Source organism: Arvicanthis niloticus, chromosome 4, assembly GCF_011762505.2.
Source record: "Arvicanthis niloticus isolate mArvNil1 chromosome 4, mArvNil1.pat.X, whole genome shotgun sequence".
Classification (NCBI taxonomy): domain Eukaryota; kingdom Metazoa; phylum Chordata; class Mammalia; order Rodentia; family Muridae; genus Arvicanthis; species Arvicanthis niloticus.
In genome coordinates, this window is record NC_047661.1 from 60,710,342 (window position 1) to 60,832,237 (window position 121,896).

Genomic DNA, 121,896 nt, shown 5'->3' on the forward strand with positions numbered 1-121,896 from the left:
GCATGCCTTCATAATGGTTATGCCAGCACTCAGAATGCAGAGAGGCGATTGTTCTACACTTACCCTACCCTGAAAACTTCAGCCCAGGGACAGGGCTGCCTTTCAGCTCATCTCAAGACATTTTTGTTACCAGTTCTCTTCATCCCTCCCCTCTCTGTCTCTTTTGCTTCTTTTGTACCTTTGAATTGCTGGCTGCTGTACTCCATGGTCTTCTCTCTCCCTTCCCCTCCTCCTCTCTCCACTTAGTTGAGAGTCTGGACTCTCCCAGACTTCTCTGCCTCTGGCTATGTCTCCCCTCATTTCTATAATAAACTTTCTCGCCACCATATTTAGGAACAGTCATATTTTCTTCCCTTCCCTTTTATTTTTTCATTCAGTATGAATTAAAGTAAGTACTTCCTGAAATTACTTTTCTATGATATTTTGCCATAGCAATGAGAAAAATAACTAATATAAATACTGATCAAGAACAAGACAAGGTTGTCTATTCTCTCCATATTTATTTGATATATTACTGAAATCTTAGAGCAATAAGAAATCAGGGAGATATAATAAGAAAGGAAGAAGAAAGTATTTTTGTATGCAGCTGATATGACTTTACACATAAAAGGCATCAAAATCTCTAGCATAAAATTCCAACAGCTGACAAATACTGTCAACAAAGGATCTGGATATAATATTAACACAGAAAATTGATAAACAAAAAAAAAAAAAAAAAAAAAAAAAAAAAAGACTTATTTGTAAGAGTTCACTTTAGATGTCTTCAGACACACCAGAAGAGGGCATCAGATCCCATTACAGATGATTGTGAGCCACCATGTGGTTGCTGAGAATTTAACTCAGGACCACTGGAAGAGCAGTCAGTTAAGCCATCTCTCCAGCCCAATAGCCTCTTTTTTATATACAAATGTCAAACATGCTGAGAAACAAATCAGAAAAACACAGTATCTTTCACAATAGATCAAAAAGAATAATGAAATATCTTGGAATAACTCTTGCCAAGCAAGTTGAAAGGCTTGTATAATAAAACCTTTAAGGCATCGAAGAAGAAAGCAACTGAAGAAGACATCAGAAGATGAAAACATCCCCATGTTTATGGAAAAGCAATCTAAACATTCAGTGCAATCCCCAGCACCATTTTTCACAGAAACTGGAAAAATAATCATGAGTTTCATATGGGAACACAAAAATTCAAGAAACCAAAAACAATTCTACATAATAAAAGAGCTGCTGAAGGCATCACTATCCCTGAAATCGAGTTGTATTACAGAGCTCTCATAATAAAACCAGCATGTTGTTGTCATAAAAACAGGTTTAAAAATCCAGTAGCTACTTAAATAACAATGTTCTAGACAGAGTTGAGAATGTGGAAAAAAAATAATATTTTATTGTGAGACAAAGCAATTGGACTATAAAAATGAGAATTATAATGACACCTGACAAGTTACCAGAAATATTGCATCACAAAACACAATACCTCATTGGAAAACACAAGGTAGGTCAAATTAAAAAATAAATCCTCTAAGCCAGAGCAATTAGGCAAGAGAAGGGAGGTAAAGGAATCAAAATTTGAAAGAACTTAAATTTCCCGTGTTTGAAAATGACTTGTTATTATATAAAGAAAATAAAACTCCAAAAGATTCTCCCACAAGATGGGTAGAATACAAAACAAATAATTGATAAAATTTCTGGGTAAAAATAGTTAGTGTATAAAATCTAAATATTTCTGTTAATCACGAATTATTCACAAATAATCTCATTCAACATAGACATCAATTTTTCTCTTTTTAGTTGTCATTGGAGGATTTAGTTCAAGAATTTGTTTGTTAGTTTGTTTATCAGATTCACTGATTTCTTAAAGTTTTACTACTGTGAACATATGCCATGACCAAGGCAATCTTGATAAGGACAACATTTAATAGAGGCTGGCTTACAGATTCAGAGATTCAGTCCATTATCATCAAGGTGGGAGCATGGCAACGTATAGGCAGTCATGGTGCAGGAGTAGCTAAGAGTTCTATTTTTTTTTAAATTGGTTATTTTATTTATTTACATTTCAAATGTTGTCCCCCTTCCTGGTTTCCCCTCTGCAAACTCCCTATCCCATCCCCCATACCCCTGCTTCTATGAGGGTGCTCCCTCATCCACCCACTCATTCCTACCTCACTGCCCTAGCATTCCCCTACACTGGGGCATCAAGCATCCACAGGATTAAGGGCCTCCCTTCCCATTTATGCCAGATAAGGCAAGCTCTACTTCTTCATATGGAGGCTGCTAGGAAAATATTGACTTCCAGGAAGCTAGGACAAAGGTATTAAGACCACACCCACAGTGACACACCTACTCCAACAAGGTTGTACTTCCTAATGGTGCCACTCCCTGGTCCAAGTATATATGAACCATCATAACTGCTCTCCCCTAAATCCTCCCAGATCCGTCCCTCTTTTTTTTTTTTTTTTTACCCAACATTGTGTCCTTAAAAACTAAATAAATAATAAACCCAGGAAATACAGTTTTACTGCCCATATATTCTTGGATGTGTGGCCTTTTACAGGAGTGTGATTGATTGAAGTAACTACCAGGATTCACACCCTGAAGAATGATATTTCCCTTCCCAGCAGCTACTAGTTGTCAATACTTCCCTAGCTAAAGGTACATACCCACCTCCCCTGTCCATGCTGGGATTTTGTCTGGGATGAGCCTATGTTGGTCTTGTGCCTGCTGTCACTACTACTGGCATTCATATTTGCAACCTCTTGCTGTATCCATAAAAAGCTGTTTTTTTCTGTACTCACCCCGACTTTTTGCTTTTACGATTGTTCAACCTCTTCTTCTGAATGATTGCTGGGTTCTAAGGAACAGGCAATGCTAGTGATGTCCCATTTAAGTATGAATACTCTTCAATTTCTCACTCTCTTTATTTTTTGCCAGTTGTGGGTCTCTCTCAGTCCTTCATATGGTGCAGAAAGAAGCTTCTTTGATGAAGGTTGAATGATGATCACTCTATGAGCATAACATTAGTTTATTAGGAGTTGGTGTTATATTATGCCAGCTTGAGGGGTAGGGGGGAAGGAGTAGGTTGGCCTGAAGATCCTATGACTTGTTTAGTCATAGGTTCAATAACACCAGAAATAGTGCAAAATACAAATTTCAGCTTGTGGAGCTGGAATTGTCCAATCAGAAAGTGATTGCTTATTCTCACTATGTTTGTGTCATGAGTGCATCTGTAAGCAAGTCTTGCCAGATCATTTGTTAATGTACATGGCTAGTTAAAATCAATGATTTCTTTATCTCTTCCTGTAGCAAGTAAAATATTTCCAGCACTCTAAAAGCTAGCCATTAGTAATGAGGCTTCCAGGAATCCAGCTTGATTTCTCTGTGTTCTATGACTCAAATATGTGGTTTCTTCAATAGTATTTTACTATTATGTTCTGGAGGATAACCAAGGTTACAATCCTGTGACATCTGGAGGATTAATGGAAATTCATTGTCAAACACCTCCAAAGGAGGTAACCCATTCTTGGCACTGAGATTTTTATTTATTAGCCTATTGTGTCTCTAAATATGCATACATATGAGTTGCATGGATGTATATGTTTTATGGGGCTTCTATAATAGTAACATTCTACAGGTTATTATTGATGTATCTTTGATGTTAGTTATCTCTCCCTGTGTTTCTTACTATTCCTGTCTCTCCCATAACCCAACTACATGCCAATTAAAAAAAAATAAAATGAGACAGATTGAAAGATAGCTCAACAGTTAAGAACATCTGATTCTCTGTAAAGGATTAGAGTTTGGTTCGGGCACCCACATTGAGTAGTTTATAACAGTCATAACTCAAGCTCCAAGTAATCTGATATTCTCATCTGTTTCCATAGGCACCTGCACTTGGGTGCACATACCCACACAGACACAGACATAGACACACACACACACACACACACACACACACACACACATGCATGTGCACACATGCACTTAAAAATAAAATAAATCTTTAAAAATTAAGCAACAAATTAGTTTATTAAAATCTAAGGTAGTAAACCAAAGCAAATGAAAGAAATGCACACTAAAAACTATGAAGCATTGATAAAGAATTAAAGGAGACACAAAAATAATAGAAGTGTATTCTATGTATATGAATTCAAAAATTTATCTTCTTAAATATTCATATAACACTATTTTTTAGAATTCAATGTCATTCCTATCACAGTACTGGTGATATTTTTATGAAAAATTCCAGGCAAGTCACAAATTCTCTGATTAACAAATACAACCTTAAGAGTAAGAAAAAGACTACAGAAGCCACACGTCTTTATTTTCAAAACACTATAAGAAGATGCAATAATCAAAGGAGCATCCACTGAAATAAACACAGACACATAGGCCATTGGAGCAGAAGGGAGAGCCTAAAACTCACGCCTTTGATTTATTGTCTATTGGCCTCTGGCACTGGTATCAAGAGAAGGAGGAAGAAGAAGAAGTAGAGGAGGAAGAGAAGAAGGAGGAAGAAGAAGAAGAGAAGAAGGAGGAAGAAGAGGAGCAGAAATGCAAGAGTAATCTCTTCATTAGATAGTATTGTGAAAATGGAATGTGTGCATTGATAAGAATTAAATTATATCTTTATTTTATATTATATACTAAGACAAACTCCAAATAGATTTACATTTTAAAATAAGAATGAGAACTGCTGAACTTCTGGAAGCAAGCATCAAGAAAAGGCTTTATGACATTTTCAGTGCAGTGAGCTTTTAGATATTATTCTCAAAGTACAGAAAATGAAATTAGAAAAGGAGAATTAAGTCAAATCAAAGTCACTGAACAGCAAGGAAAACAATCACACAGGAGAAGAGGGCATATGAAAGAGGAAGCCTATTGCAACCAAAACATATAAATGCTTACCATTCAAAACACATACGAAATGCATAGAAAGAAAATAAATAGCCAAGTTTTAAAACTTACAAAGAACCTAATTAGACATCTCTCAAAAGAAGATGCATAAATGACTGACACGGCTATGAACAGGTTACTGAACATCATCAGAAATCAAGCAAACTACAACTGAGGTTAAGAATTTCAGAATGAGCTCAGACTCCTAAGTCCCCTCCTTTCGTCATTGTCACAAAGCCAATTTCACTTCATAAAAATTGTAGAAAATCCAAGGACCAATGAATTCTCCAGGCTTATTTAACTTCTTCTACTAATTGCTAAGACACAGGAAGTTGCACAAGTCACGAGTCTTCGGAAACTCCAATGCCGATTCAGAACTTGAGTGATAAATACCTGGCCGGCCAATCCCATTTCTAAGAGATACAATCATTTTAGCATTTTGGTGGTTATACTAGACATAAAAGAATTATGCCAAAGTAAAACTTTGAAACGCAGCTTTCTCTACTAGCACCCTCTCTTACTTACTTCCATTTTTCTCTCATGCACACCTGGGAGGAGGCACCATCTTCAAAAGAAAAGGGGGTTTGCATAGGTGGAGAAGGAATTTGGGAACATTATTAGGAAGCACAGTGAAGGCTCCAAGTCTCACAAGTGAATACACATGAGGAAAAAATAACAGTGTCCGTTTGAATTTGACAGATTTAGATGTGTATCATGGAATTTTGAATCTAACTTAAACAGTTTGTGAAAAGCTACGGCCATACACAAATGAGACGGACAGAGCAGTGGAGCACATCCAAACTGGGGATGCGGACCATTATGCAGACACAGTATTTAAGAGAGTAACCAAGGAATGCAAGTAGGAAGGAAAAATCATTATATTTCATTGCAGAAGTGGGAAAAGAGTTGGAAATACACACTGTCATAAGGCAACATAGGAAACCTCACCAGGTCCCCTGGAGGACAGGGCCTACGTGGAAGGAGTTAAAAAACACTGGAATCTTTTTCAAGTCTAAACGAATTAGAGTAGGAGACTGAAGAAAATGTGCCTCAAAATCTTCTGAGAACTGTGTGGCATATAGCGGATGGGAGCTCTTTTGGTGTCTAGAAGGAGGTGGGGGTACACTTCATTTTATGAGGTGCAAAAGAATGAGCCTAGGGTACATTCAAGAATGGCAGCTTTTTAAAATGAATAAACATACAAATAAGTAAATGGAACAATCTGTTGAGACTAAGTCTTTCATTGTGGGCCATCTGGTTCATATCAATTAGCGCACACTTATTTTATTTGATCTTTTAATAGGCAAGCCGGCAATGGGCTCCTAATGCAACTATAATGTGAAACTGTTATGGAACATACATAAAATGCATGCCCTACAGAACTTAAAAAAGAAAAAATTATGGCACATGTTTGTTAATAGAACATTAATTAATGCAGTCAGTTTTGTGTGTGTGTGTGTGTGTGTGTGTGTGTGTGTGTGTGTGTGCACGCGCGTGCGGATGCAGCATGCCCGTGTATATATACCTGTATAAAGATATGCAACACCTGGAATGTATTATACACAAATAATATTTATATAAAATATGTGTGTATCTGTGTGTTGACAAACAACATTCTAAATGGTGTCGTGGAAAAGTCAGGACAATACAGTGGACTATCTAGTTCTTAAAACCATACACTAGAATTTAAACTTAATTGCTCCTAAGAGCTTAAAATACAATAGGTCAAATTTCAAGGGTATTTTCTGTGATGAAAAAAATTATCTATCTTTGCTGTATTTTAAAATCCCTTTTTGAAGTGATTAACTTCCACCTAGCAAGTATACACTTCATACTGTCTTCCACTCATAATTATTCCATATTTAGAGCTTCCTCTTGTTTTTCTTAATTGTTTTTTCTTTGTTAAAAAAATGAAGTCTTTGGGTTTGTTTGTTTGTTTGTCTTTAAAAATTTGTGTGTAATATGTGGTTGGATTTTTAAACTATTCAGGTGTTTTCCTCAGAGTGATGGCCCCTTCAAAGTGTATCCAAAGTTAAAACTGGGTTAGCAGTTTGTGCAGTCATATATTTTCACATGTCAAGAGCTGAATAGTCATATCCTTAGTGAATGACAGACACGGTGGTTATAATGTAACATATTGTGTTAAAAAGAATTCAGTGTGACTTTGTAAGTTGGAAGTTTGCCTCATACACTTAAAGGTGAGTTTAGAACATAAAACATTATCATTTGCTCAGAATGGTGTTAATTTCATATATTGATTGAAAATTACTATTTTATTTAGTGATGGGATTATCTAATTTAAAAGTACTGGAATATAATAAAATACTTTAACATTGCCAATCTATTGAACATAATTTAAAATTCATTTTATTTTTCAGAATTATAGTTTTTTGGGGCAATCATTATGAGAACTAATATATATATATATATATATATATATATATATATATACATATATATATATCCTAATACATCAAATATATATCTGTGTATATGTTAGATACAAGAAATTGAGCTCAGTTTGTATAGCTTGTTTAATAGATCCAGGAAATGTGTCCCCATTCTTTGAAATGTTCAGAAGTCCCTTCATTTTCTCATGCCTTTCATTTATCAGGTGGAAAGTGGGTACACCCTGGAGTTCTGACGTTAGCATATTGTTTTGTCATACACACAGCCTGACTCATCATTGTAGTCTCCACATTAAAATTTTAACGTCCAAGAAGATCTAATTGTGTGATTTATAGCTTCTTCAACTACACTCTTATTTGGGTAATTGTGACTACTAACCTATCTTAGGAGCAGAATTAACCTGAAGCCTTTATCTAAGTGACCATAAAGGTCTTTATTTACCTAGACACCCAATTTTATAAGGATTTTTTTTAAAAAAATAAGTAGTAGCCTTAACTATTTTCAAATATTTGTTTTTAACCATAAATACAGATGTATTTTTATAGATTCATAATAGTTGCTTTTCCGCCTATAAAATAGAAGAACTTAAGGAAAGGGTCTTTAACAAATATGCAAATTTGGCAGCATACCCAGCTGCCATCCCAAGCTCTGGTCCAAGACTTTCTCCTCTACTCTGGTGTATGATACTGGACACTGAAGTTATTTCACCTAAAATTTTTCAAAACTTCCAGAATGCCAGCTCACTGGCTGGAAACTCGTGATTTTCGAATGAAAGAGCTTTTGAGTTAAGGAATGAATGAACAGGAAAAGCGCAGCTGTGTTTAGAAAGAGGCTTTATAATAGTCCAAAGCAGAATTTATTAGGTTATTCCCTCTTAATGAGTCCTATATAATATGCTCTCAGTTAATAAAGTAAAGATATCTTCACAGCTGTCAAGCTGGCTGATGCTGACTTAGAATGAATGATGCTGGACACTTAGAATGGGTGTCTGAGTCTAGTAGGCAGATCGGACCCACATTTTAGGAGGAAGTTTCCATAAATCGTATGGCACACAGTTGTAGTCTTTAAAGACTAACCATGTGTTGTCACAGAGTGCCAGTTTTCACTGGCAAGGCAACGTTTACAACTCTAACACTGGGTAACCTGAGTGGAGACTTTCAGAGCTAGGGCGTTTGGCCAGTTCTTCTTGCCAATCATTTCACACAAGGTGTTTCTGTTTCTGTACTGGCCTAGGGTGAGGCAATAGTAATTGACCAATAAAATTTTCATTCAGAGGTAATTGGCAGAGGACATGTAGTTGCACCTAGAGTCTTGGTAAGCCATTGAGGTGGGGGATGGCCTGCTATACTGTTCGTCCCTCACCACAGCAACTGTTTGAATTGAACTGCCTCCCATTGAAAGTTAAGACTTGCTGAAAATTGATTAAAGTTATAGGATTAAGAGAAGATGAGAGTTCTAGTTAAGAAATACACATTGGGTAGACAGATGTACACCATAAGCTAAGAAATTCATCTGTTGCTCACCGAACAGCTCTTAATTATTTTTTTTTTTTTTTTGACTGAACTGGTCTTGCATGTTGCAATTTGTAGTTCTTCTTTGGGTTAACTTCTAGTTTCAAAATTCTATAATACATTATTAAATTATCTTTAGTTAGCCACACTCATTTTCTCTTTTTCTAATTGTATTCATTGGGGAGGTGTTTGCTACGATATGTGTGTGGAGATTACAGGACAACCTGTGAAAGTCTGTTCTCTCCTTTTACTGTATAGGTCTCAGGGATCCAACTCAGAGCTGCTGGATTGGCTGCAAACATTTTAGCAGCTGGGCCACTTTGCTCAGTATCTGCTGTATACCTAAGAGATCCTTTTCCCTTAGACAAATGACATAGATTTTTTTCATGTCTTGCGGTTAATATGCTTTATATTGTTATCTGTATTATGGTAATTTAGATATTTAGCATATGCAATTCACACTTGTTGCTGTATGCCATTCAGTTGTTAGTGGGAGCTCTGCTTTATTCTACTCAACAGTTTTGGACTCACACAAACCCTTGGCAAAAAAAAAGTATCTATACATTTGTTGATTTAAAAATTATTTGAGGTGTAGCCTGTAAGACTTGAGACACTTAAAAATATATGAGTGTAATCGTTAAAAAATGAACAACAGAATTTATGAACTTCTGTATTCTTGGTGGTGAAAGACACAGAAATATCTAGAGAGAATGTATTAAATGTATCAAAGTATAAGGATCTAGTTTATGAATTCGTGAACACTAGGAATAAAAGTAACTTTAAATGTGACTTGCACAGAGTTCTCATTAATGTTAATCACACGAATGTTGTTAAAATGTTCCTTTGATGATGTGGCTGACATTTTCCAAGTGCTTGATTTTACCCCTTAGAAGGTTAAGATTAATGTTACTGTAAAACAAAGCAAGCTAGTGAGTGCTGTGAACCATTGTTATACTGCATAAATATGCAATCAATTTGATAATATAATTTGAATAACACTTATTTTCTATAACAAGGTAACACCATGAATGTGTTTAGTAAAGGTTATAGAAAAGATAGCAAACTATTTGCCATTTTAGGCCTGGTTGCTTAAATCTCACAATCATTATGTACATAAGTGGAAATCTTCAGTATTATAAATAATGATAAATTGAGTGGTATTCAGTATTATAAATAATGATAAATTTTAAAGCAGCTTAATTTGAGCACTGCACCTCCAGAGAAAAATATTTTAACTTTATTATTCACCAGAGAGGAAATCATATGACTGAAACACACTTACTTCTGAATGAAATACAAATGAGTTGAAAGGAGTGTTTGCACACATGACCTCCAAGTCTGGTCTACTTAGAGCAAACAAAACATTACACTAATCATTTCTGTAACAGGGGATGCTTGAGTTTAGCACGTCACTGAAATCTAAATATGAGAGAAAACGGTTGAAGTCAATTTAGTGGGATATTAGGGTATAAATAACTTTATCATAATTTTATAAGGGAATGTGTGGTTTAGTTCACTAAGGCCCAAGATAATGCATTAAGCATATCTGTATGGAAAGTGGCATAAAATACTTTATGTACATATAGGTGCACATGAGTTCCACATGTGCCTGTGGAACACAGGAATTCAAGGGTACACAGGAATTCTTTGTACTTTTTCAAGTTCATTGGAACATTCTGAAATGATGCCAAGTGAAAGGAATTAAAATGAAACAGGTCAATGATATGAAATTGGGTAGGACTGGCATGGTGAGAGTGTGAGCCTGTTATGACTAAAGCATGCATTAGTATCTTTTAGCAGAAATACGTGAGGAAATACACCAGAGTTTTAAATGTCTGAGTATTTCAGGCCAGCAGCTTCACCATGGGTCTTCACACACACAGCCCCAATAATACACAAATAACTATTGTAATGCAGTTTTGTATTAGAAAAAAGACAACTTCATTTCCATGTGGGAAAAAAAGGTCCTCCCAAGGTTAAGAGAAGACAGAATTCAGATATGCAAATCTAAGTATGTTGTCACCTAGAAAGAGTCCCAGCACATATAATGTGGAAAATCCAAATAATGTTAGGTTACATGCCATTTATTCTATATGCTTTTATGTTAAATTACTTTTTATAGTCAAAAGTCAGGCTGAGGTTAGAGATACCTAAAAACAGGTCGGGGTTGGGATCTCAGCACAATGATCCCTGAGAAGTGCAAGAAGAGAAAAAACGGCAAGGATAGCAATACATGTGCTATCCTAACCAGATGTGTCTGGTTCATAAAATATCTACATATTATATTGTATTACATGACAAAAGTCCTTCCCCACTGTTTTCACAACACATTTCTCTATGATGACACTTCTTTCACTATAAGACACCTAAAACCCTAGATCAAAGGCCCTAACATGAAAGCAAGTTCTAAAAACAAATGTAAGAAAATATCAGTACAAAGAGATTCTTTAAATGATACACGTTGAAGGTATTTTTCTCACGGCCAGCCCATTAAACTAATACTTCCCTAGGTCTTGAGAGAGAAGTCCATTAACCATTTTACTTGTGGCATTTTAAAATGATTTAGATAGTCATGCTTTTGTAACTGGATGGTACTGAAACACTACAGAGGATCACTCTATATACCATTTAAAGGTCATAACCACTGGGGATATTTCTAAGTTAAAAATCTTCAATAAAACAAATAGCAGAAAATAGCATATGTCAATTGCACAAATAATACTTTTAATGCATTGTATTATGAGTTGATTGTACAAACTATCAACAAGAACAAAAGTGCTCCAAATAATGTAAAATGGTTTTATGGTCTATGTTTACATTACGTTAATTACTAATAGCTCCAATTTTAGCTAAGACAGAAATAAACAGTTACACTATGACACTGTTAGAAAATGGGGTTTCACAAGATGAGGCTTAGGGGTTCTTTTCATGTAGAAACAAGATGAAGTCAGTCAGCCCCAACATCTAGACTTTCAGCAGGAAAGAAAAAGTGAAGTCTAAAGTTTAAATAAAAAAAATATTATTAACTAAATCATTGTTTTGTAACATATTCAAATACATTCAAATAAATAAAAAAATCCAAAAACAGTTTGAATATTACTGGAAATATAGAAACATGTTCATAAAATAAACAAACTAAGTCCTTCAGTGATTATGATTTTTCCAGTTCAAGTTCATGCTAAAGATTCCTGGAGTCTAACAGTAATCTGGAATCACATGTCACCGCACCGTTTCGATTTGAAAAGTGTGCAACTCTTTTTAAGGCTTACGCTTAATGTTCTCCATACCAACAAATGAAAGGCATGAAAATAGACTTTGATGTTTAAGGTGGTTTAAAGAATTTATTTTATCCAAAATATTTAATTAATACATCTATCATTTATCTGTATTTTGTCAGAAGCATTTATACTAGCCCAGATTTCTCTTTTCCTCAACAATGCTTACTGTTCTATTATCTGGCATTTTGACGACATAAGCACACTTAAAAATAAGCTTGCTTTATAAATGTATAATTTTGATTTTAATTTTCAAGGAGCCCGCATAACTATTACTGATCTACCTCTCTTAAAAACTTTAAATACTATGTCATATAATCTTGCTTAATCTGTAATAATACTATTGAAAATTATTTAATAAAATGGCTTTCTTTCTTACAAGGAAGGGGATGTAAGATACTGCATACATGGAACAGTGAACATGACAGGGGTCAGCGTGCACATCACGTTTTCATCAGGATTACTGGAAGCATTTGCAGTTACAGAGTTACAGGAGCTGAAGAGCACATTGTGTAGATTATGGAGTTTGCATATTTGTCACTGATTCCTAAAGCTCTATGCTTGATATACATACATCTATCTATCTCATGGTTGGAGCACAGACATTACAGGGTCATGCTGCCATTCAAAAGTAAGGTGCTGTATTTTATTATAATCAAGTGGCATCCAAATGCAATATATTGCTATGAAAATGCAAAGTGTTCACAGATTAGCAATTATGAATTGCACTGGTCACAATGAAATGGTGTTGTATTTCATACAAATGGAAATGGTTTATCATAAATATATAGACCAATATATAACATTGAAGAACAAGAAGCAGAAAGGAAATAACGCTCTTGCATAAAGGTCAATGCGCTTGGCTGCTGTTGGGATGACAGGCTTGGCAGGTGGAGGCTTCTTGTTCTTTGCCTGTGGTTTCCCAAGTCCATTGTTGACTTCAATAGGTTTCCCATAGCAGTCATAATTGGATAATTCAAAATCTCTTGGTAAGCTTCCAACAATGCTGAAGTCATTGGATCTCAGATCAGACTTGGAAGTACAAACTTTTTTGCATCTGGTCTCACCAACCTGAGCACAAAAATGAAAGATGATGTAACAGAATTTAATGTAAAGTTATAGATACCACATTTCTTCAAAAAGATACTTTAAAATTGAGTTTATAAATTAGCAGGAATGATAGTCAACTGATTAACCAACCAGGACAATTGGACATTTAAGACAGCTCTGATACTTTGCTCAAATAACAAGGCTCATACCACTGAATGGATTTTTCATTAATTTATACTCTTAGTATAAATAAAACATGAATCAACATTAATTTAAGTAACTATTTAGGTTGTAAGACTTTTCTCAGTTTAAATACTAAGAAATAAAAATCTTCCCTTGTTCCAGAGAAAATATAACTCTAAGTATGAATTCAGAGTTTTCATTTTTGCTGTCTTGTTTCTGAATAGAATTATTGATTAATAAGTGATGGAGCTGTTTGTTCTACAATAAGACTGTTGGCCTCTGAATCACAGCCATAAAAATTCCATATTACTTAAATATCTACTCACAGCAGTAAGGACAGCATGACTTCAATATCATAACAAGCACAGAATAAAGAATTCCCAGAAGCTCTCACTTTCTCACACTCAATTCACTGAAAACTCTCTGTGACATTGTGCTGGGCTCCCATATTCAGAAAAAGTGGCGTGGTGCACATGTGCCATGTGTGTGCATAATAAAGCATTCATGATGGCACGGCTGAAGAAGGAATAAGATTGGTTTCCTGCCTACAAAGGATCCTCAAGCCTCCTTTAAGAAGTCATGGCTCACTCACTAGTTGGTGGATCTCTTTTTGTCCCATTCATCGGAGATTTTACACAAAACTTCTCTGTTATTTTTAATTCAGGATTAATTCAAATGCATATAGGCCAGGAGAAAAGATTTTTACAATAGAATGTCCTCTGCAGCAGTTATAATTCCGTAAGTAGCCATATGAACCACCTAAGTAAGATAGTAATCCTTCTCAACACATTCCTAATTTGTCTGTTGGAACCTAAATTTGTCAGTTTCCCATATTTCCATGCATCTCATTTAGTCTTAGAGTATACACTGCCCTCTCCGCCAAGTACAGAGAACAGAAATGAGGCAGCACAAAGATAAAGCTGGCATCAACAACATCATCACCACCAACCAACAAGCAGATAAAACTGTAATATTTCTTAATTTAACCTCTAAAATTTTGTGTGTGGCTCATGTAAAAGCCAATGATTTTATATAGAACGTCATGAGCTAACAATAAGATTTCTTCTCTAGATATTAAAAAGATTTTCAGAGGAAACAATTTGGACAGACTTTTTACGGAATCTGAATCAATGCTAATTTTTAGACATACCTTTACCATAAAGAAACAGCTAGCCATGGTCAGACACCAGCTTTCATTCTTTAAACTTCTGAAGATTGTGAGCATGGGGACTGTTTTGTCTTTTATTTATGAGCTCATTGTATATGACAAGTGTGGAGTGTTATGAAAAGGTTGATGGTAACAACAAAGAGTTTGTAGCTGTTTTTATAAATGAAAAGAAAAACATATAATAGAAAGACATATCAGCTACCAAAATATTGAACACTAGCTAAGCCAGCACAGTCTTTTTTTATGGCGAGGAGTATCTGATAGCCAGATAGATGAATGAAAACATAACTTTGCATGACAACCATATATTTCTTTAAAAAAAAAACTCTTCTACTGAAATCTGGGTTATATGTTTTGTGTTTTTAGTCATACTTTTGCTTAGCAATCACACTATTATGTTTTAAATTGGCCTTTAGGTTTTCTATAATTCAAAGAATATTATGCCTCTATTGTTATTCAGACTAAAAATTAGTGACATACATACTTCCTTATTGTAATTACTTGAGAATTTGTGGTGTTTTCAAAAGCAAAATACATGGAAATACATGGATTATGACTCTAAAACTGTAATTATATATAAATTTTATCATAGAACTATTAGATTTAAAAGAATTAATTTTTTTCTAGCTTTTATTTTATTTCATGTGTTATACCAAATCTGTGAACTAACCAAGTTATAGATTACTGCAAACTTAGTGGGTACATTAGTAGTAATGTATTTAGGATCTCATGTTAATGATAAAGGTATGATAATGGGATGTCAGGAGGCTCAACAATGAGGGTGACAAAGGAGGGGGGTGGATGTTCAACACAGAAAAAGATAACAACAGAATGGCAGGGGACTGCAGTTAGAAAATCATGTGGGAACATCTCCCCACATGGTCCTCAGGGCTCCTGTATGAACTTCTGGAGAAATAAATAAAAATAGTAAGAAAGAAATAGTAAGAAATAAATACATGCTGCAGGAGCAAAGGAGTGTGTTGTCTCCTAACAGAATTTCCAATGTGTAAAGGCATACCCTACAATCTCTGAGGCTTTGATGGTAACAGAAACTCTGGTCAAACCCTGGGGAAGGGAACCACAATTTCTTTGAAAATGGTTTTCCTGGTGCATGATAAATTGAGAAAAGTGTTAAAGCAGATGTGGTGTCCTAAGCCTGTAATCATAGCTCTTAGAAGGCTAACTCTGGAGGCCACATAGTGTATTGGTGAACAGCTATAATCATTAGAGTCAGGTAAGGTAGAGAAAAAGTAGAGTCTGACAGTCTGAATAACACAATGGACCTTTGCTTCTGGGAGGAGACAGCAGACTAAGTCTTCTTTTCTTTCACTGAGTTCCATGGAAACCCTACCTTTTATATTGAAAAGACTTTAACAGAAGAAGCAAGCAGCAGGAGACAGAAAAAATGTATAATGGAGTGGAAAGGAAATGCTAAAGTGGGAGGAGTAAGGGAAGAAGGGCAGGAGGACAGAAGGAGAGGAGGAGAAGGAAGAAGACTATCATAAGGACTATTGTAAAGGCTCAGCAGAGGGGCCAGACCCCAACCTCTAAACTAATGGAGTCACACTGTGATGCATTCAGTCATTGTCTTTTCACTTACAGGTTTCTTGGAGGTGTAGATGTACCAATAGAGAGAGACAAAAAGTCCCCAAGGGAGCCTGCTCTGTCTAAGCAAAGGAAAAAGGACAACCTAACAATTTATAAAATGTTGAGCCTATGATTTATCATCTCCTCCATCCAAATGTCACACACACACACACACACACAGACAAGCTGTGGGAGGGCTGTAGCTGCTATCTTTGAAGGCTGTAATAAGAAGTCCCACAGAAATGGTGTGAGACTAGGTCACTGACAGATGGTCCTCTACCACACTGGGGAATAACACCTTAAGAGCCTATAAAGAATGGAAGCCAAGTAGTCACATGTGCTGAATCTTTGCAGACCACATAAAGAATTGAGCCCTCCCTCTCTACTCAGCAGGAGAAAGTGGTCTTCGCTTAGTGATGTGGAACTTAGACTTATTCTTCCCCTAGGTGTTGGGAGCCGACTTTTAGCAGAAATCGGCTATCAGCCTTGCAGCCATCTTGAGCCATATACCCTGACATGAGACTTGTATTACAATAGCCTACAACAGCTGAGCACACTCGGATAACATCTTGCTTTAGATACCCAGGACTTTCCTTGGGTGTGTGAGATTAAAGGTGTGTGAGATTAAAGGTGTGTGACTTAAGAGTGTGACCTAGAGATCAGATCTAGAGACAAGACCTAAGGGCAAGATTAAAGGTGTGACTTAGAGGCATGGCTTAGAAGTGAGACATATAAAAGGAGAAAATCAGACACTTTAGAGAGTACAATGGGCAGAACAATTTGGAGTAACAGAGATTCAGACACTAGGAGTAGGAATAGACATTAGACACTCAGAAGAGTACAACTTGGAGTTAGTTATTAGACATTAGGAGTACAACTAGGAACTAGATTGAGTACAACTAGGAACTAGGAACTAGGAACTCAAGACTTGGGACTTGAACTAGGAAGAGAGACTGAAGAATAAGTGGGATTGAATCACATTCTGTCTGGTCTCCATTCTTTGAGTCCATCCTTACTCTCTCTCTTGCTGAACCCTGACCTGCAGACCGGAGCGGCAGCTTGGGCCAGGAAACAGTGGCTGCCAATTGTGGAGTGGAGAGGGAGGCAACATTTTTGGTGCCCAAATGTGGGCTAGTGTGGTTCTCAACATTTTTGGCCGCCCAAAGTGGGGCAGCTTGGGCCGCATCATTTTTGGCGCTCAACAAGAGGCAGCAAGAACGAGAGATCCAGTGAGGGACATTACCAGAAGAAGGATCTGCTGATTGTTGCAGGAATCTGCCGCATCGAGAAAGGTAAGGAAAATGGGACAAGAAATTAGTCAACCTGAATCCAACTCTCTGTTTTGGTTTGCATCGAGAAAGGTAATGAAAATGGGACAAGAAATTAGTCAGCCTGAATTCAACTTTCTGTTTTGGTTTTGTTGTTTGCTGCTCACGTGTGTTAATTTTCTGCTTTTGTTCTTGAATGCTGTCTTTTTTTGTTCAAAATAAAAAGAAGAGTAAGTTAGAATCCAAAATACAACCAAAGGTTGATGACAATTTGTCAGAGCCAGATTGTGCTGACCAAGAGGAAGAGGAAGTCAAATTTTATGACGCTGAAATGCCCTCTCCCTATGTGCCTCCACCTCCAAGTGCTCCCCCAATGGAGACAATGGTTGTAGATCCCAAAAAGGAGTTACAGGACAAAATTTCTACCCTTAAACAACTGATAGAGTTAGAAAAAGAATATCAGGACTTAAGTAATCAGTTACAGAAATTAAGGACAGGGAAGAGTTCTCAAGAGACTAACTGCGAAAATCCTCCAACTCCTTGTGTTCCTCAACCCGGTGTCCAAAGGCAGTCCCTATCCTCTAGCTTTAGTTCAGCTACAGATCAGCCAGAGGAGGGAAATGCTGAGGCTTTTCCTGTATCAGAGACCAGAGACGCTCAAGGGGTTGCTTGGAGACATCACACAGGGTTTAATTTTCAAGTTATTAAAGAATTAAAAAATGCAGTATCTCAATACGGTCCCACTGCTCCCTTTACTATTGCAATTTTAGAGTTTGTAGCAGAGGAGTGGATGACTCCTAGTGATTGGAATACATTAGTGAGGGCAGTTCTTAGTGGTGGAGACTATCTTATTTGGAAATCAGAGTATCATGAGAATTGTAAAGAGACAGCTAGGAGAAACATTCAGGCAGGCAATGGTTGGTCCTTTGATGCCTTAGTAGGAGAAGGGCAATTTGCTTCTAGTGATAACCAGATGCAATATGAACCAGGTTTATATGCTCAAACTCAAAATGCAGCCATGAAGGCTTGGTGTAAACTTCCAGTAAAGGGAGACCCTGGTGCATCTTTAACAACAGTCAGGCAAGGGCCTGATGAATGATTTTCTGACTCTGTTCATCGATTAATGACAACGGCAGGGAGGTTTTTTTTTAATGCAGAGGCAGGTGTAGATTATGTGAAACAACTTGCATATGAAAATGCTAATCCTGCCTGCCAAGCAGCCATTAGACCTTATAGGAAAAAGACAGACCTTACGGGGTATATCAGACACTGTTCTGACATAGGTTCCTCTTACCAACAAGGCTTAGCTATGGCAGCTGCCATGCAAGGACAATCAGTAAGAGATTTTTTGGCAAGTAAAGACAGAAAAGCATGTTTTAAATGTGGCAAGCCTAGACACTTTGCAAGAGATTGCAAGGTAGAAAATGAGTTAAGCCAGAGACAGCCCAGAAAACAGCCTGGGCTCTGCCCATGTTGCAAATGTGGAAGGCATTGGGCTAGTGATTCTAGGTCTAAACAAGACACACAAGGTAACACCCTTTCCCATAATCAGGGAAATGGGAACAGGGGCTAACTCCAGGACCCGAACCAACGCAAGCCAAAACAGGCTTATGGAGCAGTCAGTGTCCTACCAGCAAACACCAATCCCTTTCTGAACTTAGTCGAGCAACACCAGGAAGCGCAGGACTGGACCTCAGTTCTGCCACCCACACAGTATTAACCCCAGAAATGGGACCTCAGGCCTTATCCACTGAAGTGGCTTTATCAGATTCGCAATCTAATTTGGATCAGGCCATAAAGGCTCATGAGTTACATCACCTTAATTCGAAAACTTTAAAAGTTATGTTTAAAATTACCAGAGAACAAGCTAGACAAATTGTCAAACAATGTCAATCATGTGTTACACTTTTACCAGTTCCTCATTTGGGTGTAAATCCAAAGGGACTGATACCAAACAGTATCTGGCAAATGGATGTTACTCATTATAATGAATTTGGCAAGCAAAAATATACACATGTATGTGTAGATACATACAGTGGTTTCATTTATGCAACATTACAAACTGGAGAAGCAAGCAAGCATGTGATCAGGCATATGCTTGCTACAATCGCTGTATTGGGTGTGCCTAAACAGATAAAAACTGACAATGGCCCAGGTTTACAAGCTCCAGTTTCCACCAATTTTGTGAAAAATTGGGAATACTACATAAAACGGGTATTCCATATAATCCGCAGGGCCAAGGTATGGTAGAAAGGGCACACCAAACCATTAAATGTCAATTTGAAAAAATTAAAAAGGGGGAATAGTATCCTACAAAGGGATCCCCCAGAAATATCCTTCATCATACACTCTTTATTTTATATTTTTAAACTTTGGATTCTGAAGGAAAATCTGCTGCAGATAGATTCTGGCATCCTGATACCAAAAAGAATTTTGCAACAGTCCTCTGGAAAGACCCATTAACTAGAACCTGGAATGGGCCAGATCCAGTGCTTATCTGGGGAAGAGGTTCTGTTTGCATATATTCCCAAACTGCAGATGATGCACGTTGGCTGCCAGAGAGACTGATTAAACAAATAGACAACAATAACAAATCCAGGGAGGAGAAACCCCTTGAGAAGCATATTTTTTCTTTGCAGGAAACATGAAGGAAACATGAAAGATGCTTTACAATTGCCTTCAAACTGGAACAGATCAACGAGTAAACCTGACTTGGGAAGTTCTCAGTGCTGAAGGAGACATCACCACCTGAATCTCCAGGGTTGCTCTATTGAACTCTTGATTCCCTGACTTATGATTTAGTGGGGGTAGATTGTTTAAACCCACTACCACAGTTATTATAGTTGTTTTTTGGGTTTGAGATTGACTAGAGCAGGAACAGGGATTTCCTTACTTGTTTTCTTTAGATCAAAGCTATGATCAGTTTTGTATTCCTTTAGATTTAGATTCTGATATAAGACATTTATAAACAGTATAGAAGAGGCTTATACTTTTTACTCCTCTGATAGAGGGAGTTATGTGTTGCCCTTAAAAAGAGTGTTGCTGTCATACTAACTATTCAGGCATTGTTAAGTCTCTTGTCTGTTGGGTCCATGCAGTTCAACAAACTGATGGCTTTTGTATGGCAACAGATAGATGCTATTCAAATGTATCCCATACAGGTCCATTATTACAGACTGGAAGTAGGGGACTCTGACACCTCTGTCATCAAGATTGACGAGGATTAACCCCTAACTTACGCACTAAGCTGGATAGTCAATGACGGGTAAGAGAGCATACCCTTGCCCCTAAAAGAAAGGAGGCCTCACCATCCTAAGACAGGAGCTCAACCAATGGCTGTTGAGTACCCAAGGAAGGGAAAGGGAGGCTGGGGTCCTTTTTTCCAACCTAGGACGGGCACGGTTTCTGTAAGTTTTCCCAGCCTTCCCTTTTGAAAAAAAAAATTTAAGAGGGGGGACCTGTTGGGGGCTGACTTTTAGCAGAGAGTGGCTATCAGCCTTGCAGCCATCTTGAGCCATATACCCTGACATGAGACTTGGATTACAATAGGCTACAACAGCTGAGCATACTCTGATAACATCTTGCTTTAGATACCAAACTGGAGAAGCAAGCAAGCATGTGATTACTCATATGCTTGCTGCAATCGCTGTATTGGGTGTGCCTAAACAGGTAAAAACTGACAATGGCCCACGTTATACAAGCTCCAGTTTACATCAATTTTGTGAAAAATTGGGAATACTACATAAAACAGGTATGGGGGGGTGGTAAACACACAGAGCACACAGGGATGTGGGATGGGTGGATCTATTGGTCTCCTGGAGAGTTTACAACCATTATTTCTGTGGAAATAGCCTTCCAGCTGACTTTTCTTCCCAAACACTGAACATCCAACAAGACTCTGTGAGTAAGTGCAAAGGTAACTTTAATTGGCTAAGCAGCAGGTTGTTGTTGAACCAATTACTTGAATCTATTTTTAAGTCAGTGATACAAAGCAGGGCAAAGGGCAGGTAGGCTATTCAGGCCTTCTCTAGCTGTGATGCATGGGCTAGAAAGATCCTTACCTGTGTGTTGAGAGTGTCTGTGGGCCAGCCATCCAGTTGGTAAATGATCTGCTGACAAACCATGGGAAGCTCCTTAACACAGTAGGAACGGGAAAGTGACTGACCAACACCATGCCTTTCCTAGCCTCAGAGCTGGCTGAAGGTCTATGCAAACCCCTAAGTCCCTTTGCTTCTTGCTAATATTTTTATATAGTAAGGTATAAACTCTTGAAATATCTCTCCATTCAATGGTGAGCAAATAAAGTCACGATTTTAAACTCAGTTGAGAGTTTTCAAAAATTTTAAGGTATTACATAGATTTTCCTAGGAATTCCTTGACATGTTTTATATGTTTTCGGAGAGTACTTCCCAAAATTTCTGCTGGACTCAGTTCTGTTTCATCTTTTGAAAATAAATACCAGACCCACCATTTAATTCACACAGTGTCTCTTTCCTGGCACTGAAGAGACCCACTTCCATGGTTCATTCCACTGTTACCTGCAAAGTGCTGATATGCACAGGGGTCCCTGTGCCATTCACAGTATTCTTCTTAGCTGTGTTTCCACCTTTCCCATCTGCTTGTTCAGCCTTAGCGATTCTGGCCTTCTCAGCTTCAACCCTTTTGGGATTGTTCAACATCACCTGGACAACAGCATATTCCACGAGGGAGGCAAACCCGAAGAGCAGGCAGGCAATGAGCCAGACATCCAGCGCCTTCACATAAGACACCTTGGGAAGTTCCGCTGCAAGGGTGGTGCACTCTGAGGCCAAACTGAGCACGGAGAAGATGCCTAGCAACAGGAGAATCAGCTGGGTTTAGCCCTGGGAAATGCTTTACAACCATCTCTCAATCACTATTAAGTGCTGATTACTTTCAATAGATTACAAACAATCCTTAGGTGTCTTTAAGGATCAAAGACAGAAAGAAATAGGTTGTACTATGTGAAGTAGTAACTGTGGTTGGGAAATATTTATAAATGTGCATCATTTAAAAATTAAATGGTTTTAAACCAAGGTTTGGAAGCACAACATGGATTTGATTCGAGGATTAATCATGAAACCTTGGGAGTGTCTCTGAGAAAACTAACGAGCTCTGTAATTCATTAGTGGTTTGATTTCTTTGATTTTTTTGAGGAGAGTTTTATTTGTAGGAGGAATTTTCACCCACAAACAAGAATAGAACACATAAATTTTTGATAAGCTTTTTGTTTCCTTGTTGGTTGTCTTGTTTACAATATAATGCCTAGCAGAGAACATTCCTGTTCATTTCAGAAAGAAAATCTCAGGTCTTTAAGAAAAGAAATACAATTCTGCTATGGGAAATATTAACTTTAGATGGAAACCAGCATTATATATAAACATGTGCAGTCATCATGCAGTAATTAGGTTTATGTAACATAAGATAATTTAAGCAATCATAAAACTCCAGAGAGTAATTGTTGCAATTACAAGTGTCTTTCTCCTCTGTAGTTACTCTGCCTTCTCTTCCTTCCTCTCTTCCAATCTCCCTTCCTGTCATCAGGAGGGTGGTGGTGAAAGATGACTTGCTGCCACACAGTACACACTATGACTAACACCGCATCCAATGATGTCCACAGAGAGATGCTGTCAGTCAAGATACCAAATCTCTGCTTCCTAGGCACAGTAAATCCCCTTTCCCTATTCTTTCCTTCCTTCCTTCCTTCCTTTCTTCTTCTTCTTCTTCTCCTTCTTCTTCTTCTTCTTCTTCTTCTTCTTCTTCTTCTTCTTCTTCTTATTCTTCTTCTTCTTCTTCTTGTTATTATTCTTCTTCTTCTTCTTCTTCTTCTTCTTCTTCTTCTTCTTCTTCTTCTTCTTCTTCTTCTTCTTCTCTCTCTCTCTCTCTCTCTCTCTCTCTTTCTGCTTATAGCCTCATCACATTTTGGAATAATGACTTGATTGGCATCTAACTTACTATATCAGGCATAACATTTGTGAGTCATACATTTGGAAATCTACATCAATCTCAATGGTTTTTAGTCTGTCAGTGGAATATTAACACGGAAGTCTAGGTTACTATCAGTTATTGCCATAAATGACTGTCAATTGGACCCATGAGCCATCCCCTAACTGCCCTCCTTGTTTCTACCTTCCCCTAAACAGTCATTCCACAATAAATTAGACAGGGATTTAATTTAAAATTCATCAAAATTGGAGTCTGATAAAAGGTTTCCAGAGAGCCAGATATCACTATTACCCAAGCCCTTGTTTTCCTCTCTCCTAGATAATGATATGAATTGCTTTCATTTCTTTAGTTAGAATATATAGTTTCTTTTATTAAGTTATAATTCTCTCTTCTTAAGGCTTTTGCTGACAAGCATGTTGTTCTATCTCATACCCCGATCTTACATAGTATATATCACACTTATTTGGTGTCTGCTGCTTTGCTAGGAAATATCAATGCATTAGAAATATAATTTTTTAATTCATCTTACTAACATTTGCTATTTATTTTTATGACTGCATTCTTATCGTCTTGATTAGTTCCCAGCAAACAGTCCCTACAAACAAGTATGTGTTGAATTAATTTAAAATTTTGGGATAACAAATTTATCCCAAAGTGCCTTGTTGGCCATACAATAATATATAAATGTATGTTTTATGTAATATATGCATACATATATGTAATGTGTAATGTATATGTACTATACATTTCATATGCATATAATGTCTTATATACATATGTTTGTGTATATAATATATTATATACATATTACTTCTAGATAAAATATATTTTTAATTATTAGTCTATAGATTTAGTGTGTCTAGTGCCTGCTATGTGAGCATGAGAAAAATGTGTTTAGATCCCTGGCTCCTATGCTGATATGGTGTCACGTGCCTATTATCCAGTACTGTACTTAGAGATAGAGACAAGTAGTAGTAGCCAGTCCATGAGCTCCATGTCAGTGTCTTAAAAAAATAGTGGAAAGTGATCAAAAAACATACCCAATGTCCATTCCTGGCTTCTGACTTTGTACACACAAGCTCACATGACTGCACAACCATGAAAATAGCACCCACAGAATAACAAAATAAAGACTTGAGCTTTATGGTTCCTTGATTGATTTTGATCAAATTGCATATTCAAATATAATAGTTATTTTCATTGCTTCTTTGGTTTCTTATTCCTTAAAAATTTATATTCTATGTAATGCATGAATTGGTTCAGTTGCTACAAAGGCATTTCAAGACTTACTACCCCTGTGCTCATTCTCCAGAACCCACAACCTTACGTTGTGTTTTAACACACACACACTCACAAACAGGAATGCATGCCTATGCATATTATAGCTCTCTGTCTATATTATATACATTTCTAAAACATATATAATACATATATGTCTAACACTCTGTATTCCATTTATTCCCTTCAATAATTCACAATGAGATATGCATAAAACCTTTTTGGAGGGAGAAAGAAAGCCAAAAGTAGCAGCCCCTCATCTGCCGGGAGGCCATGTATACCAGAGTTTCATCTATGTGAGGTCAGAAAGCACACACAATGGGAAATTGCCACATTTTCCCTAGTCACACTTTTGTGGGTACTGTTTACACTTTCTCCTTTACTTTTTTTCTTCACAGAAAGAGTCCATGCTTATTTTCTCACACAATGAGAGAGGAGGAAGAGGATGGTGGGAACGGAAGCCAGGATTTTGCAGAAGCATGGCATGCTCATTTCCACTAAGCTCCATCTCCAGCCAAAGCAAATACTTAAGAATCTTTACACGAATCCAAGTTTGAATGGCTGAAGCATTTAAATGGTAAATACATGGTGTTTGTCACCAGCCTTAAAAATAATAAGTTGTGCACATGAGTATTTAAAGGAAAGAGAAATGGCACTTAAATGGCACTTAGTATGCTTTTTCTAAAAAAAAATAAATCATAGGATGATACTCATATGCCATTTTAAGATGAAACTATGCCCAGACAAATGTATCATCAAGTTACCTTGTCATTATGTGAACATTAGAGTGTAACTACACAAATCTAAATGGGAAAGCCTTCTATTCACATAGGTTATATGGTACATACTATCATGCATGCAGACAATATTGAGGAAATGTCAAATAAGATGTGCATGATTTTATCTTCTGAGCCTGAGACACACATTATGTAGAATGATTTCCACCAACATGATTATTTGTCTTGAACTTTGGCACTAGTGAAGATTTTATATTTTAGCAATGCATGACTATATCCAATCAATAAGTACTTGAAAGAAATTGAATAAATCAACCACTGCAAAATTCTCAGAACAGGAAAAAAATTACCAACTGTATAAACACTAAGAAAATACAGATCACTGTCAAATATTGAACGAAGTCTTCCTCCAAACAGCAGGCAGCTACCATTTTGAAATTTTCTGCTTCAAAGTAGTTGTTGATACACTTAGCAAGTGTTGAGGTTTGGTCTTTTGTTATATGTACTGTAATGCTAAATACTGGCCCCCAAGGTTAGGTTGCCCCCATGGATGAGAGAATCCTCACTATACCAAAATAATATTATATGGCCTTGCTCCTTATTTTAAAACTATTAGCTGAATAAAGATGCTGACAGCCTGTAGCTTGGCAGAAGAGAGTTAGAGGGGGTTTAATTTCCCATGCTTGAGGGTCTGAGGCAGGAAATCAAGGGTTAGAGAATAAGGTACTATGAGATAAGATACACCATGAGCACATGGCCAGGAGAAACAGCAAGTATTTGGAGAACACTGCTGGGAAGGTAGCCAGACCGGCAATTAGAAATGTAGATTAGGAGTTACCCCCAAATAATTGTTCAAGCCAAATAAAATAACCAGAGTCTGCGTCTCATTTACTTGTTAGCTAGTTGGGGATAAGCTTAAATTGGTTGTACTAAAGCATAAAAGGACACAGTTTAGTATGGGTTCAGAAATGGGTTGACCAGAAGTTTTTTTTCCAATTTCGGAGTTTTTAGACTTCGAAATGTTTGCATATATTTTTTGAAGTCTTGAGGCTAGGACCCAAGTCCCAAAAAATATTCATTTATAGTTCATATACAATTACACCTTAAACAAAAGGCCTGAAGGTAGTCTTATACATGGTGTTTTTATTATACTCTCCCAGGAAGCAAAAGTATGTAATTTTCTACTTGTTACACATGGACTTTGGGGGCCTCACATTTTCAGGATAGGATGCTCAACCAAGAACCACAGTCATGGTGGAAGAGAAGCAGGGAGGCTTACCCAGAGGTACTCTGGCAGCACTGGCATCAGGGTTTATCCAGAAAGACAGCCAGGAGAGGACCACAATCAGCAGGGTTGGTGCATATACACCCATCATGTAGAACCCAACCTGTCTCCTCAGGGTGAAGATGACTTCCACACAAGTGTAGTAACCTGACAAAGCCATATAAGTGACAGTTGTGAGCATCATACCTATATAGAACCATCACTTAAAAAGACCTTCAAGGGACAGGATACTTCTACCCCTGACGATTTCACAAAGTAAACTCTGCAAAGGGTTTCCCTTTTAATTGGTGACACTTTATAAGGAGGGTGGAACCTGCTTCTCCTGAATGGACAACCTCACATGATACAGAGGAGCAGAGCTTGCATGTTGTTCCATATCAGGTGTAGGAACTGAGTTTGTATGAGAGTCTGTAACCCTTGACCTGTCCCTTGTTGGAGGCACTAGCATGGACGATGAACCTATGAGATCCTACCTCGAATCAAAGCAGCAGTTTAATTTTAAGAGGAAACACACTTGGCCTGTATCTGCCAGTCTAACTTTCAGCCATGTGAACCACATCTAGTGGGTGGGAGATAACACAGTCACTGAGAGGTCCCAGTTGGAGTTATCCCTTAAGATTTTAGGTAAGCCTGAGACAGTAGGGAGAGCAATGACTGAGATTTTCATTGACCACCCAAAGACTGTGAAGTGAGAAGACAGGACTTTACTCTCTACCCTCTTCACCCCTGCATGCCAAGGCTCTCAAACTTCAATTTTTATTTTCTCATGCTGAGACAAGTGCAGAAACTGCTCTAGAATATCGTTCTAGAACTTCCTAAACATCAACCAAATTTACTCATAAGTATTAGCCGTCTGAGGAAAGGTTTTGTTTTCCTGAGGGAGGGAGCAATAAAGAAAAGAAAAAAAGAAAAGAAAAGAAGACAAGTGAAAGAAATATTCTGACAAAACTCCATTTGAAAAGAAGACATACTTCCACATTGGAGATTGTTTTCCAAATATTTTGGCTTTTTTGGTCAGCAGTTTACATATAATGCTTATTGTTTAAAAGGTTTAATTCTTTTGAGCTAGTTGATCCATATAGGCCAGGCAAACCTCAAACTTTTAATACTTCTACCTCAGCATTCTGGAATAACAGGAATGCATTGCCACCCACAAAAGAAAATAGTTAATTTAGATAAAAATGACATTTACCATTTAATAAAAGTAAGAGTGTGTATAAATTCCAAAGGTTAAAGGACTCCTGCTGTTCTCAATTGGCCCTGTGCATAATTCTTTTAAAATATTGATGCAAACATATAAACCATATATAAGTGAAACAATTATAGAAAGAAGAATATGTTCCCACTGTCTTATAGTTAAAAACAATAAATAGTTATTCTAACTGGGATAAACAAACATTTTTCAAACACTAAAATAAACTTCATATCTGTTCAACAAGATTTCCATACAATAGTCTTAAATTTTTACATAAAAGGGGATTCACAAGTGTCTTAAGTTACATGAGAAAGCTATTCTGCTTTCTATATGATGAATTATACCCAATGCTGTCTCAGGGGTAGAGATGATAATATGAACACGGAACAGAAGAGGTGAGTGGGTAGGAATGGGAGCAAATGCTGATGATGATGTCAGAAACAAAACATGCAGATTTCTAGTTTTAATTTCATCAAAAACAAAGCAATACAGTCTATTGTTCCCAGGTCTTATAAGATGAAGGGGAAAAGTTAATAAAGTTCCCCCTTGTCTGTCCTGGCACCCATTTAAATTTCCTCCCCTGATAACAAAACCATATGCTCTTAGCCAATGACTGTGTGTAATGTTTCAAAACTATAATAATGCAAACTATTTTGTATTTACAGGTAACACATTTAAAAAGGCTCATAGTGCTTCCTATGTATGGCGCTCAAAGCACCTTGTTTTGTAATACTATCCGTTTATGCAGTAACAACATCATTTTATAGCAATACCGTGTATTCTTTCACCTACTGCATATGAAATGAAGAACAAAACATATATAAGCAATTATATATGAACAAACATAAGCATATATAAGCATATATAAGCAATTATATACATGCGTATATTTACATATATATGTTATATATGTATGTGTGTGTATATCTATATGTATATATCTATATCTATATCTATATCTATATCTATCTATCTATCTATCTATCTATCTATCTATCTATCTATCTATATATATGCATGAAGCTTCTCCAGGCACCATATATATATTTATATATATAGTTTAGTGATATATATATATATATATATGTGTGTGTGTGTGTATGTATGTGCATGTATATATATATATATATACATATAGTATTCATAGTATATTAGTGTATATACTGTATATAGCAGTACATAGTCACTATAAAATAGTATAATTTAAAATAAAAATGTACATTCCACCTCGTCATGTTTAAAGAGAGCCTGACTAAATGCCATCTTCCATGTGTTTTAAAGCAGAGTTCCAACGTCTACTTCCATAAAGGTCCTCACTAGGGGACTTCACGAGCTGTCGATGCATCTAGTTGTAAAATGTGTGTTGGATATTACAGTGATTTGCTTCATAAACTTTGATTAGAAACATTTCTTGATCTTTTTGATCTTTCTCTAGTCTGTTATATTTATGGGAGGCAGGTGGGCAGCTAATTGATATAAATGTGCATTGGGAAATTTCAATCTACTTTCCATTTCCTGTGTCATTTTCTTTCATTATTCACTTAGGCACCCAATTTAAGTATTTTCATTTGGTGTTCCCAGATTTTTCCCCTTCACTATCTGTTAGTCATGGAACTGCGTTTACTTCAGTACACTTAATGCCAATCCAGAATTCCTTTACAAATTAGTTTTTCCAATACTATGTGTAAACATATATGTCTACATAATTTTATACAAATCTGCATGTTCATTATCACATATATTTTGAGATACCTGATTTTACAAAGTTTCACAAATCTTATCCAAATACTGAATGTTTTACTTCTGATTTATATAAATATTGAAAGGAATATGAAACACAATAAATGTCCAAAGTATGTTAACCACAACCTCGCTGTCACTGTTCTCTGCAGCTACTAGAACTATAAGGTCGTATTCATGATTAATCAAAAAAAATACCTCGAAGCCCTTCACAGGACTCTAGAGCAGTCCTCTAAATTGTTTCTTTGCAGCACATATTCTAATTCCCATCTAAGAAATACAGAACTTTCACTTTTTACCGTTTAAATTCAGTAACTACTTACTATTGTATTTATGATGTATTTTATAATTTACTATAGTCTCCCCATAAAAGCATATAATTTTATCAATTTATTTGATGGTCAACAACAGATGCTTAATCTAAATTTACCACAAGGTTCGCTAACCTTGCATGTATTTATGTTAAGACTGTAAAAATGAAACTTCTCACTTTCTCATTTTAATATATTTTCCCTTAATGTTGACATCACAATAGTAGACTTTTACACAATATAAACGCTTCCAAAAACATAAATGTAACTCCTATCTATTTCTGAATAACTTTATGATTTGTTTTCCAATGTAGAATTGTATGTAGCTTCCAAGTTAAACTAATACTTGCTAATAATGCCATAATCAAATTTTTGTATTATTTAACTTTAAATTGTTAAGTGATGCCTTAACCCACTCTGTGACATAGGCTGACAGTACAGACACCAAGGCTGAATGCTGTATATTATGAGAGCAGAGGTGTGACTTTTGAAGTTCTCCAAACCACATTGTAATTTAATGGCTGAGGTTACTTTGCTATGCCTTTCATATCCCATGACCTAGACAAATAATATTCCTGTACAAGGAACATTCAAAGATGATTAATTTTCTCTCACTCTTATTGCTTCTCATGTACTACAAAAATCAATGGTTTTAAAATTAACAAGACAGTCTACATCTCATCAAAATAAAATAGCTCACAAGCAAACAGATGAATAAAGATAGATTACAGTGTGCTACATTGAATACTTAGTTCTAAAGATAATCTTGTCAAAACTTGGCAACATCTAAGAAAACTATTACTTGAGAAAGTTTGTATTACCGTAATGAAATATTGACAAGCTCTTACCAACAGAATTATATAGAGAAAACCCCATCTATTTCATAATTAAAAGATCAAAGATCTTAAATGAATACATTGTGTAAAAGGTTTTAACACGTGGTTATGAGAATACTTTCCTTGCATTTATCTAATTTTTAATCATTTTTGTTTGATTCTTTCCTTAGTCTATAATTAAAGCTAAAACAAAAACTTTGGAACCTGGGTGGTTAGTTTTATTTTCTAAGATATCACTTACCAGTGCCTTTATAGTATTTTGTACAGTTGCCATATTCGATATCCTCCTTTTTAATATCAAATTGAGGTAAAGCAATTTTTTCCAACTGAACAGGATCTCCTGACTGCCAGATGAATCTCAAATCATCAGTTGTATAACCAACTACAATAAGCAAATAAACACATTAGATTAAAATATGAGTATCAGTGCTTTCTCATTATTTTAATAATCCTTATTAAACACAGAGAAGGTAAGAAAGCATGACATTAGGTTATAGATTTGTAATTTAAACTTCACAGTGGCCTAATCTTTGGCCATGCACAAAATAACAGCATAAGAATAACATGCCATCATCATAAAAAAAGAATAGGTTAAATAACCATCAAAATCAGATACAATCCTAGATCACCATGTACAAATAATATCTTCTGCATCTCTATCAGTAAAAACAGTCACAATGAGATTGAAGCTTTCTGCATATTTCCATTTGTAATCTTGTACTATGTACCTTAAGTTGCAAAACAGGTATGATTTTAAATAAGTCATTGCCAGGTTCCTGGAAGGAATTAAATCATGACAGTCTAACTGCAGTGAGACTGTGGCTAAGTGGTCATCATTATAGCACCATTTAAGTATTATCAGTTTTCATTTTTTAAGATTTATGGCTTAGTATTTTATGGATAATTATCATAGAAAGTTAATGAATATGTTTTATAGAAATCTCAGGTAATAGCATTTAGCATATCTTTTATAAACAGAAAAATACAATCATAGGAACATAAAATATACATTTGTAAAAAATGATCTTTTTATTCATCCATAGAAAATGAACATTTGGTTGGGTTTACATATATTTCAATGTTTTCCATTTTATATTATAAGACTATTAACACAAAGCAATTATTTTTTAGAAGACCATGATTTTCTATATATTTTTCAAATTGTCAATCCAAGTAAGTTTAGCCTTCAGAATAAGGTGCATACAGACCAACACCAACTTGCGAAAAATCCAGCTACAACAGAAAGCTCTGTCTTCTCCAAGATTATCCTACACAGTATGACATTAGTATGGTCAAAAAGTATTCATTGTTTTAACAGTTATATAATACAATAATAGAATATATTATCTAGATATAAACATTTTACTCCCCAAATCATTTATAGCATTATTTACATACAGCTCTCAAGTTGCATCTTGCAGCGTTGTGTGTCCATGGGAAACAGAGTTAAGTCCAAAGGACATGAAAGAGTAATAGACAACCTGAAGGCAAGAGCAGAAAAATTGGAATCATTTAGTATACATTTCAATTGTTCACTGACTTGAAAAGGAAAATATAAATATTCAAAAACTAAATAGAACAAGGGTACCTCATGCTCACAAGGACATCTCCATCCCGAAAAATAAACAATAGGATATTTTCTTGGGTTACATCATGAAAATTGGCACTTTTTTCATTTGCAAAGAATAAGTCAGGCTTCCACAAGCACTTATACATTGTGGGATCAACTGTCAGTGCATCTGAGCCTCTGAAATCACTAGGGAGTTTAAGCCTCGGGTCGTTCCATTTCTGTCTCAAGAAAATGTTAACTCTATAGTCCTAGAAGAAAAAGCATATTCCATTGATATTTTAATTACTCAAAAGTAAAATAAATGCTTTTATGACATGTGTGGCTTTTACAGGCCTTTTTAACAATAAAAGTATGTTTACTGTTCGAACAGCAAACAAATAATTCCACATGGCTGGGTGATAGCATTATCTAAACATGAAAACTTCTAAAGATGCCAATCACTTTTCCTACTCCTGCAAAAAGAATTAAATTAATAGGGGGAAAAGAGAGGGAAACATTTCTATTTGTCTTCTGTTAAATAGAAAAGCAAACAATAAGGTGACAAGCCTAAGTGAGTGCATACACACATAAACACATACACAACTCTATATAATCTATTGTGTCTTAATACCTACTAGTAATTGGTTTTAAGTTTCCTTGTGAATGTCAGAATCTCTATTTAAAATGGCTTAGAATTTTCTTATAGCCTAGGCAGTCTTGTATACATTTAAACCATTAGTTTTAATACCTAATACTACTTAAATTTTGCAGGAAAAGTTGTTACACAGTATTGGTTATGAAAGAGTAAAAGGAAACAGAAGTCTGTACACCACATCTAAACATGTTCAGTGTAATATGCATATTTTCCTCAAAAATTCCATTTGAACGTCAATGAACACATATAAAGAACTCAGATTCATAAGAGTAATATATATTCTTGTGATGTTTAGAGAAAATCTATTCATAATCATTAAAACACATGAGTTAACACAAAGCCTGAGGCATATAGTAAAATGAGGTTTGAACTGGGTGAAACAGACCAAAATGGATACAAAATTTAAAAAATGTTATGTTATACTTAATTTATTTTAGTCAATTTTTAGTTCATGTTCAGAAACCTAAATTCCACAAAATTGTAAGAACCAATTTTGGGCACATTTTCTGCTAAAATATATGAACCCCCCAAAACATGTGTACTGTCAAAAAATATTTTAAGTTTGTCAATGAATGTGGATCTCTGGCTAGACATGGTAGCACACACCTGTAATTCCAGGATGTGGGAGGGAGAAGCAAATTGATATGATTTACATAATGAATTATAGGCTAACCAGTGCTAAAGAGAGAGACTGCATTTCAAAGAAGACAGGGGGAGAGGAAAGAAGTGAGGGAGACAAGTTCTGCCACAAACTGAGTCATCAGGGCACACTAAAATTTAGTGCTGGTGGCTTTCCCTTTGTCCACTACACACAAATTGTATACAAGAGTATTCAAGGCATACATTATAATGGGTTTGGGGACCTTTATAGTCAACAATCCACAGATCATATATCATCCCTTCAAAGCCTTTTGGACAATTAATTAAATAACAAAATTAAATTATAAATCCAAGTAGGTATATACAAAGAAGTGGTAGGGCACAGTTTATTAAAAACTAAAACCAATACCTCACTACGAGGTTTAAATATATATGCCTTACATATGTAAAGATAGTTTAAAGCAGCTGTAAACAGGGATTCCAGAAGAGAAAAAAAAAAAAAAAAAAAACAGAAAGGTAAGACTCTGAATAACTGTGCACTTACCTAGCCACGCAGCCTACCTGTAAGGGGATATTTTACCCACAAGTTGGAAGGAGCTAAGGTGGAAGGAGAAAGGAGAGGAAGAGGAGAAGGAAGAAGAGGGAGAGAGAGAGAGATGTAGCGCCATAGATGACCACGCATGTACTGAGAGCAGTCCTGGGTAACAATTTATCTAGGTTAGTTAATTGGGAAACATCTATAATTATGTGGGCATATTTTTATTGAGCATTGCCAAATATATAAAGCCTTTGATTAATATTTAAGCATTAGAGTCTCATTTCCTACCAGGCCTGCATGGATAACGGGATGGTCTGGGCATAGCCCAACAATGTGGAAACAACATGGAATATTGGCAGAGCCACCTCCCATACTGGCGTCTCGTGGGTGGCAGGGCTGGTGTCTCTGGCCGCCTGAGTGGACAGCCCGAGCTGAGCAGTGGTGGCAGCGGTATGCAGGCCTAGGCTAGTTGGGAACATGGTGGCTAATTAAGAAATGCCAGATTGAATGCTGGTGTTTTAAAAATACCTCTTGCAACACCTATCCATCTCCATCAACAAACTGTACTGGATACAGGAAAAACTGCAACACACTGACATAATACGTGTGCCAATTCTACATAAATGATCACTGTATATTCTACAAAGATACGGAAATATCACATTGCTCTATATCAATATAAATCAATATATCATATAAAAGTAAAAATGATTTTTAAAATTCCTCATATAAATTGTCCTGGATATCATAACCAGATTATAGAAGTTCCAAGTTATGACAGTTAAGGATTATCTAAGCACATCTGCATGTGCCTAAACACCTGACTTCACAGTAGCAGCATTGAAATGATATTTTCTTGATCAAATGAACTTGGACCCAGATGGAGTAAAGAAGTTATTTCATTCAGAATACAACAACTAGCAGTACACAGCTATGTCAACATGCTGCATTAGCACACAGGCACACCTGTAAACGTGAGCACGTGTGCAAACACGTACACACACCAGCACACTCATGCATGCTCACATACATACATGCACACACACACACATATATACATAATTCTAATGAAGTGATTATTTACTAAAACAACCATGACAACTCCAAGCTCCTAGAAGACACAATGTCTAAGAAACCTTTGTATCTATTCCACAGTCATCTATGACTTCACTTCAGAAGTAATATGCCTTATGCTAAGTCAATTTCTCATAAAATTTCAATCACTGTACTTTATGTAAGCACACGGTAGTATTCAACTGGAGATCATACTGAGAATTCACTAAGATTCCATTTCAAATTGTTAACCATCTACCCAAATCATTGACACTGTAAAGTTATACAGTCAAAGATGGTTTTAATCCCCTTCTCTAAGTGTTGAGCTTTGCCAAAGGACATCATCACATAATTATATATTTAAATGTGTAAAGTTAAATATTTATTCATTGTATTCTTATACACAACTCATTCTTAACAAGGGTAAATATAAGAAATGCTACTGTTCCATGTTCAGTCAATGATATTATTATGAAACCACCTCCAAATGGAGTCTTCTCTTCATTATTTAGTGATTTCTTTGTTTATTAATAAAGTACAGTCACATCATTTTATAGTTATTTTCTTGTGCAGAAAGCATATTTACTGAAGGCACAATATAAAATACATCTAATCATCAGAGACTTAAAAGGCTCCCTTTTACTGGAAAATCATGGTTAAGTGTCTCCTTTTGTTTTGCTTTTTGTCTGGAGACCCAGGAACTTAGAGTTAACTGGGAGCCACCCAGAATCACAGCTTAACTTCTTTCCTTGGTACAATCACTGTGGTGTGACATATTCAGTCCAATTTCAATTATTTTCCTCTATATTGCTAGAAGTAGGTATGAATGAAAAATAAAATCACAATTAGGGAATACCATGTACATTAAGAGAGTCCACCATTATTTTCTATGCATGCCTCCCAGAAATTTCCTACCAAACCTCTAGATTAAGGATGCTGTATTTTACATTAATACTAGATTTTCCTGTCTTAGTAGACTAGTATGTATACATACAGAGGTAGACATATTAAACACTCATTAGCATTCTTTACACTAAACCAATTACCTTGTGGAATATGTCTACCAATTTGCTTACTGTTAATTAATTTTATGGATACTATATCAATATTTCCTAATAACATTCAAGATGGTATCTGGGAGGGATTAACTCAATGCTAACCTTTAATTAACTCCAGCTTACTTTGCATAATTACAGAATAAGCTGTTTCTAATATTTTTGGTTGAAGTTCAGAAATTTATTATACACTATATTGAGATTGCCACACACCAACTGGTGCTACTGGAAACACTTTATGTTCTACCAATTTCCAAAACGGTAGGGCTAGCTTATGCAAAATTAACCTTTTAAGGAATAATTATAACAGTTTTAAAAGTGTTTTTCCATGTTATTTCTTTAACTCTTTTCAAATGTCTCATCAATGATTCAGCACAATACAAGACTCATTCATGATTCTTATTAGCACACTAAGTTCAAAGCATATTTTTATCAGTAGACACTGGCAGAAGGCAGAGAAAACTCCTACAAAGCATCAGGAACCTTGAAAGAACATAAGCCATCTGTAGGGAAAATGAGCAATCGTGCAACGGTGTCTCTACACAAATGACTTTTCCAGAATTACACTAATCCAGAAGCAGAAGGTAACAGATGACACCCAGACACTGACTGATAGAATCTGTGGAACAAACTGGAGACAGAGAGCAGCTAGCATATGAGATTAATGGTACAGGTAAAATGGTTTCGGTTTTAATGAAAGATACGAAGCAAGATCCTGAACAGGGGAGCAAGATCCTTAAAGCACATTGGCCTGCAATGAGGAGGGAGATGGAGTTCAAATGGAGGTGGTTGGAAGAACAGTTTAAAACAGAGAAGAGCCTCAGAAAATCCCAACATGACTCTCAGAACTAGATAATTCACAACGAATTGTCAGAATCTAGTGCAAGGAACAAAACTCCATAGCATCCATGGCAACAGGAAGAGGAGGAGAGACCAAAGGAAAAAGAAACAAAGAGACTCAGAAGCACCACCAACACCTGTCTTTTCACTGAGCAGGCATGTGTTCAGGCAGGGACTGGTCCATCACTGAGCAAGACTGTACTCAGGCAGGGATCTTGAGGACTGTATACCATTTTAGTGGCAGAAAAAAAAATCTGTTATCAACATCTTATCAGAGGAAAGGCAAGAGGTGGCTTTACAAAGAGCCTCCCTGCTTCCACAGCTAGGTGGCTTCAGAAGAAAACACCTCTCTCTCTCTCCCTCTTGGGCTGGCCTACCAATGGGAATCAAGGTCTACTCTGAATACATTTATCTGAAGTGATAGTAAAAGTGAACTGTGCAGAATTCTACACAGAAATTTCATTGGAACCACAGACTGGAGTGTGAATCACCAGCTTTCTATAATACAATGAACTACAGCAAGTGCTTAAATGTGAAAGCATCAAAGGCATGAGACTGGAACTTCTAGTTATACTAACCACTGCTTACCCCATGATCGGAACTCTCTAGGCACAGCACAAATAAAACTAACATCACAAAGCTGCTGCTCTTATTGGATGACACCAACCCAAATAAACAGAACTAAAACAAAAATGGAATCAAAATAGGATCACACTTCTGTCCTGGGAAGTGACCAGAGACAGTATGCATGTGTCAGTCAAGTGACATTATACAGTGTGCATCTATGACTATGCAAGAACCAAAACCTCAGCGCCTGTGATCAGACAGGTAACCACAAAGAGTCTACATCTATCAGTCAAATGACTTCATAAAAGAGTCTACATCTGTTCCCAGGGAAGAACCTCAGCTGTACACAGAGGTAAAATTACAGAGACAAGCTCTGTTTAACACCAGAACTCCAATTCAGGAGACCAAAGATCTCAACATAAAACCAGATATTGGTAAACCTGGTAGAAGAGAAATAGCTTTGAACACATTGGCACAGGAGTAGATTTTCTGAATATAACATCAATAGTACAGGCTCTAAGATAAACTATTAATAAATGTGACTGAAAAGGTTTTGTAAGGCAATGGACATCATCAATTGGACAAAGTAGCAGCCTGAATAATGGGAAAAGATTTTTTTATGAAATCTGCATCTGATAGAAGGCTAATATCCAAAATATATAAATAACTCAAAAAACTAAATATATATAAAAATAATAATCCAATTTAGAATGGGGTACAGACCTAAACAGAAAATACTCAATAAAGCAAACTAAAATTGCTGAAAAACACTTAAATGTTCAACATTCTTATCCATCAGGGAAATGCAAATCAAAATTAATTTGAAATTCCATCTTATGCCAGTCAGAATGGCTAAGATTAGTAGTGCCAGCTCATGTTGGTGAGGATGTGTAGCAAGGGAATACTCCTCATTTGTTGGTGCATGTGAAAATTTTTACAGTTACTTTGGAAATCAATATGGCAGGTCCTCAGAAAGTTGAGAATCAAACTACCTCAAAACTCAGTAATACCATTCCTGGTCACACACCCAAAGGACATTTTATTCTACCACAAGGACATTCACTCTACTATGTTCATTGCAGCTTTATTCATAATGTCCAGAAACTGGAAATACATGTCCCTCAGCAGAAGAATGGATAAAGAAAATGTAGTACAATACACAAGGGAATATTACTCAGCTGTTAAAAATGACATTATAAAATGTGCTAGCAAATGGATGGAGCTATAAAAAAAATCATCCTGAAATAAGTAACCCAAACCCAGAAGATAAAAATAGTATGTATTTACTTATAAGTATGTATTAGCCAATAAGAAAATAACTTAGGTATAATCCATAGACCCAGAGAGGTAAGGAAAAGGGGGCGGAAGTTAGGAGGGACATATGAATCTCTCTAGAAGGGAGAATTATAATAGGTTTTATTGGGAGACTTGGGGCAGGTGGGGACAGATGTTGGAGGTCAGGCCTTTGGGGAATGGGGTTGAGTGAGATAATGCAATGAGAGATGGTTTGAATTAGGGGGCATTTGAGGGGTACTGTGTCAACCTAGTTCCATGGATCCTAATGAAGACTCCTCGTAATATGGAATACAGAGTCTCAGCTAGACATTTCTTGGCCAGGCAAGGCTTCTAGTTGAAAGACTGGGTTGCATTTTAATGAGTTGTTGGCCAAAGAGTTTCCCTGGAAATTCTCAAGCAACACACTGTTGCTAAGACAAAGAGTTGCTTTCCACCAACAAATAGTGGTGCCCCATTATCAAGAGCAACACTCACACAATTTATTGAACATGGAAATGTCGAACTGGTGACTACATAAGGACTTCATCCCCATCATCTAGTCTCTTTGGTCCAGGAAAGGACTCTGAAGGCTACTGAAAAAGAAATGTGGACACCAAAACAGCCACAAAACGTTTGACTTACAATCTGTACTGCCTAAAATATGCTGGGGCAATGGTGGCACAGAACTTGTAAGAATAAACAACAAATGTCTGATTTGGCCTATGGCTCACTTAAGAAACTTATACCAAATACTGCTTGGGTAACAAAAAGAACCAGAAACTAACTAGCCCAGATACCTAAGGTAAAAGCAAAACATGACTTTTTTTTAAAAAAAAAAATCGCTAAAATGACTCCTAATGATATTCTGCTATAGCCATAGATCATTGTCTTAATCAGTCATCATCAGAGAGGCAGCAGCAGATAGGAATAGATGTTGAGACCCACAGCCAGACTTTACATGGAGAAAGAGTCTAAATGGGAGGTCTTCATCAAACCCTTCTCCCTCAGAGTTTAAAAATCCTGAGGAAGAAGAGGCAGAAAGATTGTAGTCAGACAAGATAGAAGATACCAGAAGAACAAGGCCTTCTGAGTCAATTCAGCAAGGTTCATGTGAGCACACAGAGACTGAAGCAGCAAGCACTGGACCTTCATGGACCTGTGCCAGGTCCTCTGATTTAAAATACCTATCAGATTAGTATTTTCATGGGACTCCTGATTTTAAGAACGAGTGGGTCTCTGACTCTATTACCTGCTCTTAGGATTCTTTACCTAGGTTGTCATGTCCAACTTCAATATGACAGTTTTTGCTTCATCTTATTATATTTTATTTTGTCATGTTTGGTTGTCTCTTAGAAACCAATTTATTTGTGATGAAAGACAGACAGGAAGTAGATCTGGAGGGAAGGGAAATTGAGGAGGAACTGGGAGAAGTAGAGGGAGGAGAAACTATTGTCAGAATTATTGTATGAGAAAATAATCTATTTTCAATAAAAGGAAAAAATGAAAGCAAAAAGACTTTAATTTTATAGACGGTTTTGTCCTGCCATCCTTTGTCTCTCTCCTTTAATTAATAGGCTTTCCCACTGATCACAAGAAAATAAAAATCAGAATGTTGGAGAAGACAGGGGCTAAAAGGAGGGATGATAAAGGTAGGAATGGTGGTAAGTACAGTCAAAACACATAATGTATTTGAATGAAAACATCTCTGTGGAATTTGTCACCACATACAATGAAGATACACCAAAAAATATATTACTTTAATTGATACAACTGAGTACTATGGCAATCATAGACTTTTAAATGCAAAGATCCTGATTCAGATCTCCACTCTACATTTTAAACACTTTGACCATGAGCTAGTTTCTTAGCCTTCTAAGCTTAGTCTCCTTTGCTTCAGAAAAACTTCTTGTATCCAGTGTAACTAATTCAGTATGTGCTAGACTTTGTTCACTAGTCAACATTGTTTAATGGCGCCTCACTTCTAAGTACCAAATGTCAACACACTGTTAACACATTTTTAGCACCTCTCTGAACCCTTCTTTCCTGAAGATCCACTAGGGTAAGTACAATATACCATATAAACTTCTGATTTCTTTGATAATCCATTTTTAGTATGTGCATATGTGGGTAGGTACTAGTGTGGGTGCATATGTAGTTGTGAGTATGTGTACATGTGTACCTGTATGCATGGGGAGATCAAAGGTCAGCCATAAGTATCAATCCTTGGAGCTTCCATCCTGTTAGCATTTTTGTTTTTGTTTATTAATACTGTTTCCCATTGGCCTGAAGCTCAGCTTGTAGACAAGAGTGACTGACTAGTAAGCCCCAAGGATTGACCTGTCTCTAACTTCCCATGCTGGGATTACAAATGCATGCAATTATGCCCCAGTTTTTAAAACCTGGATTTTGTAAATCAGACTCAGGGAGTCATGCTTCCATGGCAAGCACTTTACCAACTGAATACCATCACCTACTTTATCATCTTTAACAGATGTCCATGAAAATAATACCCCGGGAACAACTTCTCCAACTGGAGGTTCTTTACTTCATTGTCTCAATCTATCTATCATTATTACTCTTATGGTTCAAGGTTTTATTTTGAAAAAGCTTCAAAACTACTTTTCTATCAAGTGTATAATTATAAATTACTTGGTTTCAGCATGAACTGCAACCAAATCCTACATTTTTAAAATCTTTGTATTAAAATTAAGAGTGTGGTTCAACACTCATTAAAAGATAAGAACTCATCAGTTAGTAACCTTTGGTTAACATTTAATGCAAACCTCCAAATAATTACTAGTTATTGACATTTCAAATACTTTCTATTAAGACAATTATCTTTGAAATCTATCATTTTCCTTTTAAATTCCTCAATCTAAAATAATTATAGTACCATCACATATTTTGTGTTAAACAAATTTCCATCAGAAACAGGCCACTTTATCTGTGAGGAATGACTTAATTGTTTATTAAGTACTTGGTGACAAATTCTACTCATTGTTCATTCAAAATAACTCTATTAGTCATTATTTGGGAAATGGATGTCCTCCAAATTTTCAGTACCAATTAAAACTCAAATTAAACTGTCTCTCCAAAGCAATAAAACATTTCACAATGAGACACTATAGCCAGTTATGTTCCATTAATGGTATTTTAATAGTGAGAATTATTTATCTTTATTTCACAAACTCATTAGGCAAAACCTTCTGTGATTCACTTTTACCTGCTTCTCATATAAGCAATTGTTAACTTATTTGTTCTCTTTATGTTGGGATAAAAAATAAAATTAGTATGCAAGGAAATAAAAAGATTAAGTCTTGTAGCAACTGGCAGCACTATAATTAATTTTCTGTCAATGACTGCTTAGAAACATGGCCCAAACTAATGCCAAAGATAGTCTGTTGTCAGACTATAAGTTTCCCATGAGAGTTGTTGGGTTAAGAAAATGCTAGTTAGGAGTTCTTTGTTCATATTTTAATGATTTTTCTAAAAAAACAAATCACTTTTTAAAGTCCTTACTGAGTTCTATTGAACATTATTTTATTGGCATGTATATTTTTCAGATCTATACCAATTGCCCATTTATATTTCAAGCTCTTCACTAAGGACTACTGACGTCAGACTGTAAATCCCATAAGGTTGGCATCTCAATCCATTCCTATTGTAAAAGCAACATACTTCATGTAATTTCTAAGCAATCAAAGGTATCGTCCACAGTTGTGAGTGTGGAAGTCAGATGAAGGGCTGTTCCTCAAAGCACCTTCTTGATTTGTCCTATTCACAAGGTGGAATGGGAAAACAAGCTCCCTCTGGTTCCCCTCATAGGGTATGAATTACATTATTGAAGACTCCACCTTCAGGCGCTTTCAATCCCTGAAGGCCCCACGTTGTATGGCTATTGCATTGGTGTTTAGTTTACATATCTGAGTTTTGGAAGGAACTGAAGAGGAGAAGGATAGCAAGCAGCATCCTTCCAGGACTGTATGTTCAGAAAGTGCTCAATATATGTCTATTAAATACAGAAAAGAAACAATGAAATCTGTGATAGTTTGAAACGGTCTAACATTTCATGTGTTTCAAGTTTCAAACTTAATTTCCTTCCTATGCATTGATAGTAATGAACTACTGGAAAAAGAAAATCAAATTTAAATTATTCTTCTCCTTCTGAATTGGCATAGGTGCTATGACCTATGTAGTTTAATCACCTATGCTCACTGATATAGTTGGAGAAAAGAGGTGATAAAGAAAGCATCAATAAAAAACAAGTTTTCTCTTTAAAACCTTAGCATACTAAAAGAGTAACTTTGACAAAGAGATACTATAATATTCAATATTGATTTTTAAAGGTATCCCTTTCAACTTCTTTTTAGATTTACTTTAATGAGATATTTTAGGAATTACTCAGTATAAATCAAGTGAGATGCTTGGAATATGTAGATTCAGACAGTATCAGATAAGCCTCTAGCAGAACTAGGAAGAGGTTTTATTTAAGTACATATCCCTCCAACAGGACTTAGGCCTATGAAAGTATTATTTACAAATATTCAAGAGCCTATGTACTAGTGTGCTATTTGCTGTCAGAACAAAATTAAAATGTGGTAGAAAACATTGTAAGTTACTATTTTACAGATTTGCAGTTCAGACACCAAAATAACAACATGACACTCAAGCTTTCTGTTCATGGGGCTCATGCCTTATACAGAGTTGAGGACATCTTTTCTTTCTCCTTTTAGCTTCTGGTAGCTGCCTATATTTCTTAGGTCATGGCCCTTCCTCAAGCCATTCTAATCCATCATTCCTCTATTACAGCGATGATTAATGTGACTCATCTTCTGTGTCTTTTTTTTTCTATTACACCCCTCTCATAGATACAAGTGGACAACTACAATGAACCTACCCACTCCCCTTCTTAAGATCCTGAATTTACGAGCAGCATCTCCTTTCCCATAAATATTATCATAGCCTCTTTCCTGTGATTAGTACATGGGCAGCACTGGAAGACAAATAATCAGTCCATCATAGGAGAAGATACTGAAGATTAAGAATATGAAGAGATGAGGATCTGGAGATAGGGTTCTGAAGTCAAAGTACTTACTGCTGAGCCCGAGGACCTGAATTCAATCCCTAGAAGCCACATGGTCAAAGTAAAGAAATAATACCCCCAAATGTCCTCTGATCTCCAAAGGCATGCTGTAGTACACACACACACACACACACACACACACACACACACACACACACACACACACATAAACAGAGAGACAGACAGAAAGAGAGACAGAGAGACACAAACAGAGACAGACAGAGACAGAGAGACAGGCAGAGAGAATGACAGAGAGCTCTTTGTTTTAAAAAGAGTAGGAAAACTATTTCATTACTGCTGATTTTATACCCAAGTTAAAAACATTTAGATGAGACCTAAAGAAAAAAAATTGAACAAGTATATCTAAGATTTTAAATAAATAAATATGTTGGAAGCCAATATCAAAATGTAAGGAATAGTACAATGTGATGAATTTTTATAGGATGGATTTTAAAATAGATTTTAAATCTATACATACAAGGAAAGATAAAATCATTTTAAAATAACAAAGATGAACAATTGGAAGGAATTAGAAATAAGCTCTTTAAGCCGATCCCAAACATGATTTTCCCTTTCTTGACAAGCACAGCTGTGTTGCCCAGAATGATTTGAAGTCTATTATTAAAACAACCAAAAGGCATGCAGCAGAAAGGCATAGAAATCCTGACAGGATCATGAATTGTAGCATAGCAATAATTCAATATAATTACAAAGCATGCCTAAAGAAAGAAAATGGATTGTATAAACAGACTTTTATTTCCATGAAGGAGCTCTTGTGTGTTTCTGATGAGACAATGTGCTCATGCATGGACTATTACAATCAACTATGATGCCCAATTTTCCACTGTGGGTAATGGCTCGCTTTTCATTTAAGAAAACCCACTGTCTTAAGTAAACGGTAGGGAACACATGGAAAAATCAACAACTATTAAAAGAGTGGCTGTAGAGCATATGTTCCCTAGACACTCTTCTCTTTGCTCCAAGAGCTCTTGTTTCATTTGCCTCAAATAGTAGCACATAAATTGCAGAAGAATATAGAATCACCACTCCTAGACATTTCATATTGGGGTGGTAATTATTTGATAATTTGTGTGATGTTGCGATTAATGTCATCAAATATCACCTATGATATTGATACAGTGGCGGGTAGCAGAATGCAAGGGAACCACACAAACATTGGAAGCAGGGACAACTGAGGTGCAGAATGAGACCTCAGAATGGCAGGAAAGGGCACAGGTTTGCAGGGATAAGAAACAACTTAGGGAAGACCGATACAGACGCAGTACTTCCTACACAACTAGGATTTGCAAATACATTGAGGTAACTTTAGTGTAGGCAAAAACAGGGGAAATCAAAGTAAAGGGATGAATAAGCCAGAGGTCCCCTCCCCCCAGCAGTGCTGAGAGATCTTGGTGAAGGCTTCCATGGCAATTTCATGCACTGGAGGAAAGAGTTGCTCCTCTCCATTCAGAAGTTACCCCACATCTGTCTACCACCTGACTAGTGCCTATTAATGTCCAATCCAGCCCTCAGTTCCGGGCCTTGAATTGAGATTTGAATAAGCAACTGCCTGTCTGTCCTGGAAAAGCCTAAAGCGGAGTGACATGGTGGGCTTCCAAGACATTAAGATTTGCTTTGTTTCAGCAGTTTCTCACAGGGAAGACTCTCGTCCATTAATTAAGAAAACCACAAGTGCATATGGAAGCTGTTGTACATTCTTTAATGCATTGAGATGTTATATCCTTTTATAAAAGCAGTCATCATCACTGAACTTTAGGATGCTTCAAAAACACTGTCACTCTGTATTGTATAGTCTCTCCTGTTCATAAGGTGTCACCCAACAGGGCATGATAGGCTCAAGTTCTAGTCTGTTGGTGACAACTTAGCTAATCAACATCACATAGTGATGACGGTACCACCAACATGATGATAGAGCCAATCTTTCTGTTTTCCCAACATCTTGCTTGGGGGAAAGTTTTGTTTTTATTAGCGTGCTTTAAATAAGCAGCCTGTGACACTACCACTCCTTGCCATATATGAACATGCTGTTAAACAACTCCAGAGTCAGCTCTATATTTCTGGTCACTATTTATAACAAAGAATGGAGAACTGGTCTGTCTAGCTCCATTTTTTTTTCTTAAAAGATGTGTGTGTGTGTGTGTGTGTGTGTGTGTGTGTGTGTGTCTGTCTGCTAAGCAACAAAATTTAGCAAATCTCCACAATGTGTTTATACAATATGGCATCCTCTAAAATCCTGTAAGCACTTAAGAAGCGCCACATTTAACACTGACAGACTAGAACAATCTACCTAAAAAATGAGGTTCAGAGTCAAACATTTGTGTTATGTCACCTGCTGAATAGTGGCACATTAAAAACAAGTCAATGAAGAAAAAAAAAAAAGATCAGTTACTTAGCTGCCCCAGACTTCATAGACCTATTAATTGGAGATGAGAAATACAAAGAGTCAGGAGATTTCCAAGAGAAGGAAGACTGGAGAGCAGTGTTTTAGGGTTAGCTCAGGGGCTGCTGAAAATGAAATTTAGTAAGATACTAAATGAAATTTAGTAAGGACACACTGTAGAGATCAGGCAGACCAAACAGACCCCTCAAAATTAGGAAGAGCTCATGTAGATAAAACATACTTAAAAGTAATAAGTACTACATCTTTCTCCTAAATGACAAATAACAGGATATTTCAGACGACTGTTCTAGTGACCTATAATGTATGTTATTGGCATTTAAGCATGAGACTTGGATACAATCCCTAAATCATTCAAAGAATTCTCTAAAATTCTCCATAACCATTTTTGACTATCAACTGCTCAGGAGCTTAAATATTCTGAGTTATGTACTTCTATAACAAATTTATCACAATTGTTACTATAAGGATCAGAAAGTAAGCACAACACACAGTTGTTTTATTATTCAAAAATATAATAGCTCTGCAGCTAAAAACAAAGGAGAAAAGTACTTTAGATGATCCTTTCTGTATTCTGGGATACTCTGTACTTTGAGATATCCTGGAAGACTATATAACAGTCTAGCACTTCAACTAGCATTACAACCAAGCCTTCTAGCATCACTGAAAAAAATATGTATCTCAAAAAATAAAGTAAAAATACAAAAGAAAGGAATTTTTTCTCCCACTTAAGTATTATTTCAGTATTTAGTTTATCAACAAGGGAAGACAGCACCTGCTCCTCTAAAACCATGAACACACAACAGACTTTGTTAAAATGCTTTTTAAGACGCCTGTAGGCGAGTTACATTACTCATTGTTCAGAGAAGCTGAAGAAAACACATTTCTGTTTTCTTCAAGATCACAGGCACTGCTCACTCTTCATCTTTCTCTGTGCCTGTTCCTCTACCAGGAATTTTTTACTAGCTTTATGAAATAAACTCTCCCCTGTGGCCATTCCAGTTCTCTTAGAATGAACAGAAGAGAGAGAACAAAGATTCTTCCCAGAAACTTAAAACATCATCTGAAAATTTATACATCTAAAAACTAAAAAGAAAAAACATTTTCTGAGTTTCAGTTAATGGCTCCACATGGGTCTTTTTTGAATGGCTTCTTGAGGGCTGGGAGATGGCTCACTCTATAAAGTGTTCACCATGAAAGCAAAGATGATGTGACTTCAGATCCTAAAAAAAAACTGACAAAATAGCCAGACACAGTAGTCCCTATCTATAATCCCAGGGCTGGGGTGGTGGAGTTGGTAGCATCTCTGAAGCTCACTGGTCATATAGTCTAGCTGGATCACACACACACACACACACAGAGAGAGAGAGAGAGAGAGAGAGAGAGAGAGAGAGAGAGAGAGAGAGAGAGAGAGAGAGAGAGAATTGATTTAAAAACCTAAGTTGTTTCTCCCAGATGGAATACAAAGAGTTTTTCAGGATGAATACATATTTCCTAAGCCTCATGTTCCAAGGCTGAATTTGAATTGTAAAATTACACAAGTGTAGAAAGCTCTGGTTTAACACAACTTGGGAATTTCTAATTTTCAGTGCTAGATTGCATTCTCTCCACAGTCACTCTTTGGTTTTCAGTCTTGATGGTTTACTCTGTCTTCTGACTGAAAGTTTGGGAATCATAAATACAAAACTATTATCTTACCATTGTTGTCTCTTGAATAGATCCAAAACTATTAATAAAAATGTTGACTACTACATCAACAGGAATGCCTATGGAAAAAAATAAGGATAGATTTAGTGACTGCAAAAACCTTGGTCAGAACTGTTATAATAGGATGTACATATTTAACTTATGTATTTTTGAAATATACATTTAGATGCAAAAAAAAATCTCTGTACTTAATGTAACATGCTCACAGTTGCTGTTGATTTCATTATACAAGAAGAAATCCTAGTAGAAAAAAACCCCAATTTCAGTTATATCCAGTGGTGTACACATTTCTGTTTCAAGTTGTATAAACTCTGGACTATATGTTTTCCTTGCCAACTGCATAATTTAATGGGTCTACTTACTAAAGTATTCTGTAAAATTCACTTTTAAGAGTTTAATTTTTTGCCGCTTCTAATCATTTCAAATCTTTAAATTAATTGCTATACCAGTATTCAATGGATTTTACTGATAATTACTATATTTCCATTTTATGTCATGAAAGTACAAAGCTAATTAGACTTATAATAGAGCCATTATAAAGATTTCTGTCTGACCTGTTGGAAAATAACTTGAAAGTTCATGGAGTGAGAACTGAGGTATAATGTTGCAATTTTCTTTCTTTTCTGACTCCTTGTGGCTATCAAAGGGAACATGTGAATTTCGCCTTTAGCCTCCTAAGCACTGCTGATGAGAAACAGGTGTGAATCAATGCATGCTAGGCATGTGACAACCCAGACTGTGACTGTGGCTGCTGTGGAGAAGGACTGAATAGGCTCTGGTAATGAACAAAATCCCTGTTTTTACAACATCACTGTAGAACTCTAGTTGACTAGAAGCAGCTGCAAGATCTTTTTTTTTTTTTTCTCTGCAAAGGCAGAAAAAAATATCGAGCCTTATAATGCTAATCTTATGTCCATTAATGTCTCTCCTTTCCCAACAATAACGATTAGTCTTCCAGAGAACAAAAATGTAATCTGGTCATAAAGGTTTTTATTTTAACCATGGCTTTCTTTTTCCTTAAAACTTGTGACAAGTGGGAATATTTTGCTGCTATAATAACTTTGGTTTTGGAACTTTTTATTCATAAAGTTAACATGTTTTTAAAACAAGTTGGTTGTCTTTCTGCAGCAAAATAACATAGGGTATTTTTTATAAATATGAAATACTAATAACAGAGAGAACTTATATACATTCAGAACTGTTCACTTTCCCTGAGTAAATGGTTGGTCTACGAATTATTAACTGTTATGTCCATTATTGAATACCACATCAATGTCCAGAGCCTAAACATTAAATCACTAAGATTAGAGACACATAGTTCTTAGAAAATCGATCTCAGCGGCCAGCCTATTATTTCACAGAATAACCTTTTCACTTTTTTCAACTGGTAACTATGTAACACTATTAGAATTAATATTTTTCTTAATAACAAAAATGTGTTTTAAACATTAAATAGCTCTTTCCCTAAGCATATTGCAGGACAGTTAAATGTTAACTTGAAATCCTATCCTTCTGCACATTAGAAACATAGTATTACATAGGTAGGAAGACCGGAGGGAATTTGTGGGGAGCAAAGGGACAACAAACCTTTGAAGTTCGGTCTTATTCTGGGATCATAACTGACCAGCAGCCTGTTCAAGATATTGCTGGTGGAGTTGGGGGGCACACGGGCCAGGTCCTCAGCGGATTGCTGACTAAAGGAGAAAAGGCAGAAGAAGCCAGTAAGTATTAGGAAACAGCAATCAACAGAAAGTAGTCATTTTCCTCAGGAGAACTGGCTTGGCTCCCTTAAGACAAATACACAACTCCACCAAGACTTTCCCAAGTAGAAGTAAATAAATAGTTGCAAACAGTGTCAGAGCCAGAGTCGTTTGTTTACAAATAAAAAGAAGTGTATCTTAGCAGTTAACTTTACTAACTGCGTGAAGCAGTATTGCAAAAACACTGTCCAGGTTTCCTTCTATTCAGTAAAACTAAGCAGATGTTTAATGCAATCAAATGTTCACAAGTCAGTGAGATAGCAAAGAACAGGTTTGTTGGGTTGGTTGGTTTTGTTTGGTTTGTTTGTTGAACAATGCATATTATTAACTTGTAGAAGCAAAGGATATTGTGGGTGTTGTGAGATAATGTGTCCAGAGAGACAGTTAAGGATCCATAAGACAGTCAGTCTATTTATAAAATGATATTCTCAGGAAACAATGATGTTTTCCCTTCAAAATTAAATAATGGCCACCCAGGGTAGATAGGGGTTAAACATAGTCTTGATCAATGTCACTGACGGATCAATGACACAAACAAATCACCAACAACAAATAATTGCTACATGTATTCTGTATACATTTGTCATAAGCTCTTTATTTAGAAGAGCGTAGGCTACCACATTTTTCTCTTTTGCCATTAGCTAATTACTAACTATATGCCATGTTGCTATTACTTCTGAATAGTGAGTCATGACTAAGTTGACAGGTTAAAGGCACATTTTATAAATGTTATAGTTTCTGTTTATTCTGTTGTACCACCCATGAAGTTTTATCAGACAATCATTTTAAACCAATAACAAACAGAAAACACACACATGACCAAAACCTCCATAATGATTCGAAGAAAGATTAAAAGGAGACAACATCTGGTATTGTCTAATATGTACTAATGTGGTGATAAATGACATTAATTTCAGTGAAGCAAACTTTGATGCAATCGGCTTGACTTTTGATTGCAACTAAAATACCTCCTAGTCATCTCCGCTCTAACACAAGGAGGCCACTAGAGGGAAAACTTAAGACAGCACAAGTTTATGAAAGAGCTAAACCAACTATGAATTGCTACAGAGAATCCTTTCAGATAGAAATCATTCTGAGTGCAACATATTAAACAACAGATGAAAACCAATTAATTAAATTTCCCAAAGCACAGGAGATTGCATAGATTTTTTTTTTAATAATTGCTTCTCATGGCCTTATGAACTGTAATATCACACCTCCAGGGATCTAAGCACGGGTAATGAGATTTTCTATTTCACTGCAGGTAAAATTGTAACCTCCTTAGAGCCAGTTGTCATCCCTTATCACAAGATCAGACACTCTAAGGAGAACGAGCAGGTGAGGATAAATTGGATATTAGGATGCAAATTCGTGTTCAATCCTAGCTATCGATTTTCTCATTCAGGGAGGGAAAATGGAATTAATTATGAAATGTACTTTTATTGAATCAATTAAGGACTGCTTTTATTGTGTCTCTTGATATAAAATCTTTTACAATTACATTCTTCCAAAGGGGAAAAAATGGTATAAAGACAATTATTTCTAATTGTATAGTATGGAAATTTCAGGACATTTCATTTTTCCTTCATCATAAACTGTGTCTATCGAAGTGTGTCCTTCTTCTGTGCACTGATACAGAATCAGCCCCATACATCCAACATTGTAACTCCTCTTTTTAATTACACCGTCCTAAACCTAATTTGCTTTAAAATTACCTTAACCTTCATCTCACTTTCTAAAAACTTGCCTCAACCATGCAATCATATTCCAAGCAATACAAACTAATAAATTAATCATTTGATGACAATTTTGTAGCTTTCTTTCATGTCTATTTATAGAGTAATAACTTGATACAAAACAGAAACCATGATTACCAAGGGAATCATAGCTTCTACCCTGGAGTTCCTTGTACTAACATTAAACGCACACAAGGACCCAATACTTTCAACCTGTCCTGACTGGCTTAGGTTAATTCTGGAGTATGGACTGGGTAGGGGAGAACTGACCCAAGTATTCATTTCAGCCTTTTAACTGATAAACATATTGTTACTTGATTAAACAGAAAATCTATTTATCTAACCAGAAGGCTATGTTTCAGTTGAGAGAGAGAAATGAAAAAAAAATTGGAGATGAATCAGGAAATTTGATGGGTAAGTGAATTTGGTAGTTTATCAGCAGCTCCAGAAAATAATTGACAGCTCCGGCACTGCCCACAGTACCGAGCTCAGGTGTAGGCCTGGAGGATTAAAGAACAACTCAGACTGTGAGAGAATGCCAATGACTTTACTGGGTAGGTTCAATATATACACCAAGCCAGGGAAGAAAAAACACAAACTAAGGAAAAAACAGGAACTCGACTAGGGGGCAATAGGATGTCAAGTGTAAATTCCCTTTCTGGGGCATCATCCTTCAACAGGATGTTTTATTCTTAGAAAAATTGCAGAATGTTACTTTGCAGACAGCAGCACACGGAAAGTCTCAGCCAGGGCATTGTAGCCCTTTGGGGTCCTACAAATAATAATGATAATAATAATGAAAACAGTAGACTGGTGTATAAATAAATACTTAAAATGTAAAGCTTGGCCAATCTACTAGTTGACTTCTCATCTCCTGGGAAACCCAGCATGGTGTAAGTGAAATATTGTCAATATTCTCATTACCACTGTCAAAGCTAAAGGACAACATTTGACTTTAATATTGCAAATGCTCAGATTTAAACTACAGAATCGAGGGGGAGCTTCTCTCCACAAAACATACTAAAGTTTCCAGTAAATACAGCTAAGGATAATAATTTTCTAGATAAGTAAATAAATAGCCCAAACCAGGCACTGTGGCTCACACTTGCAATCCCAGCACCTAGGAGACTGAGATCCAAAAAAAAAAAAAAAAAAAAAAAAAAAAAAAAAAAAAAAAAAAAAAAAATCAAAAATCAAAAAAAGTTTGAAGCCAGCGTGAGGATCAGGTTAGGCTATAGATCCTGTTCTCAACAACAACGAGAGAGAGAGAGAGAGAGAGAGAGAGAGAGAGAGAGAGAGAGAGAGAGAGAAACAATGAGGACTAGTCACTAGGCACCTTTCCTTGTAAGAGACACAGAAACAAAGCCAGGAAAAATAACTTCTCAGTATCAGGTTACTCTTCGTAACCTTATTGTGTAAGCAGAAGGCAAGAAGAACCTCCTTAACATGCTGACTGAAGGAAGCTGGAAATGACTTCTTCAAAGGTAAACCATGTCTCAGAGCTCTGGCTTGTTCCTGTGGCAGCACTGGGGTGATTTCACTGGTCCAAGGCAACATCCTAGAATAGTTTCTGTGAGCACCATCCAGATTCAGGATACATATGCTGCAACTACGGTTCTATTGATCTTACAAATTATTGTTGTCAATCACTACTAAAAACGAGAATTACCTTCTTCTGAACTGTATTTGTGTCACATGGTAGCTATTCCTAAATGCTTTGAATTCCCCTTAGAGTTAAAACAAATTGATGTATTTTAACAAATAGAATCAATATCAATTGAACATCAGCTAAACACACACACACACACACACACACACACACACACACACACACGTCAGGGAATATACCAAATCTTTTTCAGTCTTCTTTTTGCCCCTTATTTGTTTCAATACTACTTGACCTGAATATTTAATAAGGAGTTTTTTTCCTATGTTAGAAATTTATGTTAAAATTTATGCTAAAATGTAAAGAAAGCACATGTTTATATTCATAGGCATGAATTCAAGGTTTTTCTTACCCATATTAAAATAGTTATCATAAAAAATAGTAATCACTTTTTACCTTATTAATATTAAAATCACATAAAAATACTTTATTTATTTGGAGGGATTAGATGGCACAGCTACTTTCTCCAAAAGCCAAAGTACAATGTGCACACAGAATATTTTATTGTTTATGTAATAACACACTCACAACACACATACATAGTTTGCAAAGTGTGTTATTAGTGATTTAAGTGTAACCCAATCAGTAACTGCTTCAGTAATTGAATGCTCATATTTTGAATGTTTTATCCATTTGAATATTTTATTTCAGTCTATCAACGATTACAATGTATTACATAATAAGATGCACTTCTTAGCTATATGATATTAAGAAAATATCTCACTCAGGCAAAGTAACCAAATGAGCGGAGAAATTCTGTCTTATTTAACAAGTCTTTTTTACCATCATCCTTCTATTGTTCACTTGACTAAGCTTGAACCAATGTCATTACTAACATGGGAAGTTATGTAAAGAATGTGTCAGGCTACATGGCTGCATGATGTAATGCTTTCCAGCACTCAAAGAAAAATACAGAAATCTCTTTCTAAACAGAGGCTTGACTTTCTGTTAAATGTAGAATAATCTTATCCTCATATGACAACTCTGAAACTGATTACTCTAAAATGGTCTGCATAGGGACGTGGCCTCGGTTTTCCACTAATCATAATTCGTAATTCTGTGTCTAACGGAATGCCTTTGTTTTTTCCCACAGTGTAAAAATGCAGCAGCAACGGTGGTCACAGGGTTTCTCGAGCTGAAAGCATTGTTGGAGTCAGAAACCTGGTGCAGATGCTGCTCTGCCCATGACCTAACTCAAGCACTAAGCCATATAGGTACGGAGGAAGAGGAAAGCACAGGAAGTCACAGACTGTGGTGTTTCTAATCTTTGCTGAATGAGATGTTGAAAACCTGATAAAACAAAACTATATACCTCTGAAGATGCTCCACAAGGACACTGTGGATGGGTAGAACATAGGGCAGGATGGGGGATAGAATAGCAAATAGTAAGAAGATGGGATAAAGTAGAACATCCAACTACTGAGGTCTTAGGGATACCAGAATGGTGAAATGGGAGTCATGAGGCTGCAAGAGAAAAGCTCAAGATGAGGAGATTTGGCTCTGTGGGATGGCTGACACAGGGGTGCTGCTCACAGGATGCAGCTGAACCTGAGAAGCCAGGTGGTCTCCCTGGATGTAAATAAGAAGTTGGGGTGAGTAGGCCATAGGAGAGTGACTCTCCCTACCCCACTGTGTTACTTTGATCTTCCCAGACCAACCTAGAGAGCTTCCCTTATCTTCACACTGCACTGTGATTAGTGAGGGAGCTTCAGTATAGGAAGGCACCTGTACCATGTGAGCAGTGCACCTGTACCTTCGTTTTCATGGCCCTAGGATGGATCTGGGGAAAGAATCACAAATTCATTCCATAGCATTTCATGTTTGCAGGGGATGATGACTTTGTCAGAGGCTCAGAGGCTGAAACCTGGCCTCAGCATAAAGGCCATGACAAAGTGATGTCAATACAAAGTTCTTTATTGAGAATCACTGTTCACTTGGATCTTGTATTAATTACTGCTCTGTTGCTGTGATAAAACACCAGGACCAAGGCAACTTATAGAAGAAAGAGTTTATTTTGGCTTATGGTTCCAGAAAGATGGCCGGGAGGCATTGCAGCTAGTGGCACACATGGTAGCAGGGACAAGAGGCTGAGAAATTATGTCAGGAAGAAGAGGCTATATTGGAAGGGGGAAACCTATAAACTTTTTAACTCCATCCCCCCCAGTGATGTACTTTCTCCAGAAAAGCTGCCCCTTCCTATAACTGCTGCAAACACTGTCACTAGCTGGGGACCAAGTGTTCAAGTGCCTGAACCTATAAGGGCATTCTTCATTAAAAGTATTGCACATCAACATTGTGTGTAAGCAACCGTAGAAATGACCTCAAGCTAAAAATTAAAAAGCAAACTTTTAGGTATTAGTATTTAGTGTTTATTTAGACCTATGATGAAGCTAGGAAACTCAGGAGTTAAGAAATTTACACGTGCCAGAGACTTAAATGAAAAGCACCCACAGCTGGTATTTATTTGTTAATGGAAAAGGCTTGGATCTTACAGAGAGATGTCTCATACACTTACAGAACAGCTTGGAAAATTTCATCCAGTTGTTGAAAGACTTACTGACAGCATTTCTCTGTACCCAGAAACCACTGAAAACCAAGTCTCACAACTTCACAGTGATGACCTTTCTACAGAGACTGTCAGGTCAGAAGGACCATAATCAGTCAGTAAATCTCTTGACATCATGTTCATCATTGGCTTTAGTCAGAGAAAGGATGGACCATGTGTAATCAGTTGGGCTCACTGGCTTTGATGGAGCAGCTTTTGATAATCTATTGGCAAAATGAGCTTCTGGCATCTTTAGACCAAACTGACAACTAACATCATAAACTGTCAACATCTCATTGATATTCCGAGACACATGAAGGAAATAACTAGCGTTGGCTATAAAACTGCTGAATGTCTTGAAGTTCCAGGACCAATGGTGTTCATAATCTCCAAATATTTTCATCCAAAATATTTAAAAACTATATGCATTAAGAGACAAAGATTTTAAAAGAACATCAGAGGCCTACCTGGTAGTCTTTTGAATAGTATGCCAAGGTGGAAGGGGGCACACATATTAAGGATGTGATCATTGCTCCTCTCAGAAGCACTTGTCACTGTTCAGTTGTCACTAGCATATTCCATTGAGAAATTCAGAAAACAGGACTAGGGAGTTGGAATATGTTGACCACGTGAATAGTATACTTATGAAGTATCTTCAAACGATAGTGAGTGTGAAGGCACCTCTTATTCTGTAGGCTTCTGTGTCATCAGAGCACTAAGACATGCTAAGGAAGTGCCCATCAACCTGAATTCCACAATATCCCTATCAATATCACACTCTGGAAAACACAGCTATAAAATGACATTCACTCACATGGAAGATTTTTCCATGAAAAAAAAACCAAAAAACAAAAAACAAATGCAGATAATTTGCTAAGTATAAGAACTAAAAGCTTAAGAACTTGAAATGGCCAGTGAGGTGGCTCAGGGAGCAGAGGTACTTGCCTCTCAAGTCTGCTGACATTAGTTCAGTCCCTGGAATCCACACACAGGTAGGAGAGGAGAACCTCTGACTTTCACACATGACTGGCACGCATGTGTGCAGACATACACGCACACGCACACGCACACGCACACACACACATACACAGGTTATGAGCGAGCGCACACAATGATGAAGAATAAAAACTTTTAACGAAAAAGAATGGAGAGTCTTCAGTAGGAATTTCCCATTTCCTGAAGCAAATGATACTCATCTTTCCCCTACAAGGATGGGGATTAAGAAATATTTGTACAAATATGCAAGATAAAAATATGGTCTAAGAGCATAAAAGAAATGTTTCAAGGGTAAGAAAGGATGAGCTGACACAGCAGCTTTCAGAAATTAAGGTTCTTTTTTTTTTTTTTTTTTTTTTTAAGAACAAATCCAAGACACCCCTTTGAATCCAGGAGATAATTTAGCCCCTGGCAGGCAGCTACTCTCTCTGTCTCCCTGCAAACTCCGTGCTTAAATGCCAATAGCTCTTGTTATCCAGCCAGCCAAAATGATTAGTCATACTATTTGTTCACCAGCTAAAAATTGAAGGGACCCTCCTGATGAGAAAATAATGTTTCTATCTAATTTTTTATGAACTACTTGAAGGGTCACTAAAAGAACCCTTAGCTTAGCAGAAAAATACTACTCTGTGTGTGTGTGTGTGTGTGTGTGTGTGTGTATGTGTGTGTGTGTGTGTGTGTTGTATGCATGTGTGTACAGATACACATGTCCATGCATGCATACATGTGTGGAGATCAGATGTTGACAGTGTATATCTTCCCGTATCACTTTCCAATAACACACACATACACACACACACACACACACACACACACACACAGAGAGAGAGAGAGAGAGAGAGAGAGAGAGAGAGAGAGAGAACAAACACTAGAGGGCAGTCTGGAGGGACAGAGGAAGGAGGAAAGGAAGGACAGAGAGAGGCAGAGAGGAGAGACAGACTGGCTGCTTGATTGATTGATTTTCATTGGGTCTGAAGCTAAGAGCAAAGCAATGGATTAATGTGCCAGACAGTGAATCTTCAAGATCTTTCTGTGGTTGCTTCCAAGCTTTGGCGTTATAGCTTCATGTTACTACACATTTATTTATTTATTTACTTTCTTTCTTTCTTTCTTTCTTTCAATTTAAGTGTTAGAGGTTTGAACTCAGGTGGCTATTCTTGCTGATTTCTATCCTATAAACAATGATGTTCAGGAAAAAGATGTAAAATGAGAAAAAATTATTTCTGTTCTCAGAGTAGCAGTTTCTTCAGCTCTCAGTAATTAATCACCAATATGTGATAACATGGAAACAACACTGTTTCAGATAAAGAAAATGGTTACTATCAGATAAAGAAAATGGTTACTACAAATATATATATATATATATATATGTTTTTCGAGACAGGGTTTCTCTGTATAGCCTTGGCTGTCCTGGAACTCACTCAGTAGACCAGGCTGGCCTCGAACTCAGAAATCCGCCTGCCTCTGCCTCCCAAGTCCTGGGATTAAAGGCGTGTGCCACCACCGCCCGGCAGCATATTTTCACATAAAGCTTAAAACTGCTTATAACAAGACTCCTGCAAACTATAATTAATTTCTCTTATTTGCATAGCTATTGTTTGTAGCATTCTAATAGAGTACCATGGTTTTGTGTTTGGTTTTGGTTTTAGTTTATTGTTAAGCATGAAGTAATTTGGGAGGTTTTGTTTGTCTGTCTGTTTTTTAGATGAGGATCACACTGTGTTGCCCAGGGTTAGTACTCACGATCCTTCTATCTTAGGCACCCCATTACTAAGATTATAGGCATGCACCAACCGTGGCCACCTGAATTGACAAAATGAGAAAGCCTGGTTTTGTTTTGTTTTTTTTTTTTCCTTCCTGTGGACATGCAAGTTCACGGCACCCTATACAACAGGTTCTTTCCCTTGTGAAAACCTTGCAGCTAGTTGAGGTTCTCCTGCAACGCAGGCTCCTGAGAAATCATCCACAAAGTGATGAGTAAGAAAATAAGTGAAATACTCTCAGGCCATAGTTCTTATCCTAGCACAGGACATGCTCAGTAGGAAATTCTCAATTCAGCATTTCTTTCTGAAACAAAGGAATTAGATGAGGTATCTAGTGCCTAATTTTTTTTTTCAGTGTGACCTGAGAGCCTGGCTCTCTCTATCTTGGAAAACTGTTGGGGCTCTGCATAGGGCAGTTTCTTGTCGGACACAGAAGGCAAAGTATTAATTTAACTAGCATGCAGACTTGTCAGAACCCACAGGGACTCAGCCTTGCTCTCAGCAGGGAACAGCTGAACCACACATTTAACAACACAGTAGTTTCAGGAGTTCCCAAAGTCATTTGCCTCAGAGCATTGATGTGGACCAGGATTCCTAAGTCAATGAAAGTTACAGTGGACAAAATGGTCATTTGAACAAGAGTCAAGACCAGAAAGAAGACCTTTCCTAACTTAACACAGAACAAGGAAATAAAACCATGTGTCGATTCTCACCAAGGTGGGAAGGACCCAGCAGATGCAGCTTTCCAACTTTTCTAAGAGCCAAGGGACTAGCTTCTGGCCTGCCTATCACAGAAGACAAAGAGGACATAACATACCTCCACACTTGGGAACCATTGGGAGAAAACCACCATGGATTTGCACTATCATGAAAATTGTATAACTTGCAGAATAGTGGACAGGCGGACTGACCAAGGTCCTTTCTTGCATGAGGTCAGTATACCAAGCAGGGAAAAAAAAAAGAGTATACCAAGAGGGAAAAAAAGATATCAACATAGATTCATGACATCTATTAAAAAGAACATGAGAAAATTCCTTGAACAAATGCTATCAAAATATCCATATATCAATTATCTGATAGAGAAAAAGACAAAATAAGCCAAAAGTTAGCAGAGAATGAAATAAAGAATAAAAAATAAAAAACAATGCTCTGAGAATATAATAAAAAATGGATATACCTTTAGAGTAATAAAGAAAGAAAAAACAAAACAAAAAAAAAAATCAGACATGAAAGAAAAGACATTACCAGTGATGGCAAGGCAGGGAGAAAGCTGATAAGAGATGATGAACCACTAGATGCCCAGAGGTGGATTAACTCAGAACAAATAGTAAAATTCTAGACACAGCCAATATTCTGACTTTCTCAAGAAGAAATAAAAATCTGAACAGATCTTTAACGAGCAAGAGAATGAATTTGTTTTAAAATGCCCAGGAAGAGATGACTTCACTGGCATATTCTACTAAACAGCTAAAAAACAGATTCAAGCCAGTACTTGTCAAAATCTGCCCAAACACTGAACGGAGGAGCACCTCCAAGGACTTTATGACCCTGATATTAAAGCCAGACAATACACCATAAAAAAACCACAAGCCAATGTTCCTCAGAAGCAAGAATCCAATCCTTAACAAAGACGTGGAAAACAGATTCAACAGCACCTTCAAAAGTCACATGCCTTGATTAAGTGGGGCTTATCTCTGAGAGCAAGGATAGCTCAGCCTTTGCAAATTAGTATTATACCTCACTCGTTATAACAGAAATATAGGTAAAATCCACATGATCATATCAATAGGTATATAAAATCATTTGATATAATTCAACATTCCTGCTGGATTAACAATACTCAAGAAACTAGAGATAGAAGGAAAATCATTTTTATGTAATACAGGTCATTGATCAGTGGGTCTCAACGTTTCTAATGCTCTTTAATAAGGATCCTCATGCTGTGGTGATTTACCCTCCCCCACCCAAACCAGAAAATCATCTTCACTGCTACTTCATGACTGTAATTTTGCTACTGTTTTAAACTACAATGTAAATATCTGATATGCAGGCTATTTGATATGTACCCCTTGACCCAAAGCGGTCATGACACGGAACATGAGAGCCACTGCCATAGATTAAAATGTCCGCATCTAACGTCACATTCCATAGTGAAAGACTGGAAGCTGTTACGCTAAGATCAAGAACAAAGATGTCATCTGTTACTACGTTTTCTCAACATATACCGGAAGTCTTAGCCAGTTATTTGATGAGAACAATGAATCCAGATTGCATAAGCACATGCCTCAGTTTGCAGTAATACAGTTCTATCTGTGGAATTCCTTAGCATCCATACAATGTCACACACTTGTGCAAACATCCTATTAGAACTGACAAAGTAGCACAGCAGGAAACAGTCTTACCTGAAAAAAAAATCATAAATACACTGTGCAATGGAAATTTGGGTAATTATCCTATCTACAACAGCATCAAAAATTTACATATTTAGAAATAACCTTAGCCCTGATTAAGGTAAAAAAAATCTGTATGTTAGTAACTGTAAAAAATTAATTAAAGAAACAAATAGAAAGATTGCCAAGTTTATGGATTAGAAGACAGTACTGTTAAAATGTCCACACTCCCATAGTGATTTAAGATGAAACGCAATTACCTAGCAAAATCCTCAAGATGGAGGCTTGGTTGCTAGCTCAGTTTATAGTGTTTTCCTACCATACAAGAGACCTGGGTTCTGTTTCCAGCACTGCATAAATAGGGTATGGTGGCATAACCCCCATCATCCTCAAAGTTGGAAAGTAAAAGCAGGGGTGTCTAAAGTCCACAGACATTATTGGCTATACAGAAGGACAGCATGAAATACTGTCCTTATTTCTGACCCTATCTTTAAGACACAGAAGCCCACAGCCTGATGAAAGTTATTACAGAAATAAAACCCAAACATTCAAAAATTCCTAAGGAACCAAGAAAGAATGCACAATGAACAGAAAACATTTCATTTGATTAATGGGGCTAGAAAAGCCAGGCATCTATGAGAAAAAAAAAAAAGAAAGAAAGAAACGATGTTTATCTTCTGGCTCACACAAAGATCAACTCAAAATTCATTAAAGCCTTAAAGCATCTCTGATTCTTGGACAAACAACGAAGAGATGCAGTTTAAGAAAGAAAGATCTGTGCTCATGGTTTCACAAGACCATGGTGTGAAGGGTGTGCAGAGTGGTCTGGAAAGCAGAGAAAAAGAGGACATCTCACAATGACCCATTTCTTCCCTCTGTTTCACCATTATTCCTTCAAGACTCCTGGTGGTCTATGGGCTGGTGTTGTCCAATGGCATAGCACTATCACTTAGTGAAACCTCTCTGAAAACTCTGAGGGCATAGGCATACCCAAAGATGGTCTTTATAAAACTAACTAACTCTCAGTCTAATGCAGTTAGCAATTACAATTTAGCTTCAGAGACACAAAATAATCAAACATTTTTAGAAAGATTGTGTTCTAAGAAAGTACACAATTTCCTAATTTAAAATACATTACAAAGCAAAAGGTGTATTAATGAAATGGATCATGGTAAAGTGCATGAGATAGCCTGTAAGAGTTGACTAATTTCCACTGTTATTAGCTATAGTATGAAAATTTACACTATGATTAATAGCTGCCTTTTAATTTCCTTTTTAAGACCTGGCTCTCCACAAAGAATATTTCACATTTCACATCCGTTTTACAGAATGCTTCTCTTTTTAAAACTCTTCTGTAATTTGATATATGCCAACCTGAACCTTCTTTATTCAGTATTCTCACTCTAGCTAGAGAGTGGTGTGTGTGTGTGTGTGTGTGTGTGTGTGTGTGTGTGTGTGTGTGCATGCATGTGTGTGTGTATGTCTGTGTGTGTGCTTCAAATAAATTCTCCTGAAATATTTACCAAAATTTTAGTAGTTAAAATGGTTGTAGTCTGATACAATAGAAGGGAACCAGAAATAAACACAGCATATAGCCAAATGATCTTCAGTAAATCACCCAAGAAGAATGCACAATGAGCAGAAAACATTTCATTTGATAAATGGGGTTAGGAAAGAGAGGCATCTATGAGAAAAAGAAAGAAACTCGATGTTTATCTTCTGGCTCACACAAAGATCAACTCAAAATTCATTAAAGCCTTAAACAGAAGATCTCAAACTTCAAAAGAAAACAGAAGAGAAAGTCCTCATGACATTGCTCTTGGCAATGATTTCACAGGCAGACACCAAAAGTGCAGGCTGCCTGAGTCAAAGCAGGGCAGAAGAAAGATCACAGAACAAATGTGTGTCGTGAAACAACAAAGCCACTAGAAAACTAAGCCAAAACAGACGTATCCTCCTGACCTGAGAATAGAGGAAAATACTGTGCAGAATGGAAAGGCATCAACAATGAAAAAACAGAAGAAATAAGTCAGCCTTTGTTTAAAAAAAATAAAAGAGCTCTTCAGTGGAAGTTTATCAAAAAGACAACATACTGAAAAGCTCATGTCATGACGGACATGGTTGCCAGGGAACTCATACACTCTTACAAAGATGCTAAGGTAGACATTATGGAAATACATTTAGAGGTTCTTTTTAAAAATTAAAAAAAAAAGACTTATCATATGATACAATAGTTCCAACACATATACTCAAGACAAATAAAAGAACTTTATCCAGGAGATATAATGAAATATTGGCAGCCCTATCTATACTGCTGGACTACATATAGCAGCCAAGTAAGCATGTGTATAGTATATACATTATACATATACATAGTATCTATAATCTATGTGATAGGATGCTATTCACCTATAAGGAAAGAATGAATTTCTGTCTCCTGCATCAGTTTGGATGTAACTGGAGACCACTGTGGTATATGAAATATGCCAGGTATGTAAAGACCAGTGGCACACTATCTCAGTCATATATAAGAGCTGAGCAACAGAGGAGTAATATGCATTAAAACCTGAAAAGGGCTCACAGCTGAGCAATTGAAAGTTGGCTTAAAGGCATCGAAACTCAGGTGGAGAAGCCTTGCTCTCATCCTCTGCAGCACAACAGGGCACTTGCTGCTTACAGAAACTCACAGTGTACTTCAGCATAACCAATAGAAAAGTTCCCAATACAGAAAGATGACCAAGAACCTTCTCATTTTCTGAATCTATCTTTGCACACATACATCAGATTGCTCTGAACTCTATAAAGCTCTAAGGTACTGTCTCAGAAGAAGAGACACAGAAAAAAATTATGAAAAAAAAAGTCCTTCTGCTCATCAAATGACTGTGCTACGAAAGCAAAGAGTCAGGCCTGGGGCGATGCCTCAGAGGGGAACATGTGGAACAAGCATGAAGACCTGAATTGAAATCCCCAGAACCCACATAAAATCAGGTGCATCAGCACATATCTGTAACATCAGCACTCCTACACTGAGATGGCAGAAGAACATTGGAGAATTCCCAGAAGATAGGACTTGTACATAACTAAAAGACATTGACCTGTGCCATAATTATCTGTGTGCTCTGCTGAATACCATAACTAGTCTCTAAAACAGCAAATGGCCTAACCAGACAGATTTTTGCATCACACTATATAGTCCAACCAAATATGAAACTGGAAAGATAGAGTTGGCTGCTCTTTCAGAGGACTCGGTTCCGCTCCCAGTACTCACATAGTGGCTCACAGTCACTTGTAACTCGTTTCCCTGGATCAGATGCCCTTTTTGGGCTCCTGAATATACATGTGCACATACATATACAAAAAGAAAGGGCTCATACACATCAAACAAATATAAATAAATCATTGGAACAAAGCAAGAGTCACTAATCATGTAATCATGTATTTTGCAAGCTAATATTTGTAATACACATGCAATTTATATTGTTCAGGAAAACATATTGCATGAATGCCTATATTCAGCTCTTCAGCTAAGTAATAGGTATTGATTTCTTCTTAAAAGCATGTGATTATCTATCCTGCTACATGTTGTTATGCAACATATCATTCAGAAATTTCCTAACTGTACATCAAAGGCAAGATTGTTCTGTCTTCTGACAGAAAAGAAGCAAAATTAGTAAACCGGGAATGGTGACAGGCTTGCAGTCCCAGCACTTCAGTGTACGAGGTGAGCCAATGGTGAGCCAAGCCCAGCCTAGGCTGCTTAGCCATGCCTGTTTTAACAACAGGGAGATATAGAAAAGACATAGTGCTCCAAGGACTCTCACTCTGCACATTTTCCATCTCTGTGTAAAAGAGGGGAGGGGAAGGGAGGGAAGAGGGGGATGGAATGGGGAAGAAGACAGGGGAGGAAGGAGGAGAGAATAAGAGGAGAGGGCAGGAGAGGAAAAGAAAAAATAGAAAATCAATATATAGCTGACCTTTTTATGAGTTAAGCAGGCCAGACTGTCTGGACTGGAGGCCTGACAGCTGACACTCACTGTGGCTCTAGATATTTGGTAGCTGCCTCTGTGAGCTTCTGTGTAAATAGAAAAGATAACTACTGGAACCTAATTCACAAAAGGCCTGTCTCAGGAAAGAATTATGGCAGCATGAATAAAGAGGCTAGATTAGAGAGGATGCTGTGAGACAGACAACTCCTTGGAGCCTATTTGTGTCATGTGGAGAGGAAAAGAAAGCAATAACTGTTTGGAATGACAGACATCCACAATCTATTCTCAGCCACAAGAAAGTCATGGACGTGGGATTTATTTAAGCAAATATGCTGAGTATTTCCCTTCTTATAAAACTGCATGCTATATATTCATGTATCTTCTTTTCCCCCAAATCCCCACTCTAATTCCACTATTCTCCCAAAATTGATGAGACGAAGTTTTGAAAGGAAATATTTTCTCTGCCACCACAAGCCAATTTTTTTGAAAGAAGTAAAGACGGGATATTGAGAAATAAATAGTGTAAACTTCAAAGCTCCTTAAGTAAGTCACTCCAGGGACACCACAAATCATTTAGATAAAGGGGCTTTGTTTCTGTCAGGAACCCAGTGGTGAAGCCCAAGACCACCCCTAACATCTAACCTGGCTCTGTTACCATGACCTTTCCACTTTCCCTTATGTAAGATCTTATGGGCCAATAACCTGTTACCAGAGACAAAAACAAAACAAAACAAAACAAAACAAAACAAAGCAAAACAACTCTGTCTTTTGAATGACTTTCTTCATTTTAGCCCCACAGGCTAATGTGAACAGTGATGGGCAAATTCCACTACCTTGCAGGAGCAGCGAATAGAGATGTTATTCTGAATACCAGATTACCTGCAAATACTAGATTCCTTCGAGCAAAGAAAAAAAAGCTAGCCATAATTCTGTCTCTGATTTATTGTTTAGCAACCAGTAACATCCTAGACTGAATAAGTTAAAGTCCACAGGGCTCCTTAGAAAGAAACTCTACCCCTCCACACCATATCCTAATTGCCTTGTGGGTTAGAACTTCCTGGAATATATGATGAAACCTCCAGCAACTTTACTGATATTTTCAGTCACTTTCAGAGAATAACTCCTTTCTGGGACTTTGCTACCACTCAGAATTATCACTACATATGCAACTTGTCTAGTCCTGGTCACAAAACTGAGCACTTGGTGAAAAGCTCAAAACCTCCTTCATCCCCAGCCAGGCCCTTAGACAAAGGCAGTTAAGAGCATTGGCCCTATGAAGCCAGAGCCATAGGTCCATCCACGTGTACTCATTGGTTGGTAATCCAGTTCCCCAGGAGCTCCAGGGATGTCTGGCCAGTTTAGGGGGATGGGATATGGGATGGAGGTTCCGGAGGGGAGACCTGGAAAGGGGAAAACATTTGAAATGTAAATAAAATATCCAAAAGAAGAAGAGAAAGAGGAAAAGGAAGAGGAGGAGGAGGAAGAAGAGGAGGAGGAAGAAGAGGAGGAGGAGGAAGAAGAAGAAGAAGGAGGAGGAAAGAAGAAAGAAGAAAGAAGAAAGAGGAAGGAAGAAAGAGGAAAGAAGAAAGAAGAAAGAGGAAAGAAAGAAGAAAAAAAGAGAAAAAGAGCATTGGCCCTGGCATCATTGCTGGTTCACTGGCCTTGAACTTACTGATCTATACTTTCTTTGTGCCTTTCTCAGATCCTGTCTTTGACATTTCTGTTTGTTTGCCTGTTTGTTTTGTTTATCTTTGTACCAAGATTCTACTGTATAGCCCAGAAATCCTTCTGCCTCAACTGCCACAAAGGGGCTTTGGCTGTTCTCCAGCTTCAGTTTCTGTCTGTCCCAAGTCCACACCTCACATTGGTGCTATTGGACTCCAGCTCCCTCCTGGGTTCTTGTGTACAAAATTGCTTTTGTTGGCTTCTCTCTAAACTCCATGTTCCTTGTGCTTTTCAGCTGTCTTCATTCTCTCCTTTCTATGATCTATATCTAAGTAACAGCAAATATTCAGTATTTTCTTTCCCAGCAGAAATTCTTGCCATCCCACACAGCCCACATCTCTATTCTATGGCCCCAAAGCTTCAGCCACTGCTGCCCCTTGGCAAGAATGGATAGCAGTCTAACATGAGCCTGCAAAACACCAGGGGCAGGCATGATTCTTCCTCCATGTTCTTCTCCCTGTGTCCTCCAGAAGGAAAAGCACTTTCCTTACAGCTTCTTCATCACAGTGTGGAGATGCAGCTACACTCAGGGTTTCCTTGGATACTGACTTCCTTGGTTCCTTAGCCCTGACAAAGCCTGAATAGGAGATACTGAGCTAAGGTCATCAGGCCATGCTTCCTTTCTTAGTCTTCATTGCTTGCAAAGAAGTCTGATTCCTAACATTGCTATACAGGGGCTAAGATCTATTGTTGTTTTCCTGGTCCTTAGGGCTTCAGCCAAAACCTATATTTCTATTTTTTTTATATATTCATTATTATTTTTGGAAAACCTCTAACCACCCACTATGGCATTCCTAACAGAAAATACAATGTTATATTAGGTTAAATACATAATTTATATTATTATAAATGGTTAAGATTTAATTAAAATGAAATATAAGTAATTGTATCAATACATTCAGGTATTATCATCATAACTGAGACTGAGTACTTTATAAAGAAAAGAAGTTCATGTATCTCTCAGGTTTTGTGGTCCAAGAACAGAGTGCCAATCATGTCAAGAAGCCGAGAAGGGCTCATCTCAAGGGAAGTCAAGCACAGAGCAGTCTTGTATCTAGCAACTTGCTTTCCTGGAAATGAACTCACTCTACACACGTTGTCTTACTCACTTCCTAGAAGAACCAGGAAGCAATCACTTCCACCAAGTGAGGTCTTTTAAAGTAGCATTACCTCAATTCACCACACTAAGGACTAAGCCTAAAGCACCTAAATTTCTGGGAAGGAACACTCAAGCAAAGGCTGCAATTAAGGGACTCCTTAATATCAAATAACCAGCAAGCATTTTTGCATACTGGATCAGGGTAGGACATCACCTGAGGACATGAACTCAAGATAAATGAGCTTAGTTAGGCATAGATTTTAAAGCAAAAATTTAAGAAAGTTCAAATGAACCAACATTTAAAAAAACAACATATAACACAATTTAATAGCTTATAAATTAAAGTTATTTGTTCAGAACAACATTTTAAACACAAACTGGTCATTTTTGTAGGAAACAAAACAAACAAAAAACCAAAACCCCTCCTAGATATCCAAATCTATTCATCACAGCTATGAACTGATGATGTAGGTACCCATCAATGCAAAAACCACTAAGGAAAATATATATAGGAGTATACCTGTATGTGTTAATGTATAGCATACATGCCCAGATGCCTACCGACACCAGAAGAGTATTGAATCCACTGATATCACAGTAATAGATATTGCATATGGTTGTGGGGTGCCTGATATGGATGCTGATAACCAAACCTGCATGCTGAAGAAGAGCAGCAAGTGCTCTTAAACACTGAGCCATCTCTCCACTCCATAGCAACCAGTTTTCATGTAGTAGAACACAGGTATTGGAAAAGGAATCCTGTAAAATTATGTACTCAGCAAGTAACATTCTTTTATTCTTCTTAAAAAGTTCAGTGAAGTTTAAAGTCCATTAACGACTTCGAGGAAAGCCACTAATTAAAATAAATAAGATACAAACATCAACAGTGAAGAATCATGTTTACATGGTGTTTAGTAAACAAGCCAGTACCAGAATAATGAAGAAACTCTGCCTGGACCGGATTACACCTCAGTGCAATGATAGACCTGTCTTCAGCTGGTGAAGGCTTAGAGAAGACCTGTGCTCACCTCTTAAGATCTGTTTTTTAATCTTCCAAATAACCAGGGTGGCCTCTGCCGTATGCAGAATCATAAAAATGTTAGCCTGCACCAGCTTCAGAATGAACCATGCAAGCAATATGACCAACTTCACTCTGTATACTTAGTACCCATTTCTCAGGAAGCTGCAATGACATCACACCAGGCATTTACCCTCACATAGGAAAATACACCACAAACCCTGTCTCTAACCTGACAAGCTTCAAAGTTTACAAAGAAGGCTAAAGAAGGCTATGTCTAATAAAGTTAAGCAGATATTTTCCTGCATTTAAATTTTCTATTTTTCAAAACTAAGCAAAATTACAAAGAGGTTGAGAATAATATTAAAAATACAAAAATATTCTTTGAACTCTGCCTCAGATGTTCTGTGATCACAAGCTTTGGGCAGCATGTAAGGATAGCTGTGCCCATTACTAGAGGAGAAAATGGAGTTGTTTGAAAGCCCTATCTGCTCCATTAAGGTCAGAGACATTTGAAGTGGTCTGTCCTCAGACAGGCTAAGTGCCTCTGGAGGAGAAGCTAATTTATTTCATATAAAAATTCCAGAAAATAATTTACTACAGTTATCCTAAGAAATTCATTAATCCCTACTCAGTGCCTTTATTTTACAGATCTGGTCAGTGGGAGGGCATAAGCCAAAACTGAAATGAACTCATGTCACTGGGAACTCAGAGTTACTGTTCTCTTCAGAAGTGACTCATCCAGTTTTACTTGGGACTTGTAATTATTGGCATTGTATCTTTAGTACTGAATTTTGCACAAGTTACAGGGCAGGGACTCTGAATAATTTGTGGCTTTTGGCTGAAAGGAATAAGATATGAAGGGATGGGACATGTTAAGAAAAAGAAGCAGGGAAAACGTCAGGAAGAAGTCACAGAATATATCACAGTAAAGTGGAAGCTGAGTAGTTTATCCCAGAACAAGTTGCTGACAATGCAGAGAAAATCTAGAAGGAGAAAAGGCTGGCCATAGCAGAGAAGTGAACAGCTGTCTCTATTCCAAACATCAGAGATGACTGCACACTAGAATAACAGTTCTTAAAGCTTGGTTTCCCTACTTGCAGACTGGCCACACCACAGTCAAAACTATTCTCAATAACACATTATTTACTTTGTTAATATTGACAATTATGTCCTTCTGACAAGAAAGCCTTCCTTACCCATTGTGGAATATGCATTATCATGAGCAATGAACTTCTGCCTTAGGTTGGTAAGGCTCTGTGCAGAATCTTACCCATCCTTGGCATGCCAGCTTGTTAAATTAATAACTCTGTCTGGGGGTCCATTATCAGGTTCAAGTCATGTACTTTGGCTGCCAGCCTGTTGATGTGATTAGAGGCAAGCTTTAACACAATGGGCAGGAATAAAAGTATTCCCAGGACAAGAAGGGCTAACCTGAGCAAGCTATTTATGCCATTCCTGAGGTTTGACTGAAATGGAAATACAGACCTCAGACCATGAACAATTTTATTAGCATTATCTGCAGCATCAAAGCTCAACAGAGCAGCATTCTTTAAATTCATAATCTCACTATGCAAAATTAACACACCCAGAGAGGTGTTATGATTATGCCAAATACCCTACAGGTATCTCTAAACTTTTGCTACTTATAATGACTATCATTGTAAATTTTAGAAACAACACTACTCTAATGATATTTGTCATGACACTTGGGATGGTTCCTAACTCTTGAACCCTGAACCTCCTTGAGATAATTTGAATAGGTTATAGAGCATCATCTGTTGTTCCAGATACCTATATAAATCCTTTTGTATACTCAGTGCATTAGTAACATTTTTTTGCTAAATGGTTAACAAAAATAGTTGTCTTAACTCCTTGTGTCAATGCTATTGCAGAAGCAGTGGTGCTAGCAATTAATGAAAGAAAAGCTCAGTCTGGTTTATGCAATAAAAAGGAGGAGATGTGAAAAGCTTTTGGGGCTGCCTGGCGGGAATCTGTCATTGGCCAAGGACAAGGAAATGAGCTGCTTGAAAGGAATCTGACATTGGGCTGGAACAAAGAAGCAATTTCAGGTACAAATCTAAATCCTAGGCTAGAACAAAGAAGTAATTATAGGCAGAAATCTAAATCTTAAGCTAGAACATAGAAGCAGGCTTCAGGCATAAAAATGACTTTGGGCTAGGACAGGGAAGTATGCTCATATATTTTCACCATCCTGATAAGCCCTTAGAAATAGTGATCACAGGAGTGATCACGGGACTCTGTTTATTGTCATAAATGCTCTTTGATTATCTGGGTTTATTGTCTTCTTTGTTCCCGGACTATTTGCATCAATTGTATTGCTAGTTCCTCAACCTAGAACTGACCTTAATACTTGCATGTAATTTAAACAGTATAAAGGCAAAAAAGGAGGAGGGGGAATGGGATAGGGGATGAATGGGTGGGCGCAATCAGGAAGGGGGATGGCATCTGAAATGTAAATAAATAAAATATCGAATAAAAAATATTGACAGTTATGCTCATGGTGGAAAGGCAATGGTAGATAAAACTGCTTGGTCATCAGCACAAATCAAGAAATTTGTAAAATGTAATCCCAATACATTCTTTACCACCACAAACTACTAAATCATTATACCACATGTCACCAATATATAAGACCACACACCACCAAAACATAATACACATCACCAAATTAGCACTACACGTCAATACAGAAATCTCTACACCACCAATATTTAATATCAGACAACACATTACACATACTACCAATACATAATGCTACATATGTCCAACACACACCACCACACACCACCAAAACATGAGCCCACATAACCAATACATAACATCAGACTTTATCAAAACATACCACACACTGCCAACATAAGCCACACACCAAAAACTAGATCCCTGCAAAATCAAAATATACTACACACCACCAATAAATAAACCTACACAATTTATACATAATACCACAAGCCTTCAAAACCTATCAAACATTAACACTCTAACAACAACTTATGTAAAAATTGTAATGTCCCTAAGCAGTATTCTAAAGAAATACTCAGATAAACATAATTTTAAAACTAAAATCAGCATTGTGCTAACATTATACCTGACAACCTGCACAGTGTTATTGCTATAATCTAAACTGAAGAATTTTGGGAATAAAAGCACTTGGGTAGTTTGACTTATAGACTAATCTAGACTCTTACTCTTCATGGAAGGTCATTCATAAAATACAATACAAAACAAAACAAGTAAAAACAAAACAATATCTAGGGTATTCTAGAGGTATACCTCTTTTTTTCTGAAAAAGTAATAAAAAGATGAAACATGGCTGCAGTAGTTGCTAGTGACAAATACACATTTTCTAACACAAATCAGAATCTTTGAAGGACATTAGCTCTTCCCAATATTTATATCCTCTCTCCACTGACACGGAGAGGGACACTCAATGGCAGTGTCATTTGATGCTGTGTAATGACAGGATCAACCTCTGGACAAAGTCCAAAGTAGGCAAGCAAGTATCTTCTAGCTGCTACTCTATGTTGTTATAAAATCATTTCTGGACAAAAGAGTCCATTCAATGTGCATGTTCGACCAATGAACTGCAATGAAACAGAACAAAATGTTCACTGATCTGATTGTAGGCTTCACATAAAAACTCTCTCTTAAGGAAATATCATTTGTTAACTTTGGCACAACATTAAAGAACATTCAAAATTAGGAAAACCTATTTAAGTGCTCTTCTCTTTTCCAATTTCATGTGGTCATCCCTTCTTTGTGTTCAGCCAAATTAATATACCATTGTGAACCTACTACAAACGTGTATGGGAGAGTGTAAATAAGGAGTCTTCCATGATGTCAGCCCCCAAACTAACACACAGCAATGCACAGCAAAATGCTATTGTCACTAATTTTAAAGCAATACTTATGAAAATTTCATAAAGTAAGTTATTCTTGTTAATATTTAATGCCTACATTACATAAAACTGATTTTTTGCTTGTTTGTTTGTTAAACTGGGGGTTAAAACCAAGACCGCACACAAATATGCTCCCACTGTTGTGCCCAATGCATTGACAGTGTAGTATAGTGAAGTACAGTGGGAAATGGAAAATGAACGGCTGGATATCCCACAGTAAACATACCTAGAGATGAAGATGTAGATACAACAGTTCCCAATGGTCACACACACAACCAGAAATTGGTACGGGTAAGGTCATGGGAAATTGGGATGGGAAGGTCATGTAAGAGTCAAGAATGACTATCAGGAAAGACCCAGTGGTTAAGGAGTCAGTGAAACTAATGTATCAGTAGTAGTTTGAAGGAGTAAGGAACAGACTCAGAGCAGGGAACTCTAGAAGCTAATCATGAAGCAAGGAAAAGACCCAGAGTAGAAATGGGGGTGTATTAGAAAATATAGAGAAAAGCACATGGTCCTTACCAAGTAATAATGGTTTCAAGGAAAATGTCTAGATTTATTTATGAGGAAGAAAATTATATCTGTGTCAAAAAGTAGAGTAGAGCTGGGTGTGACAAAGGTGTTTCACTTCTTAAGATAATGTGAGGTTTTGTTCACTAAAGGGGGCCCACAAGAAGAAAACAGCATAGTGGAAACAGCTCATTTTAGTTCAGGAAATACAACAATTAATAGAGGGGAAAGGTCATGAATTCTGACTATACTCCATACTTATTTCAGGTACAAGTCCCTTCAGTATGGTTTTAAACCCGTAAGGATAAAAGAAATCAAAGAAAATGCAATGGAGAACTGCTTTCAGAATGTAAGAGGGGGATCCCAGGGGCCCTCCACTAAGGGAAACTCTTTTTTTCAAAGCCAAGAGCTGAGGAGGAAAAAAGGGAATGGCATCTCAGAGTAAAGAAAGAACAGGCATTGGGAGGGTCTCAAACGTCTCCTCTACGGCAGCAGTTCTCAACCTTTTTAACGCTGTGACCTTTAGTGCAGTTCCTCATGCTGTGATGATGCCCCCAACCAGAAAAATATTTCATTGCTTCCTCATAACTGTAATTCTGTTACTGTTATGAATTGTGGTGTAAATATCTATAATGGGGGCTGCCAACCCCAATGATTGACGATCACTGCTCTATAGCCAAAAATTAAAATGTCATGCTGAAACTGACCCAAGTATGAAGAAAGACTTAATTTGTGAAAATATGAGATGCTGATAACATAAACAATTCAACTTTCACTTGCATTATTCTATTTTTAAATGCCTATATTTTGATATGTTAAATATCAAACTGGATCCACTTGTAACTAACTTATTTAACAAACCGAATTTTGTGTAGGCTTTAAAAAATCAGGCTTCATTATTTTAAAGCTGAGAAACAAAAATAATTGAGAAAAACAAACAAGAAAAAAAAGAAACCTAAGTTAACCTTAACTAACAAGGTTACAAAACAATCATAAAAAAATAGTAAGTCCGAGACTAATTTGCCTCAAGTGAACAGGTGAGTCATTGAATACAATCAAATTTTTACTGTACGTCTGATAAAACTGAAACCCAAATGGATTGGCTTAATGTTCTTCAGTGTGTGTCATGTTCTTCTTGCTATGACCCAATGTCTTGTCCAGCATGTGTGAAGAGATGTGCAAGGTAAATTCATCTTACCAATATCATGTTTAACTGCACCATCATTAAACCATGGATATGTCAAAAGATTAAGTCTGGATTTCCTATGTAATCACTTACTTATTTGATTCAACTGTATAATCAATCATACCTGGAACTCTTAGGCACAAATTTTTAAATAACCATGTGCTAAAACTATATATGGCCATCTCCTCTTGACTGTTTGCAACGTAGATTGTTAACTTACATATGATTTAACTAGAAAGTAAAGACCTCATCTGAAGGATTTAGTTTAATCAACCATCTAAATATATGATGTGAAAGAGAAAGGATTCTGGGAAACAGTCCAACATCAGTCCTAACCACAGGGTTATGAAAATGAATTTAAATACTATTAATATTCAAGTGATACTTGATTTTGGTTGTATCTCTTCCTGTTTAAAAATCAGTGTGGTGACAAGAAACAAACCAACAAATGAACAAAATATAATAAAAAAAATCCCCTATTCTCTTTAGAGGCATCCATAGTATCCTTTAATTTACTTATGTCTTCTGTATTTCCTCCCTTAGTCATGGTTCTATAGTTTGGCTTATACAAAAGCAGTCTAATTTATTTCATAAGACAAAGACTTAATCATAAGTTATTTAGTTTTCTACTCTTTAATGAAAACAAACTGCATTAAAACAAATCCAAGAAAATACAATAGACATTTACAACCAAGCAAGCACCAATTGAGACCCTGTAAATAAACTTCCACATAATTTTAACTCTTGAAAATTATAGCAACAGGCATTTAGCACAGTATTGTAGGTGAGTAAATCAGAAGATGGATACTTTTTTTTCCAAAAGCTGAATTTTAATCAGTTTCCAAGACATTAACTAGTCACCCTTCTATAGAATGCTGTTACTTCACAGAATTCCCACTCCCGACCGAAGCTGCTGACTATTTAAAAATTCTGTTAGGACAAAGCAGTATTTGCTCAGCTAAGTCCTGAAGAACTGGCAAAATCTGGATAAACAGAAAGTTATGTTTCTAAATGTAATAATAATAATAATAATAATAGCAGCAAGGAAAGGTTAGAAAATGGAGCAGATCAACCTTTCTAAAACAAGATTGTAGCTGCACCCAAAGTCTGGAATATAAATTTGAAAGTCTCTTAAAATCTTGGATTAAAGAAAATGTGCTGGAAATTGTATTGCTGACTGTAAGACTATCAAGAAGAGAATGAGAACAGTATGCTGAGACATATAACAATAAGGCGAGTCACTGGGAAAATACCATGACAGATCTGTTGACAACGCTGGTAAGAGGAGATGCACTGAAATGAAACCTGAATAGAGGAGATCATTTGAAACAAAAGGTGCAGCTCCCATTTCAGCTTCACGCCTGACTGACTGGAGTAATGGGGATGCCAATTTTAAATGCTGAAGAATTATATTTGGAAGGACAAGATCATTAATTCAAGAGATTGCAAAATAACAGTATGCCAGCAAAGAGAAATTGCAAAATAGATAGTATGAAAATATGTAACCAAACACTAGAAGAAGAAGAAAGAAAAAAAAACTGGTCCAAGTGTAGAATAATGACAGGACAGACAATCCCCATGTGCACCCACGTTTTACATGAGTCAGATCTTTTCAGTCAGCCTCTCATCTTTGGCCAACTTTTTCAACTTGTACATTCTACAAGTACAACTAAACACAACCTCAACTGGAACTAAGATCCATCTAGTCTGCTAGTGAGAACTAGATAAAAGAAAGTAGAGAGATTAATGAATACCATAATAATTTGCATAGACACGATGGCTTTTGTTTTTCCTTGTAAATTTACCTCTCACCAATATCTACAACTGACGTGCATATATTCTAGCATTAAATGGTAAAAGAGACAAAATTCTCAGAGAAGGCATCAAGTGCATTTATACTTATACGTAATAATTTAGGTTATGATCAGAATTAAAGAAATAACTCCCATTCTTTTCTAGTGTGGGCACAAGAGCAAAAGTAAACCTGAGTTACTTATGTCATGATTTTAACACTAGAGTGTCAAGGATTTGAGAACACTTAGAGGATATGGTAAATGCAGGCTGACCTGATTGCACACCTGTACAACAAGAGTTACCTCAATCAGTACTTCATGTAAAACTCCTCAGAGGGAAGACATATTACTGGCCAGAAAAAGAAGAAAGATTTTGAAAAAACAGAAAAGAAAAAAAAGAAAAAGAAAGAAAAACAAAAAACCAAAAAACACTTAGACCAAAACTCTGAGAACACAGAGTGTTTCACAAGATGGTGGCACTCCCGCTGCATCCCGATACCAGACCTTGCTGATAGCAGAACTGAGCACCTGAGTGTACCCAGCAATACCCTGGGAGCAGGCAGGCTGTGCCAATCATGTGCAGGGGCTAAATGGGTTAAGAAGGCAAGATGAGGCTCAGAAGCTACACAAAACCCAGGCTCCTAGCTATTCAATTTTTAATCTCTTAACATGGGCCAGTCAAACACATTTCCCATGCCAGAGTGGCTATAATACCTGCCCCAGCCCTGATACAGTCAATTATATTTCATCTGATCTTTAGTCAAAACTTCTTAAGTTGAAGCCAAAAGTCTCACTCCATATAGCCTTTATTCATTAGCCTGGCTTTAAACTGATGCCAGGCAGTAAAGTCTAGTTTCTTATTTACATCACAGATGTTCAAATACTTGCAAACAACTTTCAATTATCTCAGTTCCTTTAGCACTTTCTAGTATGAGAATATCTTAATTGCTTCTACTATTATTTCCCTGTTCTGGGAATACTGTGTAAAACAGTGCAGAAATGCCCATAAACTTCGCTTTAAACATCTAAATAAAACACTATACATATATACATAAACATTCGTTTGTATCAATATGATGACATTATCAAACATTTTCCAAATATTCTATTAATCATACTTGGACAAATAGTAAGTGAACCAATTTTCCTATCTCATTACACCTTTGTCTATCACTTTACTTTTATTTTGTGACTATTATCATTAAAAATGAGTTTCATTAAGACATTTTCCTATCTGTATATCATTGTATATTCCATTTATATTCATCCAAGTATTCATTCTGGTCAGCCACTCTATACTCCTGCAAGACAGGCCCACTTCACTTGCCCTGCCATCAATATACATATACATGCATATGCATATATGTATATGGATATATATATTCATATGTATATATGGTTAAGTCTAACACATATATATACACACTGTATTTATACATATATGTATTTATGAATATAAATATACATGTACTACATGTATATACTGTATATGCAGTATATACATATATTGCATCCATATATATATATTTCATATAATATTCAATATGCAATTCTTATCTTCTCTTAATTCAGGGTTACACTGGATCCCAATTCTATCTCACATTACATTTTCCAATGTTACAAATTTCAGTTTGTAAGTTTTTATTTTCTCTAATATTTTCATTTAATCACTGATAAAATGTTGAATATGATGAAGCCAAAATTCTACTCCTGCCAAACATAACCCAGGGTAAAAATATTCCACTTATTAGCCTAGTTGTGAATAAATCTAGTTGTCCATATGCTGAGACCATAACAAGTGAATCCAAACATAATAGAAGCAGTAAGAAACAGACAAAGGCATATAGATTTTCCTTCACTTATTAAAGAAATTTTCACCTGATGTATATTTTGTGCCAGGCATTCTGTTGTTCCCTGGTAATGAGTCAAGTAAGTATGGTTCTCTCATGAGTTTACAAAGAGCTGGAGAAGCTCCAGGAACAATCATGACCATAGAAGTCAAGAAGAGGGTTGTACAAATGGAGAAGCTGTCAAAATCTGATTGCCAAAATGAGAAAAGAGAATGGGATTGCTTCACTATATCATAGCACAATTCGCACATACACACACATATGCACACGCACACGTGCACATGCACACGCACACGCACACGCACATGTTTCTCAGTAAAGGTCATGGTTTTATATTTGGGTTGATTTTGACTTCATTATGGAACTGACAGTTCAGCAACCTACAGATTGGGAAAAAAAATCTTCACTAATCCCACATCCAATAGAGGGCTAATATCCAAAATATATATATAAAAAACTCAAGAAGCTAACCACCAAAAAACCAAACAACCCAATCAAAAGAGGGGCAATAAAAGGAAACAAAAAATTCACAACAGAAGAATCTCGAATAGCTGAGAAGCACTTAAAGAAATGTTCAAAGTCTTTGATGGTCAGGAAACTATAAATCAAAATGACCCTGAGATTCTACCTCACACAAATCAGTATGGCTAAGATCAAAAACTCAGGTGACAGCACATGTTGATGAGGATATGGAGAAAGAACACTCCTCCATTACTGCTGGGATTGCAAACTGGTACAGGCACTCTGGAAATCTGGAGGTTCTTCAGAAAATTGGAAATAGATCTTCCTGAAGACCCAGGTATACCATTCTTGGGTATATACCCAAAAGATGCCCTACCATGATACCACAGGGGCACATGTTCCACTATGTTCATAGTGTCCTTGTGTGTGTCCAGCCAGAAGCTGGAAACAACCCAGATGTCCCACAATAGAAAAATGAATACAGAAAATGTGGTTCATTTACACAATGGAATACTACTCAGCTATTAAGAACAAGGGCATCCTGAGTTTTGCAGTCAAATGGATAGGACTAGAAAATACCATCTTGAGTGAGGTAACACAGACCCAAAAGGACATGCATGGTATGTACTCACTAATAAGTGCATATTAGCCAAAAAGTACTGAATGCCCAGGATACAATCCACAGAACTCAAGAAGGTTAACAAGCCAAAGGGCCCAAGTGAGGATACCTCAGTCCCACTTGGGAGAGAGAAGAAAGCAATCACCATGGGCAGAGGGATGGAGGGTCGAGATGGGACAGAGAGAAGAAGGGGGAGAACATGATCAAGTATTGGGGAAAAACAGGAATAAAGTCCTGAGGGCTGGCAGAAAGAATGGAAGCAGATAACCTCAGGAGGTAGAAGGTGGGGGAGACCCTCTAGAATGTACTGGAGACCATGGAGGTGAGAGACTCTCAGGCTCAAAGGGACCTTGAATGAAGTGCTCTACAATGGGGAAGGGGAACTTGTAGAGTCCACCTCCAGTGAAGGGACAGGACATCAAGTGGAGGGATGGAGTTGCCATCCCACAGTCCAAAGCTCTAACCCAGAATCGTTCCTGTCTGACGGAACTGCAGGAACAAAAGTGGAGAAGAGCCCGAGAGAAAGGAGATCCAGTGACAGGCCCAGACTGGGATCCAGCTAAGGGGGAGGCTCAGGTGCCTGACACAGTTACAGACGCTGTGGGGTGCTTCTAAACAGGAGCCTAGCCTGGCTGCCCTCTGAGAGACCCAACAAGCAGCTAAAAGAGTCAGATGCAGATACTAACACCCAACCAATGGAAGAAAGCCAGGGACCCCTGTGGTTGAACTGGGGAAAAGCTGGAAGAAGCTGAAGAGGAAGGCAGCCCCATGGGAAGACAAGTAGTTTGAACTAACCTGGACCCCCAAGATATCTCAGACACTAAGCCACCAACCCAGGCAGCATATACCAGCTTATATAAGACCCCTGATACATACGGCAAAGTATTGCCTGATCTGGCCTCAGTGAGAGAAGATGCACCTAACCCTATAGAGACTTGAGGCTCCAGGGAGTGGAAAGGTTGGGTGGGTTGGGGTTGGGGGGTTGGGAATATCCTCTTGGATACTTGGGGTGGGGGGAAGAGGAAGAGGTATGTGATGGAGATCTCTCAGGGTAGGGGGTTGGACCAGGCAGATGAAAACTGGAATGTAAGAAAGGATTGAATAATTTAAAAACAAATGCTGAATGAAGAGGATGCATGCAACAATGTTTGTAAATTTCTAGGCAGACAGACTGAGGCTTAGTAGTGAGCAAGTGATAGTTATTGCTGTGAATTCCGAGCAAGAACCTTGAGGAGGGATTTAACTAACATAGCCAGAGAGCACTGGTGCTTTAACTATTGAGAAGAACCCTGGTGGAGATGGGAAAGAGAGAGCAGGTGTGCACTCAGTGAGCCACAGACTGGAATGGAGAGGATACTGATGAAGATGTTGGACTCTAGCCATCAAGAATCTTCTGTGTAGAGACAAGAAATGACAGCCATATCCAAAAAGCCATGGAATTCCTGCAAGGCATCTCAATATTGGAATGACTTCATTAGAACCAAAATGTAAGGGGAAAATACTAAAACAAAACCATAACAAAACAGAAACAAAACAACAACAAATACTCTAGAGTCAGTGTGGAGCAGAAATAGCCATGAAAAAAAGAATAATAATAAGAAGAAATGGTGGTGTAGTTAAAACAAGCTGTATTAGAGATTGTAAGAAAGATAATTCAGACAATGCTTGTAAAGAGGTGAGAGTAAAGACACTCCAGAGGTGCTAAAGAAAAGCTGCTGAGCTTCTGAGTCTTGATGCCTGCTGAATTTAGATGCTGATATAGAAAGGATAGGTCAAGAGCAATCCGAGGATGGCAGAGGTGGTGTGGTCATTTGTTGGCACCTTTGCCACTGTGTTAGGAGTAGTGTGGGGAGTTCTGAGAGTACTTTCCACATGTTGAGTTGAGCTTTGGGCCACCATGGGACAGTCAGGATGGTGGGTGTTACCCTCTACCCAGCCCTGAACTAGACATGAAGTCTGGGGAATTTATGTTATGTTATATGTATAGTGGGTAAGTGTAGCTATATGCATGGGTTTAGGGGAAATCTTACCAGCAGAAAAGAAAACTCACACAGAGCCATCTCTCTGGCCCCTGTCCTGTATTTTAATATGTGCACTCTCATAACAGAGGAGGAATAAAACTACTGTTCTGGTGGAAAAACAAAACTAGTTAATTCTTGTTCACTACAAATACACTGGGTAGGCTCCCATGGCTTATCAAAGTCACTCCTGAAGTGTTCAAATAAACAAAAGCTTGCCAGGCAAGAATCTCATGATATTAAGTATTCATTTTCTACCCTCAATTTCTGAGATTTCTAATCACAACTCTGTTAATCAATACACCTAATAAATTTACACAAAGTAAATAGTTTAGATTTTTAAACTACAAATAACCATGCAAGATTACTTTACAGCACATTTTATGGCTGAGATTCTAACCTGAGTTTTTAGAGCACTTTCATATAATAGACCAAATTCCAGCCAGAGAAACCACTTCTGAATTTCTTAAGTTCTTAGCATTAAAGCTGATTTCATTTATTTTACTTCAGTTCTGCTTTTTTAGGTTAGGTCTCACTGTATAAACCAGAATGGCTTCGAACTCCCAGTCCTCCTACCAAGTGCTGAGACGATAGAATTATATTCCTATGGCAAGAGATAATTATTTATAAAATGAATCCAACACAAAAATATACAAGTGTAATTTACCAGGGAAAATTTATCTGTATGTCTGTCTTTCTGTCTATTTACTTTAATGATCATGTACGAATGTGCATGTGTCACAGCAAGCATGTGGTTGTCAGGGGACCTCTGTAGAAACTGCTTCTCTCCTTCCAATGTATGGGTTCCAGTGATCAAACTCAGCAGAGCACATTGACCTGCTGAGTTAACATAACATCTCAGCCCTAGTTACATGTTGATAAGGTAGAATGTTTGATCAGGTTACTACAATTATCAGTGAAACTTTACTTAGCCTCATAAAGATGTAAAATAAATGTAAGACTATGGTAGAAACTAGCAAAGATGGATTTTCAACTCATTATATAACATATGAAGTACTGTAACAAGAACTCAACGGGTACAGATGGTACCTTATGAAACTTCATAATTTTCACAGTCTCCAAGAAAAACTTTATTATCTTAACTCACTTTTAAAAATCTGTTTTAAATAACTAGAGACCCCATATATATTGACCATTTTTATACTTTGGACAAGTGCACTCATGAAGATGTGCAAGTATCCTCTAGCTACCACTGTAAGGCAAATGGAGGCGATGGGGTGTGCTGTTGTGGTGTTTAAACAAAATGACTTTTGATACAGGAAGTATGGTAGGGGCTTGACTGGAAGGTAATAACCAGAACATCACTAACTTGGAAAAACAACATGACTGGCCCACAATAGCCTGACCCCACCCTCACTACACCTAGCTGCCACAACTACAAGGCATATACCAGCTTGTATCAACAAAGAATATTTAGAACTTGAAAAATGTGTCTTTCACATGAGGAGAAGGCCCAACATCAACTCGAGGGCTGACCTCCTGATTAAGGCACAAAAATGGTAACACGGAGGAGTTCTGATGTCAGCACGTGGTAGACCTGGGCCTGCCCCTCACCCCTCAGCAGAGACCCAAGGGTGCAGAGGCCAAGGAAGTGCATACATACACATAATTCAAGGCTAGCCTACATTTCATCCTTATAAGACTGCTAAATAGGTTGGCTGTCAATGGTACAATTAGGAGATGCCTCTGGATATGACATGAAACTTACTGAATGCTAGACATTAGTTTCCATGACACCGCCTTCAGACTTTTAAGTCTCTTACATCTCTAAAGTATCAACTGCAATGTATCCAGTCTAACATCCTTGATTTACAAACTGTTTCTTCCTAAAAGACACTTTATGTTTCTTACAGACATTTATAGAATTCAATGGTTCACATGTAAGTTATGATGCTGGAATAAAATGTTCTCTGCGGTCAATATAATTTCTCAACAATAGTAACTGAAAAATGGCCTATAACAGCAAAGAAACTACGTGTGTTGTGTTATGACCTAAAATCACATTATAATCTTTAGAAGTCATTATATAGTGTTTATCTGCTGTAACAGTTGGATGTTTTCAGCTTTTATTGACCAGTAATATTAACCCTTCTTAGAAAAGATCCCAGGCTGATAAACTTTGACTTTTGGGAGACTGTAGCTGGATTTATTTATTTTTTAACAAAAAGTAATTCTATATTTTATCACACACTTCTTGAGGGATACACTAAATTCTTTTTGTAAGTCCTTTACAAAAAAAAAAAATACTTCAGAATAAATGTTATGTACCATGCAAATTTACTTCCACCATGTATACCAATGAAAATATAATAAGACCTCAAGATAATACTTATCTGGTTCTTAATGAGTCTCATTTCAGATTATTTTTAAATCTACTTTTTGAACTAGTATTTGCTCAAAGCCTAGACCCACAGCATCCACTTAAAGTTGCGTATCTGGCAAAAGAAAGCTATAACAGCTTGTTTCACTTTTGTAATTGATATGTGAAGGTGTGTGTACAATGCCTTCTTTACCACCAGGAAGCCACCATCACATTTCAAACCTCTGTCTACTCCAACGTCCTGCAACCAGGACACAATACGTGCATGACTGGATACAAAACGTGTTGTGGGCAGGCATTTTAATAACCGGTCTGGCTTTCTAACAAAAGCAGCCACATTGCTCTGCAGAAGGATATAAGTAAGATGTGAGGAACGTACGATGGGCACAAATACTGCTTCTTTTTCCCTTTCCCTTTCTTGGAAGACTTTTCTTTAGAACAAGCGTCTTCAAACAACAAGGACATTAAAATAAAAAAGGAGATGGCCAATGAAAACTTCATCTTGAAAACGGAAGTTTCGGCAGCTCAATCTACAAGAGAAAACGAGAAGGTGTTCACACTTAGAAAGCATGTGACAAAACTGTGACTTCTCTTTAAGGAGCTTCACCATGGCTACCCAACGGGCAAGCGTAGCTCAAACCCTACATCACTGAGCGTTTAAGTGTCCTTTATATAGCAGCAACGCCTCTTTAAAGTCATGGTGAAAGTTCAAATAAACATAAGGAGAAAACAAGATTCCAGTAATAAACAATTGGTGAATGCACAATTTCCAAGTCTGGGATTATATGAAATTAAAATTTGGCATTAAATTGGAGAGTGTTCCAAAATAGGTTCGGACAGATACCTGTAAGGACACTTAACACACTGTGAAAATGGTTCACTCTGGCTGGAACAGTTGATGTCAAATTTTAAAATCTATGTTGTATGGATTTTTATGCCTTTTACTAACAGACTTAATTCAAAGTAAAGCAACAAACAGATACAGGAAGATTGGCACGAAACAGCTCCACACTCTAAAGCCGCTGCTTGTAAAATATCACTAAATTTGCATGCCGCTTTGTACCCTGAAAATGCCATGCAGTAAGTTGGCTTGCTAGTTTTTCCATTCATGTGGGAACTCCTGTACCAGTCAGCATCAAAAAGAGAGTTCTGAGTAATAGTAAGGAGACAAAATTCAAGCGAGCTTCAGATAATGTTCCCACCTACAAATTAACATCACTGCCTATGCCCAAAAGAGAATATCCTGCCAGAGTACAATAAACAATAAAGCAAACCCTCAAGCATTTACTGACAGCAAAAATAGTTTAAAAAAACAAAAACAAAAAACCTCTTCTGCTTGCTTCGTTTTCAGACCATAAAATTGTTTTCTGCAATCTGAGACCTAAACACCCAGTTCTCATCCCACTCTTGTATCTGCAACGCCAGTGTCCTGTTTTTACCCGCCCCCTCTTCTCAGGTTTACCCCATATTTATCCTCTACACCCCCAAAGCAGGCCCAAAGGGCACAGCACTAGGTCCTTCACCGGCAGCCACCTCTACCCCTGGGGATGACAGTCCCAGCACTGCAGTAGGGCTGACCCCTTGGCTCGCAGCCCCCTGTCCTCCTGGAGCGATGCTGGCCGCTACAGCTGGGCTCCTTCGACCCTTGTCCCCAAGGCTCGGTGGCTTTCCAGAGTGGCTGGCCGCTGCAGGGCCAGGTGAGACTCCCCACAGCACCCCAGGGCCCTCCGCGTTTCTGGTCCCCAAACCCCGTCCCAGTCCCCCGCGGGCATCGGACACTGCGTCTTGCACCGAGCCCGCCTCGGGCCCCAGCTCGTCCCGCTCGGCCCCGCCGCAGTGCGCAGAGCCGGAGCCCGCGCCGCGCGGAGCTCGCCGCCAGGCCTTACCGCACGCGCCCCGCAGCCCTCCGCCGAGGTGACGGCGGCGCAGGTGGCGGGCGCAAAGGCAGCTGCGACCCGCGAGTCCCGCCGCCGCCCGCGCATCCGCCGACACAGCCACCGCCGCCGCCGCCGAGCTTGACGCGCCTGCTCCGCCCCCGAGCGTGCGCCGTGGCTCGCCGCGGACAACTGCGGGGACCGCGGGCGGAGGTCGGCACCGTGAGGGACACACCGCACAGTGGTGGTGGTGGGGAGGAGGGCAAGGGAGGGGGAAGGGACGTTAGGGATCTTTGAGGGGCACCATCGCTGGCCATGGGGGAGGCTGTTAGGAGAAAAGAGCTAAAATAAAGGAGCGGGGCTCAAGGAGAGGCTTGTGGCACTACATGATGTGGGATAGCAGTTGGCCTTCCTGAACCAAACTGGACCAGTTTCCTGTGGTTTCATCATCTCCTTCTCTTGCTGGCTTCTAACTTAATGTCAGAAAGATAATTCTAATTTCTGACCTTTCTATGCAGGTTTCGTCTGGTCGGAATCCCTAGAGTAGTAGAGCGCAAGGAACACAGCTCCTGACATTGGTTGTACAGTTGACATTGTGCACAACAGGGCCCTTTCATTCTCCTGGCTCATACTGTCTCCAATGACCCTCAGTGTGTCTGGACAGTTGCACCTCCTTCTCAATTTTATAGATGGCAAAATTGAAATTCATCCCAATAAGAGATCCACTTAGGGTAACAGATCTAAGAAGGGATTTAGCATAAACACACAGTGGTTTTGCACAGTAGTGCCAGTTAGTTTTTGCCTGATGGTACCTAACTATTCTCGCTTCCATTCCCATAGTTAAGAAACAACTTCCTGGGCGGTGGTGACACACACCTTTAATCCCAGCACTTGGGAGGCAGAGGCAGGCAGATTTCTGAGTTCGAGGCCAGCCTGGTCTACAGAGTGAGTTCCAGGACAGCCAGGGCTACACAGAGAAACCCTATCTCGAAAAACAAAACAAAACAAAAAAAAAAACAAAAACAACAAAAAACAAAAACAAACCAGAAACAACTTCCTTTTAAACTTAAGCACCCTACCCAATCCTATAAGAGCCCACAGGAATTCCCTTCCCTTCATTCAACTTCCCTTGCTGCTGTCCTAATAAGTGCAGTTTTGTCTGCTGAGGTCAGACTGTGTGCTCTGGATGTAGGAGGGAGAGTAGGGAGAAGTGATTAAAGGCATGATTTACACTCTCTCTCCTCTCCCACTTCTCCCTACTCTCCCTCCTCTCCCTCCTCTCCCTCTCCATCCCCCTCCCTCCTCTCCCTCCCTCTCCCTCCTCTCCCTCTCCATCCCCCTCCCTCCTTTCTCCCTCTCCCTCTCCCTCTCCCTCTCCCTCTCCCTCTCCCTCTCCCTCTCCCTCTCCCTCTCCCTCTCCCTCTCCCTCCCTCTCCCTCTCCATCCCCCTCCCTCCTCTCCCTCCTTTCTCCCTCTCCCTCTCCCTCTCCCTCTCCTCCCTCTCCCTCTCCCTCTCCCTCCCCCTCCCCCCCCCCCCTCCCCCTCTCCCTCTCCCTCTCCTCCCTCTCCCTCTCCCTCTCCCTCCCCCTCCCCCTCCCCCTCCCCCTCTCCCTCTCCCTCTCCCCCTCTCCCTCTCCCCCCTCTCTCCCCCTCTCCCCCTCTCCCCCTCTCCCCCTCTCCCCCTCTCCCCCTCTCCCCCTCTCCCCCTCTCCCCCTCTCCCCCTCTCCCCCTCTCCCCCTCTCCCTCTCCCTCTCCCTCTCCCTCTCCCTCTCCCTCTCCCTCTCCCTCTTTTTCTTGAAATATAAATCTCCCTATGTATGCAGCCCAGGCTGCCTGGCTTCGAAGTCACATGCCCACCAGATAGCAAATCTTAAGGGAAGCCTAACTGATTTGAACCCAAGTGAGTGTGGCCCAGCATTGTGTGTGGAAGGGCAGATGTGTCCCCTAATTCATGTATAGGCCTGTAACCTATGGGAGAGGAACATCAGCTCCACACAGCTTTCTGGTTCACAAAGGCAGCTATAACTAGGAAGCAATCATTATTTACATTGCTAAGTCATGGCTGCCTTGTTTTAAGGCTTCACTAACTAGAACAGCACACCTTAAATTGTATCAAAGCATGACCATGCATTTTAAAGGCTTATAAAGATGTAAAGGCTTACTACACACATTGTATACCACAGAACATTTGGAGACGAGATCATATAAGGAATAGGAAGTGAGTGTTGAAACTGAGTAAAACCTGAGTTTTACTCAGCAGAGTCTGAGTAATGAAACAGACTCGATCGTACCCAGTCATATTTGGACCTATGCTCAAAGTTTCCACAACTAGTTCAGTTTTCCGGCTAAAATGTATGAAAACACACATATTTGAAGTATTATAAAAAGCATGCCCAGATTTCAGGAAACTAGAAGTCCTGCTGCTTAAATGGCCTTGCTCCTGTTCTTTGGCTGTTATGGGTCAGCCATTTCCACAACTCAGGGAGAGCTGCTTGTGGAGACACTTCTCAAGGTACGCTGCTCTCTCTGCCTGAGGAAGCAATCCCCCAAACACAGAAAAGATGATCACAAATTTCTTGCCCTGCACGTGAAATGTGAAGCCCTTCAGGGCTCCATCGACTTCCTTATCCCGAAGCACCCTGCCCATTCCTATAAGAGCCCATGAGAGTTGCCTCCCCTTCACATCACTTCCCTTCCTGTGAGGAAAGGTGATGCCCCTTGCTGCTGCCCTAACAAATGCAGTTTTGTCTGCCGAGGTTAGACTTTTGTCTCTTTCCTGCTTTTTGTTCCTTCATTCTGCACCCCACAATCTAACAATTATAAAAGAAGAGGAGGCTGTTCGTTAAAATGAACCCAGGTGTTGTGATAGATTGGTGGGGGGTTGTGCCCAAAGCTTAAGGAACAAAGTTAATGATCTTACGTGAATACAGGTACACTCATAATTTTGAATATTTTTCTACAAATATGACCATCTTACAGTAACATGGTTGTTGAGTGTGATATCGTGAATGAGGAAGCTTCTTTTTTATTGGATATTTTATTTATTTACAATACAGATGTCATCCCCTTTCCCCATTTCCCCTCCCTAGAACCCCTTATCCTATACCCACTCTTCCTTTATGCTTTTGTACCATTTTGATTACATGCATGTATTAAGGTCAGTTCTAGGTTAAGGGTCTAGCAATACAGTAGATGCAAATAGTCGAGGAACAAGCAATGCAATAAACACAAATAGTCAAAGAAAAAGTAAGGCATTAAACCCAGTTACGTGAATACTCCGGTGATCACTGTTTCTAAAGGCTTATCAGGATGACCAAAGCATCTGAGCCTACTATACTAGCTTAATGTCATTTTCACATCTAAAGCCTACTTCTTTGTTCTAGCCTAATATTTAGATTCCTACCTGAAATTACTTCTTCGTTCTAGCCTAATGTCAGATTCCTGCTTGAAGCCTACTTCCTTGTCCTTGGCCAATGTCATATTCTTGCCAAGCAGCCCATTGTCTTGTCCTTGGCCCATGTCAGCTTCTTGCCAAGCAGCCCCAAAGGCTCTCTACCTCTCCCTCTTTTTTATTTCATTAACAAGACTAAGCCTGTCTTAGGTCATTCTGACAAGAATGCCTTCCTTACCTGTCATGGAATATGCATTATCTAAGGCAATGTACTTCTATCTGAGGTTGGTAAGGCTTTGTGCAGAATCTTGCCAGCCTGTTAATTTAATAACTCTGTCTGAGGGTCCATTTTCAGGTTTAAGCCATGTACTTTGACTGCCAACATGTTGATGTTGTTAAAGATAAGCTTTAACACAATGGGCAGGAATAAAAGTATTCCCAGGACAAGAAGGCTAGCCTGATCAAGCTATATATGCCATTCCTGAGGTTTGACCAAAATGGAAATACTGATCTCAGGCCATGGATAATTTTATCAACATTATCTGCAGCATCAAAGCTCAACAGAGCAGCATTCTTTAAATTTATAATCTCACCATGCAAAGTTAACACACCCAGAGAAGTGTTAGGATTATGCCAAATATCCTACATGTCTTTAAACTTTTGTCTAATTATAATGACAATCATTGTGAATTTCAAAAGTAACACTACTCCAATGATATTTGTCATGACACTTGGGATGGCTCTTAACTCTTGAACCCTGAACATCCTTCAGATAATGTGAATGGGTTATAGAGCATCATTCATTGTCCCAGATACCTATATAAATCCTTTATATACTCAATACATTAGTAACATTTTTTTGCTAGATGGTTAACAAAAATAGTTGTCTTAACTCCTTGTGTCAATGCTATTGCAGAAGCAGTGGTGCTAGCAATTAATGGAATTAAAGCTGTTATACAAGCAATAATCAAGCCTGCTACCCTCTTGCTTCTACTTAAAGCCTAACTCACTTCTTCCAGCACTTTCAAGCTTTTTTCAGAGAATCAAGGTTTTCTAATACTCAGGGCAGTGAGACAAAATCTGGTTGATAGGCCCCTGTAACAAACATGCCAGGTTTCAACACACTAAAATAATTGGAAATTATACAGTCAATGCAACTTACAATCTGTTTGGTTGTGGTCTGTCAGGGGCATCTCTGTCTATATGCTGAAGGACTAGAATCAGCCATAGGCCTGAAGACAGCAGTAGGCCTAACATGTATGCCTGCTAGCACAAGTCTTGGGTCTCTGTGGAAAAACACTAGAACAGATGGCTAGAAGCTATTGTAAACAAACAGCTTTGGTAGATAGTTGTCAGGCTCTAGTCATAGACCTTGTAGATAGGTGACCTTGGTAGATAGTACCAACTTAGATTAGGACAAGTGAATCATAGGTGGAGTCGTAGTGTTCTGTCCCCTGAACCTTCACCCAGCTGACATACTGTTCTGGAAGATGTCTGTACTGCCCCTGAACACATATGCTCCTGTGTCATCCCCTTCCCCACATCCTGCCTTGTTGTGTATATAACCCCTGTGTGAAAAAGTAAAAATGGCAATTTGATCAGCCTTTAGACAGATTGCCTTTCTTTGCGTTCACTTGTCCCCCATCTTCTCTTCAAGGTGACCTCCCCAGACCCCTGTTTAATGTCCTACTGGCCAGGACAGTGATCTCTTGCAATTCTTTAAGGGATTTTTGTGTTTCCTCTTTAAAGGCTTCTACCTGTTTACTTGTGTTCTCCTCAATTTCTTTGAGAGTGTTAGTTATGTCCTTCTTAAAGTCCTCTGTCATCATCATTCGAAGTGATTTTAAATCTGAATCTTGCTTTCCTGGTGATATGGGGAATTCAGGACTTTCTAATGTGGGAGAACTAGGTTTTGATGATGCTAAGTACCCTGGGTTGCTGATGCTTATGTTCTTGCATTTGCCTTTTGCCATCTGGATCTCCTTAGTACTACCTGTGCTGTCTCTGACTGGAGCCTGCCTTTCCTACTATCTTGGTTGTGTCTGAACTGTTTAAAGTGAGTGCTGCTGCTGGGTTTAGAGCTGAGGCCCAAGATCTTGTCAGTGCTCCAGTGTAGACTGGAAGAAACCAGTGCTCAGGGTCAGAGTCAGGGTCAGGAGTAAGTTCCTGTATCCCAGTGGGTTCCAGTTACTCCCTGTTTGGGGCAGGTGTTGCTGTCTCCTTATCTAAGATACTGCCCAGGTTAGTGCTCCTGGGAGCCCTGCTGAGGAAGCTTCTAAAACAGTCTCAGGAAGTAGTCTATTTTCTATAATCTGTCAATTTTTTACTTGTTTTCCTAGATTTTCTTTCTCCATTCCTGGTCTACTCATCTATCTACACATTTTTAAACACTGTGTTGATTACTAAATTTACCTCATGGGACTAGACTTCTTTCCAGAGCTTTAGACACTATATATCCAAATGCTCTTTCAACATCAAATTTTTCCTATGTTTTATATTTATATCTATGTCTATGCCTATGCCTGTGCTTATGTCTATGTAGTGTTGATTGCTTTTATCATTGTTGTGTATAAATACTCAACAAGAAATGAATTAAAGGAGAGAATTTATTGGCTTACAGTCCTGGGGATATAGTCTCTCATGGTGGGGAAAAAATGATGGCAGTAATGTCAGGCAAATGGTCATATTTCATCAAAAGTCAAGAAGCAGAGGACCATGAATGCTGGAATGCATTTCATGTTGTATTATGTCAGTCCTTAGCTCGAATACCGGAAATGTGACCCCTGGACATTATGACCAAAAGTCCATACATTTGTCTGTAAGACCTTCTACACCCCACTCCCACACGCACCTGTGACTCTGTTTTCTACACTTCCCACTTTTCTCTTTTTCAGCTGCTCTGATTTTCTCAATCCTCGTCCCACCTTGGGTGCTTGCCTGCAATTGTTCCCTGTGTTCAAAATGATCTTCTCTCAGAAAGCCATGTATTAACTTTTTAATATCACAGTCTACTTTCTGAAATATCAACACTTCATGGACATTCATTAAACATTATTTAAAAGTTCAGCTTTTGCCTCCATCCAAGGATCTCTGATAACTTTAGACTTTTTTCTTTCTCATGTTATTTATTGCATTCTAGTATACTGGTAATGCTAATAAAACATCCTAATATACTATGAATACACTACTATTTTTGTATTTTCTCCTCAGAGTGAATAATAAGCCCAATAACAGCAGGAGCTTCTCTGACTTTTTATCTAGTGATATTTCTCAAGCAAAATGCAAATGACCATACATAATTTGGGTAACTTCTCCAGGACCAAACAGATTAATTGAGGTTAAATATTTGAAAAAAAGAGAGAGAGAGGAGGAAGAGCCACAAATAATACTTTTTCTCGTGTGTATGTTTATTTCTCTTTGCTTCATAAAATGATAGATGTGGAACCTAGTTAGATATTACATTTTGCTTTTTTGTCTCATTCATTTACAACTAGCTGAAGATAATTTTGTAGGCCTATCTCAAAGCAATCAATAACGAACGTATGCTATGTGTATATAAACCTTCCTTAAAATATGTCAATCTTATATTTCCTGGTCATGTAACTTAATTATATACATAGTTATCTTAAATTGAATATTGGAATAAGAGAGGTTATTATTATATCAGCTGGCCTTTGAAAAAGGCAATTTTTACTCATCCTTTCAAGTAGTCTCAAAATAAAGACAAAATATTAAGTATAAATTTATTTCATTGTCACTCAATTCTACCTGACTCATTCCATAATGATAGCCTGCAACATAGTTATCATTTATGAAGTCTTGTGTCAATTACAGTCCATTTGGCATTATAATCATCAAATATTAGCAAAAAGAATATATCCAGCTACTTGAGATGTATTTTTCACGAATCATCTTTTTCTAAAATTTCTCAGAATAGAAGAAAGAAGTATGAATATAAAGAAGAAGATTTCAACAGAAGATGCTGAGAGCAAAGGGCCTGTTAGCCTCTGTTAAGTACTATTCATGAACTGTAAAGGAAAGCAAGAGATGATGAGTAGCCAGCCTTACTGAAACAATGGGAATAGCATTTGGTAATCCACAGTCACTTCCACGTGCTCTCCTTACACAGAAGATTATATCTAACCTACTCTCCAATCATATGATTACATCTGAAGCTCACTTTCAAATAACTGGTGCATTTTCTTTATTCCATACTAACTAAAAAAAAATCTTTAGTGTTGTACATAAAAAACTTCACTACTTACTATGAACTATCTTTTTTAGGACAAATCATGGGCCAGAAAGAGAAATTAAATTACCCAAATTAATAAAGCAAGAAAAGAAGTTAGAACTTCAGCTTTAATGGCTGTTGCAATATCATGACACAGTGTATCTAAGGACAAGTGTCACCAAGTACTATTCCTTGTGCTTCATCATGTGAGGACCTATGTTTAATCTCAAGAATCCTCCCTCCCAAATTTGTTTGTTTTTAGTTGCATATGGACAAAGCAAAGAAAACAGCTCACTCACTATCTAGGCAAATGCATGTTTGTGTGCATCAGAAAAAATGAAGCCAAGCAGGCTGTTACTTAAAGCTCCACAGTCATCTGAAATATTAGCTAATATGTCAGCAATTGTTTTACTGAAATCTTTTGTGCTCAACATAGGAATGATAATGGAGATTCCATAAATTAAATTTTCTTTCATATTGGTTGAGGTTGTATATAACCTGCTACTTTTCATTATTGTGCAGTACTTTCAATTTATTTTATCGTCAACAATTGTATGAGATTCACATTCATTCTGTGGTAATTTATTAGGTGAAAATCAGAGGATATCATGCAACTTTTCCAAAGTCACTTTGCTAATAAATAACTTAGAGCAAGATGTACCTACATATGTCTGACTTTGGAACCTGGGTCCTTAAAATATTTACTATTTGACATCATCACATAATAGAATAGCAATCACATTCAATGAAAACTTTATATTAATTATGATACTACAATTATAAATTGAGTGAGATTTAAATGAGCAAGATAGCTTTTCGATATGTGGAGTGTATTCTGTCAACACTCAGGGTACTGCTTAGAACTATCATGTGGCCCATCTTAATATCTACTAACCTGTGCTCATGCTCTGTCCACAGAGATAAACAATCTATAGTTGACAGTGTATGGACCTCAAATAATATCTGGGTTGTATCATTTTCTTGAAGTTCTAAGTACAATTGCATTTTTGTGATATGCCGCAGCACTTAGATAGTTTAGACATCCAATCTAAATCCTTAGTAAAATTAATAAAAGAAACATCACCATCTATGTAAATGACATATTATTACTCTTTTTTAAATAAGCCTTAGAAACAAATAAATATATTGCTTATTCGGTTTGAGAAGGCTACTTTCTTCAATATAACTTTTTAACCATTTGTTTGTTTGTTTGTTTGTTTGTTTAGCATTTTGGCTACAGTGTCCACTTCCTTGTTTTCTCTCATACCTTCCCTGCCTCCCATTCACTCCTTCTCCATTTCTTTCAGCTTTCCATGAATATCAACAGTCATGGCATCTCAAGTTGCAGTTAAGACTTGGTACCTCTTCTCCTACTAGGGCTAGATAAGACAAGTCCAGTAGAACGAAAGGGACCCAAAGGCAGCCCCTGATGATACTATTAAGAATCCTACAAAAGACCAAGCTCCACAACTGTAATATATGTTCAGAGGACCTATGTCAGTCCCATGCAAGTTCCCTGGTTGGTGGTTCAGTCTCTGAACCACTATGGGCCCAGGTTAGTTGATTCTGTGGGTTTTCTTGTTGTGTTCTTGACCCCTCTGGCTCCTACAATCGTTCCTTCCCTTCTTCCTCAGGATTTCCCAAGCTCCAATTAAGGTTTAGCTGTGGGTCTCTGCATCTATTTCCATCAATTTCTGAGTGAAGTCTCTCTGATGACAATTGGACTAGGCACCAATCTTTGAGTATGGAATATCATTAGGAATCATTTCATTTCGTGGATTTTGTTCCATTTCTGTTTGATTCTATCCTAGATCTTTTGTCTATCCAGTCTCTGGTTCCTGGTTCTACAGGCAGTATCAGGATGGGATCCCTCTGTTGGCATTAATCTCAGCCTGGAATGCTCATTGGTTGGCCACTCTCACAATTTCTTCAACACTGTTACCTCAGCACATCTTGCAGGGAGGACAAATTGTAGTCAAAAGCTTTGTGGCTAGGTTGGCTTCCTAATCCCTCTGCTGAAAGTTGTGCCTGGTTACAGGAAATGGCCAGTTCAGGCTATTCATCTCCCCAGTGCTAAGAGTCTTAGCACCTTCACAGATTCCAGGGAGTTTTCATTATACTGTGTTTCTAGCTTGTCCCAGAGATACCCTCCTGAATTCAGTTCTTTCCTAGTACTCTGTCCCTCCATCCTCCCCAGCTTGATCCCTCCTCTTCCCCACCTGACCTCTCTAGACTCCTGTTCAACTGAGATATTTATTCTATTTCCCCTTTGCAGAGAGATTCATGTGTCTTCACCTGAACTCTCCTTATTACTTAGCTTCTCTGGGACTGTGGACTGTAGCATGGTTACCCTTTACTTAACAGCTAAAATCTACTTATAAGTGAGTTCATAACAGATTTGTCTTTCTGGGTCTAGGTTACTTCACTCAGAATTATCTTTTCCACTTCCATCCATTTGTTGGCAAATTCCATTTTTAAATATACCACATTTTCTTTATCCACTCATCAGTAAAGGGACATCTTGGTTGTTTCCAGTTTCTAGCTATTAAAAATAAAGCTTCTGTGAACATAGTTGAGAAAAGGAAGAGGAGGAGGAGAAAGGGAGGAGGAGGAAGAGGAAGAGGAAGAGGAAGAGGAAGAGGAAGAGGAAGAAGAAGAAGAAGAAGAAGAAGAAGAAGAAGAAGAAGAAGAAGAAGAAGAAGAAGAAGAAGAAGAAGAAGAAGAAGAAGAAGAAGGTGATGATGATTGATGGAATTGAAATAGTTTTCTCAGAATAACATGTACCTGAGCATAGGCAGAATGTTGCCACAGAGAAGGAGGACAAGGGATGACAGAGATCATAATGAATCAGAATCTCCAGGGATAGTGATAAGGAAGGATGGAGGTAAAGAACTGGTTGAGCGAAGAAGAGACCAGAATTGAGCCAAACCCAGAGAGAAGACAAGAAAACTGGCATGATAATTGTGTGTGTGTGTGTTTTGTTTTGTTTGGCTTTGTTTTACTTTGTTTTGCTTCATTGACACAGAAAAGACTATAAACCGTGGTGGGATGATTAAAGGAATAGCTCTCTAACCGATAGTGTGAATTCCAGTGCCTTGTCTTTCTGCTCCATTCTTACAACACAACTCCAATAGCTTTGAGTTAGCTTTTTCATTTGCAAACTGTAGAGAGGCTAATAAGCCATCATTAAAGTTCCAATGAATTATAGTAGAGGAACCCTATATTTGCTCATCAATCTTAGTGTGGTTTTTTTTTCATGTTTTCCATAGTTATTTCACATATTCACAATCTTCCCACACTTCCACACAAAAAGCAGGTGACAAAATAGAAGAGAAGAGATTAGAAATTTTCTGATGTGCTCTGAATAAGTCTATTTGTCATATGAACTGTACTTATTTGCTGCCAGACAATTAAAAACTCTTTGGTTTTTTTCCCCTGTGCTTCAAGTATCATCATGTCTCAAGCGAGGCAGACAGGCATCATTTCTCTCCCTAATTTAACCTTCATATCCGCTTTTTCTAATGACATCATTGGACACCAAGGGTTTTATCACTTGAATGTAGAAATCTTTTTCTGCCTTTCCTGACCTTCACTTGTTTACTGGTCTGTTTACATTTCTTGAATATAAGATGATCTTATGTCCTCCAGTTCAGACTCCTCCTACCAGCACCTCTGAGATGTACACATCTTTTCTTTTACTTCTCTGATTTATTGATACCTTATGTTATTGCTTGTTGCTCTAAAAGTCTTCATTTTTGCCTACTCTGCTTTCCTTAGCTATTTTTTTCTTTTATCTCGTTGATTGTTCCTTTCAGTTTTGAGTTGCAGTAGGTCCTTTCTGTTCTTAGGTCTTCAGCCCAGCTCACTGTACAGAACCCTTCTCTTCATTCCATACATTTTGGCCACTTCAGTTGCCATCTAGATGCATATGTCTTTGTTCAGATTGATATAGTAGAATCCTATAGAGAATGTAGCTTAAACAATTTCTTTTTTTACCATGCTAAAGCTGTGAAGTCCAAGGTTAGAGTTCTGCCTGATGTAATGTCTGATGGGAGCCTTCATATTGGTTTACAAGCAGTGCTTTCTTTTCACTGCACCCTCAAAGAATTGAAAGAATAACATTTCTGTCTTTTCTCAGAGAACAGTTGGTCATGATGGCAACATCATGACCTAGCCACCTTTCCAAGGCCCACTTTTTATTATTTCTATTAAAAACCATCATTACCTATTCCATTTCCCAAAGAATTACAAGCCACTTGCTACATCCCCTGTTATGCTTTGGTTCACTGGTTCTTTATTCTCCTTCCACAAGCCAAATCTATCCTCCAACGTAGGCCTTTGAAATCATGATTATTATGGAGAATATACTTTTTTTTAGCTCTTCTGACAGCAAAAATATTACCCTGCAATCCTACCTGGAATGTTTTCTGAGTCTCAGACTCTCCTGTCCACAAGAACACTGTGCGACATTTCCCATTTTAGAATACTGTGTTCCTTCCCGATTCTTGCACAGTCAGCAGCTATCTTTTTTATTTATTCATTTACTTTATAAATCTCTTTTAAGATAAGGTCTTTGAAAAAATAATTTGCCCTATTTAACAAAATACTTTTATCCTGTGAAATTAAAGAAATAATTAAATGAATAAATAAATGAATAAAACTTCTTGAGTACTTTTCTTCTCTGCTCAAGGAAGAATCTGTCAGCTGGGTCAGGAAAGAATAATGCAAACAGTAAATAAAACAATGCGTATTGTTGATAGATAGGGGACATTCAACAGAAATATTATATTCTGTTAAAAAGTCCTTTACTGGGGTGACTTTTTTCAACAAATAGATTGCCTTCCACAAAGTGTAATAAGTAAATTGAGTTTTTAATTCATTTTTTTTACCTGTGGAGATAATACAAAGAATCAAGAAATAGGTACATATTTACACTTGGTTCATTTTATAACATTCATGATTTATATATTTTGTTGAAAACTAGCAATAAATTAATAAATTAATTAGTATTAACCTAAAAAGGAAAAAATTGGATAATAAGCCTTTTGACTTTGAAGAACAGTGTATGATCCAGCTGCCTTTGTTAGTACTGTCTTTTCCCTTCTTACTGTTACTTCCCAGTAATAAGAACATTTTGATACTTTATTAGTTTCCTATTTCTAACAAAATCCTAAAGTCTGGATCATTTAACTGATGCAATGCTATTTTATCACAGTTGTGGCATATGCAACTAAACAGAATGGTGCCTTGAGTCTGGGCTTCTCTGTGCTCTCCCCTAGCTTGCAGATCTTCCTTCCTCTCCTTTCTCCCTCCCTTCAGTCCTTGCCTAATCTCAGCCCCCAACTACTGCAGGCCCTCCCTGGGTACTCACAGACCCACTCTAGCCAGGGAAGCAGGTAGGCTAACTGCAGATCTTCCCCTTCCCTTTTATTTCTAAGTTCAAACCCTCAGTCTCACTCCAAGCTCTATAGCAGAATACCTGCTGTACCTTCCCTACCCCTCCTGCACCCATCTCTAGTGGCTCCCACAGATCTTCTCCTCCTAAAAGACACCCTCACTCCTTGCTTTGTGTTCCCCTGCTTTTTCTGGAGTTCCTAACAGAAGGCACTCCAGGGAATCCACAGACCAATTTTGTCAGGGAAATTTGTAAACCTAACACCATATCTTCAACTTTCCCCCATCTCCATCAAATTCACTCTGGCAGTTTTATCCCTAGCTCTGCAGGAGACAACTCCCGAGGCCTCTCTTCTCCTTGCCCCTATCTTGAGTGAACTATTGAGAGCCTACTCTCCACACCTCCATCATACTCCTTACATTATCCCACCACCAGATAGCAACAGGAACTCCCTGGGAGCCTACAGGCCACTCTGAACAAGAAAGTAAGTAGGCTAACTAAAAATCTTCACATCTTCCTCCATTCCTCCAAGTCAAAATCCACAGTGTCATCTCAATGCTAAAGTTGACCTGCTATGGCCTTTCCTCACTTTCTTCCCCCATTCAAACTGACCAATTAAGCAGAACCTGGTGGGAAACCCTGCTTTCTTTCTTGTGAAGCTCCTTCACTATCCTCAGCCTATTCCTCATTCCTAAGTCTGAAGTACCAATATCCATGTGCTGACTGGTTTTGTGTGTCAACTTGAACTAAGTTACAATCATCAGAAAGAAAGGTGCTTCTGTTGAGGACATGCCTCTGTGGGATTCATCTTTAAGGCACTTTCTCAATTAGTGATCTAGGCAGGTGGGCCCAGCCCATTGTGGATGGTACCATTCCTAGGCAGATGTTCATGGGTTTTATAAGAAAGCAGGTTGAGCAGGCCATGAGAACTAAGCCAGTAAGCAGCATTTCCACATGGCCTCTGCATCAGCTCCTGTCTCCAACATCCTGACCTGTTTGCATTCCCGTCCTAATTTCCTTCAATACTGAACAGTAATATGGAAGTCCAAGCTAAATAAGCAATTTCTCCCCAACTGCTTTATGGTCATGGTATTTCATCACAGCAATAGAAGCCCTAACTAAAACAATCCAGAAACACATTTTACCTAGAACCCCTAGTGGACACACTTATTAGGACCACAGAAATTTTTCTACTAGACAACTGACAGCTACTACACTCTTCTAAGAATGACACAGAAAATAAAAATCAAGAAAAAAAACCACCCACACAACAAAGATAAGACCAGATATTAGGATCTAGAATTACAATCTTCCAAATCCTCAAAGCCTACAAGCTAGAACAAAACACAATTAATAACAACCAGGTTTTGTTCCTCCAGTATGACTCCGTTAGTGACAAGCAAGAAATAGCTAAGATTAAGGGACATTTGAGGGTAGTACAGAAACAATACAGTAGAAACTTCTAAAATATATAAATATATGAAGATCAGAAAAAAAAAATCACTAAATGCTAGGGGAGACAGAGTCCCAGTTGGCCATCTCTTATCACCAAATGAAGATTCCTATATTGAGATTGGGTTACATCTAATTGAGTTGTTGGCCAAAGGCATCCCAGTAAATCCAAAACAACACAGGCTGTTGCCAAGACTATAGATTTCTTTCCACAAACTGATCACTGACGCCAATAGCTACACAATCACTCAGAGCATGTCTCATGTTCAGACAGATGACCAATATTCAATGACTCCACAGGTTTGTGTGTGTGTGTGTGTGTGTGTGTGTGTGTGTAAAACTATAATACTTCTCTGCTATCTTATCTCTTGCAGACAAAAAAATCAAAACCCCTATCTTTTATTTACATATCAATTTAATCATTTACCCTATATTCCCTTTAGATTATCCCATGAATCAACAATTTATGACCTAAGACAGCAAGTATATTTTTTGAACATAGCAATTAATACAGAGATCTGCCTGCCTTTGTAAGTTTCTAGAATAAACTTAGCTGGGTAAGATCTTGCCCTGTGATCACCATTTTCTCAACCGCATTTGTGAGTTGTAACCGATACTAGGGTGGACACTGGTGATGCAGCTGTCTTTAAGTCATTTCTGCTCTTCTAAGTAACCCCTTACCTGTACACTGTACACATTCCAATAAGTAACCCCAAATGAAACTCACAGTTTCACCTAACTGTTCTTTGGTCTCTGGTGGCTTCCATACTTTGGTCTGTCACAAGCTTGCTTGCTATCTTTGAGGGGTAAATATGTTGCATCTCCCTGAAAAAAATCTTGACATGCAGCACACTCTTACATCATCATTGGCTTTGCCCTCTCTTGAAATGTAAAATACTTCTAACTTCCTTTCTTTCATGTGCTATGGGGTCTTCTTTCAGACCCATTAAGAGAAAGCTACTTTCTTCTCAGAATATAATCTGAGTTCTACCTGCATTATTCTAAGATTCCAGAACATTTCATACTTCCACATTTAAAAAAGGAAAGGATGAATCAAATTTGGCTTGTCTGTCACCTGGCCCATGAGGTAACCTGATATTCCTAAAGATATGTTGAATAAATGGAAAGAGTTATTACATCCTTAATGATTATTTATTTTTGATTTTTGATGCTTTTTTGTTTTTTTTTGTTTGATTTGATGAGAGAGTATGAAGTACTTCAAGCTGATCTCAAACATACTACATAATAGAAGACCTTGAATTTCTGATCCATGCCTCTACCACACAAATTAGTCAACATTCTTGGCTTGTCTTTCAAGTCTTTTAAATGTTCAGTGATCAGAAGTCCTAAAAATTAAATGGTCTATTTCTTAATATTTTTTTTACAGTATCACTAGTGTCTGTTGCATCCTACTTAGGGAATATCAGTCAAATGTGCTCGCTTCTTTCCTCCTAAAAATATTTCTAGTTTATCCTTAATGTTTTTGCACAAAGTCATCTGATACTAACATTTGTGTGATATTCAAGTTAGGGACAAAACACTATTTTCTCAGTTGGCAGACATTTCAACTAGTCTCATTCATTAAAATGTCATCTACCCCAAATATATATGTTTATCATATAGATATTTGACTTATTAATAGTAGTGTTTGTATAGGCTGTGTTTCCTGGGAAGCAGATAATGAGATGGAATTAAGCAGATCAATGGTTGGTTGTGGAATGTTCCTAGGATCAGTATCAGTACCAGGGGAAGAATAGACTGGACAGAGAGTTGAGACTGGATATATAAAGGGAAGTGAGATTGAAATGCAGCACCAATGACAACATCAGTGAACCATACCAGGCACTCTGAAGCTAAGGTCTGAAGCTGAGTTCTTGAAGATGCTCTTCAGCCCTTGGGTACAGACCTTAAAAAGAAGCATAGCCTTCTACAGAGATCTCGCCTTTGGCTAAGACTATCCTATTCAATGAGGATTGACAACTAAAAGCCATTTTCAATCATTACTACTACCAGAGGAGAGAGGATCAATTTGTAATTTCTGAAGCAGGGGCCATGACCCTGAGTATAACTCCTATACAACATAGATCTACTTTCTCCAGGATTCTAAGAAGCACCCTCTTCCTGGTAATTTTAGAAGTGGAATCTTAGTGAGATAAACACTACTGTCCTGGATTTTGAAGATGGCCTTAGATGTACAGCTGATAGTCATCATTTCTTTACTCTTAAATTATGTAATCTGCTTGTTTTAGTTAAGGTTTTACTACTGTAAAACCATGACCAAGGCAACTCTTATAAGGACAACATTTAATTGGGGTTGGCTTATAGATTCAGAGGTTCAGTCCATTATCATCAAAGTGGGAGCATGGCAGCACACAGGCAGGCATGGTGCAGGGGGAGCTGAGAGTTCTACATCTTCATTTGCAAGCTGCTAGCAGAATACTACCTTCCAGGCAGCTAGGGCTGGGGTATTAAAGCCCACTCTCACAGTGACACACCTACTCCAACAAGGCTAGTGTTAGGAGCCGCAGTGAGCGTGACAACATTCGCCATTACAAGATGGTGTGGGCATCCTGTGCTCCCACAAGTAAACAACTAACTGCGCAGGTGCAAAAGGCAAAAGGGCGCCAAAGTCACTGCCCATCCCGGGGCGTAATATGGGGTGATGAGTGAACAGCCAATCAGAAGTGAACACGCCACTCTAGGGTACATATAGCAATGCCTTTCCCGGGCTTTGGGTCTTTCCACTTCTGCTGATACAAGAATAAAGCCTCGCTGTAATAACCACCCGAACACTGCCTCACTTGTCTCTTTCACGGACAAAGGGGACTCAAAAAGGGGCACAGAACAGGCTAGGCCTCCAAATAGTGCCACTCCCTGGGCCAAGCATACACAAACCATCACTCTGCTTAATCGTTGTGGACAGTTTCTTGATCATAGTATGGACATACAAAATCTTTGTCATAGAGTGTGTCACATGATCTGTAGCAGTGTTACAAAAGATATCAAGCTGTTGGACCAAATAGTTGATAATTGCACATCAATCGTGTTTGCTCATGCCCTACATACAGAAAAAATAAACTCTTATTATAATATGTAGTTTTTCTGTCAAATCCGCCATGACCCTTTCCCCTTGACAGGTTCTTTATGCAGCCAACATCACTCCAGTAACTCCTAGAGTTCTTCAGAGGAGAAGATTCTAAAGATGATGAATTTGGATTCTATTTTTTGAACCATAGGCATCTGATAGAAGGGTAATTCCATCCTGAAAAATGGAGCCCAAACCTCTGGGCCAAGCCATAATTAACTCCATCCACTATCACTGTTTTCTTCATGAATAGACTATGCAGCCCTGGGATGTCACAGTGACAGAGGCTGGCTGGAGTTAACGAGATGAAAAACCATGTCCACTTACTTGTTCCTTCTTTCTTTACGGGTGTTCTTTGGTGGAAACTCACATGTGATATTGAGATAATTCATACATGGCTCTCCTCTCTGTGCATCCAATTAAAATGCTTTCCCAGAGACTTTCCTCAAATCTCCAGTTCTTTCCTCTCTAAATTACTGACTAGCTGGGCAAGCCATTTGCTACTGACCATTGTTCCATAGAAATCCCACTCTAGTTATTTCTCTGCTCATGCAGAGTTAACAAGCAGGTACTTCCCCAAAGCTTTGTTCATTACAATGATTTCCTTCACTTCCAAGGATAGACCAACCCAGAATAAACCTTGACACTTTTACTCCTCTGGACAACCAATTTAGCAATGAGTGTGAACAGAGAGGACTGTGAAGAAGCCATTGAAAGCATAGGGTCTTGAGCTATATCATTGTTCTCAGTCCATTCCATTATTGTGACAAACACTGTCATCAAAAGCAATTCAAAGGAGGAAAGTATTTATTTGACTTATATTTCCAGGTCATCACCAAATGAAGTCAGGGAAGGAACTTAAGCAGAAACCTAAAGTGGAAACTTTACCAGAAAGCTGAGTTTTTGGCTTACTTGCAGACTCATGCTTTTTAGCTTTCTTATATAGATAGCCTCGACCACGTGCCTTGGGAGTGGCACCACTTCTAGAGGTCTGGTATCCTGTATAAAGGAAGGTTAAGACACTCTCCAACAGTCATATCTGTAGAGCAGTCTGATCAGGACAATTGCTCAGGTAAGACTTCCTTCCAGGCTGTATCAAGTTGACATTTCAAGCTAACTAGGGTGTACTGTCTGGTTTTGTGTGTCAACTGACACAAATTAGAGTCATCCCAGAGGAAAAAGCCTCAGTTAATGAAATACCTCCATGAGATGCAGCTGTAAGGCATTCTCTCAATTAGTATTAATGGGGGAGGGCCCAGACCATTGAGTGTGGGTCTGATAGTCCTGGGTTCTATATGAAAGCAGGCTGAGCAAGCCATGTGAAGCAAGTCAGTAAACAGCAGTCCTTTGTGGCCTCTGCAGTAGCCCCTCCCTCCAGTATCCTGCTCTGTTTCAGTTCCTATCCTGACTTTCTTCAATGATGGACTATGATCTGGAAGTGTAACACAAATAAACCCCTTCTTCCCTTTTTGTTTGGTCACGGAGTTTCATTACAGCAATAGAAACTTTATCTAAGACATGGGGTAAACCTCAAGTACCAGCTTGAGCTTTTAAACATGTCCAATACTTGGTCTGCAAAATGTACCAATTCTAATTCACAAAGGATTGTTGGTAGACTTCATTTCATGGTTGATTTTGAAGAACTTGTCTTATCATGAGCAGTTCTTACCACATAATCACTTACAGCACTCTAGTATGTGTCTAGACTGTTAACATTTTAGACACACCAAGCCAGGGGCTGCTTTTCAAAGGCATCAAATTATCCAGTGGAGATGGTGTAGCTTTGCTGTAGAATCTTGAGGTTCCATGTGATGTCGTCTTCTCAGAGGCTCATAAACTCATCAGATTTTTTAAACTATTGATGAATTAACTAGAATAAGGGAGAAATCACAGACTATATTTAAAGAACATAGAATCTTCTTAAGAACCGTTTCCTGGGGGGAAAGGGGTGTGAGGGTGGGACTAGGAGGAGAGAAGGGAGGGGGAGCTTCAATTAAGCTGTAAAATGAATAAAGAAATAAATTACTGAGGGGGCAAAAGAATCCTTTTTTTTTTTTTTTCTATAGGTCATACCCGTAGGGCAGAAGATTCTTGTGTTACTTGCTAAGACAATGGTAAAATCTTCTTTTACCATCTTTTGGTTTAGCATGTAGTACGTTTTTTAATGGAAATGAATCTACCCAGGATTGTACTTCATTAGAATAGGAGATAAGGAAAACAATTTTTTTCTCACTTCTAAGCGTAAAGGACCTCTTGACCCTTGAAAACGTTAGTGTTGTGATAAATGTGTGAGTGTAATCTGTGTTTCATTGCAAATAGTAGGAAGGCTTTTAACCATTAGTCACTTATGTCATATACATTCCAATTAAGATAATGATAGCAAACCAATTGAACAATATAATTTCTGTTCTGTGCTGTATGTAAGGATGCAGATTTTCTTGAACTGAATCATAAAACAGTATAAGAGAATTAACACAATCCAAGAAAAAATTATAAATGTCTGTGAACATTCTGATTATTCTAATTAATTGCAAGGTTTTTTTTTATGACCCTCCTAGTAGGTAAAGATGGAAAAGAACACACAGAAGAATGAGTGGCCACATATCAAGCACCTGTTGTCTTGCCATCCTGAAGAGCATCACATCTGGCCCTACAGGTGCAAGTAGAACTACTTACTATGTGGTTGCCTTTGCAGAAGCCTGCTGTCCTCCATCAGCTAACAAATGACTGGACTCTGGAAGTGAATTCTAGCATCTGCTTTTTTTTTTTTTTTCAGAGACATGGCACTAGCTGCTGCAATTTTGCTTTTATGTAGAGCAAACTCTGAGACAAAGATGAGCTTGCCAGACATATGAAGTACTCTTGGGATTCCACTTAAGTATAGATGGAACTGAAAAGAAGTGGCATCAGAAATAGAAGATATTCTGACAATCCATCTCTACAAAAGCTTTCGTGGACTCGATGAATAAGTTTGGAGCCTTCCAGAGTTGCCCACATTAGTGGGTGGCTGTGTCTTTCTGTCCTTGTGATAGGTGCAGGCTTATTTAGAAGAGGGACTGACCACTTGTCTTCAACTGAAATGATTCTCAAAGGAGAATTGAAGATGATCAGCTTCAAGCAGCATTGTTAGATGGGAGAAGAAGCTCTTCCTTTGGAAGGGCAAAATAGACTACATGTAGCTCAGGACATTTATTAACAGTCTAACAAGAGGAGGAGAGAGAGCTTTTAGATCTGTTCCAAACTAGAATATACCTGTATAGAGATATGTTGACTTACTTACTGTATCTTTAGAATACTTCTTGGAATTTAGTAGGATCTACTTTCACTTATCTTCATCAGCCTTGCCCTGGTGACTATTGAATTCATCTGCATATGTTTTAAAACAGCTTTTCATTTGAGACAGGATCTCTCAATATAGTCCAGGCTGACTTAGAACTCACTACATAGACTAACCTGACCTCAAATTCACAGAGATTCACTGGCCTCTGCCTCCCAAATACTGAAATTAAAGATGTACACCACTACACACTGTCATCAATTTTAAGATTAAAAAATACAACCTTTGGGATTTTTGTTGTGATTTATATAGGATCTATGAAAACTTTGAAGAAATTTGTTTTTTTTTTTTAATATTGTGCCTTCAAACATTGTACCATTCAATAAGTATACATCATGCCTATATATATATAGGTTTTGGTACATTTGATTATAGATATTTGATGTTTATTGAATATGATATAGTATTATCATTTGTTATTTTTCATTTTATGTTTGTTGTCTTGTTATCATAATGCAAATTGTTTCTGCATATTGAACATTTGTCCATTATGCTTGAGAAATTCATAATGTGATTATAATAGTAATTTTTTCATGTTTTCTGGCCATACAATTATTATATTTATAAATAATGGCTTTGTTTATCTCCATTATTTCTGATTACTGGGTCATTTTTCTTAACTTATTTTACTAATTATAGTGTCAGTAGTTCTAAGCAAAATATTGAATAGTATATTGAAAGTGAATCTTTAAATTTCAATTAAATTGTTACTGGTTTTGAGGAAATGTTTTCCATTTTCATAACTGTTTAATTTTTTATTTTTTAAAATTGCCCCTATAAATGTTGTAGGTTATTTTTATGTAAATCTATTTGCTTATAGATCAATATGTCTTTCTTTATTCCTAATATTTTGGAATTTTTATCATGGATCAATATTGCACTTGCTCTAACATTTTTCTAAGTCTTATCAGGGTAGCCATGCCATTTTTCTTGGCTCCCTTCTTCTTCCTTCATCTAATAAATTGAAGTGATGTCATGTTTGCAATATTAAACTCACTTTGCATATGGAAAAACCTCATCTGGCATTGGAATTTATATAATTGTAAAGCATGCCAAATTGCATTTATGCCCAAGAGTAGTCTGTAACTTCCCTTGTAATTTCCTTACTAGGATTTGAAATCAAGATTTGAATATTAACCTAATAAAAATAGGAACCATACCTGCTATGGTGGCTATTCTTGGTTGGGAACTTGATCACATCTGGAATTAACTAAAACCCAAGCAGTTGGGTATAACTGTGAGGATTTTTTTTCCTTAATGAAATCATTTAAAGTGGGGAGACCCACTTTGAATCAGGACTTTTTTAAGTAGGAAGATATGCCTTTAATTCAGATCACTTGAGTAGGAAGGTCCTCCTTACCTGTGCTACATCTTCTGTTGGTAGCCTGTATAAAGGGCAAAGAACAAGAAGGCTGACTCTCTCTGTCTGCTTGTTTTCATTCTTGCTGGCAAGTGTCATGCCTTCACTGAAATCAGCCTATTTCCAGGATTCTGGAGTATACTGAAGACCAGTGGAGACATCCAGCCTCTCTGGTCTAAGCAATTACTGGATTCTTGGACCTTCCATTGGTAGACAGCCATTGTTGGACTAGCTAGACCACAACCTGTAAGCCACTCTAATAAATTCCCTTCATACAAACACACACAGAGACATCCATTCTGTCATGTTTGTTCCTCTAGAGAACCCTGATTAAGACACTTCTTTTTCTGCTTCCTGACAGAATTATGTCTAACAGTGCTGGTTCTTAATTACATTAATTCTTTGAATATTTATAAAGATATGCTATGTATATTGGAAGTAGGATTTTCATTGTGAGAAGGGATTTGAATACTACACTTAATTTTTCCTGTTAAATTGAATAAAGTTTTGCCTGTAGTCTCTGGATAATTATTGGATATGTATATATAACAAATGATGTATCCACTGCATGTTAGGAACCCCCTTGACCTGAGTTTACAGTAAAGGAACAAGTTGAAAAATGTGTGTTTTTATAGAATTTATATTTTGAAAGGGAGACAGACTTTCCATCAATAGAGCAATAAATCCAAAGTTTCAGTTATGATTAATTCTAAGTAGAGCTTTCTATTGCATGGGAGTTGAAAATGGGAAGCTTTAATTTAATCTAGACATGTTAGAAGTGATTTTTATGACTAATTTATAAATTATTATGTTTTCAACTTAAATTTAAGGCATTCCTTTTCTCTTTAAAATGTACTATTAACATAGTGGTCCTTTTCTGTGCTACACTTCTACCTTGGACTGTGAATGTAATTATATCTCTAGTTCAGTACAAAATACCCTGATTACAAGAGAAACCCAGTTTTCTATGTGTCCTATGGTTGGGACAGCTGGTTTCATTATCTTGGCTGCCATTGCTGTTCCCTACCACATGGTGTCTCTGTTGACAACTGGACAGCCATAGCCACTGAGCTTTGCACCTCCCAAGAAGGATGGCATTTTAAAATTGGCATTGCAGGGATTTCGAAGATTTGCTACTGGTCATTATTAACTATAACTTTTGGCAGCCATGGCCCAGACTCTGCTAGTACTGTTTGAGACGTATCCCCAGCAGTGTCTTAGCAGATGAGAACCACTGTTTATAGGCTTGTGTAGATTTAGTTGGATCTTCTTGTATTTCTCAAGCCTTTGCGAGTCTTTGATATCTCTTCCTTACAGTTTACTGTTTATGGTAAGAGATAACTTACCAAGTATCTCGTTTCTAATAGCAGCCAAACTCAGAAGATACCTATTTGGTCTATTTGCTACAAAGGAGAATACTCTGTTCAGAAATATCTGGGGACCTGCTCTCTAGAGAGACTTATCCTCCCAAGAATTACATAGATGACTTTCTAGCATTTCCATCACAGACAAAAGAAAGGCAGAATCAAAAACATGTAAAAGATTGTTTTATTAACCCCCTTTTTATTCTAGGTAGCATTGCCAAGGGGAAACTATTAATTGATTCTAATATTAGAAAGATGCTCATGCATCCAATCATAGCAACCAGACTTTTCCTCGGGGTGTTTCTCTGTGTTAAATTTTTTTTATTCTTTAAACTTCCTCCAGGCCTCAATGATCTAACCACTTATTGTTCTCATCCTCCCTCAACCATTTTCAGTTTGTCTATATCTTTTCAAAAGTCCAGTGACCAAAAGTGCCACAACATCCAAATAACTAGCTTGTGAATGCATAATGTAGCACACAGATTGCTTCCAAATGTTCCACACATTGTTCTGCTTAATAGATTCCAGAATCATGGTGTTGGAGTTTAGTGTTAGCCTCAGGTCTTTCTTGTCTGTGTCTATAGTCATAACTTCCAATATTTTTATTCCTTTACTACATTTTATTTTGTTTCAGAGTCCAGTATTTTTGTTAATGTCTCTTTGATTCTTATTTGAACATTCCAGAAAAATGCCAAGATTCCCAGATGCTAATATGCCCGACACTCAACCCCTATGTATGTGCTAGACTAATTATTCAGTAGTTTCAAAACTGAGTTATTTAATAACTACTGTGTAGTTTTCCCAATATATCATAAGCCTCATGGAGAAAAGCATTGTTAAGACAATAGGTCGCAATGTTCTCCTGTTCTCACAATGTTCTTCTGATTCTGGGAAAAAGTAATTATGTTTTCTCCCACTTCAGTAAAAATGCAATAATTCTGTACAAGACAGAAAACAATTCTACTTCCTCCTACAAGTTCTATAAGAACAACTCCATGAAAAATACTTCTTCCTATAATATGCTATAAGAACAACTACATTGAAAACACTCTTCCTACAGTGTGCTATAAGAACAATCTACTGCAAAGATGTCCTCCTACAATAAGCTATAAGAACAACTCCTTTGCAAACATTCCTCCTACAATGTGCTACTACTAAAGAAAGCCTTTCCTCTTGGCTTACATGTCTGCAAGCAAACAGATTGATCCAACATTCCTGAATGTAACTGGTTGTTTCATGAGCTTCTGTATGTAATTTTTTAAAGCATATTACATTGTTTTAAAAACAAAATATGTTAAATCGCTCATCTAAAAATCACAGAATCAAATAAACCCAGGAAGCTTAAATTCTATTGGTAGTCATTAAATAAAACACCTCCGTGAGTAATGTGAAGTTAAGGCAATTTTTAATGAGATTTGTAAAAAATCAATGATCAAAATTAAGAAACTCTCTCTCCTCCAGTTAAGCAAGGTGCCCAAAGGAAAGAAGGCCAAGGGGAAGAAGGTGGCCCTGGCCCCCACCATCGTCAAGAAACAGGAGGCCAAAAAGGTGGTCAATCCTTTGTTCAAGAAAAGGCCCAAGAACTTCGACATTGGGCAGGACATCCAACACAAAAGAGATCTCACATGCTTCGTCAAATGGCCCCACTACATCAAGTTGCAGCGGCAAAGAGCTATCTTCTATAAGCTCAAAGAACCTCCTGCCATTAACCAGTTCACCCAGTCCAGGGACAGGCAAACAACTACTCACACAGCTGCTTAAGCTTGTCTACAAGTACAGGCCAGAGACAAAGCAAGAGAAGAAGCAAAGGCTACTGACCTGTGTTGAGAAGAAAGCTGCTGACAAAGGGGACGTCCCAACTAAGAGAACACCTGTCCTCCGAGCAGGAGTCAATACAGTCACCACCTTGGTGGAGAAGAAGAAGGCTCAGCTGGTGGTGATTTCCCATGATGAGCTTGTGGTTTTTCTGCCTTCCTTGTGTCGAAAGATGAGGTTGCCCTACCGCATCATCAAGGGGAAAGGTCAGGCTGGGGCACCTGGTCCATAGGAAGACATGCACTACTGTTGCCTTCACACAGGTTAACTCAGAAGACAAGGGTGCTCTGGCTAAGCTGGCGGAAGCTATTAGGGCCAATTATAATGACAGATATAACGAGATCCGCCTCCATTGGGAAGGCAACACCCTGAGTCCTAAGTCCGTGGCTCGAATTGCCAAACTGGAAAAGGCAAAGGCTAAAGACCTCACCACTAAACTGGATTAAATAAATGTACACTAAGTTTTCTGTACATAAATATAATTACAAAATTTTTAAAAAATTGAGAACTAGTTAACAGGTTGTAAATTATAATGTTCTTTTTTCCCCCATACAACACTATCCCTACAGTTCACACATGAATTTAACATGAAATTCAAATAACACAATTAATATACATTACCAATTATTGCTTTGTAAGTATGTTAGATTTTTATCCTTCAATGAATTCCAAATTAGCTCTTTCAACAAAGGACCTTGTGGAACTGGAATTGAGATTTAGCAAATTATTTAGCTAGGATTTCCTGCCCACTGGTGCCTCATTATGTCCACCCAAGGGAAGAATCTAAAGGGTGTCTAGCATGTAGGAGAGACTTCTGCTTACCCATTTACTCTCCTCTGCCATCAACACTCAGCACTGGAGTTGCCTTCATCAGTCAACCTTTCCTGCTTCATCTCAATGGTATCAATGACAGCTATGGAGTGTTCTGCCTTGTGGTCTGTTTGAATCTCTGGTTCTCCTATTCTCGTCCACTTGTTTGCAGCATTGAGGACTGTAGCTAATTCCTACTATTTCTTTCTGTGGTTTGTCTCAGTGTTTTTCCAAGAGGTGGGAAGCAAATCCTATATTAATTCTTCCTATGATTGCTTGTTCACTCATACCCGGAGGAAAACTGAACATTTTTGTTTGTCTACTCTGAACTTTATACAATTAAATTCAATATTGTTGACTTGAAAAACAGAGAATGGTATAAGAATGCTGAAATCAAGTTCTCTAACAGAGGTCAGTGTTGAGAGCTGAGGAGTTAGCCCTGAGCAGAACCCTTGTCTAACATTCAGGAGGCTTTCCACCTAATTCCTAGCACTAATGGGGGAAGATAAAAGCTGTTAAAATAGTCAGTGTGCAAAAGTCAATGTACAAAGTACATCCTTGAAAAATCTGTTACTGTTTTATTAGTATAATGGATAAAATTAGTGGTAAGATACTGTATTTAAAGTATTTATCCAGCAAAGGAAGAGATGGAGTAAAGCTGTTCCTTAGGTAGGTTAGGAAGTTCCAGTGCATTAGTGCAGGGTAGGGTAGCCAATATACATTTAAAAAAAGCAAAACCAAAAAATATTATGTAATATTTTAAAGTTTTATCTATTCGGTTCTTTATCATGTATTTTGATTATATTCTCTTCCCCAAACTTCTCCCTGATGCTCAACTCCCTACCCACTCAATTTTACATTCTTTCTTCCTTTTTTTCCTTCAAAATGTGTTTTTATTTTGATGTTGACTTTGGTTTGGGACATTGCATACTTTAAATAAGAAAGGAGTTTGATAATTTTAACCATATATTCAATGACCACATAGGATTGCCACACAGACAAAGTTTCCCTTCCTATGTATCAATGATAAAATTTTAAAAGAAAAAATATTATAGACATACAAACATGCATATGCATACACACATACATAATTGGCCATATACTTTTAGTATACTCATGGAAAATGTAATTTAAATATCTGTACTGCAATTAATTCTCATTTTTCGTTTTCAACATTTATGGGTAAAATGTTATACTTTATATTTAAGTGTGAATGCATACTATACACTAGGTCATCAAACAGGGTCTTAGTACATTTGTGAGACACTGTAGACCTTAAAAATGTTAATTTCTTCCCTGTAGTGTGGTTTTGTAACCCAAGAAACATAATATCATCTAGCCATGTTTTAGTTTCTAGAAATATAAGATTACCTAAATTCTGACATAAGCCCACAAGTAATGAGTTCATTACATGTGATTTGATTTAATGTGCTTTCTGCAGTACTTCTCATTCATAAGGCCTCTGGAATTACTTAATAAGTAGAGAGAACTTGAGCACAAAATAAAGAAAGAACATTTCTTATTCATTTGAAAATAATGCAAATACAAATATTCAACAAATAATTTTATGGAAAATAATTATCATAGCATTAATATATTAAATCATAAAGATATAGGAAAATGGTTTTGGCTTGGAAATCCAAGTGTCTATAGTCAAGAATTTTTGTTACAAATCTTAAGTTAGTCTTTTATTATTAATCTTTATCTAGGTCAGTGGTTCACAACTTTCCTAATAATAAGACCCTTTAATAAAGTTCTTCATGTTGTTGTGACCCCAATCACGTAATTATTTTCATGCTACTTAATAGCTATAATTTTGCTGTAGTTATGTCATAATGTAAATGTTTTTGGAGATAGAAGTTTGCCAAAGGAGTTGCAACCCACAGGTTGAGAACTGCTGATCTAGGTGGATTCTTGTGATTTCCATGAGACCCTAACTACAGAGTTTGTGTTGGGAAATATTTTGTTTAGAATTGACATCACTATCAGTTTTACACGTTCACTTTCTTTGACTAACACATTCAGCAAATGATTTATGCATTATGTGATCATTCGAACCTTCAACAACACATACAATTATCAATACAAGAATTATAATTTCACTTTGACTCTGGCAATAAACTGTGAGCCTAACATGATTATCAAGAAAATCCCTACTATAAAGTAGATATTTCATACTAAAATTATTTTTCACCAGTATCAAAAGTAGAAAATATAGTTTGGATTATTTTCATTATTATACAAGAAATCTTAATATTTTATTAATATTATTCTTAAAATACTCTAATCTCCAAACTTATTGTGAGGGTTCTTGGCCAGAATGGAAAGCTCTAATACTAGGCAGTAAGGCCATGTTTAGAGATGGAGTGCTTGCTGGACTAGGGATAAGAGGATTTAGAATTGCTTCCCAAAATTCTCATACCACTACCACCACGACAACAATAACAATAGTAAAGTAAAAATAAATATTCTCAATATTCAACTAATATTCTCCAAATACTTCAGGCTTCACGAATGTGGGTAACAGCTACAATTAGGTTATTCCTTCTCCCTTTGTCTCTGATACCTGCCATTTTCTTGGTCATGCCAGAGTTTCAGATAATTCACAGTGTCTTGCAGTCCACTGACAAAGCCTGTCATCCACAGATCCTTTTCCTGTCTCTTTCATTTCTAAGCACATTCCTTAAAAACCCTGTACTCTGCCATAGCTGGAGGAAAGCAACTGATAAAAGAATACAATACAGTACAGTGTCGTATTTAAAACAAAAAAATCTTTGTTTAGGAAAAAGAAAGAATGGGTCAGAAAGATGTCTCCATAGGCTCTAGCCATCAAGCATGATAACCATGGTCAATCCCTGGACTCCACATGGTGGAAGCAGAAAGTTGACTTCTGCAAGGTTTCCTCACATGCACCATGGAATGAGGTGGAATATTTATTTATTATACATAATAAATAAATGTTAGAACAACCAAGTATTAGATTTTTTTACTTTTATTGTCTCTGTGGCAAAATGCTTAAGATAGACAACTTGAAAGGAAAAATATTTATTTTGGTTCATGATTCAAGAGGTTATATGTCAGTCATGGCTGAGAAGATATACTTAAGTCCATGGTGGTAGGAACATACGGCAAAGGAGTGATAGGGAAGCCATAACTGCAAAATGCAATTGAGGCATTCACATGCAAAGGCTCTTCCTTAGTGACTTGTTTCTACCAGGGAAGTCTCACCTGCCTCCGCCTCCGCCAGCTTTCAGCTCCTCCTAAAATGGCTCTGCCAAGTAGAGCCTCCTCATCAGCCTGTGGGATGTTTCAGATTCAAATCATTGTAAATATATATCTGGAAAAGCACCTCAAGGCATTACAGCTTAAGCATTGATATGTTGTGAACGGGACATATTTTAAATAAAGTTTTAAATTCTCAGTGGTGAAATCTTAGTCGACTTGACCATTTGAGCCAATAAGGGCAGTTTTGGTTTATGCATGTGCCAACAACTTGAAATTGGTCTCTAAGAATATTATCAAAACAAAGCAAGCAGAAAGGCCTCCATAAGGGCCAGTGAGTGAGGGTCTGTGAACTTAGAACACTGGAAAAAAAAAAAAAAAACTTTTACTTTGAACAAGTCCTTGATTATTTAGGTTTGCAAATTGTAATCTTTGAAAGGGAGCTGAGCCAGAAGAAAAATAAAATTAATCTCACTTCAGAGAAAGACATGGACTATCATCCTCATTAGAAAATAATGTGATTGTTTTTCTCTTTGGCCACTAAAAAGTATATATTTTTTTAAACAGTGAAAGATGGAACTTTGGCATGATGTTATAAAACCTGAGCCAGATTATCTTATTTTATTTGGATCCCTGTTTCATCTCAAGAGCTGGAATTCAGGGCCAGCCCCTGTATGGAACTTTCTAATTATTTTCAGAGTCTTTAAAATAACTACTTATCTCATAAACTTGACTTTTTGTAAAAATAATTGTCATTTCCCCTTCCAGGAAATAAATATGTAGAACGTAATTGAGTTCTAAGAACCTAAGAAAATTCAATATTAATTTTGGTATTTGACTGGGATATATATGACTATATAGGTTAATAGCTTAATTGTCATGGAAATTTGTTATTCCTGAAATAAGTCATGACATATAACAGTCAAGAGAGATTTCTTTTGGATTCAACTCTTTCTGCAGTAAGTGGCTTTGCAACTTGAAGAACTAAATTGTTATTTTATCATTTTATAATAGTCAAATATATTTGTGTAGGTATATATAATGATGAATATAGTATATTTATTATGTTTGCCTCTGTTTATCTCATTACATCCTGTTAGAAATGTGAATATCTACTTCTAACCATTCACAGTTTCATCTTTGTTGCTGGTGTTAGTCTTTTCATGTTGAACAAAGTAGCTTCACCATCCCAAGTGGTACCTTGTAATAAGAATTTCTTTGCTTCTGATTTTCTTCAGTGTTTTCCTTAATTTCCAAAGCTCCTGAAAGGATAAGTGTGGCTTCACAATATAAACTTCACAGCAAATAGCTAAGCTATTTTGTTGTACAGGACAATTTGGAAAATCATAAATAAATAATACTCATCAGAATGTATTTAAAAACACTTATTTTACCATGAAATGGAAAAGAATGATTGAAAAAGGAATCTGATCTATCTAAGGAATGTAAAACAGAAAACCTAGGCACAATTTTAATGTTGTATATAACAACATGGAGGTTATTTAAGAACAGACTTCATATAACAACACTTTTTACCCTGTGATGGATCCTTGCATTACACTCCAGGTATCTCATGAGAGGAGCAAATTATGAAAGTCTGGTTTGAAAGCTATCTATCTGTTTGTCACATAAACTCTGTATAGTGTGGTTATGATGGTCCTGTGGACTATATTTGAGTGACAAGGCTTCAGAATAATATAATATGGTTCAGCATAACTTCTGCAACAATGGAAGTCCCATAGGTGTGCTTCAGAATATAATAAACACAAAACAAAGACAGCTCCTGAGCCCTAAGATATTGTTAATGGGACTGAATTTTAATTACTTTAAAATGAGATGAATATAAATTGCTGTATATGTTCAATGGTAAAATTGACTGTTCACTGCTTCTCAAGATGACCTGGAAGTTGTTTCCTCATTCTGAAGGCATCTAATATAAGATCTGAGAACTTCAACAAAAAATTGAGGGAATACATTTAATATCTCTGTACAACCAGCTTTTTCTAGTAGATATACCTTCTTAATTTAGAAAACATGAATGGTTGTATTTAAGTAAGCAGAATGAAATATATATATTTAGTTCCCAAGAAATGTTTGCCAGACAAGAAACTCATTCTCACGGGGATACTGCTGTTCCCAGTTTACCAATTTCCAAGAGAAAATGGTCTCTGGGGGACATAAAATGCTATAGTTTGTGGCCCACCAAAGTCCATTATTCTTTAATATACATTCTCTATCAGGAAGAATTTGTGTTGTATTTGATATTTTCTCTTCATATAATGTAAAGAATGACATTATAGAATGTAAAAAAGTAAAGATGAAAAACAATAAGGTAAGTATCATGGCAAATTGTATCTGAATATAAATCAAATATTTTCCATGGCAGATCCCAAACCACAGAGCAGTTCATTTTCATTTGTTCAGAAAGACCATGGATGTGACTATAGAATGAACAGCCGTTTTTTATGGGTTTGATTTCTCTAAGAAAGCTTGCCAGGAGTTTCTCAGCCTGCCTTTGAAGAAACTAAAATTTAAGCAGAGAAGGGTAGTGTGGAATCAGTGTGGCCACACTGTAATTGTCAGAATACAAGCATCATTTGTATTGTTTTGGTAGTTAAACATATATGAAGTGCATTGGTACCTTCACCAAACCAAGAAGCTCACATTGCCTGGACTGTGGACCCTGTAAGTTCCTGTGTAAGCCTTGTACTCTACATACGAAAGCTGGACCACCTGGCTTGGAGAATACCTACAACTGGAAGTCAGTGCCTGGCATGGAAAGGAGCCAGAGGTGTCCTGCATCTCCCTAGGGATGATGCTCTTGCCCCACCCACATTAGCTAGGTTCAAGTAGTCTTTTAAATGACAGCATCTTCCTAACTGTGGCCTTTAACAATAGGACATTTTAAGTGGTTTTCTTATGAATAAGGACCATGATATACAGTTAGGGTACCCCAAAAAAGTGTAATTTATCCTACCCAGGTCACTCTCATAGTGCTGTTTGCAACATCAAATACATGACTCAGGCACATACTAGGAAGTGTTTCACAATGAGTTGTCTAGGGAGATGGATTTTATGGTTTTTACTGTTTGCCTGTTTTCAGAAAATAGTCCCTTACATATGTGTCTTACAAATGCATCTATGACCTGAGTATGGACTTGGACAGGTGGTCTGTTACAAAGCTGAGGGTAAGCCTAGGCATTGGGATGGATAGATGAGGGAAAGTGAAGATTGCCTATCTGATTTCCTGTCTGGAGTGGTCAGCAGGTTTCCTGGCAGTGCCTCTGTGAGTTGGTTGCTGAGACAGAGGGATTAGCTGGTGGAGGAAGGCTGTAGGGCAAGATCTGCTTGGTCCACTGAGCATCTGGAGCAGAGAGGAAGACACAGAGGTGAGGCTGTATTTTTTTTTCTGATCCCATGACACCATATATCTTTATATATGATCCATTGATGAGGGTTTGTATATGCAGCTCTCTCTGCTAGGAGTAATGAAGGTAGTTCAATGCAAAAGACTAAGAAGGACAAGCTAGATTCACAGAGTGAAGAAGTATCTAAGAATCGCCTTTTTAAAATTAACAAGAAATAGGAAAAAATTATAGAATATTAGTAAAGATTGGAAGAGAGAAGAGAGCAACAGTTATCTCTTTTCAGGACTTTGAAAACTAGATTTCAATAAGTTTAAAGAGTTTCTTTAGGCCTTGGGCATTTCTTAATAAAACTCTTTATATCTTTGAATTTTATTAAGACCTGTCTTTTTATGTCTTGTTCCCTTTTGGTTTGGTTTGTTTTGTTTTGTTTTGTTTTGTTTTGTTTTGTTTTGTTTCTGTAGCTGAGGACCAAATTGCAGGGCCCTGTGCTTGCCAGACTAGTGCTTTATCACCAAGCTAAATCCCAGTTCCCACTCCAGATCTTTTTCTAATGTCCCATCTCCCACTCATACCTTCCTGGAAGATTCGGGGAAGATGATTACATCTTTATCCATAAGCATATTGTGTTTAGGCTTATCAGGTTTATTTTATTACATTTTTTCATTTATATTCCTCTGACTCTAGGACTGACCTTATTTTAATGCTTCCAATCTGTAAAATACTAAATTCAAAAAATTGTCATTGAAAGGAGTCAGAACTTGTAGATGAAGAAAGGGTTCAGTGGTTAGCAATAGTTTGCTCTTCTGGAGAATCCATGTCAAGTGGCTTACAGCTGCCTATAACACTACCTCCAGGATATGGGACTTCCCATTCTTACTTTTGGGGGTGCCTGCACTCATATGCACATACTTTAAATGCACGTCAAACACACATAATTAAAGATAAGTAAACTCTTTTAAAAAGAGGTCCTCATCAGTTTCAACAATGACTTATAAAAAGAATAAGAACTTAGAAAGGATATGAATTTTGCAAAAGTAAAAATAAAATTTCTTAAGATATCTGTGTTCTTATAAAATGAACATCCTTAATATTCTTATATTGTCTGGCAGGGCAACGTTTTTGTTCTCCTTCTTTTCACTCTTCAAAAAAATAGAACCCGCAGAAGAAAGGGTAGGCTGCTGCTGACAGAATCACCTAAGTTTTAGAGCATATTTCTGTAGTTTGGTTTTGTTTTTTGACCTAGATATCTTGTTATACCTTTCTGCTCTCAGAATCCATCTCATATTTCTTGACTACCCACCGGAGATCTGCAGCCTTTGCCATTAGTTCATTGACCTCACCCAGTTCCTGCTCACGATATGAAATTGCTGAGAGTGATGAGGAACAAAGGCATTGTTCGGACTGGAAATGCCTGTGGCCAAGAAAAGCAGTGATTTCTTTGGTGCCATTCCTCTCGTTGTGCTCTGTCAACTCAACATGAGCATTTGAGGATTTCGTTAAACAAAGAAATATGCAATTAATGAGCCAACAAAAATGATCAGCACCAAAGACTGGATGTACTTGGAAAATAAGCAAAGGAGTGAATTTGGTCAGTGTGATTGCACTGCATGGTTATTTTATAGGATGTCACCTATCAGCCTTTTGAATAAACAAAACTGTGTCAAGAGCTGGTGCACAGTCCCCTCTTCTAAGAAATGATTTGGGCATGATCCTAGGAAATATATCATCAGATATAATGAAGGATTGTCTCTAATCTGAAACACTATAAAGCATTAAGCCATCCGACTGGGCTTTGAGGGTCTCCTCCCATATAGTTACATCATTTGATACTCACTGGTATGATTATGCATACTAAGTAAAGATTCTGAGTGCTAGCAAAAAAAAAACATATTAAAACACACATTAAAAATTCAATACTATATGTCTGAACTATAATGCTAGCACTAAGTATGACCTATAGTGAGGGAAAAAGTGAAGTATAACCTTTGAGATGTTAGCAAGAACTTCCCAAAGACTCAAAATTGAGAAATAGAATTATCTATTTTCTGAGGTAAAGAAAATAGCAGAAGTCAAACATATTGGATACGTCTGATTACCTTGTATGTCTTATTGGATAGGAACTTGTTTTAAGGGGATAACATATATGATGTACCTTAAGACTTCAGTCCTGCCTGCAGCCTAGTATGGAAACGTCAGAATATGGGTCTGAGTGGTTATTCCCAAGCTCTTAAAATGTTATTTCTGGGTTAGTTTTCATCTTCAAATTGAACTCTAAGACTTTTTGGGGCTATGGCCTACATAGGCCAAATAAATACTTGTCCTTATTCTGTTCTTTGCTTGACATAATACTGTGAAGGGAAGAGACATGGAAAAAATGTAGGCAACCTAGAAATAAATGTTCTTAACCAGAATAGCAGAAACATAGAATCCTAACTCTGGTCTTTCTGCCTCTTTAATCTAGGTGCAGGAGATGAAACAACAGAACAGTTTTCTTCATTGGATGAAAATGTTGAAATCCTAAACAGCCAAGAAATTATGAAGAAATGCATGACAAATTGGTCATTGTATATATGCTAAATAGATCTAATTTTCATTAATATGCCTTAGAAGCTGTCAGAGAATGAACATCAAGGACAAAGGCCACTGGACTCCACTCAGTGGCAGTTTTGAGAGAGGAGATCTTACATGACTGTCATATGTAGTCCACAGATTGTCCTGCAATGTAACTGACCTGGATTGGCTCTGTTGTGTGATGACTCTAACCCATCTGAAGCATAGCTATTGCTCTCCATGCCAAGAGTTAATCTATAATTCAGATGTTAAGTGAATAAAACTGAGTATTTAATCCAGTCTTGTCCAATGCTTGACAAATACATGAAGCATTGTGAGGGGAAGAAAAGCATATTGGCCTCATTATTTAAATATCTGTGCTTTTGACATTGTAAACTACCATACTTCTGCATTTTAAGCAAATGAATAAAGCAGTGAAGCAATTTTTCACTTATGGTGCTTTCCTGAGCAAAACACTTCTTATGTATTTTTATGTATTCTACCATGTTATAGAAAACAGGGAAATTATGTGTTTTAATAAATCAAAATCTAACAGTTTTTTTTTCATTATAAGGTGTGTGTGTGTGTGTGTGTGTGTGTGTGTGGTGTGTGTGTGTACAATCAGATAGGAAATGGCAAGAGACAGAATCATGACTGAAGGGAGGACAAGGCATATTTTCAACTTTCTGCCTTAAGTCACTTTCACAAACAGAGCAGGGGTATTAGTGGATATTGGTTGTTCTTGATTGTGGCAAATGCCTTTTACAGCATGAAGATCACTAGTTTGAAGTTCTCTCCTGAGAAAGAAGCTATTCTTGAAGTAGACAGCAATAAACAGAGTTGTGAGCTCTGGTGTAGGCAGTTGATGTCACATTCCAGAAAGGCTATTGGCTGTGTCCTCTAAAGGAAAAAACTGTTTGGTGACAGTAATGACTTGGAAATAAAAAAATTATTTTTCCTTATTTATTATTCAATTTTAGCTAATTGCATTAGAAATGTCTAGTATTCTTATGAAATAAAGTAGAGATTGATAGATTATAGCCCCACCATTGGTCGATTCCAATATTTTTACTTTGAGAATATATTGTATAATATTAACTTTAAAAATCTTTTAAAATGATGTATTGCAATATGTAAATTTTATTTATTAAATGTGTGTTTCATTTTTTAAATGTGGTTTGTTCTTCGATTAGATTGTTTCATATTAAATTTGTGTTCCTTTTC

General features: G+C 37.5%; 1 protein-coding gene and 1 pseudogene across 10 annotated transcripts; one reads left to right on the plus strand and one right to left on the minus strand.

Annotated features, from left to right (window-relative positions):
- Window positions 1-11,516: 11,516 nt before the first annotated feature.
- On the minus strand, window positions 11,517-110,865 carry Glrb (glycine receptor beta). Of its 10 annotated transcripts, XM_076932567.1 has the most exons (12): window positions 110,726-110,864; window positions 104,531-104,716; window positions 83,797-83,947; window positions 49,619-49,725; window positions 48,023-48,090; window positions 32,279-32,508; window positions 32,089-32,171; window positions 30,932-31,072; window positions 26,603-26,755; window positions 21,883-22,175; window positions 21,406-21,477; window positions 11,517-13,159 (listed from the first exon to the last, which is right to left on the minus strand). In XM_076932567.1, the coding sequence occupies exons 3-12, from the start codon at window positions 83,916-83,918 to the stop codon at window positions 12,866-12,868; spliced, it is 1,563 nt and encodes a 520-aa protein (XP_076788682.1). In that variant the 5' UTR covers window positions 83,919-83,947; window positions 104,531-104,716; window positions 110,726-110,864; the 3' UTR covers window positions 11,517-12,865. The 10 variants fall into 10 exon arrangements, with proteins under 10 accessions (XP_076788682.1, XP_076788684.1, XP_076788683.1 ...); XM_076932569.1 differs by lacking the exon at window positions 104,531-104,716 and having other exon boundaries at window positions 21,406-21,453; window positions 110,726-110,865; XM_076932568.1 differs by lacking the exon at window positions 104,531-104,716 and having other exon boundaries at window positions 21,406-21,456; window positions 110,726-110,865.
- On the plus strand, window positions 110,336-111,168 carry LOC117707348 (large ribosomal subunit protein eL8 pseudogene; annotated as a pseudogene).
- The last annotated feature ends 10,728 nt before the right edge of the window (window positions 111,169-121,896 follow it).

Coding starts and splice junctions, on each gene's coding strand:
- Glrb (XM_076932565.1), bottom strand. CDS start 83,918: ATGAAGTTTTCATTGGCCATCTCCTTTTTTATTTTAATGTCCTTGTTG. Junction 32,509..48,022: donor CTATTCAAGAGACAACAATG/GTAAGATAATAG, acceptor TTTTTCTTCTAG/GACTATAGAGTTAACATTTT. Junction 32,172..32,278: donor GATGTCCTTGTGAGCATGAG/GTACCCTTGTTC, acceptor TCTTGCCTTCAG/GTTGTCTATTACTCTTTCAT.